Source organism: Bacillus rossius, chromosome 6 (genome assembly GCF_032445375.1).
Source record: "Bacillus rossius redtenbacheri isolate Brsri chromosome 6, Brsri_v3, whole genome shotgun sequence".
Lineage (NCBI taxonomy): Eukaryota > Metazoa > Arthropoda > Insecta > Phasmatodea > Bacillidae > Bacillus > Bacillus rossius.
Window position 1 is genome coordinate 8,518,687 of NC_086334.1, and position 144,179 is coordinate 8,662,865.

At 40.8% G+C, this 144,179-nt stretch overlaps 1 protein-coding gene across 1 annotated transcript; it reads left to right on the forward strand.

Annotated features, from left to right (window-relative positions):
• The first annotated feature begins 13,275 nt into the window (after positions 1-13,275).
• Positions 13,276-73,069, forward strand: LOC134532567 (uncharacterized). Its single transcript, XM_063369097.1, has 6 exons — positions 13,276-13,295; positions 27,457-27,626; positions 58,971-61,707; positions 63,166-63,920; positions 67,427-67,556; positions 68,601-73,069. Exons 2-6 carry the CDS (start codon positions 27,482-27,484, stop codon positions 68,632-68,634), a joined length of 3,801 nt encoding a protein of 1,266 aa, XP_063225167.1. The 5' UTR covers positions 13,276-13,295; positions 27,457-27,481; the 3' UTR covers positions 68,635-73,069.
• Positions 73,070-144,179: the final 71,110 nt, after the last annotated feature.

Sequence of the window (144,179 nt, forward strand, 5' to 3'; positions counted from 1 at the left end):
AGAGTTCGACACTTGTCCGCTAGGGACCACCACAAGTCGATGCCCTAGAGATGGCGGCGATTGCGGCGGTGAATTAACCAACTACCTCAAAACCGCAATAGAAATTTTAACCTGGGCTGGCGACTTCTATACAGTATATACATTCAAAGGTACATGTATACGCATATATACACTCTTACATTGTATATACTCGACTGTATCATGTGCGTGTTGGACTCTTTTTGGATGGGTAAAATCTTGTGAGTTCACGTTACCGACATGCTGTAGTAGCAGTAAGTGAAGTTAATTTGACCACGTGAATACATGACCTAGATCTGACATCACTGGTAAGTTATAGCTAGGTAATGAATTTTTACGTAATTTTGACATACCACTGAAATCTGAAAATGATGTAAGGATAAATGATATCATGCTGACATCGTAGGCCTACTGATAAAATACCAAAATCTTTTTTACGTAGCCTACATTTGACGTAGAAATGATGTCATATTACATATTTAAAAACACAGTTTTAAGTTTTCACTTCTGTTGACAGTCCCCCATGACTGGTTGATTTATTTTATTTTAATATTTCCCACCAGTGGAAAACGTGGCGGACGTTGCCACGAGCTCGACGTACCTGAAGGACTCGGCGAGGACTCTCCTCGACAGCCAGGGGCGCGGGTACACACTCGCTAACGAGCAGCCAGACCGCCAGCGTGAGTTGTCCTCCCGGGCTGGCAGCGCGGGTCGCGGTAGCTCGTGAATCTCCCGCGTCGTCGCTGTTGACGGCGTGCAAGAGCTCCTTAACGGCTCCATAAAGCCGCGCAGTGTCCCACTCCTCCCTACAGGCGACCACGCGACCTTGCAGTCGGGTGCGTAGTCGTGAGCTGGCGTGGTCACGGCAGAGATTAGAGAAAGTTACAGATGGAGCATAAACACAGTTTGCAGGTATCTCTGCTGAAGCCAGGGGACGTAAGGAGGAAGCAGGTCGCCGCCGTATTGTGCAATGAAGAAAATCGCATTTTCTCATAAGTGATGTATGTATGGTGGTGGAAAATTGCATGAATATTAAACAAATAAAGAATGTTGACTCGAGAAAAATGATTGTGTACAAGAGCACGTAGTAAACTTCATTTCTATATGCCATATAAACAAATGACCTTCATCTTACGTGAACAAACTGGCCACAGTGCTCAGAGCTTATGCTCCATCTGTAACTTTCTCTAATCTCTGGGTCACGGAGGTCGTGGTTCGGACCCCCCCAGCGCGTTGTTTACTTCCCTCCTAGCGAGCTGCCTCACCCACCATGTTGCACCACTGCACTTTTCGTGTCGTTAGTCACGGCTACTTGACGGACGCTACAATGCGCAGCCACTGCATGTTTCCTTTTTGCTGCAGATTCTGTCTCCGCATTTTATGCCACGCGGTTCTCAGATATTTCTAACAATTCACAATCAAATTCTTTGGTTCGCACCAGGGGCGAAAACCTGTGGTCCATTAGCCAGTGAGCTAATGCGGCAACTGACCCTGTCAAGACTACACATAAACACCTTTGGAGACTGGAGACCCCAAAGAACCAACCCCTTAGATAGCGCTCCATCTCCCTCACCCCGAAGCTTACAACATTTTTTCGGCCCAGTTATGGCCTTTTCCGCAGTTAGAAGCCGTGCACAGAGCAGCCATTGTCACTACGCCTTATGGATCTTCACAGCGATCCAAATCCTTTGGGACCCGATGACATTCTGTAGATGGTTTCATATGGGTTTAGCAAAGGAGGGAGGGGGGAGGAAGCGGAATATCGTCTATGATTAGAGACCGGAAAAATTCGCGGATTCATTTCGTGATAGGCTGAAATTCAAACATGTGTACAATTCTGCTGGTTCGGCTATTGGCTCGCAGTTTAACTGGAAGCTCTCTGGGCCAATGAGAGACTATCGACCAAAGAAGCGTCGAATCACAAGCTACCCAGTGGAGACGCCTCACAATTTAACACCCAATGAACACGCGTGTTTACTTGAGATGTGCAGAGGATAATGGAGGCTATCCTAGAGGTCATTGAATCCGCGAATTTTTTCCGGTCCCTATATATGATTCCCGCTTCACAGCTAAGATTTGGCAAGCGTAAGCGCGCCACTCCCCCCCCCCCCCTCCAGGGGGTTGCACAGTTGCGTCTCGGCCGTCAACCAGCAGCTAGGGCACCGCTGTTCCCGTGCACGAACAGCCGTGCCTTGCACGTGCACACTCGTGATCACGTGCCCGGAGACCCGGAGATCCAGGTGAGGGTGCGCCCCCAGTCGGGCCGTCGGCGGGTCTCCCGGTCTCCCGTCGCGCGCTTCTTCCCCGAAGATCCCCGTCGTCGTCGACACCTCCCCCCGTCCGCACCTGCGCGCTGTCTCCTCCACGTTTTGACAGCTGGACACACGAACAATCATTGATGGAAGATTTATTTTCCGATACGGAATAATTACGAAAATTTATCTGCGAATTCCTACACAAGTTTCTTGGCTGTTCTTCTTGTGTACGCGTAATCGAACAGTCGGATTGAATTTAATTCTTGTATTTGAAAGGAAATGTATAAGGAGTATTAAACAAGCAATACAAACCAGATCTCTCTCTAAAAAAAAAGGAATAAAATGATGACGGAAATGCTATACCCTGGAAACTTCAATAAGTCAGATAAAAGGAACTGATTTATTATATAATTTAAACTGTATTATATAATATATATATAATCTTGTGTGTGTCTATTATAATTTGTGTACTACAATTAAAACGTACTACTCTTGCAAACCTTGAAAAATGATTATATCCAGAGTAGTTTTAAGCAATATATATAACCCATAATAAATTACTCTATAAGCTATAAGATAATCTATCACCTATACCCCCGACCCCACACCCAAGATTCCTTTAAATCCCTAGTGCACACCTTGAGTTTCAGCGACCTCATCAGGGGGTTTCGATATATCTTGTGAATGTTTTTATCTCGCAAAATATTTCTACGCTGTTTTTTTTGGAAATGGAACAGAAATATCCATGCACATTTATACGAAAACAAATGTATCACCACAAAACAGTGTTCGCAGTAATACCTACTCGGTTAGGCTTCTTACCCCCGGACATTTTTGCTTTGTGTTGTCCCAGTACCTCAATAAGCTCCCTAGGATTAACTTCGTACATTAACATGCACAATAAAAAAAATTTCAATGACTGAATATTCGATTATTTTTTCCAATGGTTTAAAAAAAATGCTTGGAGGAAACATCAATTAGAATAAAAAAATATTCTCATGCATTCGTAAAAATACTCAAGTATTATATCTAAAAACGTACTTCATTCACCCAAAAATAACCATACCCATGTGTTGTAATAAGTTAAAATATATTTTTCGTAGTGTTACAATTTTTTTCTGGCAGCCGACTTTCCAAGGGATTTTTTTTTATTAAACCACAGAATTTTTTTTTGTGTCTTGAAATAAACATTCACAAATAATCACCAAACTGTTAGTCATATGTCCTTAGGGCTCTTTCTCACACAACTTTTTTTAAATTTAATTTTCTCCCTATCTCTCTTAATTTAGATGATTTTCCTTTATATTTATTTAGATAGTTTTTCATATTTCTTGTTGTGTGACAGATATTTGCTAAGCATTATTATTTAGCTGTAAAATATTTTTTTGCGAGTGATCGTAATCAAGAACACTCGCGTGACTTTTTAATGCTATTTGATTGCATTTAGAAAATATCTGGTAGGAAAATTTTAAACGAATAATTAAGTGCACACTTACAGGAAAAGCCCTCAAATAACAGTCATGATAATGGAATAAAAAACACTAAAAAGCGAGTGGGTTAGAGCCATAAGTTAAAATGTGTTGTTTACAGTATTAATTAATTGTACAATAGTGCTGACAGGTGTATAAGGTTCATTTTCCTTTGGTAAATACTAACATGTTGATATTTCACATCGATATTAAAGAAGTGGATTGCTCCTGATGTTTTATTCCATGTTGCTGGTGGACTTAGAGACCGGTCGCGCACAATGATATTGCGATTTACAACCCAGAATCTGGCTTCGAAGAATATTTCCACAGTTTTGGTGTCTTGTGGCCGTAACATTAAAAGAAAATTTCAATATCATCACAAACCCTCCCCCCTCCCTATATTTACTCCATCACCGGTCATTACAGGAGAACCACTTACGGAACCACTATTAAAATGTCTTACTACTTATCATACTTGCGATTTTTTCCCCCGTATTAGGAATAAGTCAACGTGTTTTCTTCGCATTGTGTTAAATGGCGTTTGACCTTTATTAAATGCAAAAACCTGTTCTCCGAATGACACTTCCTTTTCAGGAAACTTGAACACGCACCAAGAGCAGAAGTGTTTTGTTTTACTGCAAAAACCCAAAAAGATTTTAGTAAAGCCACTGTGATGATATGCTTTTAAACGTAAAATAAATAGTTAAAATTTAACACAAAATACTTTTAAGGCACCGCCAACTTGGGGCTTGATTTACGATACATTGAGGAAAAGGTAAAAACAAATTTTAAAAATTGCCTTTTACAGTTTTTATTCTTATAAGTAATACACGGGATTTCAAAAATTCCCCTGTGATGACTCAATTACTGGAAACATTTAGAGATACCTCCTGGGAAACAATACTGTATCATCAGATTGTTATTGTAGACTCGAACCATGTGAAATGAATATGTATGAAACATTTAACTTACTAGGGACGGCGCCGAAGGTCTCTACATGCTACTTATCTATAGAACTCTAAAAGGCTGCTTGCTAGATGAGTTCATTGCGCACAAAGGCGACAGCTTATTTGATGTGCTTGCAAGTTTCGCCCTTACACTTCCCCGGCTTCTGAGACTTAAAGAAGTGAAATAGCTGCAGGCAGGCAGACAGGCGCCTCAATCCATTTGCAATCATCTCCTGCGAACTGATGCCTTACCTTATAAGGAACTGGACCACGCCACTTACAAAACGGCACGCGTCGCTGTTTATGCAAAAACCTTTGCCGATTTATGAGCCTGCCCCTGTTTGGAAACTGGTTGTGTACCACGTGGGTTGGTTTTTGGTATTCTCAGTAAGACTGAAAAAGAATTGAGTGAGACCAAAATGATGAAATGCCATTCTGCAAGACTTTAATTTAAAAAATACCAAGTTAGTTAAAAAATACAGTCTACTTGCGAAAATTGTTGTTATAACACAAAATACTACTAGTAACAAATATCTTTAACTTTCATGAAATGTGCTTTAAAAACTTGCCAAATCAATGCACTTTAAATTCTATTGTAGCACAAAATACTGTGTAATTGTAACAAATATCCCTCACTTTCATGCGTTCCCTTAAAAAAATACAGAAAATCAATGTATAAAAAAATGTCTCTGTATTTTTATGACTTCGTTTGTTGTTTAAAATTTTTTTCCCAAGATTATGAAGAATTGGTCTCTGTTTGAAACCAAGCAAATTAACCGAATTGTTTTATGTTAATATTTGCAGTGGATTTTTTTTTTGAAGTATTATTTTTTTTTAGATTGCGTGGAGCATATTTTGAGTACAAAAGTTATGATTATTATGAATACAAAGTAAAAAATATATAATTTAGTAGGAAGGTCGAGTTATTTCATTACCCAGAATGCTGTTAAATTACATAGTTTAGTTTCTGGTGTATTTTTCCGCAGTTTGCGGTAATGATTCCAAGCTACGAGTACAGGGAAACATAGACCAATTTAGGCATAACTGCAGTAGATTATGACTAGATGCTGCGAGCTACAAAATTTAATCAGTGTTTCCTCGAGTCTCGTATGAATAGAATAAAGCTTAAAGAAATTTTTCCTCCCCACTCTCTTAAGTTTCTTCTGCAACAAATTCAAGCGGTTTTAACTCTCGTCAATTATCTCTCTCACGGAAGTGGCTTGCCTAGTTCATACACACAGATGATCATGCATCCTCGCCACTTCTAACAAGCTGGTAGGTGCGAGAACTAAACGTCCTAGACAATCACGTTTACAAACGTGTTACCGCGCAAAAATAAACAAACATTAGTTTACAGTACGAGAGATTTCGCTGTGGTCAAACGACTCCTTGAAAGGCTCTTGTTTTCATTTGCTGCACTCCAGACGGTTCTGTTCCTCTGACGGTTGCTCCTTATTAGTAACAGGAAATATACTCGTGCAGGTCATTTAAAAACCTTCAAAGTACTTGGCTTCTAACGTAGCTTATTGTGGGAGACACATCTACAAAATGCATTTCTCACGGGAAAAAGAAAGTGATTAATGCTATAAACTGAGTTTCATCGTTCACGAAACAAACATGAACCGAATCAAACCTTATTCAAAGGTGATAAACGTTGTCAAAATTAAATAGTTTATTTGAAAAGGTATATTTGAACCAAACATAGACTCGAATAATAATTTGCTAGCAAATATATGTGTATATTATTTTCTTAATGTGTTTACTGGTCAAAATGTTAGGAACATTAGGGTAAAACATTTGCAACAAATTAAATTAACTATTCTAACTTAAAAATAATATTTTATAACAATTGTCTAAGCTTAATGTAAACAAAATATTTATTAAGCGGAACTGATCAGTTTTGGGAAGCGCACCGGTTAAAGTATTCTGCAATAAGTTCACTCGTTAAAGGCGTAAGACGACAATATAGTGCTAGAATGTTTTTTATAATGTAAAAAAATATAAAAAAACATCGTGATAGCGTTCGCGATATAAGTATCCATTTGATTGAAATAAATTATACTGCGAGATTTATCGTTTGGGATGCTTGGGAATAAGAACGCGTACATTTTCACAGATATTTATATATTTTTTAGCGAAATTAAATAAACAAAAAGTAAACGAAAAGTTTTCCTATTTTGAACGACCAAATTATAAAACTAATTGAAGACAACTTGTTGTGTTGTTCCGTCTCGTGAGCTGACAAAATAACCGCTTAATTCTTATCTCTTCTACTGAGAGACAAAAGGCCGCGGACTAATTATCGTCCTCTAAATCAACGAAGATATATTTATTCCGTTAATTTGAAGGATGGAACAGAAAACGTAAAATGAAATTAAGGGAGAGAGGTGAGCAAAAAGTAAATACATTAAGCTTTTACTAGTCTGAATTAGTATTTGGAACAATTGTAATTTTTTGCTATTCGTAAGTGTTAGTAACGAAAAATTTTAGAAGTAATTTTGCAACATTTTATTTATCTTATTTATCCAAACAGCTAAAGTGAAAGCAGTTATTCAATTTGATTTTCTTTTGAATTGGTTAGGATAAGGTAAATTTGAGAATTCATTAACCTCTCCTTTTAGCTTTTTGTCTTTTGGCTAGGTCTACAATATTCTGTAGCTTATTAATTTGGAATGCTATCAGAGTTCATTTAGAGGGTATAAATAGATACGGTAGAAGTTATGTTATAGCGCCTACGTTATGAAGTGAATTATGAATATATGTAATTTTTTTTACTCTTTGAAACGCGGTTATGCTGTCACTAATGCATGTTCGAATTCACTTCGTGCATGTTTGAGTTTACTTCATGCGTGTTCGAGTTTACTATTCATGCATGATTGTGAACTCTGCATGTCCCTATGTCAGGTACACGTGTACGTCAGGTTAATTAAATTTAAAAAATCTATTCAACTCAAAACAATACTCAGTAGGGTTACCGACACTCAACAGACATGACGTTGTAAACCAGAAATTTAAATATGTTAGAGTGCGTATTCCTTTGGTTATTTGTAGTTCATAATGCCAGTTAGTGATGAAGTGAACCTACCTGTAGAGGAGTATTCACAATCCAGAATCCATATTCAGCATGGACCACATAAGCGGACAGACTTGTACGAGGCTGAAGGGTAAAAAAAATATAAACTTTATTTGAAAAAACAAAAAAACAAATGAAATACAAACTTGACTGTTTCTGACACACACATTGCATGCCAACAAAACTGACAATCATTAACACCTCGAGGCAGGGTTTATGTACAACTAATGTGTAATACGACGATAGGTCAAAAATTAGATACAAGCATAAAGCTACATGTTTGTAAGAAGTACTATACATACACGTCATTAAACGGTATCGTAGTGATCTGTTACGAAGTAGTGATGATAAGGGGATGTGACAGCATGATGAGAAATTTCGCAGATTAAGTTTAACTATGCAAAACGCGATTATGTCAGCCAGCGCTAACAATTAATTTGAAGATAAAACAAAGGGCAAAATAAAAAAACCGTACTTTCAAGATAGGCAGGTTTAACACGTGACTACCAAGATTAAGGACGGAAATGAACGAAGGCAAACAAAGGGGTTTCAGCGAGGACTCCGTAAACTTCGCATAAAACCTGATTCGTGCTTGATAAAGTCGAGCTATATTTCTCCAGGTAGAGCAGTTTCAAAATAAAGTACAACACAGTTTCGAGAAGTTGACCCCGAACTGGCCTAAAGGCAACACCACAAAGTGGTTTTTGCTGTAAAGTCTTTTATATGTTCGCACTTTGGCAGTCCGCTACTATCCCTTTCATAAATATACTCAACCGAGTAGTTGGTAGTGGACTTATCGGTGAAACGTAATTTATAGCTTCTTTCCCTCGCGAGGTTGAACTTCAACTCTGTGAGTACACTTAAACTAGCATTTAGCACACGCGCGAAAGTATGTGCAGCAAAATGCATGCTAAAATGTTCATGTCCAGCTGCTCCTTACAACATGCAGTTTTAAAAGAAACTTCCTTATAGTGATTGGTTTTCAACTAAAAAATCTTATTTGAAATTTTGCGTTTACAATCTCAGTAACGTATTCATAAAATATTGGATTACGGAACGTTTTAAATTTAAGCTTGTAAATATTTTTACTAACGTGTTTTTGCTTAACCGCCATTGGAATTCTTTTTGAAGAAGCCGCGTCATCTGACAGAGACAGTCGTCGAGAAACCAAAATATAATGTGCAATGATATATTTTCTTTATAAAACATAAAATAAAAAAACATGATACATTTCATTAATGCCAAACTCTAAGAAAATATTAATCAGCAACGTTCTAGGCAACTGAACTAAGAAGGCTATAGAGACAGTAATTATGCGATTATGTCAGTTCTGTCAGGACAAATAAATAATCGTTTTGCCCACCGTCTTAGCGATGCAGGTGGGCGTAGACCAATCAGCTGTGCGCAAGGTGACGATTGGCGTATGACTTGAGTGACTGGAGCTGTGGCGATCTTTTCCGAATTTTTCATGCCTAAAAACTATCCTGAAGGGAAATAAAATGCGTTTAAGCTATTTCCAGTCTTCAAAAAGTAGAGTTTGGGGGGGGGGGGGGGGGGAGGCATATGGCCCCGCCATCTTGGATTTTTTAATATATTTTTTGCTATAATTCTAATTTTGAGCTAGTTATCCCAATTTTTGTCATTTAAAGGTATGTATCACAAATCCCAGGCCTTTTACACCCTGTTCCAACTAAACATTTATTAACAGGCTCTAGTCATAATCACACCAATTCACAAGTGTCGACTTCAACGAGTAGTCAAAGCTAAGTCCTGTGCCATGACAAACCAAAAAATAAATAAAAATAAAAATAAAAGATTAGTACGGAAGTTGCATTGCAGGCGGTATAAAAATATTTGAGATTTAAAGATGGCAACTTCTAATACCGCTTAAAAAGGAATTCGGAAACACAACTAGTCATCCTCCCTAGGGAGATTCTTAAATGTTTTTCGTGAACTGACACCACTATTACACGTTGAGCGGTTTTCAGATCGCGAGGTTATTCCCCCCCCCCCCTCCACAATCGTGAAGCTGCACACCGTGTGCGTGTCCGGGTAGGCGGGCCATTAAGGGGCCCGCCTCTTCAGGGGTGTATGTGTGTTAATGATGCTGGATGATAAGCGCGACGCTCGCCGGTGCTTCTAGCGCAGTGTCGCCTCTAAGCGCAAGGCTCTGAACTGGCGCGCATTCTGCTCGTCGTCACAGGATAACTGTGAAATTTGAGCGGTGACCGTAACATTATGTGGCCGAGAAATGAAGATAAAGGTGTAATGCAAGTCCCTTAAGTGCTTTCAAGAATCTGTACCGGTTGTTTTACGCCTTAAAATTACTCTGAAAACATCCATATTAGCCATTTTAACTATTGTCAAAATACAGTTTTAAATTTAAATCCGAAATCTCAAGTACTTTTCGGCCTTCAGCGAACTCTTAAATGCTTTTCGTGAGCAGACCCCATACTCGGATATCTTGAGTGGTTTTAAAATCGCGTTGTTTTTCCTGAAGCTCTGTACACCGTGTGCGTGTCCGGGTAGGCCCCACGTGTGGACTGACGAAGAGGGCGATGCTTGCTGCTGAGGGGAAGGGCGAGGGGGAAGGGGGGGGGGGGGACCGCTCAGGCGCGGCGAGGCGAACAACCTCGCGGATGTGTGTCGCCGACCTTGAACTACTGCTCGCTTTCACTCGGGCGGCCGCTCCCGCGCCGGCAGGTGCGCGACCACGCGGGCCCGGAGATGCGGAGATGCGGAGATGCGGAGATGCGGAGATGCGGAGATGCGGAGATGCGGAGATGGCGCTGACGCGGGGGGATTCAGGTCCGGCTGTAGATCATACCCGCGGGACGTCACCGCGCGCAAAGCTGGGGGAGACTCGGGGAGATTCGGGGATACTCGGGGAGACTCGGGGAGGCGCGGCGGACTTTATCACGAGTCGGGCGGACTTTAATTAAGGCCCGCGGTCCTCCGGCCCTTTCCTTCCGGTGCGGCGACCTCCGTGGGCGGTCCCAGGAGGCCGCGCGGCGCCGCTGGATGCCGGGACGGGACCACGCCCGGCCCAATTAGCCTGCTCCACGCGACTAACCATCTGGTAGCTCATCGTCCACGAACAAACATCCACCTCCTCCGAGATACCCACAAGCATTTCTTTATAAAACATTAGCATTTCTTGTTTACCTATAAATAACTTAATCGTGTAAAATTTACAGAAATAACTCTTTAACGAGAGGCTGTGACAGCCAACAGTTATTATTGTTATTTTTTTTTTCGTATAAAGGCACTCTTTGATGTCTTTGACGAAACGTTTTAGTTGTTAAACTTTTTAATTGTTATATTATATCCTCCAAAAAATGTCATACTAATCAATAACTAAATTATTTTCGAAAAGTTATTTATTAAATTTGCCCATATAAATATTTTTTTTGTTTTGATTATTTTTTTCTCGGTATGTTATTATTTAGGAAACATTTAAATTGCCTCGTAATTCTTAAGAGAGAGTTACGTAGTAAAAAGGAATTGGGGACGACCAGATAAAATATAGCTTTGTTGAGAAGCGTAGGGTTGGTTACCTTCTATTGTATTGATGTGGTTTCACACGAGCATGAATGAGAGAGAGAGAGAGAAAGAGAGAGAGAGAGAGAGAGAGAGAGAGAGCGAAAGATATGTACATAATTGACCAACTTATTGAAAATTAGTTTCATTCTTCCTTGACGATTTTCCCATTTGTTAGGTTTTTCCCTCAAGGTTTTGAACAATGTAAACTATTAAAAAATAAATTAATAATTTCAAATGGATAATTAGTGTTCAAAATTGGAATGAACGTTGTTTACTGAAAGGAATAAACATTTAAATGTCGCAAAACCTTTGATGTATATTGCCCCCTCCTCCGTCATAGACTTTCATGTATGTATGTGAGAGTAAAAGTGAGTGAGAGTTATTAGTACACGGACTCTGATCTTATTTTATTGAGGTCGGGGTCACATTACGTGTCAGTTAACCGAGAGGCATGAATGCAATAAGTTTATGAATGTAAGTATGTCAGATTTTTAAATGGTTGTTGCGCTGGCATCCAGACTGCAAGCTGCCTCTCAATATACAAACCTATTCAAGTCAGTTGACAAAAATAAGTATTATTTCACGTGCAGACAATAAATAATCACGTAAATGCAACGCCAATGAGCAAACAATCTGGGTAGGCTGTATTTTGGACCACAGCCTCCAGGGGTTTTGTTTCATGAATTTCCATCGCGATGTACGGGAAATTTGTGTATGAAATAATATAATAGTTTAACAAAATTGATTTTCGTTGAACGCCTTTAACTTGACGGTCGGGCGGCCACGCCAGAAAGATTGCGACACCAAATAAATTGCGACACCAAACCCCGACAAACTCGACCCATCGTTCACAACCACTGGCTCAACTGACTCCATATCAACATTAGAACCATCAGAGAGCATATCCACGTCCATCACCAAACCATTTCCTGCATTACCATCGTTTCTCGCGAGGCAGACGGCTCAGGCTCGCTCGAGCGCAAATTTCGCACCTCTTTTGGGGGCTCGTTTAACCCCAACTGGCTCATTTCTCTCGGCTACGTTTTGCCTCATTCGATACCTGAGACACTTCTCTGCATTTTGAATTGCTTCTGCTTGGGCGATTTCTCTTGTTTTCTTTCTTTTCTCCACCATAACCGGTTTTTGGCTCAGGTATTTGGCGATTAATGGCTACAAAACCAAAGTCAGTAACGTTATGGTTACTCCACTCAGCCAGCACCGCTCAGTGCTCGCTCACGCTAATCGGTCTATTACTCTCTCAGTTACAGCTCTCACTGACATCAATTCGTCAACGCTCCCCACCAACGCTCATTACGTCATCACTGCAAATGTTAACCGGGTAGGTCATACGTAACGACCACGAAAAAAAATCTGCTCTACTAAGATATATTTACTTTAACTCTGTAGCTTTCATAGTTTACGAGTGTTAAGCGGTGTCGAATCCTCAACCGAAGTGACACCCATCCCGAGAATAAATTCGTATTCCTGTCGGAACTCATGTCAAAAAGCTTAGGTATAAACATTGGACGAAGGGTAGCTTCTTGTATTTTATTTCTGTATTTTGCAGAACTACACCACAGCTTTTGAATTCTAATTATTATTTGGTGGTACTAAAACTCAACCCTTTTGTTTCATAAAGTCAAGTGAAGTTCTTAAATCCTTTTTAAATAAGTTCACATTTTTTGCTATAAAAGTACCTTTAGTGATTACGTGATTGGTTAGAGACAAAGAGAGTTTATGCTGGGCTTAATGGTAGACATTGCCTTGCAATGGGCAATAATTGTGTAACAAAAATTAAAGAAAACAACTCTTTTCATGAAGAGAACGCCTGCTTTTCCCAAGCTTCGCAAATTCACCCTGACAGATAACGTTCGCAAATAAAATGATAAGGCGATTATTGCGGGACAACATGAACATTAAACAGCTCCTTATCAGTCGTCTTCAGCGCATACTTCGGAGAGGAAGGGAAAGTTGCGAGAGATATTGACCTGTAAGTACCGTGCAACTGACATGCTTCCAGTGAAGCCCGACAAGTGTATACATTACTGCTCGCTGGATGCGTTCGTGTGTTGGCCGCTGTATTGTCTAAGATTGCTGTTTGTCTGTATTTCCAGTTCTTGTGGCAACTTTCCCGTTGTCAAGCCACTGTTTGTCTGTGCTGTAATATTTTTTTTTTTACCAATTCCTTTCGCGGTATTCTCTCTGTGCTCGCTTTGTGTAATCACAACTTAAATAGTGCTTGAGAAAATTAAGATGTGCGATGGTGCTGCTATATCTAGTATATTTGACAGTAACAAATGTATCGATGGTTTGCGAAACGTCCGCTAGAATGCGTTGAAACCAGTTCCTAGCCTCGCGCAAGGGCACCTTTTTAATAAGATGGTTGCCGATTTGTTTCCTTGCTGGGATTCGGTTTGTTGGACACTGCCGCGAGTCAGGTTAAAGGTCGTGCCCCGACAAGGCAGCGCGTGTTAGCTAACCTTGTCCGGGGCGTGTTGGAATACCGCCCCAAAACTGTAACTTGTTAAGACCTGCCCGAGCCCCCACCTGGCTGACGGGGCCGGAGCTGTCTGCCCTGGCGGCGGGCCTGCGGGCGCCCGCGTCCACCCGGGTGACTCAGCCTGCCGCGCGTTGTGCGTCGCCTAGGGGGACGCACCGCAACGTCGACAGCTAGAAAACTGCTGTGTACCACAACGCCGAATTACCACAACGCCGAAATACACTAAGGCCGAAAAATTTCATTGCAGGACTGCCACAAAGGTTAGGTTAGACTAGGTTAGGTTTAGCTAGGCTAGGATAGGCTAGGTTAAGTTAGGTTAGGTTATATTTCGCTAGGTTAGGTTAGGTTTGGTAAGGTTAGACTTTGATTGTGGTATTTCGGCGTTCAGGTAGGCCCTACATTTAAGAAACACACACAAATTCGTTCAGTTGTTATTTCGGCGTGGTGGTACACAGCAGTTTTCTAGCTGTCGGCGTTGTGGTCAGTTTTGACAATTCGGCGTTATGGTATTTTCGGCGTTGTGGTAACGACCCGTCGCCTAGCCTCGCTCGCGCGGGTAGACGTCGTCGGCGCGGCAGGGGCCCGGGGTCGCTGTAACTCACCGCACCCGGGTCCCGGGTCGAGGAACCCTTCAGTTCCCCTCCCCCCCTCCGCCTCTCGCGCCACAGAATGCTGTCGTCGCGATGACGTAGGTGGTAGACATTCACAGCTGGGCTCGTGGGTCGTAACCGCGCGTCCACTTCGCCGTCGCGATCCGAGGGTCGACAGCCCGTCTCCTGGGAACCCATAAAAACTGCCTGCACTGTGACTCCATCGATGATTCCCCCCCCCCCCCCTAACATGCACGCACACACACGTAGTACCTACAGTTAGTTATAACGGAATTTTGGTCGAAACAAAAGTATCATTTCACGTAGTTCAGAAAATTAATTGACCCATCTATGGCAGCCAGCCAGCGAAAGAATGCTACACGTTGTACTGACTAGATGTGATAGATAAAATAATGTAGTTTGACCTCTAAGGTATTTAAATTAATTTAACTATTCTACCATTCCGGTAACTACCCCGAAAATTACTTAATACTAAAAAAGGGTTGTTTGATTTGTTAAGCATATTTATAAAGCAAATTCATTATGTGCTAAAATCATGAAGGGCGATTGAAAATATTTAAACTTCGTATTGGGGTAATTCCATAGCATAAACGTGTCTATTAACAAAGATTCTAAAACCAATAGGTCTGAATGTAATGTTTAGTTTAAAGTTTCCTGTGCACGCGAAAGTGTTTGAAAGTTTTGTCTTTGCTTGCAATTATTTAATCTAACAGTGCATCATTTGTCCTGAGTGTCTCGGTACATGCAGGGGCACGGGGAAGAGTCAAACCCGACGTCGCGCTACCAGGTTGTGTGACAGACGGGAAGCCTAAGATGTACATCAAGTTCGGTCCCTTCCCGAACACGCCCGAATATTCACCTTCGGCCAACCTCGGGTTTATTTATATATATTTATATTTCTCTATTTTTATTAATGTAGCTATACTAACCTAACTAACCGTCCTTAGTGTTTTAAAGTGTTTTAATGTAGCTAAACTAACCGAGCACTTTTAATATTTGAATTCATTTTTCCTGCGCAAAAATAAAACAAATCCCGAGTTTAGATCGAATGTAAATATTCGGGCGTGTTCGGGCAGGGACAGAACTTGATGTACATCTTAGGCTTCTCGTGACAGACACGGCGAGGGAGGGAGATATAGAAGCGTGACTCTTACAATGGAAACTGAAATCATGTTTTGCGCGACATGTAACGCTATCTGTTGGGTGGGTCCATAACTACTAGGAAAAAAAAATATAAAAAATATCGGGGTGGGAGGTTCAAGTCTAAAGTGTATGCTTTATAATGCTATTTTAACTACTTAACGACTAATTTCTTAATAAAAAAGATTTAAACTGTAAAAAAAATAGTTAAAAAAAGCGTTTTGTATATAAATGAGTAGGAGATGCAGTATTTCTGGTATGCGACCCCACGAAATAAAGTGAATACATGATTTCCACTGGTTTGTTTGCGTGATGAAAGCTCATGGATGACTTCTCATATGAAATGCAGCTATGTTGGTAATGTATTGTAAAAGCCACTATCTAGCGGGTGGGCCTGAAACTACTTGAATACCCGGGTCCGAGGGCGACGCGAGCGCTCCAGGCAGGGCAGCCTTCTTTCCACAGACGAGAGAGCCAAACCCCCGATCGTGCTTCTTGGTTTTTTTTTTTGGTTCATTCTAAATAAATATGGCGGTGTTGATAAAAGGATACTAATGGTCAGTTAGGTTAGGTTAGCTACATTATAAATACTTTAAAACATTGTGGACGGTTGATTTGGTTAGGATAGCTACATTAAAGATACGGAAAAAAAAAACACGAACTTCGAGGAACACTCGGGTTTTGGCTCTCTCGTCTGTGAAGTGAAGGCTTCCCCGCCGCGCCGCCGCAGAGCCGAGCTGCGCATGCGCGCGCATGTGCGCCTGCACAGATCACGTGTCGAGATAACCCGCTACTGGTCACGAGTCGGCTGACCTCCAGCCTGGCTCGGCACTCCGGCATGCGTGGAGCGGCCGAGTGCATCGGGGCCCAGCGTCTACATCCTCCCCCTGCGCCCCCTCGTCATAGCAGCGGCGGGAGTGTTTTATAATATAATATAATTATTTATTTCCCCTTTTCTTACAAATTTGTTTTACACTTTGTTAACAATATTCACTTAATTAACCAGGAAATTTAGCACTCACGAAAGCAATCTAATCTTGTATGTGAGTGCATCTAGTAATGTAAACATTTATAAATGTATAATAACTGAGGAATAAATATATCAAATATAACCTAAGAAACCTTACATTAGTTTTATGAAGATGAAAGTTAAAAAAAGAGAAAAATATTAAAATTCAAATAATGTATAAAAAAACTCATAAAATATAACATTGTTACATGAATTAATGAAAATATAATTCAATGAAAATTAGTATTTAAAGTGAAGTACACGTACAAAGTTGTGACATTATATTAAACTTACTTAAATATTTTGCGTGATGGCAAGGAGAGCTGTTACAATACCCGCGTGAGAAGCTGCGTCGCCTACGACTGTGTCAGCGTGTTAGTGCAAGCAGGATCCTCATCGTCGATAGCAAGTATTTTTAAAAAAATTGGTTGTCTGTAAAGTCGGTTTACGGACGATAGTTTAACGTGACAACGTCATAACAAAACATTGATGAAATTATTGCATACTTTTATGAATAAAATTGAATCATTTTTATTGAATTATCACTATTTTGTATGGATACAAAGAAAGAGTGAAATGAAATCTACAATTTAATTGATAAAGTTACTTTTATTTGCACTCATTAATTCAAATATATTTATTACTTTAACGAACAGATTATTTTAACAATAACTTTTATACATGTTTGCTATTTAACTTCTTCCAATCTGTGTTATTCTGTTAAGGATAGGACGATGATAGGAAAAGTAGGAAACGAATGGGAGTGTTTCAAGTTTAATGTGCCTCGAAAAAGTCAAATCGATGGTTGTTCCAATCGAGTGGAAGAGATATAGATGCGGCGCAAGCGTACAATGAGTGTAACGGGACAACGCGTAACGGGACAATGTGCTAAACGGGACAATGAGTCATCCTTTTTCGTGCGTGCAGCCGGCGTTCATCGATTTATTAGACGTTGTCACGTCACAAACAACTCCAAAGTTATTTTCCTACAGGCCGAGCCTTCGAGTTCCCAGGCCGCCGTCTCGTTCACAAACATTCTCGCGGACTTGCTAGTCCGACTTCCGCCGCGGCCGATTAGTGAGTATCTTCGCTAAGCGCTTGCATGTCTATTCGCAAGCCCCCTTCCCCCTCCATTTTCTGATGTCACAAGCCGTGCACTCGAGACGTTCTTGCACGCACGCGTACACGGCTACACCGCGTGCGTGAGTGTGGTCGCTCGGGCAGTGCTTAGCGCAAGTCATCGCAGTGCTCGACGCCGCACTTTTATCAATCTTGTACGTCCGTACTCCCAACTTCACTTGGCGCGGGCCATCGTACATCGCGCAAAAGTTCACCAAGCCGTTTTTTTTATTTCTTACCACAGCGAACACCGCCGCCTACTAATGCCAGCGAAGTTCCCTAGCGCAGTTCCACCTGCATAGCAAAAATATTACTGAGTGTCTTTAAACCTACAAATACACTAAACAATAAATTTTTACAAAAGTATACTACAAAAATGAATAAAAATATATATAAAATACAATAATAATTTAAAAAATTCCATTAAACAACAAAGTCTTCCATATTCAGGCCAGGGGACTGGCCACATTATTTTTAGTTCATAATTCAAACTGAACAATGTCTTGCAGAAAATTAAAGTTAAAAATTTCCCTTTAATTGTTCAATTTACAATTTTACAATTTTTGATATATGTAGGGTTGGTGACGTCTTGCGAGTTGCGTATCAGGTAATATGAAATTTTTTAAAATTTAATATCCTTTTTAATGTAATTGAGTAATAATATACTTATATTACATATTAATACTTGTAATAAACAAATTTTGCATGGTCCTAACAGAAAGATATTTAATTTAGTACTCTAATTAATGTGATTGACGCCGACGAAACGTGGAGTCCACGAGGAGAATTTTTTGAGGTAAAGTTCGAATATTTTTCTAGGAAAATTCCATTGAACAGGTGTGGCAACACTGCTAGAGCTTCGCGTTTGCCCGAGACCACCTGATTGGACGGCTTTGAGTATGCGGTCGGCCGCATCTCGGGTACACTTTGTTCTTTTTTTAGTTGGTTCGCGGTTGAGTGAGCACTTTTGAAAGCTCGACTTGGTTTCTTTTTTGCCGGCGGGTTGCCGCGCCGCGCCGAAGATAAACAATGCCGCCGGCAGCCTTAGCTCTGGCGGCGACCTCGCGAATCAATGACTCGTTGGCCACGCTGGTTCCTACTGTTCTTACGTCTGACATCCGGTAGTTTTAAGTTGAGTAGAGTCCATTGTGGGTCTGGAAAAAAAAATCCGTTCCATAATAATTAGTAATACAGAAATTACGAAGTTACTCTTTAAGTAGACACAATATTGTATATGACAAAAAAAAAACCTTTTTATAACAATTAAAAATATTATAATTATTATACAGAATGAGTCTGAATTAGACCGACACACTCCGGCCGTAGATAAATCACGTAAAAATAAGTTAAAAACAATTATATACGACATATGGTGTAAATTTCTTCCCAAGATATGTATATGCCTTTGAAGTTGCAGCTAAACCGGTAGTTTTTTTGAAAACAATAAAGAAACTATTTATGATCAAACGCCAAGCGCATGCGGAATATATAATTGAAAAATTTATACAAACAGTGCAAATATTGTCGCTGAAGTAAATTTATTTTATGGAAATAATTTAGGGTAAAATTTCTTATTTTCCATTAATTTTGGTGACTGGGAGAAATAACGCCTATTTGGTGGCTAATTATTATTCCATGTAAAAAGTAACGAAAAATGTCCCGTTGTTGTACTACCCTAAACCCCACCGTTTTCTTCAGAATCTAAAATAAAATTTAAAACGAATTATTTTAATGCTTGGCATGTGTGAAACACTCACAAAACTCTGTTAGTAACGGTTGCCTAAAATCAGGGACACTAATTGTTATGTGTTGTATACGCAAATGAAGGTATTTCGAAGAACTCTTTGAACTAATAATTAAACTAAAACAATTGCAGATGTATCTTAAATCACATAAACATAAATGATGTACAAACCACAAGGGAAAAGTGTAGTCGCAACTTTATTTGTGAGGAAATATTTTGTTATAAATCTTAACTTGCAAGTTAAAGTATATTTTTTCTTTGGGTAAGTAGGCTAAATATATCACGTAAAGTGTGATGATGGCCTTCCAATCCTAGAAATCACTTCGCTTCAAGATACAGCTGCTGGAAACAGGATTTATTGTTTACCGTTGGAGTACATAATGTGTCATACAATATTGGCGGGCACTATGTAGTTGTATTAATGTTGATGTAAGTGCGGGTGGTTGTTGAAGTATTCCATATTGAAAACGTAATTTTCAGTTTTTAAGGTCTATATTTCGTGAACTTCGGAACCTAAGGTGAAACATCCTTTAATTACAAAGTTATGCTTGTCGGTCGAATTCAGACTTATACTTTATACACTCGCATCTTTAAAATTATTACAAAAATAATGTTGGAAAGTATGTATGTAAAAATATATATCGGTGATCGCTATAATGCATTATTAATTATATTTACTAACAGCTGCTACAATATGTTTTTATGGCGTTGTAAGAGTTGTACGTTACTCTCCTACATACAACGTTAAGATTAATTTGGAACATTTATAGCAAGTTTTTTTTTTTTTTTTTTTTAATTTTCAAGCTACCATTTACAACAAGGAACTTTATCACGAACGTGTAGTGACATTTCTAGACGTGGTCTTTGTAAAGTGTTTTTGTTTCCTAACATTGGTCTATTTATTACCTAGGGAAAATTCTTATAAAGTTTGGAAACATCTTTACAGTTAATAAATGTATGTAGGCTATATCCTACGAAAATAACATACTACTAAAAATATCAATCAATACAAATGATTGGCACAATTTTTTGCCATATCGAATAAGGCATGGTCTTGGTAGTTGTAAATTACACCATTGCAATCTTATTTCTTTCCACCCTGTTGTGATAGAAATTGCATACTATGTACATAGTTTCACTGTAGGTGTTTGAAGGTGCTCAGCGGATGTGTCTTCACGCCCCGCGGGTCAGCTAACGACTTATTAGTTAAGCCCCGGACACGCTCTGAGTGAGTTTCTGCGCAACTCCCGGCCCCTCCCCACTCACTCGTGCAAGCAACGCCACTGCCGTGTGAACGCTAGCTGTAATGATAGTCGCCGCGGTTTCGCACTTAATTTCGCATACGAAACAAGTTCTTTTTTTACTGATTTTTTTTTGGCGTCGCGCATGCGTAACATGGCAAGGATACCAAAACAGTTTTTAAAAAATGTAAATTTCAAATTAAAATTTTTAACGCTAGTCATATTTAGCGGGCACAAAAAAAACACTCATTTTCTCCTCTTTTAAAATAATTTAACAATCATATAACTTGCAAATATATTCGAACCAATCAAAAAGTGTTTTTATTTTAAACCTTGATTTTTTGCCGTCACAACTTACTTAAGTGTAGTGCATTCCAGCAAACCCGAACACTATTGAATTGACGCCAAGTGTTTTATTTTAGTCCAGAAGTTGCTAAGATCTGAAACAATATTTTTTCTCATACGCTGTCATTTGGAACTTGGACGTAAGAAAGTTTAAGTTTAGTTTGATATTTTTGCAGTTTTGTCGACAGGAAATACAGATGTCTATTTAAAAATGTCAACTTCAGCTTTAATGCACTCTAAAGCAACTGTACTGTGATCGAATATCGTCTGACCTAGTGACAGTTTGTTTTACGAATGTTTTTAGTGAAGCATGGCTCGAGGTTCCGCCGAAAGTCTTACATCCAACGAGAAAAATAAGATGGTATTAATTTGAAAAAAAAATACCTTGGCATGAAAAATATTCACTTAATAAAACACTGTCTCTGCCCGCTAGGACATCAGTCTTGTTATTTTTTATTATTTTATTTTCTGGGCGCAGTAAAAAGCTGCTCAGAAAGACATCGCAGCTTCAATTATTGCATGACTTGGCGCTTGTCACGCATTAACAGTCTCCCTGGACGCGGCCTGATGGCTCAGATGACGGAGGGTTGAAGAATTGTTTTCATGGCGGTCCCTGCTCCGAGGTCCCTGCCAACGAATAAGCCATAATGACTGTGTCGAGGGGGAAGACACAAAGTCCGAGCGCCAGGTTTATTCCCGGTATGTGGAGTCCTCGATCGCCGGGAGATTTTTCTTGTGTCCCGGTATAATATTTAAAAAATTTCAATACCTCCTGAGACACCACTACCCCCTACATAAACCAAAATGACTGTGTCGAGAGGTAGACACTCAGCCCGAGCGCCAGATTTTTCACGGGATGTCGATGCCTCGATCGCTGGGAGAGTTGGCAGGCCTGCGTTGCTTCGAGGAGGCGATATCAGGCAACGACACACAAGAGGGAAGTCGGGAAAGAGGAAGGAGCAGGCCATGGAACAATGGTTGTCGACAGATGATGACGGTCGGTCATTTATCCTTGAAAAGCCTTGAAGCCCGCACAAGACTTACGCTACACGTAGTTTTAGTAAGGTTAGGGAAAATAAACTGCCATTCGGCCGCCACACAACTGTTGCGTCGGAACAGTTGACTATGCTGCGGGCGTGAGTCACCACCGGAGGTCACCGACGACTCTCCATTACTGCTTCATGTCATACTATAACACACTACCTTTTGTTATGCGTCCTAACGTTCAGGGTAAAGAATCGTTGTGACGATAGTTCGATACTGCAAAATTGTAATGCGAGTTGTTTACATCCCATGTGGTTCATCCACCTCTTTCGTAAACAGCAACAAACCTTGCTGACTTCTTGCAAATGCCTGAAGCACGGTTGTTATTGTTCTCAGGTATCCGCGGGGAAGAACGAAGCAGTTGGACGAACTAGATCATCGTGTGTGTGTGTGGTCGCCGTCGAAAGTGCGGCAGTTACGACACACGCACTTTCCAAAACCGGTCTTCCTCGCTGTTTCCACGTTGTTACGTCCGCTGCGCCCGTTTTGTACGGCCGCGTTTACCCCGCGGGGAAGCGCGATACGATCTCCGACGAGCAGAGCCGACAGGAGGGGCGTGCGAGTGGCGTGTGAGTGGCGGCGAGTGGCGGCGAGTGGCACGGGTGGCCGCCTGCTTCGCTGTCGCGATAGCAGATCGCCGTCGTGTTGGATCTGGAACCCGCACGTCTGCACGGAGAACGCAAAGTCCATCCGCTTATCGAACTGACCGCGTCTGTAACACTGTCCCGTTGTGTACGGTCCACCGTGGCGATGCCGTGAATTCGTTAGGATGATTCTGCCGTGAGTTTACGTAGCCTTCCGAACCTCTGTCTAACCCCAGGGCTGGCGGCAGCAGAACTACCGGCTTCGGAGAACCGGCGACCAGAGGTCGTAACGGAGCAGAGGGTGGGGGGAACGGGAGCACTCCGAGGGAATCCTCGGGCTGCGGATGTGTCCCCCGCCGGGAATCGAACCCGTCCCCATCTAGGCGCGAGGCGAGGCAGGGTCCGACTGAGGTTGATCCCAGTACCGAGTCCGAGAACTGGTAGACAATCACCGATCAAGTCTGCAATCGAGCGAGGGGCTTTATTCAAGAGCCTTCCCACCTCGCCATCGGACAAGTGTCTGCCTGTGAAACGAGTTCCCAGCTACCACCAGCTCTTTTAAGAGGGATCACGTCTCATCATCTTGAATTTTTTGAGATACTTTCCCAAGCTTGCATAACACATTTTTTTTATTTTTATTTAATTTTTAGTTTGACAAATAATATGTCGTATCTTTGAACATTTGTTCGTGCCATCGCTAAATATTTCATCTACGACGAACCATAAGTTATGCCCTCAGACGGGTGCATCCTGGAGCTTATTATTAATTAATAACAGATTATAAAAATGTTATGAGGGGAATCATGTCTCACTGCGTGGATTCGTATGAATATCAAAAACACGCTTCGTTTCCAAATTTTCATATGTTACATAATAAATATTTCCAGATTTTAGGCTAGGAAAATTTTGAACGTATGACGATACTGATGTGTTCTAGGCTACTGCAACCAGAAATCAGTCTACTCGTTTCATTTAAAGATTTACTGTACACTCGGACATTTTAAGTGGAACAGATAGCAAATAAGTGAGTAACGGTTATCGCGGAGAAGTGCTGAGTGCATTCTGCTTGTAATTACCTCCCCCCCCTTTCCCCCCTCTATCTCTCGCTAAGTACCAACTGTAACTTTATTATCGTGTTAGCTACTCCGCACATGACTAGTAATAAGCACTTTATCATTAGTTATATATTTTTAATAACATTCATTACCTAATTAAAATTTACTGCTACTCGTTCATAAAATCATCATCTTTACGTCATTCACACCCTGAACCATGTTAATAGAGAACTTATCAGTACAATACGTAATAATATAAATGACATAATATGATTCTTAATGTTAAAAAAACTAATGACTTTTTTCATAGTACTTGTTAGCTGTAACCTCTTGCTAAGCTGAGGCATAGTGAATGTTTTATTACAAAAATAATAATCATTAAATTTAGTTTGCAAGCACTTTTTTCACTTTGTTTCGGAGCAAAGCTGTGACATCATTAACAAACAATAAGAATTTACTTTTCTTTCAATATTGCTCGTTGTCTTGTCTACGAATCGCCATCCTCTTGATTTTTAGTAAAATTAATTACGTGCATTACACTACAAAAATAAATATTCCTGTCTTCTCTCTTCTAAAAATTCCAACTTCTTAGATGCCAGAAAAAATAAATGTCGTGGGGTTTGGCGAGATAGTTTTTGTAGATTACGCGCGTGACACATGCCACTGTTGGTTTTGCGGTGACGTAGTGTCGCGCCTGTGGGCCGCCCGGGGGGGGGGGGGGGGGGGGACTTCGCAGCGGTGCTGTGTCAAACGCGGCTCCAGTGTTTGTTGAGGGGGGGGGGGGAAGCCTCTCTCGAGCCCAAATTTCATTTTTTAGTGTATATTTATGTTAACTTAAATACTTTAATTGATGTGTTCGAAAGGTGTTTGAAACTATAAAATAACAGTATTCTCTGACTTATTTAGGCTCCTTCACACATTCCCAACCGCCAGTGTAACAATGGCTTTGGAGGGAGCAAGTTAATTGTTTGTGTTGTTACTACAGCGAAAGTAATTCCATGAAGCAGAAGATGCTGGATCCATCCGACCTCTTTTGCTGAGCTATAACATAACGATTTTAACCAAAAATATATATATATATATATTTTTTTTTTAACTTTCTGAGCATTCATTTGCAGTCATATCGCAGTTTGCAGTTCTGTCCCGCACTTATAAAACTAACCTTTCTGCGGTGGAAACGTGATTTCGCCTTCACTAGAACAAGCAGCTTTATTGCACCGACCTCTGCTGGCGTGAGAGTGCCTCTCAGTGTGAGTAGTTCTGCGTGGTGTCATGTCACCGCGGCGTGGTGCCTTCCTATTGGCGGGCTCGCAGCGGCCCAGTGTGAACACAGCCTTGATGCATGGGCGTCGCAACCGGGTCGGGGGGGGGGGGGGGGGGGGGGGACGGGGGGACACCTCCCCCCCATAATAAAAGTCTTCAATTTCGTCCCCTCCAATAATATATTTAGTTTCGTAGTTATATTAAAAATATGATTTCTGTGATATAACCCATATGTTGCGCTTGGTGCATTTAGTTCAATCGTGGTAATGTGAGCACCTTTTAATTCGATCTTCATGTAAAATCTAAATCAGGTCCGATACCGAATACAGATATTTTAGATGTGTTTTTACAAATTTGTTCTCTGAAAATATTTTTCAGAAAAAAATAAATTATATATTGCAACCAATTATAATTAGAATATTAGGAAAGAAAAATGCCTAAAAACCACCTTTATGCACCTTCAAACCCCAAATTTTCCCGGGGGAGGACCCCCGGACCACCCGATTTTTTTCTTTTCTTCCAGGGGATGGATATTCCTCAACAACTAAATCAATTGAAGTCCCCCCCCCCCCCCCATAAAAATATATCCTTGCGACGCCCATGGCTTTAACGTCCTTTCTTTGCGCGACAGCCCCTCCCGAGAAGTGTTCCTGGGGTCGCCACTGCGCCATGTTGAAGCTGGTCGTCTCAGCGGGAATTTCAAATTTAAGTTTTCTTATTTTTTTTTGTAAAAAAAAAACGCATTTGCAAGCGTGACAGTTTCAAAATAACACTTTGCAGTAGGCAGTCAACAATGCCAGCAGAACGGAACGAGCGAGTTCACACTTGACCCTGTCTCGAGGAGGAGAAACATCACATCTTAAGGGGGCATGCGTCATGCACTTGAAGCGTGGAGAGAGACGTGAGATACGCGACACGCAGCGACGACATCAGGCTGTTATTGTGGACCCAACAATCTCTTCAACCATGGGTGTAGATCCTTGGGGGGGGGGGGGGGGACCCCACCCCATGGAATCGAGAAACTCCTCACTGAGGGGCCCCATTTGCGCTTGCAAAACCGTGACTTTGAAACGAGGTTGAAAAACGCGAACGTCAAAACTATGCTTAATGGAAAACTTTCTGCATATTTTTTTTTTAAGTTTTCAGGTTAATTGCTAGGGCCATGAATATTTCGCGAAAAGATCCCGAGACTAGTTATAAGTTAATCACTGTAGCATCGTCTGTGTTTCGTTATCGGATGAATTTCTTTAAAGGTACATGTCGATTGATACAATACCAATCACAACAGTGATTCAGTGCGGAAGCAAACGCGTCCTGAGTGGCCCGGTCAAACAAGGCAACGACTTCTCTCGCAGACGGCCGCCAATCACAAGGAAGAAACCGCTGGTGCGGGTATACCTTGTGCAGTCTAATAGGCGTTCAGATTTATTCGCGAAAAATGCCTGCCCCTAGTTATTGCATGCATATAGACCAAGATATGGGCAGTGAACAACAACATACAAGCTCCCTGTCCATAGATGACTAGTGTCGGTGCCCGAATCTGCCTTCTGCAACTGGGTTGCAGGTCCGCTGGGCGGGGTCGGCACAAGTCGGAAACTTGGCGGACGTTGCCGTGACCGTTTCTCACACCCGTTCATTCCTTCAATAATCAATTATCACTTCATCCCCCCTCCCGGCTCCAAGCACCTCGTTGCGGACGAAGCGTCAAGGGGGACTCTCTGGTCAGGCAGACGAGCTCCAAGCACGCTAAGGGCGAAACTGGCTCGCGCATCACTCGTCTCTTCGCCTCTACGCGCCAGGAACCAAACTGGCGTGCAGTCCGCACGTCGGTAACGGCGCTTCTACGGGTCTTTAAGAGTTGACGCTGTCATATAATGCTGGAATATTAAAGATAAAGGCTCCCTGCACTCAGCTGTACGGTTACAACACTGTGTGATAAGTACAATGGTTAGTGACCGGAAAAATTCGCGGATTCATTTCGTGGTAGGCTGAAATTCAAAACATGTGTATAATTCTTCTGGTTCTGCTATTGGCTCGCAGTTTAACTGGAGCTCTCTGGGCCAATGAGAGACTATCGACCAAAGAAGCGTCGAATCACAAGCTACCCAGTGGAGACGCCCTCACAATTGAGTACCCTTTGAACACGCGTGTTTACTTGAGAAATGCAGAGGATAATGGAGGCTATCCTAGAGGTCATTGAATCCGCGAATTGTTCCGGTCCCTAACAATGGTTCTTAATGTCATTCGTAATCAGGCACTTCAAAAAGTATTGAATATTTTATAAACGATGCTTCAAAACCTGGAGCACTTCAAGCCGTTTGGTAACCTAGCCAGGCGGCCACCTTGAGGCTCAAATAAAATAAATGGACGAAACGGTGCACTTGTTGGCAGAGAGGCTGTGTGAGGTTGTTTGAAGCTATTCGAGGTTGTGAGAGGTTGTTTGAAGCTGTGCGAGGCTGTGCCAAGTGTGTTGAAGCCACGCTCGCGCCGTTGCAGGAGCTGTGATGCGCGGCGGGCGAGCATGATGCGGCTGTTCAGGAGCCGCCGCCATTCGGAGCCGCCCCCGCCGCCCCCGGCGCCGGCGCGGCCCGCCCCCGCCTACCAGACCGTCAAGGCGCTGCCCGCCGTCGTTCTCGAGGACACGAGCCCGCGCGAGGTCAAGAAGAGTGAGTACTGGTGCACCACTGCATAGAATCCTGGGTCTTATGGCTCTCCGCGACATCCATGGTCGGTTCCTTCAAGTTCCCTGCGCCGGGCTCGATTCTCGTTCCAGTATATTATAACCTCATCTGTAAGGCATGCGCCAATTTTTTTTTTTAAGTGAAACTTCTTTGGGCGCGATGGCAGTAAATTCTCAAGGCCGAAGTTGAATGCAACGTTTTCGTGAAACATGTAGTGAAACGATTTTTTTCCCCATGACTAATTTAATCTGTGTAAGTGAGGAGACAAAATCCAAGCTTATGAAAAACGTAGATCCAATCAAGGACCAACTGCATGTTAAGGGACTACGAAAAATTGCAAAGGGAGGTGTAGTAATTGAGGCTGAAGATGCCGGCTCAATTGAAAAAATAAGGAACGCTGAGAGATTAAAGGCCCTGGGTCTCAGGTTTGAAACCCCGAAGGGCAGAGGTCCAAAAGTAATATTGTACGATGTCCCTCGAGACCTGGACAGGGACGATCTAATTGAGTCTATACATGCTCAAAATTTCAGAGAGGCCGAGATAAGTAAAGATACCTTTATCCGAGAGTCAACCATCCGACTCAGGAAGGGACCCAAAGAAAATAAAGAAAAAGTCCATATTGTCTTAGAGGTAAGTTCCAAGATAAGGAACCTCTTGATGGACAAAGAAAGGATTTATATAGGATTTTCATCCTGCAGAGTCAAGGATTATATTGTGGCAACAAGGTGTTATAAATGCCAAGCTTATGGCCACACAGCAGCTAAGTGCCGTGGACAGCTTGTATGCTCTGCATGTGGTGATCCGGGTCATAAATTTGCTGAGTGCAAGGAAAAGGATAAAGGTGAAAAATGTGCGAACTGCAAGAAGGCCAAGCGGGACTTTAACCATCGCGTAGACTCTTTTGACTGCCCCGAGTACCAGAAGGCCCTGTCCAGGGAACTCGACAGGACCAACTATGAATAAAACACCTTGCTTGCTCAGAATTGGACAGATAAACCTGCAGAGGTCTGCTGTCGCCTCTTGTGAAATTGTCAGGTATGCAGCAGAAAAGAATCTGGACATTGTATTCATCCAGGAGCCTTATACGGTAAGAGGGAAAGTCCTAGACATCCCTCCAAGGCTCTATGCTGTAGGGGACTCCCCGCAAGCAGCAATATGGGTAAGAAATCCAAAGTTGGATATTCTACTGTTACCCAAAATAAGTAACGAACATCATACTTGCATAAAGGTTGAAATGCAACCATGGAATTTAATACTCGTGTCCTCGTACTTTCAATTTTAAGATGATACGGAGATACATCTGAGGCACTGGGATAATATCCTTGAATTCGCATGGCATGAAAGGATAATTATTGGCGCTGATGTAAACGCTAAGTCAGAAATGTGGGGGATCACATTTCAATGACAACAAAGGAGATCTGGTATCACAATACCTAACAGCTGAAGATCTCTGGACTGTTAACGTCCCTGGCACAATGGCAACATACATCTCGCCTGCCTGCGAAAGCGAATCTTACCTGGATATAACAGTGACAGACCATAAAACGAGAGATCATATAGTCGATTGGACTGTAGTAGATGAAATCACGAGCGACCATCGTCTAATAATATATGAAATTCATGGCAAGAGAGAACAACAGAAAACAAACATGGAAAATGTTCGTTACGGATGTAAGAGAGTCAATTGGAAGAGGTTTGATGAAGATCTATTGACTCTTCTGGATGAATACAATGGACAGAAAAAAGGCAATCCTGAACAAGATTCTATAAAGATAAAAGAACTCATAATTAGAATATGCGACAAGCATATGGAAAAACTGAACAACAAAACGAGGGGCGGACGTGGTTGGTGGAATGTGGAGCTTGAAAATATGAGAAGAAAAGTCAAAGGACTAAGAAAGAGGATGAAAGCGCAAAGAGATCCATTCTCAAGAATGGAGCTGCTAAATGAATACCGCCAGAAAAGGAGAACATATACCAAAGCTGTTAAGCTAGCAAAGAGACGCTCTTGGGAACAGCTTGTTAGTGAAAAAGGAAATCAAGATCCATGGGGTTTGGTGTATAAAATGTGTGCTGGAAAGATAAAAAGTCCAATAGAGTTACCAGGACTTATAATTAATGGAGTACAAACTGCCAGCATACAGGAAAACCTGGAAATTATTGTCAACGGGCTACTGCCCGATGATAATCCACTACAAGATACTTTTGAACAAGATAGGAAAAGAAGAATGGCAGAAGATCTACCAGACACATTGGATACACCCCAATTCACAATGGAAGAGCTGAAGTGGATTGTCAAGCATTTAAAGCCCAAAAAAGCTCCTGGTCATGATCAAATCACGACAGAAATTATATGGCGAGTATTCGACAGATTGAAAATAGTTCTGCTTGAACTTTATAATAATGCGCTGGCAAGTGGAATCTTTCCAAAGGAATGGAAAAGAGGGATCTTGAAAATATTATATAAAGGGAATGGGAAAGATCCTGGAGAGTTGAGCTCCTACAGACCGCTAACCATGCTCCCAATTCTGGGCAAAGTGTACGAGAAGTTATTGTATAACAGACTCAATGATTTCCTGATTACCGTCCACGGTATCAGTGATCACCAGTATGGTTTTCGAAAAGGAAAGAGCACGGAACTTGCAATACTGGATGTGATAAAGGAAGTTAACAGCAGTGACACACAGTACGTACTTGCTGTCACAATTGATATCGCTGGTGTGTTTGATAATGCTTGGTGGCCCCAGATTTTGTGGCGACTTAAAGAGCTTGGATGTCCGAAGAATATCTATAAGGCAATAAAGGCTTTCTTCGCTGACCGTACTTGTCAATGTGCCATTGGAGACAACAGCAAGGAAAAGGTGCTAACAAAGGGGTGTCCCCAGGGATCGGTTCTTGGACCGTTACTATGGAACATCCTCTTTGATGAAATTTTAAGCACAGAATTGCCGGAGGGATGTAGCATCTATGGATATGCAGATGATGGATTGCTACTGATACCAGGCAACTCAAGAAGGATTATAGAAGAGAGGGCAGAAGAGGCACTAAATATTGTAAGTACATGGACAAGCAATTGTAAACTCAAAATCGCACCACAGAAAATGGAGGCCATCATGTTGAAAGGATCACTAAGCACGGCAAGACCACCAGTCGTCAGATATCAGGGCAGACCAGTCAAAGCAGTTTCGGCGCTGAAATACCTTGGTGTTCATATCGATACCCGTGGACGGTATACAACCCACATCAAAAAGACAAGTGACAAGGCCATTTTGCTTTTTCACAAATTGCGTGCAGTAGCACCTGCCAACTGGGGCCTTATATTTGAAACGTTAAGAACGATCTATGCTGGAGTCTTCTTGGGAGTAGTCTGTTACGCTGCAGCTACTTGGTATTATGAAGCGGAACTTGCACACAGAAAAAGGGTACTAGAAGGAGCACAACGAGCAGCCCTTCTAACTATGACCAAGGCATACCGTACCACTTCTACGGAAGCGTTGCAAGTTGTTGCAGGAATAATACCAATTGATCTTAAGGTAAAAGAGAGAGGACAACTGGCTCTGCTAGCTGCAAGAGGAACAGTAACATCAGAAGATAAGTGGATAGCTAGACAGCTAACGCTCGATGAATGGCAGCTACGATGGGATCGCTCCAGCAAAGGTCGCTTCACATATGTCTTCTTCCCTGATGTCAGAGAAAGACTGAAAAAGAAATGGATAACACCAGACCATTACACTGTGCAGTATCTCACTGGACACGGGAACTTCAAGGCAAAGCTCTGGGAAAGGAATTTGGTGCCCAGTAACCAATGTGTCACATGTGAGGTACAAGATACTGCAGCTCATATTATTTATGAGTGCAGAAAGATCGATGACATCAGGGAGAAGTATGGAAGAATGGCAGAAGAACTGTCACTAAGGCTCGAGGATATGGCAGGAATGCTACAGTGCGAAAAAGGTTATGAAGTATGGAACAACTATATACACGAGGTAAGCAAACGACTAGAGCACTTTGATAAATGGATGGAAGAAGAAGGTGCTCTAAATAACCAAGATGGACAGTAAATCAAAATGGCCATGCACATGGAGGCCTATGTGTTTCGTACGCGAAGGCAGAGAAATCAACTCCATAGAAAAGATCATACGGGACCAAACAAGGAAAGCAACGCATGACTACAATAAACAGATAGCCACTCTAGATGAGAGTGTGCCCCAGGAGAAAGAGCTCATAACACATTTAAAGATACAAAAGGACATTGCAGAATATGCAAGTGGATCAGTACCTTCTATTCAGCTAGAGGAGGAATTACCTGAGGTACATTCTCATGTTGGAGCTGGACAAGATCCTACCATGATCTACTCGAAGTTCGAGTATGATATGAGATTGGCTAGACTGGATGAACCGAAAATCCAACAGGCAGCAATAGCTGTGTTGGTGCGCAGTATGGATGGAGGGAGGATGATCAATTTTCCCAATATGGAAATAGTGGACAGACATCTTCTCGCAAGGAACAACATCCCCTTGGATTTGGACGAGCTGAGATCCCTGCTGCGCAACAACTTTGAAAGGCTCGGAATAACCATCGATTTCGAGGAAATCAAGAAGCAAGCTGCTATGACCTATGGTCGTTTCGTGTTCGATCATACAAGACCATTTTATGAGTATAAATTGGTCAAAAGACAATAAGGCATGCAGCAGACAAGCTTACAACAAACACGAGTACGGACGTGACCAAAACACCCGAAGAGAGACAAAGAAACAGAAGAAGAAGAACAGAGGAGAAGGAGATTTTAAGATTGGACACCATTTTAAATCAATTTTAGATCAAAACGAAAATTTTGGATATTTTAAAAGACGACTTGAGATATTTTATGGGATGCTCATCAAGATACAGAGGATTTTTAACATCTCAGACCAAAATTTTACGAATGGACAAAAATTTTAAGGATTTGACAAAAGAAGAAAGAACAAGAACGAACAAGGAAGGGAACAAGATAGCAGGTGACGGAGTGGGCTGGAGAGACAGCAAGAAGGAAAGGAGTGGCAAAGGACAGCAGTCAAAGAAGGAACAGACAGAAAACCCAGAAAGGCGGTGGGATTGGTGCCCTTGCATGTTCGTTGCCCCGGGTACTGGCAACCGTCCCGGAGCAATGGCATGCAAGAGATCCCACGCGGAGTGACTGTAGAGTTTTTAACATCAGCCGTCGTGTTTTTAATATCGCATGGATGCAAATTGACAATGGATTTTATTACAATACTGACAAAGCTATATTCTGGCTGCAGGCACGGCGGCTTAAACAGAATGGATAAGTTGTTTCTGGTTGAGGCAAATGAATGGTGCTAAACCATTCAAAACCATGGCATATGAACATCTGAGGCCAAACATCCTGATGCCATTAAGACCAGGTGACATCAGGATGAAAGAAGAAAAGTTAGTGCTCCTGGAATACCCTAACGGGTTCAGTCCTAGGAGGTGGAGGTGGTGAGGCTAGGCCGGGCTTCGGCCCGAAACAACTTGTGTAAGGGGGGGGGGGGTTTACAGGTTAGGGGAGGACCTTAGTGTGTCTCAGGCCGAAGCCTATACACTCTATCATGCGGGGTGTTAACCATGCAGAACAAGGGCGCGTGCACCGTCGTGCTTATTTGGGGTTTATTGGCTACCATGGCAACGTTTTAGCCATGACTGACGCCCCTTAGGTTGCCTAAAGCTACATAACTAAAGTGAACCAGGTAAATTCTGACGCTAAAGGCACGGATGAAAGGATGCGGACGGTGCAGAGAACAGGGCGGCGACCCGCCCGCGTCTGACGCCACGCCGACTTGCTGGCATCTAGTAAGGGAGTGCTTGGGCAGAGGGGCAGAACAACGGGTTTTGAGCCAAAAATATTCCCAAAAATATTTAAAAAAATTGTTTACTTTAAACGTTGCACTTTTAGTTGCACCCTCCAACTTGAATTCTAGAACGTTACACTTTACGTTACGCCTACCATCTTGGATTCTGGAACGTTGCACATTTCGTTACGACCACCATGTTGAAAATCCTCATTTTTTATGCTATAAAATCTGGAAAAATTGTAAATTTCATAAATAGTTTTAATTAATAAAATCTTAATAAAAAGTAACATCGCCATTTTGAAATTTTGCCACCATCTAGAAAGTCCGTAATTATTAACCGATTTTAAGTGGAAACATTTTTAAATTAATAAAAAAACAATTGATTAAATTTAAATTGCGACACAGAGTCCTTGGTTCGAACCCGTCAAGGAAAAAATAATAATTTCACTTCATTCTCCCCCCTCTTCCTCAATAACACGTCTCGTTTACTGAATTTCCTTTGTATAATCGTTTGTAGAATATTATTTTACACGTTGAAACTTCTCAATACTTCCTAGCTGGTCAGTCTGTACGTTCGCTTGGTGCTCCTGTTCGCTCTTACCTTACAAACTTTCCAAGCTGTCATACTATTCATGGTTATTGACGTGACAACGTCTAATAAATCGATGAACGCCGGCTGCACGCACGAAAAAGTGTCCCGTAACGCACATTGACCCTTTACGCTGTGTCCCGTTACGCTCATTGTGCGCTTGCGCCGCATCTATCTCTCTTCCACTCGATTGGAACAACCATCGATTTGACTTTTTCAAGGCACATTAAACTTGAAACACTCCCATTCGTTTCCTACTTTTCCTATCATCGTCCTATCCTTAACAGAATAACACAGATTGGAAGAAGTTAAATAGCAAACACGTATAAAAGTTATAGTTAAAACTTGTAACTTTAAACTATCGTCCGTAAACCGACTTTACAGACAACCAATTTTTTCTTCTTCTCGTGAGAGGTATTTTTCGTCGTAACATTAGTACTGGTACTTAATTTTTGGTTTTAATTTTCCATGCTTGTGTATCCACAAAAGTTTGGTCCTACCTAAAAGACAGAGTTCTTGAAGACATGGAAGTGGTGGTTCACGGTGGGGAAGCCTTCATTTCACAGACGAGAGAGCCACACCCGAAGTTCCCCGAAGTTCATGCTCGCTTTTTTCCCCCGTTCTATCTCATTGTATAAACCGGTGTGGCATTAAATTTTGCGGTCGATTAGGATAGGTTTGCTACATTATAAATACTTTAAAACATTGTGGATGGTTGGTTATATTCGGTAAATATAGCTACATTAAAAAATACTGTAAAATCATTTTATGGTCGCTTAGCAAATATCTTTTTAATATGTAGCTATCCAGGGCTAGGAAACCGTTTACATGATTTCACAGTATCTTTAATGTAGCTATCCTAACCAAATCAACCATCCACAATGTTTTAAAGTATTTATAATGTAGCTAACCTAACCTTTTACAATGAACAAAAAAAATTGGTTGTCTGTAAAGTCGGTTTACGGACAATAGTTTAACGTGACAATGTCATAACAAAACATTGATGAAATGATTGCATACTTTATGAATAAAATTAAATCAATTTAATTTAATAACAGAATAAATACTTGAAATTATACTAGTAATCAGATTTTTAAAATGCAAGAATAATTAACCTTTCTTTCCGAAATTGTTGTTGTAATAAGCAATGAAAACCACATTAACTTTTCACTTCACTTTATAAACAGTCGAGTAGAAGAGAGATAGATGCAGCGCAAGCGTACAATGAGAGTAACGGGACACACCGTAACGGAACAATGTGCGTAACGGGACACAGCGTAACGGAAAAATGTGCGTAACGGGACACCTTTTCGTGCGTGCAGCCGGCGTTCATCGATTTATTAGACGTTGTCACGTCGAAAAACCGAAGATGCACGATCGGGAGTTTGGCTCTCTCGTCTGTGGAAAGAAGGCTTCCCTTCACGGTGCGACGCGAGCGATGACGCAACTCGGCCGCGAGACGGCGAGCTGGCACGAGGCGACGCGCGAGTGACAGGGCGTCTGTCGCCTGAGCCACTCGTCGGGCGAGTTTAGCGCGTCCCATGCCACCGAGTGCGTGATGACATCTGGCTCCGAGGTCGCGCGGACACTTCTGGAAGCCCTCGGCCAGGTTCCGACGACTCGTGACCCGAAAGTCCGTCTTCACGACATTCAGAAGTAGTTTTTAAACATAGGTGAGTCGCCTCACTTAAAAGCTTCTGGGCAGACGTAAAACATTTATCAGTTAAATTATTTGATCATACATCAGACTTCATTATAAGTACATCCAAGCGATTAAGATCTTATTTATATGCAATTTTATAATATATTATTACAATAATTAAAAATGAAATGTACTATAAGTTATAGAAATGTTTAGTTGATAGTAATATGTATTCAGTTAGGTATGTCAAGTCAGACGAGCTTCATCAAAGCGAAATCGTATTGAAATCGTTTCCACAAATAAAACATCGTGCTGCAGTGCGGGAAGTCTAAAAGTTTTTTTAAATATTTTTTTTTTAAAAGAAGTTTTGAATGGGTTAGAAATGAAAAAAAGGTTGGGGGGGGGGGGGGAGGTTCAGATTTCAAATCGAGCTATATACGTACCCGGCAAGACTGCGTAACAAGATGATAGCCAAATTGGTTGCTTCCTGTGTGGAGTACGAGTTGAGAAATCCTATCTCAGTTGCACTGTTTGGTCCGCTGTGTGGATAACACGTTTAATAATTACAAAATTACCAATTTCCGATCCGTGCGCAGACAGCATCCGATGAGATGAATGAAAAAAAAGTTATAACCTTGTCTTGTCCTAAAACCATGCGTTGTGAAATACAGCGATTTGCATTAATTTAGAGTGAATTAGCCTCAATTAAGCAACCTATTCTTATAGTGTTTTTTATTTTCCTGCTAAGCGATGGAAACTGCGTTTTATAGTTTCGGTGAACTTTGCAGCATTCAACTTTACGTAAACACGCAACGCAGTGGAACGGAGATAATGCCACATTATTCCCCGCGAAGACGTGATGAAACTCGCGCCCACACAAGCGGGAACGGCTTCTGTGCGGGGGGATGAATAGAGAGAGAGAGAGTTCATGCGAGGCAGGCGTTCAGCGAGGCGTTTCCGCTGCTTTGTGCAATAGCGCGAGCGAGATGACCTCCCGGCGACCCCAGCAGGCTGTGGCTGGACCAGGCTGTCGGCAGGCTTCCGATACACGTCAGCCAGACATCTAGTATACAGATTCTCCAATTTTGTTTTTAGAGAGCAGCAACATAAATATATTTTTTTTCTGTATCTAAATTGAATTTTACGACGACTAAAAAAAACTAGATAAAATCGAAATATTTTATTTAAACATTAAACATAAAGTCTATAAAGGCTACTTAAGGGGGAAAAAGCGTAAATGCAAAAAAAAAATGTTGTCTGTAAAGTCGGTTTACGGACGATAGTTTAACGTGACAAAAACATAACAAAACATTGATGAAATAATTGCATACTTTTATGAATAAAATTGAATCATTTTTATTGAATTATCTTTATTTTGTATGAATACAAAGAAGGAGTGAAATGAAATCTACAATTTAATTGATAAATTTACTTTTATTTGCACTCATTAATTCAAATATGTTTATTACTTTAACGAACAGATTATTTTAACTATAACTTTTAAACATGTTTGCTATTTAACTTCTTCCAATCTGTGTTATTCTGTTAAGGATAGGACGATGATAGGAAAAGTAGGAAACGAATGGGAGTATTTCAAGTTTAATGTGCCTCGAAAAAGTCAAATCGATGGTTGTTCCAATCGAGTGGAAGAGAGATAGATGCGGCGCAAGCGTACAATGAGCGTAACGGGACACAGCGTAAACGGGAAAATGTGCGTAACGGGACACTTTACCTGCGTGCAGCCGGCTTCATCGATTAATTAGACGTTGTCACGTCAAAAAGCTTAATCATTAGTAGAGTTCTGCTGAAAGAAAACATCAATAGTTTTAATTAATTAATTTTTAAAGTAACAAAAGGGGTCGTTCCTCGCTGGCCACCGGTTCCGTAATTTCGCTAGTTCTGCTCCGGAAAGTGTTTGGCGGAGACTTTACCGCCATATTTCAGGCCAGTGCCGCCATATTGGTGATGGACGCTGCTAGAGCTGTATATGGATTAGTTTCGCTTCTGTTTGCCTACGTATTATGTGCTATTGCACTCTCTATATATAAAGAAATTGTGCGTGCAGTCCACGCACGGCAAAAGTGAAAAAACTTCATGTTAAGTTATTAGTATTTTTTTATTGAACAACAGAAATAATTGAGAATAGAAAGGATGCGGGTAAGATATCAAATAGAATTGAAACTCAGGAGTAGACAAACACAAGCATCGTTACGAGAATTCCGTGACACCACTGCTGCGTCATTTATACCTCTCCCTTAGCCATTACAACTAGCAAATAGCATGCTACATAACGTACCTATCTCCCCCTCCCCCTTTTTTACGTCTTCTCATAGGACCGCTAGTGTATGAGTTGGAGTGGCGTCGCCGCTGACGCACTCTTCTCTATATGTTTCCCCCACCACGTATCTAACTATTCCCCTCATGGGATTGGAATTTTCATAACGCTCGAAATTTGTAGCCCTCTAAGCAAAGAAGTTTCACTTAAAAAATGTTACAAAAATGCAGTTGAGACAGGAAAATTATTTTACGTGGCGTTTTGATTCAAAGGGGCAAAGTAAATTTTGCATTAGATGCGATGGTTTTTCCGTTTTTCTGCGGCGTTGTTAAGCGTTATACTGAACCATGTTGTTTTATAAATTCAGAGGCTTTAATAAGGCACAAGCAGATAGGCGCCTCCAGAAAGGGCCTCTTTCACACTGCCTGCAAACTGAAACAATGTCTGCCGAACCCTCCCACCCATTTAGTCATTATCGCGTCAGACTTGTGCCCGAGGGGAAACTAGGGACCCTCCCAATAATGAACTAATTATCTACGGCTTTTAAGCGCCCCCTCTCCCGCAAGCGCCTGGCAAGGGGGGGGGGGGGAGAAGGTAGGCTCGAACCCTTGCGAATGGCTTCGCCGGGCCAATCAGAGAGCGGCTCCGACAGCATCGCGCCTGCTTCCTGCCGCCGGACAAGTAAAGTCGCTCCGCCGCAAACACTCGGCCCTTTGTGCTCCGAGCTGGAGGGAACTGCTTCAAGAAAGCAGTTCTTCACTCGAGCGGCGCAGCGGGTACACGAGGCTTGTGCACCAGCAGTCGCTTAAGGAAGCAGAAGTTAACATGAGACGAAAAAGGGGGTTGTCTGTAAAGTCGGTTTACGGACGATAATTTTACGTGATAACGTCATGAGAAAACATTCATGAGAATTGCATACTTTTTAATTTTCAAATATTATTTACAGTTTTTGCAAATTTAATTAAAATATTTGTTTTAAATATAACCACGAACAATTAGTTATAGAAATAAACTGAAATAAAATCAATGTCAATAAATTGTTAATTTGAAATAACGAAATTGGACGAATAAATAAAAAAAAATTAAATTGCTGCTTTTAAAAAGCCCGCCTTAACCTGTTTGATATTATAGAAGATTTTCTCGCACGGTGGTTGGCCGGTTCTTGCACTCTCGGCTCAGCCGGAACGTGACAGTGAGTCATGCTGCTTCGTGCGTGCAGCCGGCGTTCATCGATATATAAGACGTTATGACGTCAAAAACAGACTTAACTATGTAATATCCTAAGTTAATTTTGCTTCTAATACCTCGAATTTTTACGTATAATTTTAAATAATTTCATAACACAACCTTAATTAAATGTTTGTAAAAGACCTTTTCTCCTATACGAATCCTTATTCAACAGGTGTCATGAACTTAAAGGCAATATTTTTGTGTTAGTCCGAGCATGTACTGGAATCATTAAATTAAGTGTATACAGTTTCGGAACAACAATTATTATGAAGCTTTCTTCTCGAAACACTTGTGATGTAGAACCTTTTTTTCCCGAGCGTTGCACAAATTTTATCGAGATTTAAAGAAATTTTCCCCAAATGTTAAAGAATTTTTCTCGGGTGTTAAAAATTTTTTCTCGGGTGTTGCAGGCTTTTCCCGTGTTTTTCAGAAATTTGATCGAGATTCAAACAATTTTCCCCGAATGTAAAATAATTTTTCCCGAGTGTTGCAGAAATTTTCTCAAGTGTTGCAGAACTTTTCCCGTGTCAATAAAAAAACATATGTTTTTTTCCTTCCAAAAACTATGAACTCGACGGCGGATGGAACCCGGGAGCTGGGGGGGGGGGCGCCTTGAAAGGGACAAGGGCGGTAATAACAGGTGCGCCGGCATCAGGTAGCAGCCTTTGTCAGCCGCTACCGCCCCGGGTACCGCCCCGGGTACCGCCCCGGGTACCCCCGTGCGAGAGGCTGGCACCGCCAGGCAGCTCCCGGGTGATCATGACCCAGCCCTTATTTTCTACCCTTCCCTTCCTCCTCCCCACCTCCCTCTCCGAGAAGGACGCATTAGCTACCGCTCCTCCGGCCATGCGTACAGTCGCGGGCAAGACGTTGGAAGCCATCTCCTCGTTCAGCTCCGCACCGGGTGTGGTATCACCTCGCTCGAACTCTCATACTGCTCTTTTAGATATCACCGTACCTTCCTCAACGACAAATGTTATTCCTTCCGAATTACAGTCCCGTGCGGTTATCACCGCTAAGGAAGTCTATTTTTCTTATAAAAACACGAGCAAATACGCTTCATGGCAAGACAAATATTCTTACTAGCAAGTTTTTCGTAGTGTTATTGTGAAAATTTCGGTTGGAAAAAAATAGTGTCGATTTTAAACCTGCGGCGAAAATATCAAGCTGCGATAAAAAAAAACTCACAAACCCATTATTAATAAAGATATATAACAATTTTATTTAATTATATTTTGTGTCCATATTAAGTTTGAAGGCTGTTATTTTAAATACTATCAGACTTCTCTCGGTTGAATCGTTGCATGTTAATGTTATACATACGAATGATGAGAAGATGATCGATTGACTTAAGAGTGGAAACTGAGCAGTGCCTTGAGGAGTTCTCACTTTATTTTGGGCCACCTGTACCTGGTTTTTTGTTCGCAGTACTGGGAGACCCTGGCTAGTCCCTTGTGATTAGCGGCCAACACTTTGTAAACAGCCACATCCTGTATACAAGACTTGATGACTTAGTGCTCCTGAAGTGGCAAGTAACGAGGGCAACAGCCTGTCTCGCAACGCAGTTCACCAGGCTGTTGACAAACGAAATTTTTGCAAACTTTTCCGCTGCATTTGTTTCTTTTACCATTAAAGTTACCTCTTCATTGCCAAATCATTTTTAAAATACGTTTTAGAGACGTTGAAATTGTTATTTTAGGTTGAAATAATTAGACGTGACTAGTTTGTGCCATTTAGTATGCGCAGCAAGAAGCCCTTCTCAGGTTGTTTGTGTGTGTATGTATAACGTTATTAGCACATATAATTAAAAAAAAATTTCAATCCAAAATGAACATTTAAATCCATTATATAGGCGACATCTGCCTCTCTATCACAGCGGTTCAAACACACATCATATGCTTAAAAACGTTTTTTTTTGGGACACACGCTATTACTAGTTTTCATTGTATGCCATAGAGAAACCACTAGAAAGAACGGACTGAAGGATACTCAAACACGCAGAAAACCAGCTAAAATCAGCCGATGTAGAATATTTAAGTACATAGATAACACAGGGAATTCCGTGGGAGAAAAAAAAACATCACAGCACAGATGAACACAGTGGCCTGAAGACAAGAACAGTAAACACGGGAATAAAACGACCTTGGTTGCAACTATCGCTGTGAGCATCGAACTGCAGGTAAAACGTCATGAAACACATAAATAAGAGTTAAATTGTTTTCTTCATTTTTCGTTCTGTAGCAGTGTCTCGACAGCGCCTGCAGATGTAAGTACCTGCAACCTCGCAACACAGGTGTGCAGCGGGCGGTATGCTCAAAAGGCACTGTGATTCAGTAGCTTTGGGCTGGGGTTATGCTTGTCACTATCAATTGGATTGCAATCTTCTTTTTATTTCACGGTCGTAAGTAATGTACTTCGCAGCTGAATCCGTAGCGACTACCGAGCGCAACACAAATCCCGAGCGATTCATTTTAGGAAAGAAACAGCGTGTGAAATGTTATTTCGGAAATAAAAGTTGTAAGCTGGGAGTTCGTAGGTTCTAGCCCAACAAGTTTCTTTCAACTGGAAATTTGTCTTACTGAATAAGAAACAGTCCCGGAATACATCTACGATCAAGCGATCATTTTACGATGAATTTGCCAAGCTGCTACCGTAAAGTACGCATTAAATCACATTTTCCCTCCAGGTTCTTCGTTTTTACTTATCCCCGAAAAAGAGAATATATTTAAATGTAGCGAATTAATACTATAACGGCTTCTTCGGCGTTTTAGTAAGCCAATTAATAAGGTAAGACCCTTTCGAAGTTTATTTTTTGCTGGTAAAAGATATGAAGGCAGAGTTAATAGAAATATTAATTACCGTTGCTGTCAAACACGGTGTTTGTCGAGTGTATGAATTTCATATATGATTTACAACATACGTCGGTCAAAAGTAATCGTAAGAAAAGGAAACCAGTTCATAAGAATCTTTCAAAATTACTTATTTTCAATCATCTACAATGTTTCTTTTTGACCCTGCAGTGCTGTAGGTTGTGGTGAGGCGTATTTAATTTTACAGGCAACACTTAGTTCCGTAACCAACAGTCCAACAGTTACATCATTGTCTGTCCGCCTGTCACAGATTTAAAACTTGTAAACGAGTTAAGAGAGAAAGGTAAAATTTTCTTAGAGTTTTCTTTCTTACCTGGACTCAACACTGAAAGACTTATTTAAGGTTTTGTGTATATATATCTTTTGAATTGAACTCAACAAAGAATTAAAAAAATGGATTATTACGATATATTTGCAAGGGATCAAGCCGTGATTTTAATACTGACTTTTTTATGGCTCAAACTGAACAATAACATTTTTGGTTAGGATATGACTTTTTGTTGAATAGTAAATTAATTTTTCATATTCAAGCAAAAATCACCCATAAAAAACTTTATATCTGAAATAGTTTGCAAGAAAAAAGGAAATCATTCAAGAAAGCGCAAGTCGTAATGACATTTTCCTGACCTAATAGAGCTTTATAGTCTTTAGTGAACCAAAACCAACTAAATTATAATCCCTTTCTCTTAAAAACGTCCACTACATTATATATTATTATATATAATATAATATATATTATTTATATAGAATATACACTATATATCATAGAACCCAGCGAGCCATGATGAGACCTCCCCCTGTGCATATTTGCATCAATACTGTGATATGCTCAAATTTAGAAATTAAGGCAAAGATAAAAATAGTAATTAAATTCCCAATTCATGTCTCTCTTACCAAGATTAGCGTGTAGCAGCCACCACGTCATTCTTATTTAATATTTTTTCTTAGATGTGATGATACTTAAATTAGTATTTTTATTAATTTATCGTTATTCTAAATTAAAACCTTTAATTACTTGTTAACATTTCTTTAGCATTTGTGACTGAACATTTTTTTTGGAAACACTGCCCGAAACCTAAAAATAAAATCGTACTTTGTTTTTAAAGTTTTAATGCTGACATAATTAACATAAGTCAGGCCATTAGGTAGAATTATCCTACGACACTTGGGTAGGCTGCATCTTCGAGTCGAAAGGACGGTAATTGCTACCTGCGATGTTTTTCTCGCCAGCGCGTCATTACAGTTGCTTCGCTGTGTAGTTTTCCTTCCCCGCGAGAAAGCACACACACACACACCTACATACACAAATTATATCTCGGCAAAAAATTGTTTTCGTTAAAGGGTTTTAAGTTGTTAAAATCGTGTCAAAATCGAGAAGCTGCATAAGTGTCGAAGATACTTGTTTCGCTGAAACAAGAAAAAAAAAAAAAAAAAAAACAGGCGCGAGCGCTGCTTTCCTGTGGCGCAGCTGGTTCAATATTTTAACGAGAGGTTTTTCTCTCTTCAGAAATCAAACTGAATGAAGAAACTTGCGTGTTGGTTCACAAAGTCTCTGGGCCCAAGTGTTGCAACCTGCATGTTTTGAGGTACAATTTTAGTAACTACGTGTGACGTAACGAAGCAGAAGAAGGAATATTAATTTATCGTTTCAGATGGTACAAATGTGAACTCATGTTGAATTTCTACATAAAGCTAAACGTTTAATGAAAAGTTCTTACTTGCACGGATTTCAACTGAAGGTGTTTAGTATTTGTTTCATGATTTGATTTCTATTAATTAAATCATGTTTTGTTTGACCTTCTTGTCAATAACGTTAACAATTCAAAATAAATTCAAACATAATATATTTTTTTGTAAAAATTGAGGGGGATTATTTGCACGACTAACGAGTATGTATTTACAAACTTAGTCTATGGTTTTCCTCGGATGGAGCTAATTTTTCACTTACAAGTGAAGTATTAACTTTTGCCTACATTAAACAATTATATTATCGATATGTAATAAGCAGGAATTTTTACATCTATTTTGTAACACTTAGTGAAGATCTTTTGAAAATATTTGTGGAAAAACCAACAAATGAAATAAAGCTATAGATTTTGATTTACAAAAATAGCCTTTAACTATCAGTAATGAAAAGAAAATTAAAAAAAAAATTATCAACACGGGGCAACATCGGCACCTGTTTTTACTCTACGTAGACAGTGCTTAGCTCAGACCGGGCATGAACGGCATGAGGGACTGGCGAAGGCCGCCTGGTCCAACCGCGCACTGCCCAGGGAACCAGCCTGGCTGAGGCGAGAGTACAGTCTGGTCCCCTGAAACACCTCGTGCAGACTGTATGCCGCGGGGCGTGAGCTCGTGTCTTTCCCCCACCATTCTGCAGCAACCGAGTTTCCCGTTCAACGTGCACGGGTGCATGCGCGATTGAACTCAAACTTCGTTCAATTTGACTTATGTTACTTATTACTGCTCCCAGTATTCGACCAGCGTTGGGAGAATCTGGTGGTAACCCCAGGTACCTTGGTTCGATTTCCAGTGGGACTGGGCGTTGTCAGACTACATTTAAACTTATTTACTTATAGGAGATGTAGTATTTCCGCATTTAACCAGGGCTACCCTAGCATAGGGAAGCAACCATGGCTAGCAACATGCTATTGACCGAAAAAATCCGCGGATTCATTTTCGCGGTAGGCTAGAATTCAAACAGTATTCACCTTTGATTGCTTCTGTGATTGGCTCACAGTTTGTGTGAAGGACTCTTAACAAATGATAAACTCTCACTAATTACAAGTATCGAATCACAGGCAACAAAGGTTAGGGGATCTCTCAAGTGAGCGACCAATTGGCAAAAAGGCCTGTCGCCCAAGTGTGCAGAGGACTGTGAAGTCTACCCTGAAGGTAATTGAAACCGACTAATTTTGAAATTCCTCAGCCATGGCCAAACTGGCATATTGAACCAACGCCCCCCAGGGAAGAAAGCTGGTCCTACGCAGAGAAATAGGTTTTTTTGAATCAAACAAATATTTGTTTATATATGGCGAAACAATTATTTACTTGCTGGAACAAAATATTTCGTTAGTTTAACCAAACTCGGTAAGTAACAAAAATAATTTTTTATACCTAACAAAATATACATTTGAGTTGACAAAATCATTTTGTTGGGTCAACAGAATCTTTCCTACTACAAAATTTTTGTTTGAATTAACAAAATATATTTATTTCGCCATATATAAACAAATATTTTGTTGAGGCAAACAAACCTTTCAGTGTATTAGTTCTCTTCGCCTTCAAACTGCGACTGTGTATATATTCATTTATTAAAATATGCTGGTGTTTCCCAGCAGACTTCCAGCGTGACCGCTGACACTTCCCGCTCGTGTGGCGAAGGGTTCGGGTTCGCCCCCGTCACCCAGGTACCGCTCATACTCATGAGCACCTGGCCAGTGTCCAGCCCGCGGCAGGCTGTGCACGCGGCTCATGTCTTGAAGTCGGGCTCAGCTGCGCGTCGACGTGAGCGGTAGGTAGAGACCGGAAAAATTCGCGGATTCATTTCGCGATAGGTTGAAATTCAAACATGTGTAAAATTCTGCTGGTTCTGCATATTGGCTCGCAGTTTAACTGGAGCTCTCTGGGCCAATGAGAGACTATCGACCAAAGAAGCGTCGAATCACGAGCTACCCAGTGGAGACGCCTCACAATTTAGTACCCAATGAACACGCGTGTTAACTTGAAAAGTGCAGAGGATAATGGAGGCTATCCTAGAGGTAATTTAATCCGCGAATTTTTCTGGTCCCTACCCATTATTTTTTGAATTTGAGCAGAAAACTTTTGTTACTCGGAAAGGGCATCATCACAAGTTTTAATGGAGTGCTGGTTGTTTTGGAGTGGGAAGTACACGACGAGAACACACAGTTGGGGACGGGTAACGATGCTCCCGGCTTGGAGCGAATTGAAGCGCGCGCCTCTGTTGTGCTCCGACGTTTGGAAGTTATCGCGCTTTCCTCCCCTTCCCCTCTCTCCTCCGGCACCCTCCCACTCGACAGTCTAAGCCGAGCCGATTGCAGGAATCCCATTTCCGAGGTGGTTTGTGAACCCTCCCGGGGGGGGGGGGGGGGGTGCATCTCTTGTCCTCTGCCCTGCCTCCCCTCTCCACGTCTCACGCGCTGCACAATGCACAACCCCCCTCTCCCCCTCGTTCACACTCTTTCTCCCTTCCTTGCCTCGCGCATTTAGACGGCCCCGCGCTGCAGATAGGGGTGGCAAAACTTTTCTACATATCGATATGTCGATATATAGCTTGAACTATATCGATACCGAGAAAATATTGGCCTAAAAGTATCGTTCTTTTCTACATATAGCTTGAATTATACCGATAGTTTCGATATATAAGTATATTATAACATACAAATATACAAACTTTTACCCATGCTGTATCCACACGCCACTTTAAGGAGCAATACCATCACAGCACTGAATACACAATCACTCCGTTACATCAGAACGCTGAAAAGACTGAAAATAATACAAAGCCAGTTACTAGACATACGTCCACGTATCTACTTTCACGTCACCCGTTGCCCCCCTCCTTTCCCGATAGGGGAAAAAAGAGAAAGGGTTTATTAGAGCGAACGCTAAAACAGTATTGTGAGAAACACACGAAATGTTTATTGAAATCATTACAAAGTCCAACAAACGAACACTCACATTTATGCTTGAAGACATTCACAGCAACGCGTGGTTACTGGGAGTACTATATAAAGAGCAACTAAAAACAAAGGAATGTCCAAGTTAATAAAAGGAAACTTCATCATTATCATGAACCAAATATTAAAGCTTAATAAACACGAAATAATTATTATGCAACAGCAAAAGAAAAATATTAAATAACAATTCTGTTTTTTTTTTTAAATGCTAATTACTGCAAATGGTCTTTTTCGTGTGCGGAGACTAATGCATCGGGCCTCTGCTGTGTTCGACAGACGAATGAGTAGGCAGTGTGTTGGGACAGTGGTGAGAGGTAAGAGACGAGCAGTATAGAGAGCCACTGTCCAGTCGAGCTCCAATGGGGAGAGTGAACTGTGGACTGCATGAAAGAGTGATTACTTTGTGGGCAGACATTTCCAGTGTTGCAATTTAATTTTCCCACTCGTAACAATATGTGTGTAATTTTCGTTTGAATGTCCCTGCGTTATTCCTCAAGATTAACGAACGCAAGCTTGTGAATCGATCGATTACACACTGATGTCCGTGGTAAAAAAAAAACTCGGACCTTTAGCCTCAAGACTTGAATACTTCTAGTTCGCATAAAGACCAATTTCACCTAACATTGATCGATATTTTACTAATCTCGCTAGTCCGGAATAAGTTAGTACTGTAGCCTCTTTTCTATTATCTTTGAAAGATTTGTGCAATGGGAGTGCATGACTTGATGTAAGCTTTTGGACATACCACATCGCTAAGCACTTTTTTCTGTAGAAGAAAACTAAAAAAAATACCCAAAATACAAAAAAACACACATTAAGCAAAAAATTGCTGTTGTCAACAGGATATAAACACCACATAATATTCCATAACAGGAATACGGTCAACAAACAAAGAAAAACAAAAAAATATGCCTCTTTTCTTGTTCACACCCGTCAATTTAGTACGTGTTGTGAAACAAAGAAATGCGTACGTGACTTGTAGCACGTGAGAAGTTGTTCCGTGCTGTTTGCACGTGTTGTCTGCACGGCAGATTATCTTGAAGCTTATAGAAAAAAAAATGTATATGTTGTAAGCTATATATATTGCTTAAAACTACTCTTTATATAATCCTTTTTTAAGGTTTGCAAGAGTAGTATATTTTATTTATTGCACACAGATTATAATATTAACACACACAATAATATATATATGTATATATTATATAATATAATTTTATACTGTTTATATTATATAATAATTCATTTCCTTTTAACTTGCTTATACAATTTTCCGGGGGGTAGATTTTTGCCATCATATTATTTCATTTTTCAGAGAGAGAGAGAGAGATCTGGTGTATATTATTTGTTCTCTTTTCCTTATTTAGTTCTTTTAAACTGCAAGTGTTTTGTTCAATATCCGGCTGTTCGATTACACATACACACGGCAGCGCGCAGACTGTTGCCGGCCTCTGCTCCGTGCGAGTGTGGACTCTGGGGCGACCACCCTGAAGGCGAGAGGGGCTGTGAATTATCGCCGCGTCACAGCCCAGGGAGGGTGGCCCTCGCAAGTGAGAAGGGGGGGGGGGGGAGGGAAAGACGCCCTGGAACACTTGGCAACGGCTCCGACGCCAACTGCAATGCGGTGTCGGCGCAGATCCCGGAAGTATAGCCACGGGCTTGTCCCCCGGGGAAACTCGCACTTCCTGTTCACGTTGTCCGAGCGGTCCGCGGGGTGCTTCGAGGCTTCGCCACAACACTCGAGGCCCGTGGTTTTTTTTTACTGACGTGATAACGTCTTATAAATCGATGAACGCCGGGCTGCACGCACGAAAAATTGTCACGTTCCGCCTGAGCCGAGCGTGCAAGAACCGCGCAACCACCGTGCGAGAAAATGTTCTATAATATCAAACAGGTTGAGGCGGGCTTTTTAACTTATTGTTCGTGATTATATTTAAACAAATTATTTAAATTAAATTTGCAAAAACTGTAAATAATTTTTGAAAACTAAAAAAGTATGCAATTTTTCATGAATGTTTTCTTATGACGTTATCACGTAAAATTATCGTCCGAAACCGACTTTATAGACAACCCCCTTTTTTTTATTGTACTTTGTTTAAGCGTATCTTCGACAGTGAGATTGTTCGAGAAGGAAACACATGTCCCGGCCTGTCCGGAATTACGCACGGTTTGCAGATCTTCAGAAGGAGCCTCGTGAAAAAAAAAAAAACTGCTCAACATATCCGAGAAGGTTCTGTTTACTAAAAACAATTAACAATATGCTGAGGACGGATGAGTAGTTCTGTTTACGTATTTAGTTTTCAAACTGTATTTTTAGAATAGTGAAAATTGCTAGAACGATTTTTTTTTTTTCAGAATATTTTTTTTGTATGAAACGCCCGGTACAGATTCTAGTTACCGCTCAAATCGCATAGTTGCCCTATGCACTACGAGAAGACCGCTTGCGCTTAGAGGCGATACCGTGCTAGAAGTACCAGTGAGCGTCGCACTTACCATCCCGCCTCACCAACACAAATAAACATAACAGTTAAAGGAAACTGGGGAAGGAATTAAGTCATCGTCTTTAAAAAAAATCCCAGTATTTACCTGGATAAATATCTGGAATCCACGGAGAACCCTGGTGTTCAGGATTGCGAGTCAAGAGTTTGTAGTGTGTTACCACTAACAGAAGAGGTGCAGTAGAGCTGCAAAGATCCGTCGACCAGCTAAGGTTTCTAATCCTAACTCTCTCGCGATACTCGTGCATCGCTGGCCCGTCGCGACTATGTCGCTGGTCCCGCGGGGGACTCGAACCCTCGCCCTCCAGGTCTCCGAGTGGCGCCATCTCGAGTGACGTAGTCTGCAGCTGACACGTGGGCTGTGAGATCACGAGCCGGGCACATTATAGTCCTTGGAACCTGTACGTTCTCACATGCAATGCAGATTTTTTTTCGTCATACTAATATCTAAGGGCCAGTTCCTTCAATTTTACAATATCCCTCTTGAATTTGTTGTTCTTACACAAATATTTCCTAAGTGTTATATAATTTGTGTACATAGTAGTGCAAATTTTTTTTATCGGTATCACTTACGCAACTTTTCACACCATTTATATCACATTTAGTGAATATCTTTTGAAAATATTAATTTGTAATAGAACAAATGCAAGAGTAGTGTAGTGTGTAACGAGACGTATGAGTAGGTAATTATAATTCGTTCTGGGACAGTGGCTGGTGGCGGGGGATCCGGGGATCCGCGGCGGCCATCTTGGAATACGTCACTTCCGGCGGCCATCTTAAATTACGTCACTTCCGACGGCCATCTTAAATTACGTCACTTCCGACGGCCATCTTAAATTACGTCACTTCCGGCGGCCATCTTGTGTGGAGAGGGCGTTGCGAGGACTTTGAATATTTTTTCAGCTAAATGCTTCTCTGTACTTAAAAATGTGTAAACGTTACCATTTACCAGGACTTTGAAAATTTTTTTGACTACTTCTGTGTAACCTGTCAGTTACAGTACTTTATCATTTTTTGTGATTTTTTTAGGTTATTTTCGGGCAAGGTAGTGCTAACTTAAGGACCAGCGGGTGGCCGGCAGACGCAGACGGCGAGTGTGGTCCTGGGGGCCCGACGTGGAACCAGCTGCAAGGCGAGCCGTTAATTGCGTGTGTGCACTCTCAGACTCGGCGTGGGCACAAGGCTAGTGCAATCAGAGGGATCAGGAATAGAATAATGAACTGAAGGCTGTCTTGCAGGTGCAGTCAGTTCACCACATATTAGGTATTTTTGCTAGAGTGCTTTACCTTGATGAGTGAAGGGGCGATTTGGTATCGAGATAAACTAGTTTGTCAGCAAAATATTCTTGGTGGTACTCGCGTCGGCTCGTTTAGCTACGAATTGATTTCGAAACGCTCTATCCCCGTGTAATATATTGGGAAAAGGCTGTGAATAGGTGTGATACTTTTTTTTAAATTTGATGAGTGTGTATATTAAAGCTTCTCTGGTTAATTTTATGTATTACTAGCTGCCCGATCCGGCTTCGCACGGTTGTATTAATTGGGGGGGGGGGGAGGGGGAAATGAGACCAAATCTGTTATTTACAGTTATAATAAATGAAATAAAATGAAAATTAATTAATTTTGACAAAAATTTAATACAATGCTTTGTAATGTACCGAAGAAAAAACGAATAGCACCGATGGTTTCCCGACTCTCGAGCACGCAACGTTGTCATGGAGACGAAGTGCCCACTGTTTCCCGGGCTTAAACACCAATCAACATTGATGATCAGTTTATTATTAATAATAAATTTTTAAGACCATTGATCGAAATAAAAACTACCCTATCTCTCAAGTTGGAAAAAATTACACATAAATGCCCATTTTCATCGAAATCAGTTGACTTGGTGAAGGGGACCTTTTTAGAAATCAGATGTAGTTAGTAATTGTCTTCTTAATTTGAATAATTTATATCACTTTCAAATCCCGACCGACTTTGTTCTACCAGTGTATAGTTATTTACCTGTATATATCTAAAAATTGGTGGTCTGTATTTAATGAGTGATGAGGACTACACTAACAATGAAATAGTCGTTGCCATGGAGACGAATGAAGCATCAACAATGCTACAGCCGTTGCCGTGGTGATTTTCTGCCAACTCATACATACATCACATTAGAAAACTCTAAAATTATAAGATTAAGACCATTAATCGAAATAAAAACTATCCTATCTCTCAAGTTGGAAAATATTACACCTAAATGCCAATTTTCATCGAAATCGGTTAAGTGGTTTAGGAGTCCATTGAGGACAAACATTGTGACACGAGATTTATATATATTAAGATATAGGAGAATGGAGTCAGGGTTTTATGTCGTCAGTGTAACGAAAGTATTACGACGACATGCATGCAGTTAATATTTTTTTTTAGGTTTCAGCAAAAATAATTTTTTAAACTTAACCGTTGTGTTTTGCCATGCACCTCTGCATGGTGTTTTTCGTTCGTTGGTAGTTATCCAAACAAATACTAAATTTAGAAATAACTCTGAACTTATAACAATGACAAAAAAATTAAAAAAAAAATTAATATGGTGTTTAGTACTACACCTTAATTAATTATGCATTCTCAACAAGTATTCTGACCATAGAAAATAAGGCTAGATGTTACCCCAAGACACGCCTTGGTGAGGATTGTCTTACGACGTATAGGGGATTTAAACAGGTTGAAATGTAGTTTCGCTTGGATCGTATGAAGTGGCGTGTTTGAACAGATGAACAGCTCGTAGGGAAAAGGATGGTAAAATGACTGCAGCTCAAGCTGTCTTCGAATTAAGCTCTTCGCCGTGGCATTAGCGCTAAGCTGATGGGTGTTCCTTCGACGCCTCGGTCGCGGGGACAACTTGTCGCTGTCCGGCTGTGGACAACTCAACGACTAACAGGACGGACAACTGACCTCGCAGGACAGCGTAGCGTTACAAGTTGTTATTCAAATGCCCACGCCGCCTGAAGGGTATTTATAGTCTTTTTCTTGGTAACAAACAATGACTAGGGACCGGAAAAATTCGCGGATTCAACGACCTCTAGGATAGCCTCCATTATCCTCTGCATTTCTCAAGTAAACACGCGTGTTCATTGGGTACTAAATTCTGAGGCGTCTCCACTGGGTAGCTTGTGATTCGACGCTTCTTTGGTCGATAGTCTCTCATTGGCCCAGAGAGCTCCAGTTAAACTGCGAGCCAATTGCAGAACCAGCAGAATTGTACACATGTTTGAATTTCAGCCTATCACGAATCTAATCCGCGAATTTTTCCGGTCTCTAATAATGACTACTTGCTGACACGAACTTTCCCGGATCGCAAGCAGGATACTTCGCGTAGTGACAATTGCTCAGTGGCAAACCAACTTGAAATGTAAAAGTACGCGACAAAGTTAAATCAAATGAAATTAATCCAAAACTAAGTAAACTATTCTTTTCATAACATATTTTCCACACTCATTTTAGAAATTTGATTTTGTTAGATGTGCTTTTGCAATATTAGATAGAAACTTTACTGACCTATCCTAATTTTTTGTAGCTATAATTTATTTTACACAATAAAGAATCATATAAGGAGGGCAGTTGAAAAATTGCTGGATGTGTTTCGGAGATACGAGAAAAAGAGTGGTTCTGGGAGTTTAATCCATTATCTGTAACGGGGGATATCTTCAGTTTGCTTCGAAGGGCGCCATCGAAGGACGACCTACAGTCAGTAAGATGATGACGTCCCTGACGCTGATTTCACCGGAAGCGAAGTTACTTCTAAAGAGCTGATAAAAATTAACTTTGGGTCTAAAGTCGAAACATCTCTTTGGCGGGCTGAATAAAAAAATCGTGTGGTAATGGCTTGTTTGGTAAATTTCCCCTCAGTCTTTGCTTGGAGGTTGCCCGGCGGGAGCACTGCAGTCGGCCGACAGAGGAGCGCTGGGTGCAACCCGCATGACGTGTTGCCATGGCAACACGCAACTCCGCCGGGCCAGATGGCGGCCGACTGCTCAGCCCTGCAATCACGCGCGCTGGCACGCCACAACCCCGTCTGTTCCTCTCGCGTCCCAACTCCTCCAGTTGTTGTTTTCGAAGTGAAACTTCTTTTGCTGAAGGAGGGCTACAATTTTTGACGTGACGTCTAATAATTCGTTGAACGCCGGCTGCACGCACGAAAAAGGATGACTAATTGTCCCGTTACGCTCATTGTCTCGTTACGCTCATTATCCCGTTGCAGTCATTGTACGCTTGCGCCGCATCTATCTCTCTTCCACGTAAACAGACTTTACAGACAACCAATTTATTTCAAGCGGTACGAAAATTCCGATAGCACGATGGGGGAATGGTTAGGCAGATGGTGGGGGGAAACCAGCAGTGGTGACGACGGCGAAGATTGGATGCCTGATGCGTGGTTCGGAGCCCTCCGTGTTCTCCTAACTTGCACGGTGTGTTCGTGCGAGTCGGGGTGACAAGAACTGCGTGGTTCGCTGGTGCTTCTAGCGCGGAGTCGCCTCTGTCCACGTCGCGCGGTCTTCTCGTCGTTAACAGGGCAAGCGTGAGATTAAAGCGGTAACCACATCATATATTGGAGAAATTAAAATAAAGGTTTAATTAAAATCCCTTTGAGAGCTCTCAAAAACATGGACAGGATTACCCAAGATGTTTTCTGAAAACACGCGTTTTAGCCATTCTCTCTCTCTCTCTCTTCTAAAAATACGGAAAAAGAAATACTAAGTGCCCTCGGCGTATGGTTAAATGCTTTTTCGTTAACAGACGCCAATGGGGTTTGTTGAGCAGTTTTCAAATCTCGTGGTTTCTTCCGAAGCTCTGCGCACCGCCGTGCGCAGAGAAGCTGCCCGACGACAACTTGTTCTGAAGCTGTTCTTCTTTGGGCGCGTCATGAAAAAAAAACCATGGTCAGAATGATTTTTTTTTACTATCTGCGCACAACATGCAACAAAATATGACGGGATGGATGACGTCTACATAGGCTACAAATAAAATTTATATGTATGATTTAAATCATATACTCTAGTGATTGATATTGAATACTGAACCACATAACTAAAAAAACATTTATTTTTTATGAATATTAATGATAGAAATTGTGTTTATAAACTTTTTCAATTGTATGCTCAAGTGTATCTATATAAGTGAGGTTTTTTCTTCAATACATAAATTATTTGCATTGTAAATTATAAATGATTGTAGTTATATTTTGTAATTATTTAAACTTTATACATTAGAATAAACTTTTAGCATATTTATTGATTTTTATTGGTATTTAAAAATTTTCTCGATTATTTTACTAAATCAAATAATTAATTTTATTCATGTGCTCATATTATTATTGTTTACTGATTATTCATCTAAATGTTTAATTTGATTGATTTCATAATTTAAAAATCGTATTTGTGATGTCATCCCAGTTATTTAAATTTTTTATTTGTATTAATTATTTGCATGCAAAATTAAGTTAGTTTTTTAAGTATAACTTCCAACGTGCGAACATAAATACATGCACTTTTTTTTCATCCTAACATCATAGATGTTATTTTTCAATAAAACTGTCGAAAATACAGGCCATGGCGAAATATACGCACTTGTTACAGACTGGCGTCATCCTTTAACCGATGGGAAGAAATAACTGCTTATTTTACGTGGCCGAATAGTGACACGGCAGGTTCACTGTCACGAGAACACTTACTTCAACAAGAAGTGTTCAAAGCTCGGTTCAGGATTTTGTAGGGATTTAAAAATTATTTTTCGACATACGCAATTGCTGGTTTTTACTGTTTGTTGTAGAGAAACCACAAGAATAGACAAATTAAATAATAGTTTCAAAAAACTAAAAAAACACGCTTTTAAAGAAAATCCAAATAAAAAATAGAAAATGTATTTTAATGTAAAAAAAAGCGTGGGGTGCATGGTGTCAAGAGTTATAAATATTTTATTGACAGATATGAGTAGAAGCATTATCATTTTGATATCTTACAAGCACCCCACGCTTTTTTTACAGTAACATACATTTTATTCTTATTTACATGATTCTTAATTAAAATTTATTAAAATTTATTTTATAATTTTTAGTTGGATTTTCTATAAAAGCGTGTTTTTTTAGTTTTAAAACTATTATTTATTTTTCATTTTACTTTGTACAAAATATTTTTTTTGGGACGGAAATAAACATACACAACCATTAAATGAACTTTTGATACTGTAACAGTTAAAACATAGTACATGTTTTATACTATTACACGTAGAAATATAACACAACCAAAATATTTAAAACACCGTATTCCAACTTTTGTTACAATTAAAATTACAAATAATTAAAAAGCGATGTCACTACGATGTGCACAAATTAAAAAAAAAAAAACACTCTTTGGTTGTGTACTCAAAAAAGTTAATGTTTAATAATCCCGATGATTTAAGTTTCTGAGGGTTTAATTATATGAAATAAAACATTTTTGCTCCTGCTAAACTCTGATTTATGCTCCTGCTTAGCACACACGTATTTTAACTAAACACAACCGATTGATATCTAACATATATTTTAAAATAACTTTTCCATCGACAGTGCACGCTCTTACTTATTTTTTTACTAGTCTATATTTTGATATAATTATAGTACAGCGGACTGTAAGTTTGTTTGCAGGAAATCAACTAAATAATTGCCAGACTAGTTATACAAATTATATTTCACTATTATGAAATTACTTAATTCATGCTGAACGAACAACATAAGAACACATAAATTTGTTCGTTAACAAGGTTAGATGTTACTGCACGTACTGCACGTGTTGATGAAACAAGAAACTACAGTAAACTCGTGGAATAACATGACAACGTTAAGAAGACTGCAAGTATCCGCTCTACCACTCTGGTTCTGGGGTAGAGCGCCTGCCTTGTGACTTGTAGGACCCGGGTTCGCGCCCCGGCTCCTCCAAGGCGGATTGCCCAGACAAAATGGTGGCATTTTCTCTGGTAGGAATACAATCCCTTGTAACAAGTCAGGCTACCAAAGAAACGGTGGGTGGAACAGAAAAAAACCTTCCAGGTGGCTTCCAAATGGGGAGCCCGTTTCTTTTCTTGGGCTCCCCATGCGGTGGCCATTCCGGGGGTTTCTCCGGGGGAACGGAGTTTTGCAAAAATATTTTTTTAGTTTTAAGCGTTTTAGTTTTTAGTAACTGTAGCATTATCATTCCACATTATAATAAATAAAACTCAAACCAACATTTATTTTATTTTGTTTTTGTACATAATATACCTATTTGAATTAAGTGTGCATCAGTCAGTGAGTGGTTGTATATCGATGTTGTGTGTTTAACCATTTATCGGTAGATATTTTCTTGAAGTAGTATTGACAATAATTTTAGTCACAAACTATTGTTTTGTTATGTATTATTTTAGAAGTTTTCGACGAAATAATATTTTATTCCTCTTCGTGTACCAGTTTAACATCCAGACATAAATAAAATATTCTATTTATTTCAACATTAGCAAAGCCTTTAATACTGTCCAACACAATCTTATGATTAAAAAATTTTAGGCCTCGTCAAGCAATGCGTGGTATATATATATATATGTTTTAATTAATTTGCTTTTTAAGATATTATCGAAATAATAATCCTTCTACTCATATATGTCAATAAAATATTTATAACTATTGACACCATGCACCCCACGCATTTTTTTAAAATAAAATACATTTTTTCTTATATACTCTATTATTAATTAATATTTATTAAAATTTTTACACTATTCTTAATTCAAAATTATTAAAAAAAATTATATTTGTTAGTTTGGTTTTTTAAACTATTATTAATTTTCTACTTTTTAGTTTGGTTTATTTATAATTTAAAGTGATACTTCTTTATCGACGTAAAAATAAATTTTAAAACAATGTAAAAAAACTTGATAGTTATTACATCAATTTACTATTAAAGTAGATTTTGAATAGATATTGGCTGCAGTTTAAATAAAATCGGAACTGAAAGAAAAGACTTCGCTCATGAGCGAAATGGTTTTCTTTACAATGTTTTCTTTCAGTTTGTCTTTGGCGCGATATAAACAAAGCCTACTAAATATTGTGAAATTATATAAATTGACAAAAATCTTATTTTGCAAATTGAATAATGAAATAATCTTATCAAATTAGTGTATTGTCTTCGGTCCTCGATAAATCTACAAAGTTTTAATGAAATCTGGCCTTTTAAAGTGGGTCAAAATCGCACCCAAAGGAGTCGGTTACAAACATACAGGTGAAGCTAATATAAAACGTGTAAAAAGATGAATACCACTGTTTTAATTTTTTTCTTACAAATTCATTCTACGGAATTCTCTGTGCTGTCAATGCATTTAAAATTTGACATCGGCTGATTTTGGATTGTTTTGTTGTGTGTTCATCCTTCTTTTGGTTTAACTATGACATGAATAGAAAACCAGCAATTGCGCATGTCCATAAATATGTTTTAAATCAATATTCCCCATTGCAAGAATCATTCAAAGAACGTGTTTTGTAGGGACGTGTTTTGTAGTGCGAGCTATAGTTAATATATACTATCTGTTCATAATAACTGGGAAAGGTGCTGACTCGACAAAATAGCTGGCATGGTGGAGTGTTGGAACGGCAATTTAATGCCATCTGCTCCGGCAGCCCACGGCGAAACGTGAAACTGTTTTTGCGCGAAACTTCAGCTGTTGATCTGATCCGCGCGCTAAGAAGTCGAGGAGACGTCTTGACAGCAATGACGACCTCCTTTGGAGAAAGCCAGGGACAAGGGGGGGGGGGGAAAAGTAGCTTTTTTTGACCTTACGTGACTTCCTATATAAACTTTTCTTACCCAGCAGAAGAGAAAACAGGAGAAGTGACGGTCTCATTCCCTTTCCATGTCCTTTTTTTCTCCTTGGTGCTTGTGGAGTTCTCATCTTTTCCCCTCTCTCCCTGCGAAGAAGATAACTGGGTTACGAACCCGGTAGCTCTCCGTGTTTTAGCATCTATTAGCGTCCCGTCGAACTGCTGTCCGCAAGTCGACGAGGTCCATGCAACCAGGTCAGATGCTCTCGAGCGTCTATAGAGCACCACGGTGACGCAGAGGGCTTATTGTGTCGTGAAGTCTCAGCAATCATGGCGGGCTTGGTGGAGGAATGCTAACATAACTTTACTTGGGGGAATAATGACGTCATACGTCATTGCGGAGCATTTTCAACACGCATCAGACAAGACTGATAGAAATATGTACTCAGATAAAAATGAGTCGAAATTGTAGGTGTCCCAAATGTAAATTTACAAAATAAATAAGACAATATTTCTGGATTTTTACTTGTAGGAAGTATAGTATATTTAATGCCTAAGTAAACATTTAGAATAATGTTAGCTAATATGTGTTTCTTGCAAACAGGTTTCATTTTATGAAATAATTTTAAACTAAAATTTTGAAGAAAAAAATGGGTTGTGGTAAAAAAATAATGTAGTGTGTCAATGACAAAATAACTTATTTTTGTCCCAAGGAAAGATTAAACAACTGTTTAAAAATCCTCGTGAAGCAGAAATGATAATGGCCAAACGCTAAATTAAATTTACTTTTGTTTCTATGACAAAATTTTAATTATTCTAAAGAGGCATCAGTGTGTTTAAGGGTTTATCTTACTAGTGGTATAAATGGAGCGTGTTGTACCGATGTTCCAGTTTTCTCGACATGGGGCCGACGGATGGGCAAGAAGCTGGATCTCCTGCGGCGGTCCGACTCCAAGGAGTCCATAACGTCCACGACATCATCACCTCCGCTGCAGGCGGTCCCGCAAGCGCCCAGCACCAACGAGCCGGTGCGCAGGAAGATGCTGTGGCGCATGGGCCGCAGCCAGTCCGAGAACGGTTCCAACCTCCGGAGCGTGGAGTCGGACACCAACCTCCCGGGTCTGGCTGACACGCTCTCCAGGAAAGAACCGTCGTCGCTCAAGAACTTCTTCACCAGAATGGGTTCGACAGGCATGCTGAACTCGTCCCGGTCACAGGGAGGTTCGAAGAGTCATTTAGGGACCCCCGTGCGCGGGTCGACCCTTCCCGCTGGAACTGAACCGCTGTTTAAAAGCGTGTCGACTTCCCAACTGTCTACGTCGTATGTCAGAGGAGACGATCCGGCGGAAGGTCTTGACCTGTCTCGCAAGTACGGAGCTAGCTCACTGAGTGTGCCGGGTAGCTCTGACCCGGGATACGTCCCCACTAAAACGGTGAGCTGCGACAACATAGCCGCACTTGGGGAAAACTCGCAAAACTCGCCTTCGCCCACAGGCCCGAATGGCGCCCGAAAAGCCCAGTTTCCGTACGCGTTCCTCCGGTCCAAACTTTCGGTACTTCCAGAGGAGAATGGTTCGAATTCCGCAGGCCAGCTCAGTAGGAAGAGAATCAAGTCAAACAGGGAAAGTTTTTCTGAAGTGCGTAAACATGCGCCAGAATTCTCCTCTGATAATAGTAGGCTTCTGCGAGCGAACTCGGAGGAGTACGTCTCGATGACCGTACATGCCAAGGACCATAGACAGTCTTTACAAGAGGGAGTAAAGATAATAGACATCAGACGGCGGGGTTATGTGGAAAACATGGATGATGCTGAAAGGGGTTCTTTAGTCCCCGAGGAGATATCCACACAAAAGCTGCAGCTGCCATCTAGCTACGTGAGCTCAAATGAATCTGGCTACGATAGTGATGGCCCTAGGCATGGCGATAGTTGCGTTGACAGGTTAACTGTGCCAGGGGACCAAGATGGCGACAGTGGTATCATTGCGAATGAGAGCTCAGATTCTGGATCTTTACATGAGTCAGAATCATGGCACTGTGATGTTAAAAGTCCAGTAGATATGGCTCGAAGGTCGTCAGCATCAAACGAAAAACCTGAGTCGCCATTGGATTTGAATAGACTAAACACGAGTACAAACAATTTGGGAAGATGTGGAATTAATACGACTTTATCTTCATGTATGAAAACTAACCAAATTCATCAAACTAGTCCTAGTCATAACAAAGAAAATGGGGTTTCGTCGAGAAGATGTAGTACCATAGGTAATTCTTCTATTGCTTATAACAACCAACTTGGTAACTGGAGATGCAGTTCCCCTTCTCCTACTATTTATCTCAACCAAAACACGTCAACAGACACCAGTAGGACACGATCGAATTCTGCCATTCTTTGCTCACAGAACAGCCTCAGTAGGTTTGGGGATGAGAGCAGGAAAACAAGATCAAACTCAGCTACTCCTACAATCCACTTTAGTCGAATGAATTCTACAGAGGACATAAAACGAAAGTTTTCTAATTCTTCCAATTGTTCACACATGACATCTCTTAATGAATGTGATACTAGCAGTTACAATTCAGATTCCGAAATGCAGAGAAAAACTTGTTCCAAAATGAATTATGAAACACCATCAAGATGTAGATCTAATTCCACAATCGCATCTAGCACTCTGGAAAAAAGTAAAAACGTCCGAAAAAATCGATCAAATTCAGCTACACCAATGATCAGCACAAATAAATGCTTGAGTGATATCAAAAGTACACAAAACAGTCCCATCATGAGTTATTTCTCTCCTATAGCCAGCCGAAAACATAATTTCATACTTAATCAGAATTCACAGACCACATCACCTGTTAACTCTATGGATGGCAACATATCCAAACTGGAATCTGATACCAGAACCTGGCGATCCAATTCTGCTGCCCCTACGACAGACATGCACTCAATCCTAGAGGACGTTGAGTTCAGTAAAAGAAGGTCGAATTCAGCCGCGCCTGGCATCCAAACCTCTCACAACAAGCCACCCGATGCTTGCAGGAGATGGCGGTCAAACTCTTCACATCTCACTGTTACTGCCAGACAGGACAGCTTCGATGGGGGGAACGTCAGGCTCAGGAGCGGCTCCGAGGACATCAATCAAGCCAGGAGGCACCAGTTTCTCAACTCTCAGCTGCTGGAAGTATTTCCCGCCACGCCAGTTACAGTCACGCCTTCCCCCGTCGACAACGACATTCCGGGAGATGCTCCCGGCAGCCGGTTGTCGCCGAGCGTGACCCGGTCTCCCACGCCCACGGAGGGTCTGTCACCCACCCACGGCTTCTCCCGAAGGACGTCCACTTCCTCGGACGACGACGCGGTCGCGGAAGGCGCGGACTACGAGCAGAGGGCGACCCGGCACCTGGGGAGAGAGCTGTCGCCTTCGAGGCGCAGTCCCCACAACCGCAGCGTGTACCGGAGGAAGTTCCTGCTGATCAAGCTGACGAGGGCCGAGGGAGGGGAGCCTCTGGGGGTCCACCTATCACAGCACAGGCACCACAACCCCCAGCACCAGCAGCAGACCAACAGTCCCAAAGGCATGGCCCCGGGGATACGTTACGTCGTGTCCAAGCTGGAGGAAGGCCATGTTGCCGAGAGGTCAGTTCACTTGAATTCATTTAAATTCTACTTTACAAATATACACTTAAGTAGCTTGGCTTTTGGGTTGTAGCCGTGTCCTTGGCAAATAATTCACCGAGTTTTCGGTCGACATTGCAGTCGCCATCATCAGGGAGCAGTTACCTACTGAGGTTATTACCAGTTGTCCTGCCTCTATATACTCTCACCTGAGGGGAAGGTGCTTCCTGATTGACTGCTGCTGTGGGCCAATCAGAGCCTTCCTTTGTTCCGGTTGGCTGGGCTGTTTTGCAAATCAGGGGCGATTTGTCTGATTTTGGCTGTGGAGCTATGTTTTGAGGTTTCCTAAAAAGTTGGTTCCTTATTTTGCTTAATTTGTAGCCATCTTCTCTATTAATGTTTGCTGGGTGTTTTAATATTATTATTGAGTCTCGAATGTATATATATATACACTTAGTTAAAATTCCATAGTAATATGAACAATAAACGAGTATGTTACACTTATAACTGTCCACTTTACATTTGTTTTGGGTGGAAATTATACTAATTCACGCATGCTGCTAAGAACGCATGGCATGTAGACCATCCATAGATTATTCCTGCTACTCGATTGGTGGCAATGCTGACGTGAAGTGGAGCACAATTTGAATTTAATGTTTAGCTGCTTGAATTACTTCTTGCCCATAAAACTGTAAGAAGAAATATTTGGTTTTTGGCTGGCTTCGAAATATTTAATATTCAATTTAGTGTTTGTTTGGGAGAGAATAACAACTAGTGTCAGTGTGTTTTAGGACAATGACCAAACCAATTATGTCATTAATTGCAACGCAATTTTTTATGTCTCGTACGAAATTAATTTTAAATGCCAAGGCGATGAATACATTTAGAATTCTTGTTGTGAAAACATTATGGGTACATGTATGTGGGATATTGTTTTTTTACTTATTTAAGAAATCAAATTTTCCACTAATTTTTTTTAACTTCAAACTGAACGAGCAAGAAGGATTTACTCTTTGAGAAGTCAACGTTTCACAGAAAGATAAACTATGTTTTAAAAAATAAGAGTCCCTCTAGGTGACTGGTATTCTATTAGTATTTATATATTTCTGGCATTGATTTGTAAATTAGACCCTACATTTTCTAAGATATGGAAAAAAGAATTGTTTATTTGGTTTTCTATCTTTAAAGTTGCAATAAAAATGAATGATCTGTAGAGTTGATGAGACGTGATTGTTAGCGTGATTGTAAGTTTGGGTACAAATCATTTTATTTCTTATGTATCGAGTGATTTTGTTTGATGTATTAGGTTTTGGACACATTATGATATATGTGGAGATATTTCATTTTAATTTGTATCGTATGAGATAATTCGGTTATTTCACATTAATATGTTCACGTAGATAACATTTCTACACATTTCAGTCCTTTATTTGATTTATTTCGTTACAATTCATTCACTCTGTAAGAGCGCGTGTGCAGGGACGGGCGCCTCAAGGTCGGCGACGAGATCGTGAACGTGAACGGCCGCCTGCTGCGCGGCATCGCGACGCTCGCCGACGCCCAGGCGGTGCTGGACCGCTGCATGCAGGCGGCGGCGTCGCGCGAGGTGGACATCGTGGTGGCGCGCGACGACGGCGGGGGCGGCACCTCGGAGCCCCCGCCGCCGTCGCCGCCGCCGCGCGCGCCCCGCCTCACCCCGGTGGCCAAGTACCCGAGCTTCGACGGCGCGCGCAGCCGCAGCGCCCCGCCGGCCGGCCGCGAGAAGCGCTACTCCTTGCCGACGGAGCCCAGGATGATCCTGGACATGTCCTCCTCGGACCCCGCCGTGGTGCTGACCCTGCAGGACTTCCCCCTGGTCGCGCGCCGGAGCTCGCCCGACCACGGCAGCTCCGCGTCGCTGCTGGTGGACGGCGGCGGCGGCGGCGGGTCCGGGGAGTCGTCGCCCGGCGGCGGCGTGTCGCGCGAGGGCTCGCAGAAGGGCCGCAAGGACGCCGCCCCCCAGGCGCCGGCGCCGGCTGGCGTGGTCATGACGGTGGGGCGGTCGCAGCACTCGGGCTCCATCACCATGCTGCCGGTCGCCTTCCACGCGGCGGTGTTCCAGAAGGGCGCCGGCCGCAAGTCGCTGGGCTTCAGCATCGTGGGCGGGCGCGACTCGCCGCGCGGCCGCATGGGCATCTTCGTGAAGACCATCTTCCCGGCGGGGCAGGCCGCCGAGACGGGGTCGCTGCTCGAGGGTGAGCGCCTCTCCGTCCCTGGTCACTCTCACCACTCTCACCACTCTCACCACTCTCGTCACTCTCACCACACTCAGGACTCTCATCTCTTTCACTACCATCATCACTCTCATCACTCTCACCATTCTCGTAACTCTCACCACTCTGATCGCTCTCACCACTCTCATCGCTCTCATCACTCTCATCACTCCAGGTGAATTCTGGGATTGTTCCCATCCCAGTATCCCTGCAACATATGGCGTCGTTATCGGCGAATAAAAATAGCTGCTAAAATTTTTAGTGTAGCTCTACACGTAGGCCTAATAAATGATACCGGCGATGTCTTCATTTCGCAATAGTATTCCGAATTTTTTAGACACCACATATTTTAAACTCAGGTATAATCCTAGAAGGCAGTAATTTGCATTCTAGTATTAATGTGATGTTATTGACATAAGAGTTTATAACTTTTTTTAAAATGTTTGAAGCTAAAATTGTTACATAAAGATTGGTACTGAGTGTTTTCGTCGCGCGGTTCGGCACAGAGGCTTAAAGAAGACGGGCCTTTTTGGATCGTGTGGTGGGCGTCGACTCGGAGCTTGTAAGTTTATATTCGTGCCAATTGTCCTTCAGGTTTACCCCCATTTCCTCTTTACCGTCGTGTAAGACCAGCCATCGTTATAGGACAATATGGGAAACTCTGGCCAGTCAGCGCTGGCAAAGTGACGTAGGTACACTCCCACATCGCCAGGTTCGTTGACATTACGTTTTTTTTGCCAGTTTCCCCATAACTAGAGACCTGAAAAATTCGCGGGTTCATTTCGTGTTATGCTAAAATTCAAATAATTATACCTTAGTGCTGCTTCTGTCATTGGTGCACTGTAAATCTGGAGGACTGAAGGCCAATTAGAGACCCTCACTCATAGAAGTGACGAATCACAGGCCACCCAGTCGAGACGACTCGCAAGTCAGCAGCCAATGAACAGTTGGCATTTTCCCGAGTGTGTAGAGGATATTGGAGTCTATCCTAGAGGTCATTGAACCCGCGAATTTTTTTGGGTCTCTACCCATAATGCAGTGGGACACGGTGAGGTTGAAAAGTGACGATCTGCCAGGCGAGCAATTGCTTCCCTTCCTCTGGAGAGAGAGAGAGAGAGAGAGAGAGAGAGAGAGAGAGAGAGAGAGAGAGAGTGCCGACGGCGGGGATGTCTTCGGGAAGGAATGCGCTCGGGCGTTGGGGATGCGTCGCCGGTGGCCGTCGGCGCGGGGCGTGACTGCGCATGCGCGAACTGGCGGCGACCTTGAGCCGGGGCGCGGCGCGCACGAGTGCGTCAGGGTGTCCACAGTTAGTACTTTCCTACTAGATATAGTACTTTAGTGGTCTAGTACATTTACGCTCACATCAAGTACTTTTTTCTTTAATATAATAATACTATAGTAACTCCAATATGTTTTATTATTAAGCGTGATTATTTTTAAAAAAACTATGGAATGTATGTGTGTGTGTGGTGTGATATTTAAGTTCGAGCATTGCAATGTCATAATAACTTCCTAAATTGTTAAAAACCATAAAAAATTATAATTTAGTACTTTTTGACGTGACAGCGTCTAATAAATCGATGAACGCCAGTTGCAAGCACGAAAAAGTGTCCCGTTACGCTGTGTCCCGTTACGCTCATTGTACGCTTGCGCCGCATCTATCTCTCTTCCACTCGATTGGAACAACCATCGATTTGACTTTTTCGAGGCACATTAAACTTGAAACACTCCCATTCGTTTCCCACTTTTCCTATCATCGTCCTATCCTTAACAGAATAACACATATTGGAAGAAGTTAAATAGCAAACATGTATAAAAGTTATAGTTAAAATATTCTCTTCGTTAAAGTAATAAACATATTTGAACTTATGAGTGCAAATAAAAGTAAATTTATCAATTAAATTGTAGATTTCATTTCACTCCTTCTTTGTGTCCATACAAAATAGTGATAATTCAATAAAAATGATTCAATTTTATTCATATATGTATGCAATCATGTCATCAATGTTTTGTTATGACGTTGTCACGTTAAACTATCGTCCGTAAACCGACTTTACAGACAACCAATTTTTTTTTTCAAATCTAGTACTTTTTTTCTCGCCTAAGTTGGCACGAAATGTTTTTTCCTCGTGGACACCCTGGTGCCAGTGCGCGTGGGGACGTCTCCCGGCGTGGTCGCAGGGCGCGGCGGTCTCTTCCCGGTCTGCAGTCCAGACCAGACTACTGGGCAGACTTTCCCTGCAGTCGGCTCAGACATTCAAGTGCATAGAGAGCAGCTAAGCTACACGTATTTTCTCTACTGCATCTACACGGAATTTTAAGACGATAACTAATTACGAGTTAAAATCAAATATGTTTTATTCACAAATTCAACATAAAGTCTTAAAAAAAAAAGAATACTCAGATAAAAAAAATTAGCGTAGAAAATATGGTATTCATTAGTAGAGCTCTACTGATAAAACTAAAAAAAACCTAAATTATTTTAATTAGAATTAAAATAAATAAAAGCACCTGGGTGAGTGTGGTGGTAGGGTACGTGCGTTGTTCGGCTTTTGATTTGTGCTGTGGCAACGCAGTGAGTTCTACCATTAATTGACAGCTATTTTCCACACAAACATACGGCACGTCGCACTGCCGTGACGCCACTTAAAAAAATGTTCCAGAACTCCTTAGCGAATTAAAAAAAAACTTAAAAGCTTTAGTTTTAAAATGGCGGGCCCTGATTGGCCAGTGCGCATAGGCGCCTTGGCGCCTAATGCAATTACTGCATCGCACCGTTACTAAAACGTTAACAATTGTCTAACTTCACTATATTAAAAAACATTAATTTTGGTGTAGTTCATGTTCATAACAATAATTCAAATAAATACTGTTTCATTGTGTCTTACAGGGGTCACGTCAATACACCTCGTAACTATTGTTGGACTACCTAGAGTATGATGACTTAAGAGTGTTTGTTGTTATGGACAGTATGAATACTGTAGCAGGCAGAATCATAAAACAGTTTAAAAAAAGCATGTTCATAAATAATACCATAACATCTGTGTCCTTGTTTTGGCACAGCCAGAAATACAAATATCCGTAACAGAATAACACAGATTGGAAGAATTTAAATAGCAAACATGTATAAAAGTTATAGTTAAAATAATCTCTTCGTTAAAGTTATGAACATATTTGAATTAATGAGTGCAAATAAAAGTAAATTTATCAATTAAATTGTAGATTTCATTTCACTCCTTCTTTGTATCCATACAAAATAGTGATAATTCAATAAAAATGACAAAATTCTATTCATAAAAGTATGCAATCATTTCATCAATGTTTTGTTATGTTGTTGTCGCGTTAAACTATCGTCCGTAAACCGACTTTACAGACAACCTCCCCGCCCCCAAGCTTAGGTTGGCCCGACTGCACGGCGAGTGTTGCAGTGGATAAGAGCTGCAGTCGCGTGTTTGACGGCGAGCCGGCGTGTGTTCTGGTGCCTGCAGGCGACGAGATAGTGGCCGTGAACGGGGAGTCCATGCAGGGGATGTCGCACGCGGAGGCCATCAACGTCTTCAAGAAGATCCGCTCCGGGGAGGTGGCGCTCCACGTGGCGAGGAGGAAGAACCCTCACAGGTGACGAGAACTTGAACCTTGGGAAGCATAACATGTACATCAAGTGCTGTCTCTGCCCGAAACACGCCTGAATATTCACCTACGGCCAACCTCGGGTTTTTTGATATATATTTATATTTCTCTGTTTATTTTAATGTAGCTACACTAACCTAACCAACCGTCCATAGTATTAAAGTGTTTTTTTTTAATGTAGCTAACCTAACCGACGACTTTTAATATTTGAATTAATTTTTCCTGCGCAAAAATAAAACAAATCCCGAGGTTGGCCGAAGGTGAATGTTCGGGCGTGTTCGGGCAGGGACAGAACTTGATGTATATCTTAGGCTTCTCTTAAACCTTCAGTGTCAGCCTCCAAACCGTGCTTTGCTTCAGAACGCGGTTCTTAACAAACCGTTGCTTTTCACTTCCGCGTCACTGTACGAGCAATCGTAAAAAAATCTCTGTTCCATACAAGTAACTATAAACTTATCGTTTCAAAATAATTTCTCCCAAAATATACTTGTGGGTTGCATAGTACCTAGGGTCTGGAAATATTCGCTGTTCCAATGACATCTAGGATAGATTCCACAGTTTTATATTAGAGTCCCCCTGCCCATTGGTCACCTGTGATTCCATACTTTCCTCGGTGAAAGTCCTTCACACAAACTGAGAATCAATCACAGAAGCAGGCCATAGATAAAACTGTTCGCAATCTAGCTACCACTAAGTGAATCCACATATTATTCAGGTCTCTTATGGTATTGCATAAAAAAACCTTTGCTTTTTTTTAGTTATATGTATTACACTGTACAATTACTCTAAAGTCGATGAAAATAAAGAATCTTGTTGAAATTCCTTCCAGATAAAACTAAAAATATTATAAAACAAAATTTTAAGTGTTTTAATATTGCTGAGTGTGTCTCCACAGACACAGACCGGCATTCTTGAAGTCTCCACGCTGGGGCCTTCACTGTATTATATTGACTAATATACATACACAAGCTTGCACAATGCCAATATCTGCAGGCAGGCAGTGAGTAACAATTGTACGCTTTTGTGTTTCAGGTCAGGGAAGTTAAAGTCGTGTGAAAACCTCTAAGGAGTTACCTGGAAAGGGACTCATGTGTACCAGATGAGGCATTGTTTGCCACTCAGCTGCTATGAAGGCATAGGGGCAGGGAAGATAACGTTGTGGAGAGCTGCTATCAGCTCAGTGTGGTATTGCCAGCCAATCTAGTCGTGTTTTCTGTTAACGTGTAATGTTGTATGCAATTTTTTATTTCTTGCTTTATATAATGTTTTCATGTACACAATTTTTTTTAATATTCACTTAATTCATGATTGTGTTACTGTAGCTTAAGTGTTTTTGCAGTAATGCGTCAGTATGTAATTGGGCTTTTAGATTGTTAGATATTTATTTAGTAATATTGATCGTTGACATACATTTATGTAATCACCTTCTCATTGGTAATAATGTTTGCTACGCTATGTTTATGATCGTGTATATATATAGTTTTAATTTTCCTTGTGTGCTTTAGAATGTAACAGTCAAGAGTAAAATGCAAAGAGATATCAATTTTTACAAACAGTTGAATGTAGCATTAAGTACTATTAGTAAGAGAAGTATACGCAAAAATACTCGTCTATAAGAAGTCTTAGCATCTGTTTCTTGAAGTGGTCGTGTAATTAACGATGCGCGTGAGTGGGCATGACTTTAACTAAAAGGTATTGTCTTACTTGCAGGCCTGGGTGATTAAAAAAATGAACAGTTGTACTTATGACAGTTGCCTTACTACATTAAATTGGCTTCATTTTACAAAAATGTTTTGTTAAAATTAGTGATGTGTCAGATCCCAATTTTCTCGAACCCGAATTTCGAATTCGAATGCCAAAGCATATCTCAAATATATCCCTAAACTCCGAATTTATGTCTCAAGGGTCAAAAATAAAATAATTTACAAGAAAATAAAATATTAATGGTGTTGAAACAGTCACCCCTTTAAATGTTTGTTTTAGAAACAAAGTTTCCAGAATCATTACATGTAATAATTTTATTTATATGATTACATGGTAAAAGTATACTATCTTGAGAAAATATAACAGGATAGGTATGAAGAAAATAATTGTCATAGTAAACTTCAGAGGTTATAAGTGTCGTATTTTTAAATTTACTTTATTTTCTCTATAATTTTTTTTTTCAAATCTTTTACCTGAAATATTGAATCCTTTGAATACCAAGGATTTGATAGTATTTTAAGATTTGATTGGCCGAAGCCTAAGTTAGAATATTTAGGTTTTCTATGCCTATATCTATGCGGGGTGTTTAATTTTAGCAATATAAATTTCGATATAAAGGATAAAAAATTAAAGAGAAGAGAAACCATAGATTTTATATAATTGTTCACATAACACTCCCATGGTTAATGTTAATTTACTTGTAAGCAATGCATAACTTCTAAATACATTAAATCACAAATAATGTTATATTTTTCAGAAATAATATTGTTGTCGTGATCATAAAAGACAAATAATTATTTTCATTGAGTAATCATGATATTGGTTCCGGTAGTTCCTTTCTGCTTTTTGTGAATAGCAAAATAATATGTATGATTATATAGAAAAAATTATTCCCGACTATAATTTTTTTTAATATATGAACAAAACCAACCATTATTTTACTTCCTTCTTTGTTTTATAAACTTTAAATACATGTTGTCTGAAATGTAATTAAACATATTAAAATTATTTTGTTTGTTATTAATAGTTATGCAAGCATATGTTACAATAAAGACTTGTACAAATGGCTGTACCTATATTGTTTGTGAAAGTAAGTAGGCAGACATTGAAGCATTTTTATAGTATACAAAGCATGGATTTGTGTAAGGAAAGACAGGAGGATCAAGTATGTTAAGCGAGTGAAAAATAACTTGTGGTACCTACTGTGAGTATGTAAATATCAATTAACATACTTAAATTATGTTCAAAGTACTACATATACCATTATTTACACCTCCTTTAATAGTACAAATAAAACCTCAATATTTTAGCTTAAATGAACACTATAATTACAGATAGGTATATAAATGTCGCATTATAATAGCTTAAGTTTGAGTAAACAGTTTTGCCTACACAAAAAGAACAAAGTGTGTTCTTTTAATTATGTAAAAATAAACCTCTTCAAATTAAGGTGTTTAGAGACAACAAAAAAATCTTAAAAGCATTTTCTATAAGTATCATCAAATTTAAACACATTACAGTTTTATTCATAATTTTACATTTAAATTTTCTTGAAATTTAAAAAAGTTATATTTTGCTAGATTAAAAATTATCATGAAAATTCCTGGCCATATTTCCATCAAACATCTTTTATGAGTGACAACAAAAATTTCTTAAAAGAAAGTAAGATATAAATATTTTCTGAAATTTATTACAATTTTCAAGTACTTACAACTATAACTAATCCTTCAAAATCGCAGCTCTTATGTTCAATTTTCACCTACAACAAGTTGCTATTAAACAATGTCATCACATTCAAACTATAATGGAAATAAAATAAACTTTTAAGTCATAAATTATAGAAAGAAGAAGCAGGTAGTATATTTAAGGATAATTATGTATTACTTTTGTACAGTCATACCAAATGTATTTACAAGTTTTACATCACTACATTATAGCTTATGTTCTAAAAATCAGAATCACACATGAAAACAAAATAAAGGTTGAGTAAAAAGATGTAATTAATTGCATATGATATCAGTGTACAACATGAAAGTATTTTTCTGCCTGTTATAAGTAATTGCTTGTAAATCTCTGCCAATTTTGTAAATATAATGTGTTTCTAAGGGTTATTTTTATTTTTGGAAGACTAAATATAGATTAATAATTATTGGTATGTCATATGGATAAAATAAAATAGAGCTTGTACAAAGTTAACAACCACTGAAAGATTTTAACGTCGTACTATTCAGTTTCTGTCATGTCAGTGTTGACTTTGGTTGAAACTGCATAATGATGTTGGAGTTCTCATAGCAACATCAACACCATGACATAGCCATTATTTGGAACTCCAAGAGGCCATCATGCATAAAAAAATTAGATCATAACATGACAGAATTAAAAATTTATGGAACAATACAACGAATTCCAGAATAATATTATTGTATTAAAATGTTATGAAACTGAAAAAAAATGGTGGGACGTATCATCACCACTTATCACAATAATCAGATGCCATGTTATAATTGTAGGAAAATTTATACCTGTGAATGTAAATAGTAGTGTGCAAATAAGCAAAAATAAACTTTGTGTAATTCTCAGACGAACATACCTTCATCAGCTATCGATTGAGGATGAAAGTAATGTATTTTAAACAAAAAAACTCATATTTTTTTGTTTAAAAAAAACCTCATATTTTTTACTTGCAATTATTATTAAACATGTTCAAATGTTCGTTTTATAATTTTCCAACTTTTTATTTTAAAGCATGTATATTGTGTTTATTGTACATGATTTATAATTTAATAAATATAGTTCATTTTCCAGAAAAATGTGTAGATCACATGAATTATAAGTTTACATAAATTGGGATTTTATATATTTTAAAGTTCATCAGTAATATTTTTTAGTAAAAAATGTATGATAAAAAACTTATGTCCTAATCAAACAAATATATTCAAGTACTTAAATTTTTATTTTACATACAAAAGAAACATAGGTACAACTATGGTACACATGTAATGCAATATTTTCAAAAAGGTTCTCCCAAGTTTTAAATACTGGATATTGGCAAAACAGTACATTAAATTACAAACATTGTGTTCACTTACTCTATTGAGGGTTTGTGAATGAATGCTATTATATTTCACATCTCTGCTTGCTTTAGAAACTATGTATTGTAGTAAGCTTTCTAATGTTCAAAGATAACTAAGACTTACTCTAAATGCAAAAAAAAAATGCTATTTGTGATATAATAGCTCATTTTTATCTAATTTGGGATATAAATATAAATGCTACAGTTTTTTAACACAGAGGAAAACTTGTTTTCCAGCTAGAAACATTAGTGTAGGGGGAGAAAACACTCTTGCATTCACAATACTATTTGTTGTACTCTTAATATAATTGAACACAAAGGTGATGCCAATATGATGGTGTTAGTTATTTAAAAAATAGATCTTACAATTGTTAGTTATTACTGTAGGTACACTATGTACAGTTTTCGAAATTGAGATCTTCCCTATTTTTTTTAATGCTCAATACTAGGCAGTTATTACATCATTCAAAGAATCTCCGTATAATTTTTTAATACATTTCATTCAGCAATGTTGTTTCAAAATATAATGAAAAATAGTCTCTCCTGTTTGATTCTATACCAATGCAAATAAAATTAAGTTTATGCGTTTATGTAATATATATGTGTAATACATGTGTGTAGACCAGTATTGCTGTTAAGTGTAATTTATTATGTAATATTGTTTTGTATTTGCTGTACAGTTGAACTATATTAAATGGTTTTTTATAAATACTAAAAAAAAAAATTATTTTAAAAACAATTATGTCATTTACCCATATTTATTAAAGTTTTCACAAAACTTTGAAACATTTGATGATATATTTATTTTGTTGGCTAAAAACTATGCCTTAACTATAGGAAAATATAAATTTACTTTTACAGCCTTTAATTCAACCTAAGTCATTTATTTAAAAATATTAATAACTGAATCAAAAGTAACTAAAAGAGAAATTTCACAGGAAGTTCCTCCGGTCAGTAAAATATTATAAACTGAATAGACAGCACCAGTATACTGATTTAAATAAGTTTATTATGCATTTTTAAAAGATTTCTTACAGCTCTGTTAAAATAAATTTGAATAGTGAAATGTACCCTGTTTTAAGTGGAAACAGCTGTATACCTATTGATGGATGATGAGTTTAAAATTAATTCCAGTTTTAATTTAATTAAATTTCAAGCAGAACACTGTAAAACCACTTGATATATGACACAAAGAAAGTTTTTCCTTTAACCAAAAGAAAGATAAAGGTTGGTCATTTTCATAAAATAACAATTGAAATAATTGTTTGTAATGTAGGGAAAAAATGTCTCTGACCGTTCGACAATGCTTTTTAATCACGACTTTTTTTTCTTCACAAGTGATGTAAAACACCTGTTTCGATATTGAATGTGTTGTAAGAATCAGAAATGTGAATTAGCACGTTCCACTCTAAATGTGAATTAGCACGTTCCACTCGATAATGCACTCAGAGGCTTTGCAACAGTTGTACAAGCTGAGAACAAACAACAAAGAAACAGTGTTTTCATGAAGCTATCCATGGATTTCTCACCCCTAATTTGATTTCTCTGCAGTCCGGTTTTGTAAAAATTTTAATTCTACAATGTTGATTTTAATAGCTAAATTTAACAAACATAACATTTTCATCAGCATTATTATTATTATTATTAACCACTTTCAGAAGGTAATAATGCCACTGGAGTATAAATAAATGTCATATTTATTACACAAGAATTTTGGGATGGTAAAAATTATATGTCGTACCATTTTCTGAAAATTGAAGGGAAATGAGATATAAATACATTGTATCGCACACTTATTTCACTTATTGCAGTAGTTTCTGGTACTGATAATTGTAGAGATAACTCAAGGTGACTATTATAACTATAGGTAAATACACTCAACTAACATTATCTTTTTCCAGTATTAAAATACTGACATTGTTTTCTTTTGATTTGCACTTATTCATAAGTAAGCGCTACTGATACTCTAAATGAGAATGGTGACAGTAGAGCCTATAATATATTTTTTGAAGTGGTATTTTATAAACATCTTATTACTAATTAAACATAACATAATAAAAACAAAAATAACTATTATATAAAGACTTACACATGACTGCAGTTACCTAAGGTTACAAACGTTTAAGTTACACATTCAACAGTCATAGTCAATACACAAACACACTAAAGTGCCTCATTGAGGCTCTAATTGCTCTAGAGTATTAGCAGGTGTAAATAGCTCTAGAGGCCTCAGAGATTCTTGAGTATCCCTAGGAGGCTCTTAGAGTCTCTATTGTACTTAGAGGCTCTCAGAGTCTCTAGTGTCACTCACAGAGACCTTAGTTGCACTTAGAGGCTCTAGAGTGGTTCTAAGATGATTGAAGATGCTTTTTAAGCTGAACTATGATATATCAACTCTAATAATGGATAAAGATCTTGTCACAAAGCTTTAATTCTATGTTAAGAATAAATAAATTCCCAAGAAACTTTTACTTTTGATAATAGTAATAATATTTAGTTAATTGTTCTAATTCCCCTCAATTTAAATTAAGCTAAAGCATACAACTATTTTTGATGTATATTAAAACCTCTGACTATAAGTTTGGAAACCTAAATTTTGTTTTTTAATTCATTATATGTCTTGATAATCATAGCATCTATGACAATACTAATACTATACAGTTCATGAAGACTGCAGATGATTGATAACATCAAGCTTTGATAATGGTTTAAATTTCATAAAGAAAACTAACGTCACAGCGTAGTGCAATCCCAGGCCATCATAAAAAAGTTTTCCTATACCATCGCAGCAGAAAAGAACTAGGACTATAACTGAAGAGAACCAACACACACCTCTGAGCCGTGACAAGGATTACTGTATTATTGCCGCTCAGCAGCTTTTGTAATAACATGCTCAATTGGTTATCTGTTTAATGTTAATCAATTCTACAATCAAACACATGCAATTAAATTCAAAGAACTCTTAAAAAATTTTATATCATAAATGTTTGTTGCCCTTTAAAAATAAATTTCAAATTAAATTCTTAAAAAAAATAAGTGTTGGATTTATTTCAACTTACATGATTTTTATATAAAAATATCACCGTTCAACAAAAAAATTGAAGTCTCTCATCATATTGCATCATTCTTGTATTAGGAAATCCCACCGAATTTTACGTTTGTCAACTGAGATCTCCATCACACCGAGTGTGGGTCTCTCAATTGAATGAGATCTCCCTCAGAAAAGCTACCTCCTTATTTATATTTAAGTCACCCGATCACCAAAAAACACAAAAAAACTTTTTTCACGATACACCGTTTAATTCAGAGGTTGTCCAACCCTTCATCATCCTCTTCTGTTCTAATCAACAGTTAAAATCACCAGCTCACAAAAGTTATTTCTCACCAGCCGATGCTGCCAACATTCCAGGGACTCCCGAAAGATTTTCCTCTGCACGGTGGAGCTCATAACCACGCACCAGATTATTCCAATCTAGTGACAATATTTGAATTGTTTCCACCTAGATCTGATCACTGTTGAAAGTGTTTTAGGGGTATTTAAATTTCCTGTACAACCGTATATAATAGGGCATCCGGCACCAGGCTTCTGGCTGTGGTGCCTGGTGATGGTCCGCCATCTTGGATTGTGACATCATTGGCAGCTATCTTGGATGATCTTGACCCTTGACCTTGACCCTGGCGGCCATATTGGATCCGTTATCTTGGGTTCTATCATGTTGAATTTAACAACCACCATTTCGTTTTCTAGAACTTTCAATCATTTGAATTATGACCACCATTGCAATTTTCGTTATGGCCGCCATCTTGAAATTCCGCAATTATTATGCTAGAAAATCGGGAAAAATTTAGAACATAAAAAAAATTAATTAAAATTAAAACAACCCACCATCTTGGATTACGATGTCACGGCCAACATATTGAAAATCAAGTACTCTTGTACGACCAATATGACGGGACTGCTACAGCTGCCTGCGAGCTTGCAGCTTTGGATGCGAGTGTTCTTGCAGGGAAGCCTAAGATGTACATCAAGTTCTGTCCCCGCCCGAACACGCCCGAATATTCACCTTCGGCCAACCTCGGGTTCATTTATATATATTTATATTTCTCTGTTTATTTTAATTTAGCTATTCTAACCTAACTAACCGTCCATAGTGTTTTAAAGTGTTTTAATGTAGCTGACCTAACCGACCACTTTAAATATTTTAATTCATTTTTCCTGCGCAAAAATAAAACAAATCCCGAGGTTGGCCGAAGGTGAATATTCGGGCGTGTTCGGGCAGGGACAGAACTTGATGTGCATCTTAGGCTTCTCGTTCTTGCAGCGGTTAGATACGTCCACGAGTTGGACCGCCCGCAGTACCAGGCGAGATGGTTTGGTAAACAGCAATCTTCCATACACGCCATTCCTGACATTACCTCTATTCCCCCTCCCAAAAAAACTCAGCGCTTGGCCAGGTGAACACCTAATCAAAATTTTAATGACATGAAAAAAAAAAAAAAAAAATATATATATATATATATAATCTCCCTAATCTCATAATGCAGCGAGCGCTATTGATGTATGAAACTATGAAGAGAGTTGTTCTCGCAAGTTTGTATCGACCTGTGTAGACCAGCCATAGCTGTGCAATTTTAACATAAATAAATTCTTTGTTTTATTCTAAGCTTTGTTATTTATTTTATTGTTCCACTCGATGGTAACGCATTACCTGAGAAAAAAAACCCTATAAAATAGGGTTTTAATACTTACAATTTAACAATAAAACAAATTTTAACTATTAATATCGTTGTCATAATGTAGAAAAAAAACATATAACTCCTAACTAAAACAATTTATACATTTAAGAACCATATCTTACTATAAACACAATTATTCAAATTTATTTTGTCTCTCATATAATTCTCAGCAGTATTTCTACCCACAATTTCAAAACATGGTCATATGTTAAATGTGAAAGAAAAAATAAGATTATTATGTGCTGGTTTGTTTGATACCGCATTATGTAAGCAATTCATAGGTGTGCCCAGACATTTGCATTAGGGGGGGCCCTGCTAAATTTTTAAATCAGAAGCTGAATTTAGAATGTTAAATAGCCTAAATACATTCACTCAATGCCGTGTTTATATTTTATGCAGTATCAACGAGATATGTTTACTAGTTAATATTTATATCCGTATAATTTTAACAATCTTGAAAATATGACTTTTTTTTTTTTTTTTTTTTCAATAGACAATGTTTAAAGGGTACTTACACATTTTTCCCTCTCGAATTTTCCAATAGCTTGGTCCAGATCTACCTTGAAATAAACTTATTTTTAGTGAATGCAAACACAGCAATTCAGACAACAGTACTTTAACAAACCTCTTAAAATTTTTTTTTGCTTGGCCATTTTAAGGGACCTATTTAAATAAACTAAGGCGGCTGTATTTCCAGAACGATAAAATGTTTAAAAATATTGTTAATTAGCACGCTGCAACACTGAAAAACAGTTTGAGTGTCACAGTGCCAGGAATATACGAATATTAACGAACGCATTAGAGAAAATGCCGATCTGAGTTATTTTATTAATGAGGGGGGGGGGGGGAGCCATGGCCCACCTGGCCCCCCCTGTAGGCACGCCTATGAAGCAATTATAATATCAGGTTTAATCTAATGTAATGAAAATCATGAAATATTTACGTGGAATTTTCTGAGCTTTAAATTCGAGAAAATGTCACAGATTATACCAGAATATAACTATTTACGAGATCGTTTTGTAAACGAAAAAAGGCGATCGGGTACACGGCGAACAATTCCTCGTAGTTTACGCTTCCGTCGCTAGATGGTGCGCGATGCAAAATTGAAGCTGTTTTCAGTATCGACTCGGCAGTCGACTTCAGCGCTCGGAGCCAACGACCGCCGACAGATGGCAGACGCTGTCTCGCCCTTGCCCCTGGACATCGATAATCGCGGGCGATTTGTATGTGCGGCAGGAAGGTCCATAATGTCTGGGCCATCCGTCACGGCGAAGGGATGAGAAGGGTGTTCGTTTAAGGGCGCTGGGGACGAGGTTGGAGGGAGAACTGGGGTGGAAGACATCGCCATTATGCATAGGCGGCTTCCAGACAAATAGTTATTTATGGGGGGTGGCCTCAAGGGAAGATCAATGTCGCAGCGTCTACAATTATTCACCCGGCGGCGCGACAGGAATGACTAATAAAGGCACAGAATGGAAAAAAAAGAAAGCTTCGCGCAGGGTAGACGCTCATATCTTCGGGATGTCTGTCTACCGCATTCTTTCCCTCCCGCGTCCAACCCCCTTCTCGGGTTGAGCCGAATAAATTGCAGTCAGCCCAGATCACCAATACGAGTCCGTGAACTGAAACGAAAATTTGTCCGTGGAAAGAGAACAGACAAAAAAAAAACCCCTAGCTAAGATATATGGCCGAAGGGATGGGAAGAGAGATGATTTCGCAAGACTGTTTGCTTGTCACAAATGATTTCTCACTCACAAGGGCTCCCCACTCTATTTTTATTAACGTCCTAGACGTCACGTCGTTTACATCCTTCATGTCTCCATAGCTTGTGTTCCCGAGCGTAGCGGGAAACCAGTGTTATAATCAAAGTCAATAGCAAAGTTATTTGTCATGTGTGTTTTAAGCTTTTACCCCATTAATATTTTATATGTAATTATAATATGGAAAATAATTGCGATAAGTACACAAATAATCCTTTAGCCTAAGTGTATGTGTATTATACAAAATACAATATGTTCATAAAATAATGTCCCAATTATAAAATTTAATAGTGTCAACTGTAAGCGTTGGTTCAAGGTCACAATTAAAGAGTAACTCAAATAGTTTTAGATAAGCGCATGCGGGAGTATTGCTTTGTTGTTGTCTCGCTTGCAACGCGAAAGATTGGCTCTTTCTCCAAGTAGTAGAGAGAGAACCTATAAACTTTATTTGGCAACATTATGGAGCCTTTCCTCATTGTAATATCATTGTACGAAACTGATTGGACGTCGAAGTCTCTGACAGTTGGATTAGGTCGAGACGACAGAGCTCTTTTTCGCTCTGGCCTCCACGTTCAGATGAAATTACGCATTTCAAAGAAATGCTACTTAAAACTCCCATAATATGGGAAAAATCACATCCGTTTGAACGTATTATTACTCGTAGGAGTAATCATTTGTCTGAATAAGATTCCAATATTACCAACTATAACTGCAAGGGGTTGAAAAAACAAGGGTTGGAGGACAAAAAAAATCATAACTTCCTTCGTAGGCACAACATCGAATTGGCACGAATTTTGTAAAACTTTTGTCAAAAAAAAATTTGATTAGACGAACCATTGCTGCAAGGAGTTGATAAAAATGAAAGGTAAATCAAAAAAAAAATCAAAACAACTTTAGTAGGCAGGACTACACTATCAAATCTATTCGAAAAAAAAACCCGTTAAGAAATGAATCAACCAAGCAATACACAGTCAAATAATAAAGCTAAAGGCATGACAAAAATATTGTTATGGAAATCTCCGAGCAATATATTAGAATCTATTGTTAAAAAAAAAATACTTGATTGCTATTCTTTTAGCGGCTATTTGACTAAATGAGAGACAGCGCTTAGTTGCGAAAACCCAATAGGAAAAAATAATTACTAATAGTATGCTCATATAAAATAAATATTGGAAACTTATATTATTTGAGCGTTCGTCTACTAATTTCCCACCCGCTCCCAAGTCCTTGCACAGCTGACTTTATTACAAGATGCTGTGAAAGTTTATGATTTATACCTTTATCACAGTGTGGTACTTAATTTATTGCAACCAAACTAATTTTTTTTTTTAAAATGTATTCATTTGGATATTTTGGATACGTTTCAACACAACACATTGCATTACCTTGGTAAGTCATTACCTAATGAGTTTCTACATATGTACATTTTTGCCTCTTCAACAAAAATAAAAGAATGCACAAATGTGATTTTTAACTTTGATGGAAACTGGTATTTTTTTTTTTAAAAAAAACCTTTACAGCACGAGCACAAAATATTCCATTGGCAGGCAGGAACCCGTCAGAGGAACTCCTCGGTAGGGCGGGGCTAGAAATAACTGGACGATGCAATTAACTTGTGCAACGATTAACGAATAATAATGAGAGGGTGGAGAGCGTTTCAATTATTGCCAGCGAGACCCAATGTAATTAGCACCCGACACACACGCCCACGCACGCACACACGCACGTTAGGTGGGTCATCATTAAAACGAGGTTTCCTAATCGCAAATCACACACTCGTCAGTGCATCTAATTACCGGGGCAGGCTAGTTCCGCTACGCCCGCCTAGCATTTCAATTCGTCAGGCTGGAAATATTCAGGAATGTAGCGCCCTTGCATTAATTAATCACAGTTGCACCACCGTTCTGCGGGAAGCTATCGTCCAGGTATACAAGAAGAGGCGAGTACTTTCTGACTCGTTTCACATCTTAACTGCACTGAAACTGACATGTGAGTAGTAAAGTTAAATAATACTCTTGAACGCAAAGCTACTGTTAGTCAGCTGCGCTGAGCAAGGCGAGGATAGTGTGATTGTGAAGTCACAGTCAGATCATAGCATGCTCCAAACTGCATCGAACAACTGTAACTGCTTTAACCACCAGTTTATGTTATCCATCATCGTATAAAAAAATCGCGAGTAAAAAAAAATCTTTAAAATTAAGCATAACCCGCAGAAACCTCCATCCTCAAAGACACAAAAGTAAATAAAGGATTATTTTAAAGTAGTACATAAGTATGTAGACTACAGTTTATGTATAATAATACAATTATGTACACTATTACTCTTACATAGTTTATTTGGATCGTTTTGTAAAATGGAATAAAAAATGTATTAATTATTTAATATAAAAGTTTTATTTTCATTTTCGTCCCAAACTCGCAGTGAAATCACACTACGTAGTAAGAGAATTATGCCATCCATCTATTTGGTTATCAGTCACAACCATGGTCGGAACGGTAACGGTCATCAGAGTTTTACAATAGTGTAACTGGCGTCCATGAATACACACTGCCTGTAATGTTACCAGTATGGTTTGTATGTCTCATGAGTTGGCCTCATGGAGCATACATAGCTGCCAAATACCTAGAGACCGGAAAAATTTGCGGATTCATTTCGTGATAGGCTGAAATTCAACCATGTTTATAATTCTGCTGGTTCTGCTATTGGATCGCAGTATAAATGGAGCTCTCTGGGCCAATGAGAGACTATCGACCAAAGAAGCGTCGAATCACAAGCTACCCAGTGTAGACACCTCACAATTTAGTACCCAATGAACACGCGTATTCACTTGAGAAATGCAGAGGATAATGGAGGCTATCCTAGAGGTCTTTGAATCCGCGAATTTTTCCGGTCCCTACAAATACTACATTTAAACTGTGTTAAGGATATATTTTTAACGAGTCGAAGAAAGCGAATTGTTAGCCACAGTAAGTTATAGACAATAGCTTTGGATAAGTGATATGTGTTTTAGAAATGCTGGATTTTTTTTGGCTGAATATGCTACGGAGGAAAATGTTCTCGTAAAAAAAAGACAGTTATTTCATTTCACTAATGAGAAATAAATTAAATTATTAAGGTAAATAATAATACAAGGATAATTTTTTTCACTGTTTACCTGCCACCAGCGCTACAAGGTCTCAACTTTCTTGTGCGTTTATTCGAAGTGAAGCGAAGATAGAATAATATATTGTGATTATTAACGAATTTGAAAACGGCGAATTGTGGTTTTTAATTCGCCAACTGACGACAGTAATTTTATTCTGTACGTCAATTCATTCATAAAAAAAGATTACGTCACACAATTTGAACTAATTTATCTCTGCATTATGTGAAGTAAATATTTTGTTATTTATATTAAAATAACTATTATTGTTCGTATTCATCATTTCCCTAACTACAGACCAATTGTAAAAAAAATCTATTTGTTACTAAAAAGCTTGTTTTTTTTAAAGTTTTTTGTTATATCAATAATATCTTCGAAATTTTTTTTCCAGAAATTATTGTATTCGTACACAGAGGATGAAATTTTAACTAGCGATGGTAAAAACTAAGAAATGGCACAACTCTCTCTTGGCAAATGTATCACGGTTGACGAGGCGTGGTGGCCAGCGGCGAGGCTGTCTCAGGCCTAGGCGGGAGGAGGGGGCGGGGGGCTGCTATACCTGCTGTCCGGTCCCGTGAAAGTGGACAGCGGTGGAGAAGCCCGGGGCGCAATCATCTTTTAATTACCCCCACCACCCACCCTCTCCCCCAAGGATAATCATGCACGACGTCTGCACGAGGCTTCCAGCGACACGGCACGCTCGCTGGAATCAATGCAGCGCTTGGATTCGAGGGAGGATGGCTTTTTTGTTCGGAAATACCCACTCGTTTAAGAGTAAACCGACGAAAGGAAAAGGGTCGCTAACCCGACGCCGAAATACCACTCCAATGGTCTAAGAGATGCGGAAATTTCGCGAATATTCACTGATAGGGACCGGAAAAATTCGCGGATTCAATGACCTCTAGGATAGCCTCCGTTATCCTCTGAATTTATCAAGTAAACACGCGTGTTCATTGGGTACTAAATTGTGAGGCGTCTCCACTGAGTAGCTTGTGATTCGACGCTTTTTTGGTCGATAGTCTCTCATTGGCCCAGAGAGCTCCAGTTAAAAACGGTGAGCCAATAGCAGAACCAAGCATAATTGTACACATTTTTGAATTTCAGCCCATCACGAAATGAATCCGCGAATTTTTTCCGGTCTCTAGCGATGGATCTTAAATGCTATTCCTAATCGAACACTTTGAAGATGCGAAGAGACGTAGAGAGGCCTGTGAACGGCGCGCCAACACCCGGAGCTCTGCAGGCTCGGACAGGTGGTCTCCCCGACGGGCGCTCAGCGTCGCGGCGCCTGTGCTTGGGCGTATCGGGGAGTGCCTCAAGACGGCCGGGTGACGAGCAGGAACAGACATCCATCTGCGAGGGTCGGAGGACAAGACACTCCTGTGTTGACTCAGCATTACCAACCGCCCTGCGCCGACAAACACCAGCAACGAGTCTGGATTATTCCCTCCTCCCCCCCTTCCTCACTCACTACCCAACACTCGAGACAAGAGGGATGTTTGCGAGCTCGTCTTGAAGCCCCCGCGATGCCCTCGGGAATTGTTAGTAACGAAAGTACCCATTATTATTATCTTTTTTTGACGTGATAACGTTCTATAAATCGATGAACGCCGGCTGCACGCACGATAAAGCATGACTCATTGTCACGTTCCGCCTGAGCCGAGCGTGCAGGAACCGGCCAACCACCGTGCGAGAAAATCTTCTATAATATCAAACAGGTCAAGGCGGGCTCTTTTTAACTGAATTTGTGTGATTATATTTAAACAAATTATTTAAATTAAATTTGCAATAAACTGTTAATTAATAATTGAAAATTAAAAAGTATGCAATATTTCATAAAATGTTTTCTTATGACGTTATCACGTAAAATTATCGTCCGTAAACCGACTTTACAGACAACCCCATTTTTTTTTCGAGTGCACCTCACTCGATCGTTATTATTCCAAGAAAATTTCGCGAACTAGTTCGTTGGCTGGGAGAGGTTTTTTTTTTCTTTTTTCGGAAAGGGAGAAAGGTGGTATTGGCCGGGGGGGGGGGGGGGGGGGTTAGGGGGTAGGGAAGCGGCGCCTTCCGTCTCCCACGGCAACGGTTGCTGTGGCAACACTGTCGGCGGTGAGGGCAGCTTACCCGCCGAGACACCTCTGGCCGCCGACAGCGCGGTTCCCCGAGTGGCGAGTCGGCGCGAGGCCTGATTGGCCGCGCCGCGGGCGGGCGATACACACGCCCGCACTGCGCCAGGACTCTTGACACTCGTGACGTCACACCAAGTGGCAGGACAAGTGTAAGGGAGGTGTCCAGATAAAATCTCAGAAACAGCACTTGAAAAAAAGGAAAATCAAAAAAAAATTCAACAATGCATTGGGACCGGAAAAAATTCGCGGATTCGATGACCTCCGGGATAGACTCCACGATACTGTTCATGCTTGGGCAAACATCACCTTTTAATTGGCTGCTGACTTGTGAGGCGTCTCAGATGGGCAACTTGTGATTCGACACAGTGAACCAATAGCAAAAGCAGCACAAATGCATAACTATTGGATTCTAGCTTATCACGAAATGAATCCACGAATTTTTCCGGTCTCTAACAATGCATGTAAGAGCGAGAATTAACTCTGCTGAAAAAAAATTTGTTACTGAAAATTAATTTAAAAAAACCGGTTTATTTTTTTTAAACTCTTTATTATTTTTTTTTAATTGAACGTTCCTAACAAATGTAATTTGGTATTGAATGTCATGCCCCATATAATTTTCCAATCTATTTCACAAAGTATCAATAGCACTAGTCTCAGGGAAACATCATTAACTCGTAAATACGTCTCATATTCAGCCATAGACATTACTCTGTGTGCAAATGATATTGAGGAAACGTCAAAAAAATTTGCACAATCACCAGACGTGCTGTATCAATTGACGGGACTTAAATTGTGAATTGGAACAAATGTTGGCTGGTTAATTTCGTTGCGTCGATGTATCTTGCAACCCTCTTGCACGGAGATGACTTTGGGACGAGAGGCAAGAGGACGGGACTGTAAGAGTATCCACGACGCAGTGAAATACAGTCACATCCCAGAGATAACACTTTCCATAAAACACTTCCCCCTTCCTCCTTTTAGAGGGATTAGATTACAACCTGTCCCCCATTACGGGCAGTGCGACCCGCAGGAGCCATTCGCCCAGTCCGGAAACCACCGCGCCCTCCCTTTAGCGATCAGCCCGCCGACATCCGGGCAGGAAGCCAGCGGCCCATCAGACGGCGGGAAGGGGTTGTTAGGCTTCCACGCTGACCGCCAGGAACCCTTCCAGACAGCTGAGAATCGCTTGTCTCCTGGATCCGCGTGGAGGGGAGGTGAGGGGTAACTCATCCCTAGCATGGATTTTATATCGTTAGAGACCGGAAAAATTCGCGGATTCATTTCGTGATATGCTGAAATTCAAACATGTGTACAATTCTGCTGGTTCTGCTATTGGCTCGCAGTTTAACTGAAGCTCTCTGGGCCGATGAGAGACTATCGACCAAAGAAGCGTCGAATCACAAGCAACCCAGTGGAGACGCCTCACAATTTAGTACCCAATGAACACGCGTGTTTACTTGAGAAATGCAGAGGATAATGGAGGCTATTCTAGAGGTCATTGAATCCGCGAATTTTTCCGGTCCCTATATATCGTTATTTCATCTTGGTGGGTATACCAGTGGTTGCCTACATGGAGAGGGCACTTGAGAAATTCGCCTCGGGATGTGACTCGGCGTTTTAGAAGGTAGGCTATACTTTAAGGGGCGTTCTCCTCGTGGCAATAAAGCGCACCGGGCAGCCAACTTCAAGACAAAATTTTTTTTTTTAAAAAGTGAAGTGCAGTTTACATACTGGTTTAGTTTCACTCCGTCCAACGGCGCTGCGGCCTGTGTGGTGACGTACATGCTTGCCGCCCAGAGTACCGGGTTTAGATTTTCACAGACAATCATGTTTTTTTAAAATATTTTTTTTGTATCTGCTGTTTAAAATATTATTAATATAAATAAATTAATTATTTTATTAATTATCATTTTTTAATTTTTTTAAGATATTTTTACGCAGTTTCTCACTGCGGAACTTTGATGAATTTCAAGACGGCGCCCTTGCCTGTCGCCTAGATACCAACCGCAGCACAGGGGTGCGCACTGTTCGAATTCTGCGCGCCTGACAGCAAGCCATCGGGCCCGCTCGGGTCCCTTCGACTCAGATCGGCTTCGCGGGCTTGGCGCCGGAACTACCGACGACCCGAACTTCCGCCGCGGGCACCCAGACTGTTCTTCGGTGTGATCGGTCGGGGCCCAGCGGACTATAAATACGGTCCACTCCAGTGGATCGTCAGTCAGTCCCTGACCCACCCCGGCTGCGTGAACTTGCGGTGACCACGACCCGCACCAACAACGACCTCCTCCGTCACGCTGCCCGCGGACGTGCCAACTGCTACTGCCAGGAAAATACGGTAAGAGACACCGTCAGAAACTAAGTCCCTTAAGGGACTTTGAAAATATTTTGGCTCAGTGTATTGAAGGGCATTGAAGGGTAATGTTTACTGTGAAAACCTTTGTTAACAATAAACACTTTTTTCACGTACTTTTGCACCACATCTCTGTGATTGCAAATCTTGCCCTCCCGTCCCTCTTCACCAGACAGGAGGTAACAATATTACAATGATATTACAGTAATAATTCATTCTTTCAAATATAAAATAGAAATGATTGTAAAGGGTAGATTTCTTAAAAATAATTAAATAATTAAAAACAAATTGACCGTCAAAGGTAGAAGAATATTTTAGCAAATAGTTTCCAAAGATTAGCTTCATAATATTTCTTTTTCGCTGCAGTGAGGAGTAGCGGCCTCCTGTAGTCTCTTGCGCTGGCGCCGGCCAGAACCCCGCCGACTCCCGCCATCTGGTCTCTCGCGGCGCCGAATCGCACCTCTTCCATCGCGAAAACTCCCCCGCGCCGCGGTCGCCATTTGCATAATGCTCGGGAGAGAAACCGCGCGAATAAAACGAATCCGGAGGCAGCGGCGAGGGAGCGGAATGCGCGCAAAATTGTAATCCATTTTTAGACCGGGAGCGATATGTAAATTGGGCGAAAAAGGGGGAAGGACGGGGGGTGAATTTTCTGTTCACGTCATTTGATTTTTTTTATTTAGTATATATATATATATATATATATATATATATATATATATATATATTTATTTTTATTATCTCGTAGGCGTTGACGCGCCACCGCTCAGACACGCAGACGCCTAGACGCCTGGCTAGAGCAGTAAACAGTTGCACAAGTCCGAGCCCCCAGCTCCTTTCCCCCCCCCCCTCCCTATCGAGCCCGTGACGTATGCGTCCCAACACATGCACTCCAACGCGCCTTAACTTTTTACCGAAAATCCACCCTCTCTACCCGAAGCGCGCTTCTTTTTTTTTTCCCCTCCTCTCCAGGAACTCCCGCGAAAATCCTCAACTTTCTCTTCCCCTTCGCACTCACCGCTGCTTCTTCGCGACCCCGCAGACGGCTTCACCCCCCCCCCCCCCCCACACACACCCCCTCGCTGGCGCCGGGCGAGAGAGACCACCCCCCACCCCCCACCCACGTAGCAGGCGGCGAGGGGAGAAATCTCTTTGTAACCACTGACACATCCATACAGCCCGCATATAGTAATCCGAGGAGCGGCTGGAGAACGACTGGGGAATATTTGTGAGAAGGCGTGGAAATAAGGGGCAGAGAGAGAGAAAAAAAACTCTCCGCCTCTTCCACGGAGGATGTGTGACGTGCCAAGACGTGCAAGAGCGAACGCGAGGCGACAGGTGAGATAGGAGAGAGAGCAGACAGCGCGAGGAGAAGTGTAAATAAATATGACTATCTCGGCGCGGAGGAGAGAAGAGTGGGAATGCCGGAGTTGCCCCGCCAGTTGCCTCGACAGACGTGACCTCTGGGTCACGAGGCGGTCCCTGGTTGCTTCGCAGTGACTCAAAACATTTGGCAAGCCCCTCCTCAGTGTTTCTTCTCAACGCTCGAGCAAAATAAACTTTTGATTTCATGTGCATCTTTTTAAATTACCATCGCTTGTAGCCGATTGCAATTTTAACAAGAATATATGCCACTCACTGCACGTACCTAGTTTTATTGCTTCAAAGGCGAAGATAAATAATATTTTTAATTTATGAAAATTTCCCTACAATAACAATATTTTAATAGCCAGCTTAAGTTCAACACACGCATAGCTTGGTATTCTGGAACTGACAAAGGTTGAGTTCGATGGATATTTTTAATGATTTAACTATCCTCAAATGAGCTCCAAATATTGCGATCATGCTACGTATATTCACGATTAAAAAAAAAAAAACTTTTATTTTAATGTACATAGATGTTCACTACACAAAGCATATATCACCAGTTTGCGTGATGTGAAAGATTTATACACATAAGTAATGCTCAAGTGTGACATTTATCTTGAATGATTAATAACCGAGAAAACGGTTTACACATTTTGAAACGAACGTTCCGTTCGATAAGCTCTGGGGAATGCGTGGAACAACCAGTCGGCATAATTTTTTTTTTTTAAATTTTAACTTGTGCTGGTAAAACAAGAGCTGAGTGTCTGTTTGGAATTCTATCGATTTCCAATACATCCATAAGAATGCGAGCACTCATAATTTTGGCGAGGGTTTTATTTGGCCGGGAGTCAGTGTGCAGGCGGTTGTTTGACACAGCGCTGAACAGTGCCAGGCTGACGTCACAGACACGTGGGCCCCCAGCGCTGCAATTCGTCACTCGCCTGACAAAGGAGGCGAGCGAGTCTGGTTGAGCGATTGGCACCCCTAGCTCGCACCGCAGTGGGTGGCAAGGGTTTCCAACATTCCACCCGGCGTTCGTTCGTCCTGTTTCGAAAACGAGCCCATCCTGACTCACTTATTGCAAGTTACGGGGAAAATGTAGTGTATTTCTGACATAAAATGTTTTTATAGGAATTAATTTTGAAAAAAAAATTGGTTGTCTGTAAAGTCGGTTTACGGACGATAGTTTAAAGTGACAACGTCATAACAAAACATTGATGAAATTATTGCATACTTTATGAATAAAATGGAATGATTTTTATTTTAATAACTAAAAGAATAAATACTTGAAATTATAATAGTAATCAGATTTTCAAAATGCAAGAATAATAAACCTTTATTGCCGAAATTGTTGGTTGTAATAAGAAATGAAAACCACATTAACTTTTCACATCACTTTATAAACAGTCGAGTGGAAGAGAGATAGATGCGGCGCAAGCGTACAATGAGCGTAACGGGACACAGCGTAACGGAAAAATGTGCGTAACGGGACAATTTTTCGTGTGTGCAGCCGGGGTTCATCGATTTATTAGACGTTCTCACGTCAAAAAAAATACAGAACACATCAGTTGTTTATTCAGTTTCTAAGGCATTTGAAAATCGCCAAGTCTAACTTACAACAAAATATGAAGCTTTGTTTGAAATATTTTCATGCAAAAATAACTCTATCACTTGACAAATTTTAATCTAAGTTCATTTGTAAATAATTTACACCGTGAATTGTCACAGTATGAGTTTTAATAAGTGTTATCGAAAAAAATTCTATTTTAAAGAACCACTGATAAACGCAGGGTTGTTTTCACTTGAACCGCAAGTAGTGCTGGTACACGTAAACGTCCTAATAAATAACCAAAAACAAAAAAATAGCACTTGTAACTCAGTACACGTTGTCACCACTCACCACCTCCGGCCAATGGCGGATCCAGGAAGACCTCTCGGGCAGGGCTCTCACACACAGGAGGATGCAGTCAATAATCATGGCATTGCCCTTGGGATATTCACCAAATATATGGTCTCAAATACTGAAATTTAGTATTTTCGTACAAATTTTGATTGAAATAAGAGTTTAGCACATTAACGAAAATATTTAATTTAACACTAATATTCCCTACAAAGAAATAAGAAGTAAAATTTGGGCTCGGAAGGGGCTATCGCCCCCTGCGCACTTCCTCTGGAGCCGCGCTGGCCTCCGGCTAGCTCAAATTTGGTGATGAGTTGAACACACAGTTTGCAGGTCACGAAGAAAGAAGAAATTTATACACAATGTTCGATGTATTTATCTTTTCTTTTATTTAATTAAAATCAAAATATTGACAGAACAAACAGAACACAAAAACAGAATTGAAATGTACATTAAGAAAAGATCAAACACGGAGACATCGCCCGACCACGGCCTGCTTGGCCTGGTGTTCGGACAGTGACTGATCTTACAGCCTTCCTTTCCTTCGTGCGGACAGTGTCCTGGGCTCGCTGACGTAATTTTCAGCCAATCACGGCGCAGGGTAACAGAGGCTTCCACGAAATGCTTACTTATGTTCCCACGACGCAGCAATTTTGTCTCTTTCTCACACTCCCGGTGACCGTAACTCACACGCCTGGCGTGTGACGCAAAGCCTTCGGTCGTGGAAAAACGAAGGAGAATTACGTCAGCACGCCTACACAAAAATGTTTTACGAAAATGTTGCATTAAATTTAGGCCTTGCAATTTCACTCTCATCGCGTCCAAATAAGTTTCATTTCAAAAACAAATCTCCAAGCAGCTGGTGCGTTTTTATCACACCAGGACGACAGTTCACAAGTCACGCACTAATAGAGTCACTGTCGGCCGATAGGGGATAGAGGCAAAGATCACGGTGTACTCGAGGTTTAACTCGCAGCCGGACATGTCAGGGATGTCGTGCAAGGACGCGCAAGGATGCGCCCACAGGTCTGCGATCAAAGAGGATTCGCGCGCTTACGAGCTTACGAGACCTTCTTTCCACAGCCTGGGCGCATTACGTACTCGTAACAGCTGGTCCAGCCCTTTAAAAACCCGACCCTGATTCGCTGTTCCATCCAGTTGTGTGGCCGAAAATCACTTGGTCGCTGCCTCCGCTGCTTGGTCGCTAAGGGCGAGACTAGCTGTCGCATCACACGTCACTTCGCCTCTGCGTGCAGTCTTCTCGTCTGTAACAAGCCTCTGTGAGACTTACAGCGTTGATCTCAGATTTTCATTGTGAAATATTACATATTTAAAGTTCCTACACATACCTATCCTACTTACAGCACTGCGTACCAAATATTTCTAACCTAAAAATGACCTTGAAAATAGATGCACATTTTGGTATTATTTCGCTGTCCAAAAATTTCAATGTGGATATGAAATCAAAAATCACAGGAAGATGCAATGGCTCTTAAATGCTAATCGTAATTGAACACCTTTAATAAATATGGAACGGTTTATTAATAGCGAGTAACGCCTGGAGTTCTTAACGCCATTTGGTGGCCAGGCCATACGGCCAATTTAAATTTAAATATGGCGCATTTAATTTTTTTAAACACGCTGCAGTTGAAGAAGTTTATCCTTGTTCGCAGGTCAAACTTTCGGAGCCACAGTTTAACAGTTTATTTTAATTTTATTTTTTTACTCTCCGACTTTCCACGGAGGCTTGGGTGCCGACGAAGATGTCATGCAAGATTTACTGAATGGGGAAAGTGCTTGGAAAGGGGGGGGGGGGGTTTCAAATGGCACAAACCGACGTCAGTGGGGCACTAGTGCTCGGTCAATACGTGTTTTCCGACCCCCGTGATGAGCGATGGGAAGCAGGGGGAGAGGGACGCGTGTCGAGAGCGTTGTTGCGGCAGGGAGGGGTAGGGGGTGGTTTCGGAACGGTAGTAGAGGGAGACAGGCGGTTCGGGAACAGTTCGCGAATACAGCGGAGGATGGATGTGTGCGGTGGGCGCCAGGCGCCAGGTTGCCCGCCTCCCTCCCCCCTTGCAGACCCCGCGCCACCGACACCCCTTCAGGCGCCGACACCCTGGGAGGTCGCCACTCTAGTCCTCGCACACACTTGTGGGGAGAGGGTGGCACTCGGCCATCAGTCACAACTCCTCCGGCGAGACAGTTATTTATAATGTTTACATTCTCCCCCCACCCCACCACCCTGGTGTCTCCTGGGAAGGAGATCCTGGGTCTTGGGTCAACCTCTTACCTCTCCCAACCCTCTTGCTGACACAGGAAGAGGATTGTGAGGGATGAGAGTTGGAAAATGTAAAAGTTAACACTTACTGCTTCAAAATAGACTTTGTTTGGTCATGTTTGAATGTTCAGCTACGACCGATATATTTGTTGACTATGACGTTTTTTTTATTTTTGTAGTTACCCTTCTGTCAGTGTGTCCTGGGCGAAACAGCACACAGAAGGATGGCAATCTGTGATTCCAGCAAGCTGTTAGGCTTAAGTTTTATCTTTTACTGAGGGTTAACCGGTTTTCAATTTTCCCGAAGGCTTCTGTATTATTCTACGTGTATTTCGTGTTACCTCAAAAGTCAGGCTGACCAATTGGTCACTCCTTGCACATATTGGAGCAAAACTATCATGCTAAATCTGTCAGCAGTTTTTGGTGAACAGTGGAACTGCATAGATACCGAAAAGAATGTAATATGCGTCCATGGATAGGTTTAACAAGGTTTCAATGAAATGTGCTGAGTTCTAGATTTGGAAATAGGATTTTACGTGGTATCTGGCTAAGGGATGTATGGAGAGTCTATTGGAATGCCAGTATGGCGAAATATAATGTTTGGCTACCAGTTTATCCCATGAATGCTCAACCCTTGTTTTCTCACAAGAATCAGCAGTAAGGTGGACACAGCGGGGTTTTCACACAAGGAAACGACATTCGCAGATTGGGAGACTGGCAGGGGGTTGTCTCCAGGTGCTCCTGTTTGCTCGCATTGGCATTTTAACGACTACGATCCTCTTTTAGAATTTTTCCACTCAGTGTATTATACCTGCTCAACAGGATATTTTAATAATTATTATTTCATGTAATGCAGTGAGAACGTAAAGGGAGTGGTACCAAGTTGATAACTAAGCAACTTATTATTTAAAATGTTTTTTTAGACCTATACCATTGCTGATTATACTGTATGTAAAAATGGACAAAAAATTAATATACAAACTCTCAGAAAACAAGTCAGAGACTGATTTGTTTGTTTGTGCCTTATGATGGGAGCAGATGTCAGTTTTCCGAAAAATCACAACTGTTTTGCCTTAGGAAATCTGTGTTCATCTGTATTGTCGTCGTTAAAGTTTCCAGTGTAGGTATATGTTCAGTCACATAGCTGAATTAGCCTGCATATCGCTGTATTGTCGTTGTGTTATCCGGATTATCTGTTCATATCACCAGATGGATCGTCTGTTTGTCGCTGAATTGTCCAAAGTCTTTTTTTCTTTATTTACTGTTGTTGTCGCCACTGTGGTCTCATCGGTTTCTGCCTACTTTGTTCGTCTGTGCTCTCATATTTTTCTGCAAAATTCCTTCCATGGAATTCTCCGTGCTGTCTATGCATTTAACTTTGACATCGGCTGATTTCGGTTTGTTTTTGTATGTTTGCAGTTTTATCTTTTTGTCCATTATTGAGGTTTATCTAGGGCATACATTTTAACCATGAATAGCATTAGTAAAAAAAGATATTAGAAAATCAAATTTTCCCATTGCAAGAATAATCCAAGAACTTAGTAACATAAGCTTTAATCTGTATCCTTGTTGCAATATTTTATTTCTTATTTAATAACAGAAAATAATGCATTAGAAAAGAGAAGTGAAATTAAAATAATGGCCTTTAAGTCGACATACAGCTATCACCTTCTTTCGTTTCGCTGGAAACTGTTTGCAAAGAGTTAAAAGGGATTATTTTTATTAAAGTTTTTCATTTCCGCTCCGCATGCCGTATCTGCAATGGACGGTAGACAACTACGAAAAAAGTTATTAAAGAATGTGGCATGAAATACATACTATAAAGATGAGAAAGAAGCAAAAACAAAGGGAAAGAATTTTTTTTTAAATCTAAGCAGGTCGTGGAAGTGCGAGGTTTCGCGAATGTAATTAAAAGTAGCGAAGGAGAAGCACGATGGGACGAGGGACGGTAAGATAAGAAGAGACAAATCGAAAAAAAAAAGAATGGGGAAAGAAATGTAACGAACACAAATGAGTAAAGTAAACCTGAAAGAAGGAGATTTTAGTAACTTTTTATCGAAATGAAAATGAAAAAAAAAATGGCAAAGATTCAGCAAAGATAGAACATTCCGTCGACCTCGTTGGAAAATGGAAAACTTATGTAAACACTAGAGAAGAAATAAATATATTCTCACGCGATTTTAACAGCAATTGCATCAGTTTTCACGCCAGAAGAAAATATTGCGAATAAATTTATCCTACTTCTATTTTGTGGGATGCTACGTTTCAGGACTTACGAAAAGATAAACCATAAAATTTAAATCATAACTACATTGAGTTGTTCTTCCCTTGAAAGGGTGCCTCATAATTGACTTTGTGTTTTGAAATTTGCTATGTATGCAATGAATGTTTACTCTGCCAACTAAATCTGTTCATAATAGTGATAGACCAAATTTATATAATAAAAAAAAGCTGCAGATTTTTCTGAAGATAAATTATGCAGTATCTCTTCCCTTCCCCGAGGCCTTCGAAACACAATTTAATTAGTCTTTACTGCTAAACACTGTTAATCTGGCATTTGTTTGATGTCTTATCACCGAAAGCAAAGGTCTCTTGCAGGTTCTTGAGAAATAAAATAAAAATAATTAATATAAAAAAAACATGAGATTTCTCTTGTTTACGTGCCACCATGCACGCAGTTAAGAGAAATCTCAGTGTTTTTTTTATTTTCCCTTAATTTTTTTAATTTTTCACCAATTACCATGTACGCATGAGAAAGAGTGATCGTGTTACAGATTTGATTTGGATCACAAATAAATATTTAAGTGAATTATTAGGGTTATACTAAATATGATAATTCTAAGACATATTTAAGCTAATGCTATATCCAAAATATGATATTTTAAAATACATATTTAAATAAATTTTGTAATTTTTAACTTTATGAATAGTGTGATATATACATACTAAAAAACCTGTGTTTGAAACTGAGTATATATTGAAACTGGATGCTCTGTTGAAATATTAAAATAAACTTAATACTGAAAAAATTATTAACTCATTACACAAGCGGAAGTTGATATAATATCAATGCAGTTTGAAGTACTGAGTAAAACTTTAGGTAAAAAAATAATTTAAAAATAAAATAAAATAAAAACAGAGGAGCAGAGAGAGAGTGTAGACTAACTTTTTATACAAGTTCATGTTTTGAGTAATAACATATTTTCCATATGTAAACCCCTCCTGAGGGCACAACAAAATATTAAGTAACAAGCAAATACAATCTGGTGCTAAAGACATATTTTCTCGGAAAAACCTTGGGATGGGCTGCTGCATTGTAATTACAGAGGAAAATGAAAAATGCTACAGTAATAATGTACATGACTAATAAATCCTCGATTCTCTTGATTTAACTGAAATTTGATTTATATTTCTTGTAAGTTGCTATTCACGCAAAAAAAAATATTCAACCCAATGAAAATTAAAGATATCGTCAGCAACCTTATACACTAAAAGATACTCATAATTCAAGTCCCATGGGTTATTTTTTTCACGAGGTGTACCAAACTTTACAAAAACAACCACATTTTTATTGCTTGCAGGTGCACGCAAATGAAATAGACCAATAGAATCATGAAGCATGACGCGCAGAGAAAATAAGTCAAAGCCCGAGGAATTGCGGAGTAAAACAAAAGTTGTAAGTGCTAAGCTACGTGAATGCACTATGCAAAAATTAAATTTCCAAGTTCCCTTCGGTAAGTGCTGGGGGTATATAAATGCAATTTTAAACTTGCATGAAAGTAGATAGTTTTAAAACCACAAGAACAATTACGAAGATATTTTATTTTTGACAACACCACACCTAGTGTAGCGAGGCTGTACCTTACGCACGCTAAAGCTGGTGTCCAAAGTCTCGGTTACCCTGAACGCGTCACCCAACTGTCAACTGCTTGCGCGCTCGTCTCTAGAACGCCCCTTGGGCGAGCCTTCCCGGGCTGGGTTACCTTGCACGAAATTACGAATAAAATTCAAGACCAAAACCATTTTTAAATTCTTGAAAAAGGTTTCTGCAAAAGTCGGGATTATTCACACGACTGAAAGGCACGGGAAACAAAAGTGTATACTTGCACAAAAAAAATTGACAGCTTTCACAGTTAATATTGTAAGCAAATGCAAATCCTTCAAGTTGCACACAAGACTGGAAACGAGCCAAAGAAGCGAAAAGCCAAAATACAAAAAAAAAATGGTCGTCTGTAAAATCGGTTTACGGACGATAGTTTAACGTGACAACGTCATAACGAAACATTGATGAAATAATTGCATACTTTTATGAATAAAATTGAATCATTTTTATTGAATTATCACTATTTTGTATGGATACAAAGAGTGAGTGAAATGAAATCTACAATTTAATTGATAAATTTACTTTTATTTGCACTCATTAATTCAAATATGTTTATTACTTTAACTAAGAGATCATTTTAACTATAACTTTTATACATGTTTGCTATTTAACTTCTTCAAATCTGTGTTATTCTGTTAAGGATAGGACGAAGATAGGAAAAGTAGGAAACAAATGGGAGTGTTTCAAGGTTAATGTGCCTCGAAAAAGTCAAATCGATGGTTGTTCCAATCGAGTGGAAGATAGATAGATGCGGCGCAAGCGTACAATGAGCGTAACGGGTACACAGCGTAACCAGACAATGTGCGTAACGGGACACTTTTTCGTAGGTGAAGCCATAGTTCATCGATTTATTAGACGTTGTCACGTCAAAAAAAAGTGTGTATGTGTGGAGTCCTCGCGTGACAGAAGTGTAACTTCTTGTGTATTATTAGGTACAGGCAAAATAATTCTCTTCCGCCGAGGTCACAGATTAAAAAAATGTATATGCAAGTATTAAATTAAGCTATTGCACATGTATGCAAGTGAGAAAGTATGCAAGTGTAAACACATATGCAAGTATGGAAGTTTTCAAGTGTGTAAGTGTACAAGTACATCTCTACCTCCTGCCTGCCGTCTCCTCCTCTACCAGTTCCCCCAAGACGCACATAACTATTCCCCTCATACGATCGGAATTTCCGTAACGCTCGAAAATTGTACTAAAGATGTAATATTCTGGCGGTATGATTAAAGGTATCACATTGTTGTGCCTAACACGCCAGCCTCTTGATTTACTGAAATCCATGTTTCGATCTTCTTGGATCTCTTCAGGTAAGTGTAGACTACAGATTTCAGTAGTCAAACTTACTACATGGTTTACAGATTTCAGTAAATCAAGAGGCTGGCGTGTTAGGCACAACAATGTGATACCTTCGAAAATTGTAGTCTCCTCACAGCAAATATGTTTCACTTCAAAAGGCTCCCTCGCACAGTCACTTTTATGACGTGCTTGAACGATCTTACTTGTAAGTTTGCGGACCTGGTAGCGGGCTTCTCGTCGGAGCTTGTTTCGGACTCGTGGTCGTTGTGGTGAAGGACCCGCGCTGCGGTAAGCCAGGCTGCCGTCGACATCGAGCACCCCGCTCCACCAGGCAGGACGAGGAACTCTCCCGCGTTGGGGCTGGCGCTTTCTTCACTTCGCCTCGCAAGCACAAGGAGCTACACACACACACACACACACACACACACCTACGCACACACACACACACACACAATAAAATGGGTACATGTAAGTACATATAAGTACGCGCGTTAGAAGTTATACTTACTTGGCGTAATTAAAACTAACATAAATTTTGAATGCAAATAATTAATATAAATGAAATAATGAAAGGACTGGAGTGATATTATAAATACGGTTGGTAAAGTATAAATAAAATAAAATAAAATATGTATTCGGAAACTCAGTATTCAGTATTAATATAAACATGTGTATACAATTAATTATTTAATTTAGTATATATTAATCGAGATAAATTTTATTCAATAATTAAAACCAATAAATATGATATATATTTATACAAAATTATTATTTTAGTTATTAATTTAATAATATTTTAGTTATTTATAATGAAAATAAATTATAAATAATAAAAAATAACATCTGTTGTATAAATACATTTAGTAATACACTTAAAAAGTTTATAAACACTATTTTATCAATAATATTCACTATAAATAAATGTTTTTAATTATATGGACCATATTAAAAATTAAAAAAACAAAAGTATATTATATAAAAGCACATATATAATTTTATTTTAATTTAGCCTTTTGTTATCCTGTTAATTTTTGTTGCATAGAGCACGCGCATTGTGATAATGGACTTTCATCATTTGTTCACAACGCGCCTAAAGAAGTAAACTTCAAAAAGGGAATTAATATCACTAATGTGGTACACTTGCGCATAGTTCTCGTACAACAAGTTAGCGTTCACAACCAACAGTTATGGTACACCTCTCTCGTTAAACTATCATAAAGCCTTAACCTTAAGACAGTGATTACGCAATATACTTTGCACAAAATATTACAAATAAGAAAACTATAATTATAACAGCAAATAATTGCCAAAGGGAGTAAATGCGTAAAACATTCAATTGCTTCTCATGACACACAGAAATAAATGTAATTCTCAATTACAGCACCAAAGAGAAGTCGTAGAGTAATTAGTTCAAACAATATTATGATGTTCACCTTACTATGTAGAGACTGTGATGATAACCACAAATTACAGTTTACTTTACCATTTTAAAGCTGGACTGTTAAGAAGAAATATTTCTTAAAACGCAAGGGCTCTTTATTTTTTTAGGAAAATCATTTTGTAGTAGAAAACTCTTAAAGTTTTCGTGTATTCCTTGGTTTCACAGTATAATGTTGAATAAACACAAGTGTTTTCGTTTCCCTGGCTGTCTTCAATTTTCGCCAGAGTTAATCTGAGCCGCCGGGCGCACAGTGAAAGCTAATGGAAAACTTTTTTTACCTAGTAAAAAAAAAACCTTTTCAAAGCAAATTGCAAAAACCCTCCCCCCTTAAAATTGCAGGCGAGTCTTTGAATAAATATTGTTATTGTAATGAATTTGCGATCAATGTTACATTACATTACGCAAAGATTAACTGTGGCAGAAAAAAAATAATTTAGAATGTTTGTTAATCTATAAAAAAGGTACCGTAGCTGATGGTATTCTTTAACTCATGTGGGTAAAAAAAACTGTTCACAACAGGTGTAGGAATAAGCAACCATTCGGTGACATATAAAACAGGAATGATTGAAACACCTTGTTTTAGCATTATGACTGTAACAACACAGTCCTTTTTACCGATTTAAATCAATTTTTTTCTATAAATTTATTCATTCTTTATGATTTTGACATGGTAAATTGGTAGGTGGACTGAAAACTATCGATAAGCTATGATGGACGGCATTCAATTATAAATCTTATGTCTGTACTATTTTTGGAATGGTTTTGCATGCTTATTTATTTATTTATTTTTTTAACAAGAGTGCACACTTTTTAAAATCTGGTTCCTTGTAATGCTGTTGTTGAAAAAAGGATTACTAATCCAATACTCACCTTCGACCCAAATGTTCTTGCAAAGAAGAAACTAGTCACTTCGTATATTTTGTATAAAAAAGCAGTAATATTTGCACATTTGGCTTAGTACCCACTAATAATTTTAAGTTTCTTTCAAACTCTTTGTAAAACTAAATTTCTGTCTATGTGCATTTTGCTGGTTCTTTCATAATAGATCTAGAACTAAATTTGATTTGTGGAGTTTTATGTTTATTCATATGCAATAGAAATAATTTTTTTTGATTAGGTAATATTGTTAAACAGTCACTAGCTACTTTATAAGGTACTAAATTATCCATTCCGCATCAAAGCCATTATGTTGTGAATAACTACTACAAAAAATAAAGCCAATGTCAGTTTTTAAACTATTGATTATCAAATCTTTGGTATGCAGTATTCCGATTTAAATGTGATTCACAAAATATGCCAACTAAATAATAATTGAAAATACGGAACACAAATAAATAATTCACCGAGAATGAAACAAAATAATCTCCAGAGGTCTTAAGTCATAGAGATATATGCCTGTAACAAATCTAATTACTAAATTTAATATGATATAATTTGGTGTTTGTATGACGTTTCTCTGCAGGCCACAATTTTAAGTACCGATCAAAAATTAACATATTTAATGCCATGAAATAATACTCATTAATCAGATACAATCTTAACACTTACAATCGCTGTTCAATTAAACTAAGATACATATTATAGACTCAATTTCTAAGCAAGGCAGTGTAAAATTCAACATTTTTCACTTTAATAATTTGTAATCACGATTTTATTTTGGTAGAAACTACCAAAACGTTTAACCAGATAGTAATGGGATTTTAGATGTTGTGGTGGACATCAAATGATCGTATAACATAAAGTTTTAATGAACATATTGAGTTTTATGTCACTGTGACGACTATCCACCGGTCCACGCTAACGGCAAACCACACCCAAGTTCAGAACACAATAATTTTTTTTCATTTTTGTTTTCCAAAATTCATTCCTTCCAATTTGTAGCGTATCATCAGGAATTAACAGTATCGCTTTCTCCCGTCCGGGAGTTATATCGTCTGAAAGACCGCGCGGAACCTCGTTAGAATTAATACATCTTCCGTAAACTACAAAAAAATAATAATAATAAAAGGGTTTCTCGCTTCCCGACTCTCCTTTAGAAGCTTTCGTAAAGAAAGAAAGAAAAGAAAAAAAGGAAATTATATATGTACACATCGCGTGCACCTCCTTTCCTTTTTTTTTTTGGGTTGATAATTACAGCTTCCCGGGTCCCGGACTGAGAGCTGTTCCGGTAGCGCGAGTCGCGGCTCCGGTTACCCGGAGCCCGGAGTATACATCATTACCGTGGTTACCGGAGCGAGCGTGAGAGGAGGCAAGGGGCTGAAGTGCGGCCGCCGTCTTTGTGCAGCGCTGCTGCGTCTGCTGGGGCCACTCCAGAGATCCCGGCGCGACGGCTCCTGGACCGCCGGGGTCAACGCGACCACCCTCCCCCTTCCCCTACAACTCCCCGGGGGCCTTCCCTTGTTATTCCCCGCACGCACACGCTCCTCGCACGTCATTATCACATCTCTCTCTTTTTTATTTTTTTCATATTTCCTTTATCCCCCTGTGTTTCCCCCTCAAAGCGGGAGCGCGAGAAATAATGATCCCACAAGGCGCGCCCTCACACTTGGAGTCTCGCGTGTTCCGTCACGTGTGTCTGATGCGTGACTGTACTCCAGTCTAGCGGCTAGAGCAGCTCTGTGCCTGGGTCCCGCCTCCTGCGACCACAGTGACTCGGAGAGCAACCGGCGTCGAGACCCGCGACTGGCAATGTCATTGTATAGGGACCGGAAAAATTCGCGGATTCAATGACCTCTAGGATAGCCTCCATTATCATCTGCGTTTCTCAATGTAAACACGTGTGTGTTCATTGGGTATTAAATTGTGAGGCGTCTCCGCTGGGTGGCTTGTGATTCGACGCTTCTTTTGTCGATAGTCTCTCATTGGCCCGGAGAGCTCCAGTTAAACTGCGAGGCAAAAGCAGAACCAGCAGAATTGTGCACATGTTTGAATTTTTGCCTATCACGAAATGAATCCGCGAATTTTCCCGGTCTCTAGATAGCACTGATCGTTCCAAGCGTACTGCATTGTGAAGACCAACAAAAATCAATCACGTGTGCGTAGGATTTCACGGCCATTGTCTGAAGCATCTTGGCTTCTGGGTTACAGCCGCGTCCTCGGCGGATGATTCACCCGACGTTTTCGGGTCGAAATTGCAGTCGCCATCATCGGGGAGCAGTTACCTACCCCTCGTCTCAGTAGGTAACTGCTCCCTGATGATGGCGACTGCGATGTCGACCCGAAACGTCGGTGAATTATCCGCCGAGGACACGTCTGCAGCCCAGAAGCCAAGATGCTTCAGAATCAATCACAGATTCTATAAAGGTATAGCAATGTGTCTTAATAGTCTAATTTTTTTTGTGTTTTTAAATAAATTATAAATATAAATATTTTTTTTTCTAGTTCAGTAATCAGTAGAGAAGGTGTGTGTGATACCTACCTCCCGTGGTCCTAATATCGCACATCGTCGTTATGAAGTTGCTTAAGTGCTGCACTCTTGTGGCCACTAGTTCAACGTCTTCAAATCGACATCCCAATAGTGCTGCGACAATATGGAGACTCGTTTAGTGAAGGCACGCAATTTTCTTGAGAGACGTATTTCACATTCAAAAATTGTTATAATGTCAACAGGTAGGCTATGCCTCATAATGTAGTAGGAATAAGTGTTTTGGGCGGGTAATTCACCCTTTCTTACATTTCGTCGGCAGCCATGTCTTTAGTCTCGGTTGTGCCTAACACAGCACACAATTTTTTTATACACCAGCGTTTTAAGCGAAAAGTATACGGATGAAAAAACTTATCATTTTATATAATAACCGAGTGATGTCTACATTTATTATATATTTTTTTCGATTTGGTCAGCATATACTAGAACATTATTAACGTTTTAAGCCAAACAGTGACAATTTCTCTTAAAATATGATTTTATTAAAAATTTTATCCAGAAAAAAATTTTAATAGTTGAGAAGTTTAGAAAGAGAATCAATGTAATGCCAGTTTCATAGATATTTTAAAACATGTGATGAATTTCTACTATGACTATTCTAGTTTACCAAATATATTCCATGGTATTTTCACTATCATAAAGATTAATTTGGCACATAAATACGTTAGATATGTTCCCTAATGTCTGCCATCTTTGTGACACATTTCCGTTCATCGACTTACGTTCAACTTTTAAGAAATTACTCCTGCCAAATGCTGCCGCAGGCGTAGCTACGCGCTGAACGTTTTGGCGGAGTTTCTCCCTGTCTGTATAGGCCTTCTAATCAGTAATGGAGAATATTTGGTAATGAATGCTGTGTAATCTCGTTATTATAACACAGTTGTTATTGTTGTGGTTTCTTCTTGTTTTGACTATTAAAGTTCATAACAGGTTTTTCAGAATACTTTCACTATAAAGAATATTTATTTTGCGCAGTTATATACTTGGCACGTCCCCCGCATGTTCACAAAAGTAACTACATACAGGTTAATGCCGGCACACTTCATCATTTTAAACTTCCATCCATGCTGCACACGCACAACCGTGAATTTCCTTTGCGTACTAAAATTTTCCCCCCAGCGTGCTTAAAAAAATACTTCTAAAATAATTGAGTACATCTACTCAATACAGAGATCTAGGCAATTATTATCTCAATTTATGCATGGAGTAGTATGGAAACATTTCCTGATGAATGCGTATGTGGTGCAATACTTCATTCCCCTGACTGTAACTCGCTGAAGGCCCTACAGCTGACGAACCTCAAGATGGCTAACGCGCCTTCCTCAGGTGGCCCTCGAGATCGGGCCGACGAGTCAGCGCTCCGGGGAGAGGGGGAAGTCGCTAACTGTGCCGGAGGCAGTCGCGCGAAGAGCGGCGACTTGAAAAATGAGTTATGCGGCTGGAACTCGCCCCTCCCTTCCTCGCCAGCCCATATAACGCCAACCACTTCGTCACTTGCCACAGGGGGTAGGTAGGCCCCACACTGGCGCTCCACACCCTCCCTCCCTAAACCCTCCCCTTCTCCGGCAACAAAGCTGCGATATTAGCATAACTACGTTCCCGCGCGCACATCCTGCCCCACCCCTCCGCCGCACCACCTTCCCCCAAAGGCGAACAGGAATAACATTACTACCTTCTCTCCTCACGCATGAACTAATGGGAGGAAAGAATAAGGGTCCTGGGTTTCCACGCAGGATCCCTCCGAGCGGTCTCCAGTACTGCGCACGAACGGCGTTAATTTTATTGTGAGACACGTTGGCTGCCGCCAGGCGCGTTGCCTGCGCGAACCTGTTCTGGCAGATTTGGTGGAGGCGCCGGGTTTGATGCCCCCGCGGTTGCATAAGTTTTGGCGCTTGGCAACCTCTCGGCTGGACGTTCGCACGTACGCACACTATTGGTTCTTCACTGGCAGTATAGGCAGCACAGAAAAAAAAACAGGGAATAATTTCCCCAATAACAGTTTAGCCTAGAACTTCGTCAATAGATGGCGTTGCCTTGAATTTTCCGTCAACGTATTGCCTAGGGATTACCCGCCTTCCCACAAAATGTAGCTGAAAATTGGCGTCACGGTTTTCTTGATTCGTATCCTTGATGCACTGAGATTGTACAATTAATGGGACATTAAAATCAAAATTTCCCCTTTTTAAAGTGTACGTTCTATGTTATGTGTTAAGCCCGGGAAACGCCGGGTACTTCAGCTAATAATATACATATGTATATATTTCGATGTGAAAATTTGTAATTTCGGTGAGAAGGGGTTCGCTTACATAAACCTAATGCAACACTTATATCTTAGCAACACTACTACCTTGCTTGCATATTTTCGTGTAGAGTAAATAAGACACACATGTGTTGCGTGCGCAGGTGGGGTCGTTGTTGCTCCACGCATGATGAAACCAGGCTAAATTAATCCTTACACGTGGCGTTCACATAGTCATAGCCTTACATTGCGTTTGTCGATCCCAGTTATAGAGCTAATGCTAGTCTTACGCTGCTCACCGTCCCAGTCACGTAATTAGAGTGTTTCTTTCGGAACTGAATTATTAATTTGAGACATAAGACGAGAGTTTCCCATTAGCAAAACAGCTTCACATTCCTTGTAGACCGCTATGCTGCTAAGGGGAGAAGAAAGGCACAGAGAAGGCACCAAATTAACACTTGAAACAGCGGTTTGCGAGTTTCTTCTAATAGTACATGTGCTTGCTCTACATGCAATCCAACTGGTAAACTCCTAAGCACTAGTTAGTATTTAATTAATTTATTATTTACAATGAGACACATTAGTTTGAAACAAAAAAGTAGATCGTTAACAATAAATGATTACAAATTAAATAAAATAGAAAAAAGTTCAAAAAAATAAATATTACACCTAGGCATCAGGGTTAACGCCACGTATCTTGGAACGTTTCCTCACGTTTCGACATGTCTTTCTGTAGTCACCTTCAAGCGAAGCGCCAGGAAATGTTCACCAAGGGGGCGAGGTCTTGTCCCAGAATCCTGGATGTGTTTGAAATACCCGGGCCACGAAACTTTTGTCGTTTCGTTAATAACCCGCGTGAAGAAAACATTTATGCTAACGTGTTTACATAAAGAAAAAAAATATGGCTGTTATTATACGGCATAAATAACGTTTTTTTTTAAAATGGTGACATGTTTCCTGAGTTTCAATGTTTCGAACAGCATATACCAGCACATAAGTTATCTGTCTACAGAGAGTAAACGTGATCAACGTTTTGGGAAAAGGGAGGAGGGAGGGAGGGGGGGGGGGAAGGTTTAACGGCGATCTCATCTATCACGGGAGAACATGCATGGCTCGCACTTCCTGCAGCATGATCCATCAACTCGCCGCCAGTATTTTTGGGTAAACACGGCACGAGGGCAGGGGAACAGGGCCTCGAGCGCAAGATACCAGCAGACGTAGTTAGCATTCATGGCGCGGGCGAGACGACCAGGGAGGGGGGCTGGAAGGGTGGATGCGGAGAGGTGTCATGTCAATAAACAGTTCTGGCATGGGGGGCGCGGGAGTAGTTGTTCCGCGAGCTCACGTCCGGAAGCTTTTTGAAATTCCGCGAGGTGGCGCCACGGCCAGGCAGCAAGTTCAGAATATGAAACAAATAAAAGAAGAATTCTTCGCGGGAGGGGGCCCAGCTCGCTACGCGCAGTGGCTTGAGATGAAGTAATCTATAGCGGAGCAAAGACTATGTAATTCGGATCACCTTTTTCCCCCCTTCTGCATTAGTATTTGCACCTCTGCTCCGGGATCCGACCTGTGATCGTGGGAATCTCATCACAGGATGCAAAGTTGCGGAGAAGCATGCATACCACGTCAATTTTGCACTTCGCTCAAAATCTAGAATTTCCTTTTTCTTTTTCGGAAAGCATATTCGTAAAAGAAATGTATGATTCCGTCCTAACGAACGAGATGTACAAATTTACGGACAAACACGCCAATATAAAAATAAATGGGCGAGTGTTATACTTACTTGACGTAATAAAAGAAACAGCTTTAATTTTGCTTGTAAATAATTAAGAGAAATAAAATAATTAAAGTATTGGCGTGCCATTATAATAACGGTTGGTAAAGTATAAATTCAATCAAATAAAAAAATTCAATAAATATTCGACATTAAACATTATTTGAAACAAGTAAAAAATATAATTATTTATGTAGTTTAGTAAAATAATTGAGATAAATTAAAAAAAATAATGAAAATCAATAAGTATACATTTTTAAACAAATTTACAAAATAATGTAATAATTTATAATGCAAATAAATTATACATAAAGTAACATAGCCTCACTAACACTCCTATAAAAACGGTCAACAGACTACTAAACCTTCCTCAAACTCACAATGGAAGCTTACAAGCAACCTGACATCGTTATACATACATACATACATACATACATACATTGAACACAACCTCACTTATAGAAATACACTTGAAAATTTTATAAACACAATTTCTATAATTAATATTCACAATAAATAAATGTGTTTATTTATTTGGACCTGTATTCAATATCAAGCACTAAAGTATAAGATCTAAAAGTACATTTATAATTTTTATTTATATGTAGCCTTTTTTTTCTCGTGTGAAAATTTTGATGCATGGTGCGCGCGCATTGTAAAATTTCACTTTCATCACTTTTTCATTACGCACCTAAAGTAGTACCTATAACTTCAAGAATAAAATTTTTATTATTCAAAATATTTTACCTATTTTAACACGTTTTATTAGCTTCATACGTATGTATGTTAGTATGTAACGGAAACTTTGAACATAATTTTGACCCCTTCAAAACGTCGGATTAACTCGAAATTTGGCATACTTTTCAAGGACCGATGAAAATTCAATATTTAAAACATTTAGACCCGCTATTCTTACTAGGATAATCAGGATTAGCGATTTTTTGTTTTTCTAAAACTGATACCTAGTGTCTTTGCGCCAAGACCAAGACGGGAAACTACCAGGCGCGCCAATCACCTATTTCTCGGATAAATTACCGACTGTGAAAAAGATGAAATTTTCGGAGAGGGAACCTGAGAACCGGCTATCTCATCCAAGGGAGGCTGCAGGCACCCAAATTTCTCATTTCTCGGATAAGTTACTGACAGAATAAACATCAATGACTTCCCAGTTTTATTGAAAATCACTGATTTTCATAGTAGGGTATTGAAAATATGGTGTACTATAGTTCTTCAACACGCTATATCGAATATATATTTTAAAAGCAGCCAATATCTACTCACACTCACTTTAATAGTAAATTGATGTATAAAGAAAACCCAAATAAAAAATAATTTATAGTTTAAAAAACTAAACAAACGCGCTTTTATAGAAAATCTGACTAAAAATATAAAATAAATTTTAATAAATTTGAATTAAGAATAGTATAAATAAGAAAAAATGTATTTTATTGTAAAAAAGCATGGTGTGCATGGTGTCAATAGTTATAAATATTTTATTGACATATATGAGTAGAAGGATTATCATTTTGATAATATCTTAAAAAGCACTCCACTCTTTTTTTTACAATAAAATACTTTTTTTTCTTATTTACACTATTCTTAATTCAAATTTATTAAAATTTCTTTTCTATTTTTTAGTTGGATTTTCTATAAAAGCGTGTTTTTTAGTTTTTTAAAACCATTATTTCTTTACAAGTAAAAGCAACAGGAGTTGGGAGATAGCTAGCAACCATTCCAGTACATCTGGCACACGTTTGTACACACTAATATTGTTTTCAAAAGGAATGAAGATAAATACGTATTAATTATTTGCGTAGCCTGAATTAAAATAAGTTGTAGTGTAAGAATATAGCAAAGCTAATTTTACAGGGTTTTATAAATTAAAAATTAGAAAACTTCATGTAATTAATTTTGCTGAAACTTTGTTGTTGATGGGAACATTTAGCCAGTAATTTAATTCGCGTATCGTATATATTTATTAAAATAAATGATCTGGATATTACACATTCTAACTTTTTGGACGGGTACATAAATTTTCACTTGTAGTCATTTGTTGTGGTACTTCTATCATAGGACGGTATCACATATAATATTAATTTTACCACCTGGATGATTCTGAAAAATTAAAAAACAAACAAAACAATATTTGAAAAATATATAAATGTTTCACTCTGTGTTTAAATTTAACTAATGAAGAGATTTATTTAATATTTAAGTAAGGTGTATTACGCTGATGTAACTTATGTACTTGTTACTTGCATTTATTTATTAATAGTTGACTATTTTATGTATATATATTTTCTTAAATAATGTTATACGTTATCAAGCATTTAAATTAATTTCTCTGATTAACTTTAAACATTATAAAAAAACAAATGTAAGTTTTGTTAGTTTAATTTATCTATTGTTAAATTGTTTCAATTTTTAAAATGTTTAAATAAGTCAAAATACCGCTCGTATATTAAAATGATTAGACGCAGTCACACACAAGCTTGCTCTTGTGAGTGATAATTTTCCTGTTTAATTTAGAGAATTGGAGTCAAGTGTAAAAATTGGTTGTCTGTAAAGTCGGTTTACGGAAGATAGTTTAACGTGACAACGTCATAACAAAACATTGATGAAATGATTGCATACTTTTATAAATAAAATTGAATCATTTTTATTGAATTATTACTATTTTGTATGGATACAAAAAAAAATTGTGAAATGAAATCTACAATTTAATTGATAAATTTACTTTTTATTTGCACTCATTAAGTCAAATATATTTATTAATTTAACGAAGAGATTATTTTAACTATAACTTATATACATGTTTGATATTTAACTTCTTCCAATCTGTGTTATTCTGTTAAGGATAGGACGATGATAGGAAAAGTAGGAAACGAATGGGAGTGTTTCAAGTTTAATGTGCCTCGAAAAAGTCAAATAGATGGTTGTTCCAATCGAGAGATAGATGCGGCGCAAGTGTACAATGAGCGTAACGGGACACAGCGTAACGGGACAATGTGCGCAACGGGACACTTTTGTGCGTGCAGCCGCCGTTCATCGATTTATTAGACGTTGTCACGTCAAAAAAAATGGAATAAAAAAATAAATAAATAATAAATATTTAGCGTTGTTTATTGGTTCTCGGGGAGACATAAATATTAATTTTATTAATTTTTACGCGCGTTCATGAGCAAATGTTTTCCTCGGAGAGTCAGGGCGCGCAACTGACGTTGACTACAGGTCGGTCACGCGCCGCGGACGCAACACTTGTCGCCCCTGGCAGGGCTCGTTACCCGCTCGGCAGCTCGGCGGTCAGCCGGGGTCGCAGGGGCGCCTCGTTTGGGAGCCATTGAGCCGGCGCACGTCAACTCGTCGGACTGGAGTCAAGCGGCGCGTGATTGCCCGGAACACGCGGGTCCTCGTAATGGAATAAAAAAAAGGAAGCGCAAACGACGCATTGGCCGAGCCGCGAGTTCTGAACACCCTCCCTCCCTCCCTCTCTCCCACCCAAACCCTTGCTAACTCCAGCGCCCTCTTCTGCCGACAGCGCGCAACGCACACTTTTCAAAGAGTTCGTTCGAGAAACCATTTTGCTCTCATCCTATTTTTTTTCTTCATAAACTTTTGCTTCTGAAGTCTAAATCTGATTATACGAAAATTTTCTTCCAAGGAACCCAAAAAAAATCCTCACGAAAGACTGACAGCAAATGAGCATCGCGCGCTCGTCTCGGCCTGGAAGAAATCAGAGCCGAAGAGAGACAGCTTAAAATACTTGGTCTGAAAATCCAAACAATCTGAATGCTTATTAGTTACGAAAAAATGAATACGCAAGCGTACTGAGCAGGATTAGAACTAACCATCTGCATTTAGCTTGGTTTAGCGTGAGGGTTAAGTGGTGAGTGGTAAGTGGTAAGTGGTAAGGGGTAAGTAGTGAGGGGTAAGTGGTGAGGGGTAAGTGGTGAGGGGTAAGTGGTGAGGGGTAAGTGGTGAGGGGTAAGTAGTGAGGGTTAAGTGGTGAAGAGTAAGTAGTGAGGGTTAAGTGGTGACGGGTAAGCAGTGAGGGTTAAGTGGTGAAGAGTAAGTAGTGAGGGTTAAGTGGTGAAGGGTAAGCAGTGAGGGTAAAGTGGTGAAGGGTAAGCAGTGAGGGTTAAGTGGTGAAGAGTAAGTAGTGAGGGTTAAGTGGTGACGGGTAAGCAGTGAGGGTTAAGTGGTGAAGAGTAAGTAGTGAGGGTTAAGTGGTGAAGGGTAAGCAGTGAGGTTTAAGTGGTGAAGAGTAATTGGTGAGTGGAAAGAGGCAAGGGGTAAGGAAAGTGGTGAGTGGTAACTGGTGAGGGGTAAGTGGTGGGGGTAAGTGGTGGTATGACAGGCGTTCTAAAAGTTTGTCAATCGCACTTTAGACTTCATAACTTCCAAGTAAAATCTATTATAGTGCTGTGTTACGAGCCAGATACTGTGGTAAAGATATAATTTTGAAGTTATAATATCAATTCGAAAATATAACATCTGTAGAACATGTTGTTATGAGGGGATTACACCACATACATTTTGTTATATGCAAACCACTTGCAGGGAGTGTGTAGTAAAAAAAAAAGAGTGCGTGTAACTCAGTACACGCGATGTAAAGGAAACTTATTTGGTAATCCAAACCTCGACTCGTAAGTATATCTTAACGGGTAAAACGTCAAAGAAAGATATATATATATATATATATATATAAGAAAGAGCGGGAAAGAGAGAAAGGAGACAATTTCTGGTTTCTTCAAACAATCCTGCCATTTGGAACACGCCAAATCTCTAATCGAAACATGAAATTCATATCAGTTAGAGCTATCTATGCGGTATATGCAGGGACTGTCTCAACAGCGCTCTCTACGCTGCTGGTTGAACAAGGAAGAACGCGAGTGAGCTGGTAGAAATTTATAAAATTCAAGGCATTCACATCTGACTGTATAGTATACCTATATCTATTTTCCAAAACAAGTGCATGCGCACGCTCTATGTCTTATTCTTTCGTTCGTCTTATCTCTCTCGGTTATTTTTTTTTTTTTTGGTGGGGACGAATCATTGCACAAAGAGGAGAACGCAAACGAACCTAGCAACGTATATAGATAGCATCGTGCTTTCTTTATATCGATTTGGCAAAACTTTCAGGCCAACCAGAAGAAAGGAAGGCTCTGACTGGCCCATAGCTGCAGCCATCCGGGAAACACTCCCTTCTCAGGCGAGAGCATTAAAAGGCAGGGATTTCGGGCGCGCTAATTTGTTCACATTCGCGCAGCAGGTTTCCTCCAGTGCGTCGCTGGTTTACTGTTGCACCCCACTTTGCTAACCTCTTAGTGACTGCAGGGGTACTAATTGGCAGTGCCTCTGCAGTCTTCCCTCGCACTCAGATGCAAGCCGCCGCCTGTCACTTCCCCCTCCCTCCCAGGGGGGGGGGACGTGACATGGCATTTTTACAGTTTTTCAACTTAAGCGTATAGGCTTGTTCCTGGCACGCGTAAATTCCTCCAGTAAAATCACCCCCATTTTGAGGACCCACTCCTTCACAGGTTGTGTGGGACTGACTTCTGCGTGGAGGGGCAGTTGTTAAAAAAAATAAAAAATAAAATAAAAAAGATAACCTCAGTAGGTTACTTCTCCCTGATGATGGCGACTCAACGTCGACGGAAACGTCGGCGATATCATCGCCTTCAACGCGGCTACAACCCAGAAGCCAAGCAGCTCCAGTAGAATATTTCCAAAGTTAATCGTCTTAGATCAATTTTCCCCAGAGCAAGAATCACTCAAAAGAATGTTTCAACATTTGTTTGCTGGCAAATTTAAAATCCTTTTATTTAAGTTTTTTTTTTGAACGTTCGTCTCTAAAGAAAACGTAGCATGGACATTAATGGGAGTGAAAGGCGTTGGATAGAGACCGGGAAAATTCGCGGATTCATTTCGTGATAGGCTGAAATTCAAACATGTGTACAATTCTGCTGGTTCTGCTATTGGCTCGCAGTTTAACTGGAACTGTCTTGGCCAATGAGAGACTATCGACCAAAGAAGCTACCCAGTGGAGACGCCTCACAATTTAGTACCCAATGAACACGTGTGTTTACTTGAGAAATGCAGAGGATAATGGAGGCTATCATAGAGGTCATTGAATCCGCGAATTTTTCCGGTCCCTAGCGTTGGGGAATCATAACCGCACACGGGACAGACTCAGTGCTCTACAGAAGCCGTCTCCGAACAGGATTGTCTCTCACTGCGGACAGAAGAGAAGAGAGACGCGGGATTGTCACGGTCATTCAACACTCTCCTCCACCCCGGATTTTATTTTGTCTCTATACATTACAACGTCCTGTTCGCCATCCCCCCCTCCCCGGCTCATTCCTCTCGCGCCATTGCGCGGTAGCTCCCCCCTTCCCCCACACTTCCCCCCCACCCCGTTCCTCCTCTGTTCTTCTTGTGTTATTACCTCAACTTTTATCTCCGCGCAGCGTTCAGCTCGGGGAAAACTCTTTCTGGCAGCGATCTCGGAGATTTCCTCGAATTGCCTCCTCCGCCAATGAAGATTTTTGTAAAGTTTCGAAACGAAACTTTTTTTTCTCCTCTCTCTTGCCCCCGCGCCAACTCTTGCACCATCCGTAAAACCTCAGTTACCGCCCCCACCCTCTCCCCCCCAATTCGAGTACAGTGCCATCCTCCCCGTACTTTCTGAACTTCCACCCCCACCCCCCTTCCTGGCGCCCTTCTTGCCCCGGGCACTCGTTCGCGAAGAAATCAGCAGTAAATTGTGTTGCCAATTAAAGTTGCAATTTTTCCTTCGTCCGCTTCATCCCCCCCGCCCGCCATTTTTTCCCCCCTTTCGTCTTGGCAGTCCCTGTCGTGGGCCAATTTGCCGAGGAGGAAGTTGGAGACTGTTCGGCCCGGTGGGAAGGGGGGGGGGGGGGGCAGAAGGCCAGGACGAGGTCAAAGGGGCCGAGCAGTTTCGGAACACGTGAGGGAAAGTAGATTTGGGAACGAGTTGAATTTCCTGGGATAAATGGTGAGGGGAAGGGGGTTTGCGGGCTGGCGTTACCGCAGCCAAGTTGCCTGGGCGCCGGTAAAACGTGCCGGGAATATGTTTAAACAACGCCAACCAGCCTGCGTGGGGTGTCCTACCCCCCCCCACCCCCCCTGGCTGTCGCCGACCAACCACTCGACACTCCGTCAAGGCGCCCCCCATGCTCCTCCTTTGTGACGTCATCCTCGCACGCCCACCTGACTGCCCAGTGTCGCGAGCGTTATCTCACGTTCTTTGAATCATTCCCGCGACACTGAAGATTGGTTTAGAATAATTATTGGGATGTACGCCACTGCTAGTTTGCACTTTATGTCACTGAGAAAACCCAAAGAACAGACAACGAGACACACAGAACACAAGCCAACATTTCAATGTTAGGTATGTTCAGGGAAGCGGGGAGGTAGATCTACAGTGAAAACTGCAGAAAAAGAAGAAAAAGAAGAATTTTTGAAAACTGAAAAAAATATTAATAAAGACTTATGGAATTATTAATAAGTATGAAAAATTTAAATAACCTTTTACATCATAGGGATCACAGATGATTAATTTTCCAATATTGATTTTGGAAATAGTGTTTTTTTTTTTCGGAAGACGATAAACTAACCAACAAAATAATTGTAATAATTTTATTTAGTGTTTTCTGTTACCAGTTTATGATTTTCCTGCGTTGTAGTTTCTATTTGTAGGATATATATACACATACAAATTAAATATTTTATTACGTATGTAGGCCTATTCATCGAGTAACACTCATCACGGTAGTCGAAAATAACAACTAACTGTAGTCACTGCTACGGATATATAACTTTATTTTAGCCAAACTTATGTTGTAAATGTTTTTCACAAAACATTAATAAAACACAACTACTTCGAGATCTATTAAAAACTGGACCAACTTAAATGCTCTCGTAGCTTTCGTCAGTTTGAAACCTTGGTCGGACGGAGAATGAATAAAACAGAACGATTCAATACTTATTTAGATATAAATACAAAATACATTACAAATGTCTCTTCTGATTGAATTTAATAGAAATCAAACTGCCATTAACTTCAACATTTGATGATAATCGGCTTTTGAACAAAATGTAAAGGCAGTACAACGTACATTTCCTTATACCTACTATAACAAAATACCTCCAGTGAGACGTCACCGCTTGTTATTCGGAGAAAAAGCACAAGCAAAAGCAAACACATATATTTTCAAGCTGGTTACATAGAACAGGTAAACCTGGTTTATCCGGACGAACTGCGACTAAAGGCAATCTGGACAGTTGAAAATCCAGATAATCCAGGTTATATGGGTATAAGTAAAAAAAAAAATATTTTTTTAAATAAGCACACCTACCGTTTTTTGCAATAAAAACTATATTTTATATCAAAATTACATTATTTTTGTGCCCTTCATTGTTTAAAAATCATTAAAAATACATAAATAACTTTTCACATTTTTTTTTCTCAACAAATAATTCGTCCACATTATTATGTTTAAAACACGTACGGCGTTTGAATGATGCACAGCCAGGTACATTATCTTGTGCTAGCCGTCTTTGTTTGCATAGCTGTACTGTCGTTTTTATATGGACACGAAGTAAAATGCCTACAGATCTGATGCGGACTATCCAGAGATCTGGTTAAACGAGGTTTTGATTAATTTTAATCAAAAAAGTAGAGGGATTGTCGTCAATGCAAGGCGGATGTTAGGAATCAAAGAAGAGGCAGGATCGTGGCTCAGACCGTGACGGTATTCACGTCCTGCGCGGGGAAGCCAGCCCTTCGGCGGGGGTGGGGGTGCGAGGGCTCAACGTGCCGGGGTGTGTAATTGTGGTCTGCTCTGCGGGGAGGGTGCTTCCCACACTTCACCCCACTCTCCACCCCCGCGCCATTATCATCGCCACTCCTGACCGCCCAACCCCCTCCGTCGCACCGCAGCAAGCCAACTGCTGCCGCAATCTAGCGACAAGTCCGTGACCAGACCACCCCTCCACCCCTCCACCCCTCCAGCCCTCCGCCGCCAGCACGAGCCGTGGCGAGGGCGTTTATGCCCTCAGCAGCCGCGGCCCTGCGACCCATACCAGGGACCAGCCCCGTCCACCCTCTGTCCTTCCACCGCGAGCCCTTTGTCTAACTGTCCCAAGATCTCCACATCCCCTCCCGGACCCTGCGCGCAGTTACGGGGCATTCATGTCGCCTCGTAAACACCGCCGGGGATTCACCAAGGACAAATCTGCCGGGATAACTTCTTTTTTTACTTTTATTTCTGTCGGTGTCGGGCGGGATTCACACGTCACTTCCGCCACAACTGAAGCCCGTGGCAGTGGTTTTTTTTTACTTCTTCTTCTTCTTCTTTTGTTTGTCGGAGCCGTCGATTTTGTAAGTCTTCGAGGCAGGAAAAAATAATCGTGGGCTTATTGTAACCACAACCTTTACTTCAAAATACAGCATTTTGTCACTCTCAACACTAGTTATAAGTAGGGACTGGAAAAATTCGCGGGTTCAATGACCTGTAGGATGAACTCCATAGTTCTACGTACACTAGGTCAAATGTCACCCACTCATTGGTTGCTGTCTTGTGAGACGTCCCAACGTAGCAGCCTGTGATTCGATAAAGCTTTGGTTTGGTGTTTCTCATTGGCCCAGAGTAATCCATGTGAGTTGTGAGCCAATAGCAGAGGCAGCACTGAACTATAACTATTTGTATTTTAGTCCATCGCGAAATGAATTCGAGAATTTTTCCGGTCTCTAGTTATAAGTAGTAATACTAAACACAATCTCAATATGTATACTACTGTGTTTCAGTAGAATACGCTTTCAGGGGTATTCTTAGTCAGGGGTGTATCTATGTCAGTGATAAGATAAGTGCTACGCTCTCTGGAGCTTCCAGCGCGGTGTCTCCTCTATGTCTGTGGACTGGCGCGCAGTCTTCTCGTCGTGCATAGGGAAAATACGCAAAATTTATATAGCAAAGAAAAGAAGATAACGGCGCAATGAAAATGAAAACACATTGAGGGGTTATGCGTGTGATCAAATAAGATTAACAGGAAAAATATAACTAAATAAATACATTCATAAAAAAAATTTGGTTGTCTGTAAAGTCGGTTTACGGACGATAGTTTAACGTGACGTCATAACAAAACATTGATGGAATTATTGCATTATTCTTTGAATAAAATTGAATCATTTTTATTGAATTATCACTATTTTGTATGGATACAAAGAAGGAGTGAAATGAAATCTACAGTTTAATTGATAAATTTACTTTTATTTTCACTCATTAATTCAAATATGTTTATTACTTTAACGAACAGATTATTTTAACTATAACTTTTATACATGTCTGCTATTTAACTTCTTCCAATCTGTGTTATTCTGTTAAGGATAGGACGATGATAGGAAAGTAGGAAACGAATGGGAGTGTTTCAAGTTTAATGTGCCTCGAAAAAGTCAAATCGATAGTTGTTCCAATCGAGTGGAAGAGAGGTAGATGCGGCGCAAGCGTACAAAGAGCGTAACGGGACACCGCATAACGGGAAAATGTGCGTAACGGGACACTTTTTCGTGCGTGCAGCCGGCGTTCATATATTTATTAGACGTTGTCACGTAAAAAAAAGTTTAATTTCTCTCCCCTTAAATTATACCCGATGGTCCACTAGAGACGTTTTCACGCAAAATAAATTACGGTAGTGTAGCGGTACTAACCACCCCGTTTTTTGTCCGTTAAACGGTCAAGATGATGTTCTGACGGTGTATGCTGTAGCTTTTGAGTATGAACACACATTTCGGACGGTATTTATCTCACCGGTGGTACATTACACATGTGTATCAGTTAGTGATGTGATACGAATAAGAGTTGAGCGATGTAATTTAAAATTATAATTAGTATTTAATAATGCGAAATTTTTGTGGTACGATGTTACTTTATCATGGCTGGGACTGTTAGGAGCCAAACCTATTTAAAATGGAGTTAAACGTAAACAATATTTGAAGTTAGAAATTGTCACTGTAGTATTTTAATCTATGAGTTTATGTTTTCTATTGCAATTCACGGGTATTGCAACATTGGGAACACACATTCATTTTACTCCATGTTTAAATAAATATTCATCAAACAAATAACAGAAGTTTAAATCCCCGAAATAAAAATAATAACCAAAAATATTTAATTTATCAGTGAAACAAATATTTCAAATCCCACAAAAAAAAATTTATCTGACGCACACGTTAATTATTCAGTGTTTGCTGGCCCTTTGACGTCACTGGTTCATACCGTGTGTCACAAGTTCCGCGGACCATGAAGAAACACACACTGCATGTTGGATCGTGATTACAGAATACGTTGCGTGTTTTGGTGGAGCGCGGGGAATACCGCAAGTCTCATCGAGCGTTCGCAATCAGCCTGCAGGAGTCTTACCAAGGCATGCGGGGTCACGCAAATATGTGGACACACGGGGAGAGCATGTGCCAGAAAATTATGTGAATTAAAAAAAAAAAATAGGCCGATCCGTGGTGTCTCTCAATGACCATATCAATGCTCTTTAAGATATGGCGTTTGTAATAACCACCATGAAAAAAAAATGAGGGGGGGTGGAGTATTTTTGCCTGATATTTGCTTTCAAATACTTTCCCTTCGTTTGGGAACGATAGAAATTGTTTTTGTTATGATTTAGGTGAAGAGGGGGATCTGCATCCCATCACACCTCCCCCTGCGTCCGCCCGCTGGTAACTACTGTTGACTTACGAACATGGCGCCGCAGCGGCGATCCCCTCCCTCCCCCCCCCCCCTGGTGCACATGAGCACCGCGCCGGAGCGCACCACGTGATGCATGGCCGCAGCGCGTCTTGCAGTTGCGCGCGCCCGCCGCCAGGTGCGCGCGTGTGGACGGGCTGAGTTACTGCGAGAGAGACGGCGCCGCGGCGCCCTCGTTCATCACGGTGACGCGCAGAGGCGGGCGTACCGGTGAGTCCAAGAGCGATGGTTAGGGAGGGGGGGGGGAGAGTGTTGTTTTGTCGAGAGTCGGGCCAGAGTTCACGCGGGAATGGACGAGGAAAAAAAAAAATATATATATATACGCCGCGAGGGTGGATGAGCGCCGGGAGATATTTGGAACAACGCGTGCCTGCTGGGGAGCTACCGGAGGCACGGGTTCCCCGCCGTACCAGCTCTCCCCCCTCTCTCCCTACTTCCACCCCGATACACTGGGCGGGACCGAAATAGGATTTAGCCTCTTATCGATGTTGCTGTGCCGTACTACCTCCACCCGAATCCCTTCCCTCCTAGCCGGTACACCCCCGGCAACCCCCTCTCCACTCCTCCAACAGGCCAGCTAACCCCCTTTTCGCACTCCGAACAGTTCCAACTTTTTATCTCGGGGATTCGCGCCGGGCGACTCGTGGACGGAATGCCGTCGGCGATACTACCCCGTCTCCCCCCTGCTCCTGGCTACACTCCCCCCCCAACCCCCCACCAGGGGGATCTGCGACGGACTAGCGTCCGAGCCGCGACACAGAAACTGCGAGAAGCGACGGCTTCTTTCACCCCCCCCTTTTTTTTAAATAAAAATTCGAAACGAAGCACCATAGTAGCCTACATCAGATCACGAACGAGAGAACTACAATTTCCTAATATAAACAACATACCATGTCAGTTTTCCAGATTCGAGTTTCAAAATCACTGTTTGAATTTTTTAAATACATTAGTTTTGAAAAAAAAAAAAACATGCTCTTTAGTTATTCACTTGAAACGCAAAAAAAAAAAAAAAAAGTGCTGATTCACATCTGTGCACGATATTCAGTTTTATTTTTGCTCACTCAGACATTTACGGTGGCTCGGGAGTGATAGCTGCACAGTTTAGAGGAACACTGGCAGAGATCTGGACGTCCACTCCAAGAGCTCTTTGACGGTTTGAGATGAAAGCAAGCCGCAAGCAGAGGCGGCAGGGTAATTAGGCGCCGGGGCAGTGGCACCACTGATGAACCCGGGCACTGGAGTCCGTGCCGAAGGTAAGAGCCAAGCTTGCATCAAGGAGCGGCACGTAGAGCGAGAGACGTCTCTGCGTGCAGAGCTAAGAAACGAGGGTCGAGTAGTCATGCTTGCAGCTAATCTAGAAGCGGACCTGCCCCCTTGTGGAGGGGGGAAGGAGAGGGGGGCAGCGTACAGATGTGCTCCCGCGAGAAGACCTGCACTTCTAAATGGCCAAGTTCCCGATACTGAACTATGTATAGAGACCGGAAAAATTCGCGGATTCATTTCGTGATAGGCTGAAATACAAACATGCGTACAATTCTGCTGGTTCTGCTATTGGCTCGCGGTTTAACTGGAGCTCTCTGGGCCAATGAGAGACTATCGACCAAAGAAGCGTCGAATCACAAGCTACACAGTGGAGACGCCTCACAATTTAGTAACCAATGAACACGCGTGTTTACTTGAGAAGTGCAGAGGATAATGGAGGCTATCCTAGAGGTCATTGAATCCGCGAATTTTTCTGGTCCCTAACTATGTAGTCTTAATACTCACGAATAAATTCTTAGGAAGTTCAAGTCTCTTAAGAACTTCAAAATGTTTTGAGTGGATCTTCGTATTTTTGAAATGCGCAATGGTAGTAGGTAGGCCATCTGAAACATTTGTTGGGCATTTAACTAAGAATAGCTTCTTAAATAGTCTTATTTTCTGTAGCAACCAACACGTGTGATAAAAATTTTTCAGTTTTCTTATCCATAGCACAATATACTTGTCATGGATAATTGATAACCGTAATGTATTTTTCCCCCCGTTTTGATAATGTAAAACGTGCTTCTATATGCGCAACATACTGTTTTATGCTTAAACTTTTAGCATCAACTGTTTTTATGTCAAGTATAAATAAACTTAACTATTTTAAAAAAAAATTCTACAAACATTAAAGTGAGGTGCTCTTTTTCAAAAGTTACAGTGTCGAATAATGCTGTTGTCGAATATATTTAACGGCTAGTAGAAAACTTTAAAATATTTCCAAATTGGCCAATAATTTTTTTAGGTAGTCCTTTTAACATATGCAATACAAGTAGAGTAGGTTTGGCATGAGATTCTGAGAGTGATATTGGAAAATAACGTTCGATAGTGGACGCTGAAGTATTTTCTGATGAACTATAAATCATTTAGTCGGAAACCAACAACACAACCAAATTTGCCAAAATTTTTACTTCATTTATGATAAAGTTACAATTGTTTCGCGGATTTATTTGAACCCAGGCTAGATTCAACTTCCGTACACATAATCAGGACAAAATAATTTTATTTTATGCAATTTTAATAAATGGATTTACTAGTTATTGGTCAGAATACTACAGACAATAAACTACATCTATTCGGCGAATCTTGAACATAAACTAGTTACAAAATATACCCTATAATTAGGTACATTTATTACATTAATGAGGCATACTTATACATTATACGTAATATATAAAGCTGAGGTGAAATATGGAAGTAAAAAAAGAGAAATTTGATTAAGTAACTTTTATTAACTATTAATTCATAGTTGGGTATATTTTTAATGTGGATAGTATACCCGCAAATTTTAAAAATATAGTGAATATTGGCTAAAATTTTTAGTCTTGAAGGTCGTTCATGATATATTTAGTATACGCAAATATAGTGTGACGTAGTAAAAAAAAATAATCTTTTTTCTTAAATAAAAAATATTTTTCAGACAGATACACAAAAAAAACTTTTGCACTGTTATTTGTAACTTTTTGCTAACAAATACACGACCTAAGTTGGAATGAACATAAACATTTACTTACACGTCTGCGCCAACGATAGCTTGTTTTTCTTAAATCTCAGTTGTTAAAAAAGTTTTCAAAACGTTTCGAAAGAAAGTTCGTGAACTGGGAAGAAGTCTCTCTTAAAACGGACAGACAAAGAAACGGGTCGAGCTGGAACGAAATATATATATATATATATATATATATATATATATATATATATATATTTATTTATTCAAAAAAATATGGAAGGGAATTATAATCTCTCCTCCCCCTTCGTGTTCGGAATTGCAGAAAGTTTGGGGAAAGGAAATATGCCACGCCTGAACCCTAAGCAAGTTCAATTAAAATATCATCAACAAGTAGGGCGGCGGAAGGAACTGAGGCAGTGCAATTAAAATCTGAGCGTGACAGGATTCGCTCTCCGCCTGTACCGTGACAGGGAGGCAGAGGGAGGCTGCAGCGCGAGAGACGGACGAGGAATAAGAGATTTTACTTCTTAATGTTTTAATTTGCCGCTTAGTTAGCCAGCGAGATGGCGCACCTTGCTTCCCTCGGAGAGAGCTCCGCTCGTCACACGTCGCGAACTGTTGCGCCTCAGTCCGGCGACTACCCCTGCAGCCGGGCCTGTTTCAGCATGCCGGGTCTCAGCCTGTCTCAGCATGCATGAACTCTGAGCCTGTCTCAGCATGCCTGAACTCTGAGCCTGGTTCAGCATGCCTGAACTCTGAGCCTGTCTCAGCATGCCTGAACTCTGAGCCTGTCTCAGCATGCCTGAACTCTGAGCCTGTCTCAGCATGCCTGAACTCTGAGCCTGTCTCAGCATGCCTGAACTCTGAGCCTGGTTCAGCATGTCTGAACTCTGAGTCTGTTTCAGCATGTCTGAACTCTGAGTCTGTTTCAGCATGTCTGAACTACCCATACAGCCATGCCCGTATCAGTACTCTCAGAAAACGTCTCTCCGAACCACGAGGTCGCACTGGATATTCGTTTCGAGTTATTTGTAAAGACAGGGAAAAAAAAAATCGTGGATTCAATTCGCGACACGCTGAAACCTTCATGCTGCTTCTGTGAATGGGCTTCAGCTTATTAGAAGGTTTCTGAGCCAATGAAAAGCCCTCAACGAAAAACGTATCGAATCACAATCAACCCAGTTAACAGGTATCACGAGACAAGTAACCAATGAAATGGTGGCATTTGTCCGAGCACGTAGAGGATTTTGGAGTCTATTCTAGAGGTCTTTGAGACCGAGAATTTTTCTAATCCCAACTTATTTTCTGTTGAATCAAAACTGCAAATAAAAAAGAGCATTAGTAAATCCAATAAAATAAGTGATATTCCGGCGGACGTTGTACGGTCTCAGCGCGCGGACGGAGAAAGCGGGACCGCTCTTCGCTCGGGGAAAACCGGAGAGAAGAAATCTCAGGTGAGAAAAGCACTTCGTCGGCCGGAGCAGGAGTTAAGAGGGTGAAGAGGGAGGGAGGGAGGGAGGGAGTCTCCGACTCTCGGGCGAGAAGAGCAACGACCTTCAGCCGAGATCCCCAAACAAGGGTTTTCTTTTTTTTTTCTTCCCTTTCTCTGCGCGCGGTCGCCGCCGCAAGCATGGCTTCTTCCACCAATCATTACAAACTCCGCGAAGTTCTCTTCCCGCGGCCGGCACGAGTGCTTTTAGAAGTTCCCGCGTCGGAAATTGAATTGGTCGGGAGCGCGAGGAGAGAGGGAGAGAGAGAGAGAGAGAGAGAGAGAGAGAGAGAGAGAGAGAGAGAGAGAGAGGTGGAAAGGAAGAGCAATGGAAGAAGCAGTTCTGGCCACAACGAACAGCTTCCAGGTGAGCAGAGCGAGAGACACACACAGTGCCAAGTTAAGGTGGGATAAGTGATTACAACGCAGCAAGGGCAAATATAACTAAGTGCAGTGTTAAGTCAATTTCCGAACATCTTAACTTTAAAAAATACTTGAAAAATAAAACGTTACGTATGATTTAAGAGCTTAAAAGGAAAATAAAAACTGCCGAAATGGTTTCAAAGCCATCATTAATTATTAAAAAATATTTTTTTTGTGATTTTGTTTGTTGTGTACGCTCTAATGCGCATTTTGAAATTTTTTGATTACTTTTTATAATTAGGGCCATGTATTTTTCAAGGGGGGAAAAATCTGAATGCTCGTTAGACTGCAATAAAGTATGCCTGAGCTACAGATGGTTTCCTTGTAATTGGCGACCGTCCGCAAGAGAAACAACAATTGCCCTATTTGACCGGGCCATCCAGGATGCGTTCGCTCCCGCACTGGATGCCTGTGACTCATGTACCAACAGTTAACATGTACCTGACAGAAACTCAACCAGTCACGAAACACAGACACTGGCTACAGTGTTCCAACTCTCAGCTTGTCTCGAAATATTTTTCGCGAAAAACACATATCCTATTTATAGCGACTGAAAATAATCGCGGTTTAAATCACTTCTAGGATGGACTCCATGGTCGTATGCGAACTTTGGCAAGAGTTACCTGCTTATTGTTCGCTCACTTGAGATATTTTTAGCCTGTGATTCGATATTTTTATTGGTGAGGGTTACCCATTGGCTCAGAGTCCTTCACATAAGCTGTGTATCAATTATAACCTTAGCCTGCTGCGAAATTACTCCACAAAATTTTCAGCACCCTATAATTTTTTTTTGTTTTTATGTATTTTTATTAAGCTACGGCTTTATTTTCAATTAGATAATAACCTGCTCACGCAATTTCAGGGTAATGTAATATTTCACCATGAAACATTATTACTTTTAAACGATATTACTAAAAATATACAGAAATAAATGTCAGGTTAAAAAAAGAAATTCATAAAAAACACGTTTAAAATTGATATGTTATGAAGTAGTAATGCGTAAGTCTGTTTAAATTTTATATGGAAAAAAACCCGATTTCATTACTCCCACTTTATTGTATTCGAGGATAATTTAACATTGATAAATCACAATTACGTTTTGTTTCCATTAAATGTTATAGCCAGATTAAAACATTGAAAAACACGGGCATATTTCATTTTAATTAACACTATGCCTTCTTTTACTCTTACACATTTATATATTTTTGTTATAGCTATGGACGAAATTATCAAACTTTTTCACCTTATTACAGATACTTACATTATTTTATGATATTGGTAACAAACACTTCTTTATTTTAAATGTAGAGAAAAGGTATCAAATTTCTTAACTTACCTACTATTATTTGTAGTTATGCTTAGTGTTACCTAAAAAATTTACCAAATTTCTAATCCGGCCTTTTTTCCTACAGGGATGCCTATGGAAAATTTTAGAATTGTATATTTATTAAATATGGAGATATCCGTTCAAAAATAAAATCAAGTAGTTCTCTATTTTGCTACTTATCATATGTGTGAAATCCAAAATATTTAAAGTACCCTTATAATTTTGTATATTAAATTTAAATTTATCTTGCTAAATGTACTATGTATGGTAACATTGTAGATGGTATTTTTTGGTATGGTTATTTTTGATACCCAATATATTTTCTTAAGCTTTATTTACTTCTTAGATATAATCAATTAGCTTTAAACTTTATCACCTATTTTTATCTCTCCGTAAGGGGTAAAATTTGGTATTTATATTATAGCCTAGTGTTTAAGTTAACTAAAGATCTTACTAATCAAAGTAAGTTTTATTGAAATCCGTTCAGTAGTTTTTGAGTATGCCGGAACAAACAGACGAACAAACAGAAAAATAACAAAAATTTTAATATCTATATTTCTAATTTCTGTTAATAACATTTAACAAATTATTTCTTCATTAAATCTAATTTACAGACATTTTTGAAATAGAACAGCGTCATTATTAGAAAAGAATATTGATGAACTCGTGTCGTGTAATTATGTTTATCATTTTTTTTAATTTTAATTTAATTAATTTAATAACGAGTCTCAATTAATGCCTGGAAGCAAAATCTGCTTGCATGCGTCCGCCACATGTTTTTCGTTTGAGCGGGCCTTGCTTACGATTAAAGGTCTTCGAAGACGAAATTCCAGCCGGCTTTTCGCCTCCCTCATTACATTTTTGTTCCCTCGCTGCTATAATCACCCCCCCTCCCCTTGCCCGGTGAGGTTTCGCCAGTGTGCGCACAAAGCTCGTACGCAGCACAGTCGCTAAAGGAAAATATTTAACTTTTTAATTTTCTTCCATTATGCTGCTATCTCTTCGCGGAATAAATTTCCATGCGATCACGACTACAAAACAGAATCCGGACGGAAAGTAAGTAGGGGGAGAGAGAGAGAGAGAGAGAGAGAGAGAGTAGAGGATGCAATGTAGGTGCACAATCACCAGGAATACTTTCCGCGAGGTTTACCACGCTTGGAATAAACTGCCGAAACCTGCCGCCGATGTACTTGTGACTAGCTGAAGTACTGGGTTTTAACACATCATTGCACATCAGGGCAAGTTTGTAGGATTTCTCATTGGCAACATCGCAGGAACCATCCGAAATTTCTCCAAAGTTAGATGACGTAATAACTAAGCACTAAATGACGTTAACAAATTGATTGTCACAAAAATTCATTTATATAAAAAGTCACTAACACGAAAATATTAAAATTACAATATAACTTCACGACAGAGAAGCAGAAGTCAATCGAAAGCTGTACTTAATAGTATTACACAAAGTAAAAAAAATGAAAATATTAACAGAGCGGATACTCGATTACATACTCCATAAGGTAAACACGTAAGCGCAAATACATATGTATACGCGGATATTTAAACTGACACAAAGTGCTTAAATGAGACCATTCGAAAACCATTCGTTAACCATTCAGGGGGAAGAATATCAACTCTCAAAATATATCAGTTGTTTAAGGCTGCAATACCAGGGAAATTAGAGTTGATATTTTAATTACATTAAAAGAATTATCGGATCTCATAAATCAAATTTGAAATAATTAAATTGTTTGAATATTAAAATCTATATCATACGAATAATTTTGTTTAAAACGGACATAACCTTTAAAAATATGTTTTCTTATAGGAGATCTCAGTTTGCTTGTTATCCGCATTATCAACACTTCAACTTTTAAATGGAAATTGCTACAAATTTAAAATCATCGCTTTGCATTGAACCCCTAAAAATCTTCCAAATAAATAAAAAAATTATAAACTGTAACCAACGCTTAAAACGAAACAGAGTTTTTAAAAAAATATCGGTTGAACTACTACTAGCGCCGTTAGTTCGCAGGCCGCCGTCAGTTTCACTAAATCGGATGGTGAATGAAGGTAATTTGCTAGACCTATCTATATAACCATGTCCATGACTCACAATTTCTAGAATTCTATTCGCAAACACTTCTTTAGTGATAGCTAGAGCCACGGTTATTTTGCGGATTCATTGCGTAGCAAAGTATACTTGAAGCGCGCGCGCGCGCGCACACACACACACACATATATATTAATATTTATATATACACGTTAATTTTTTTCTAAAATAATCTGATTGCTCATTACACTATATTAAGGTAAGCCCGCAATAGCGATTGTTCCCTTGTAATTGGCGGCCGTCTGCAAGAGAAGCCATTGTTCTACTTGGTCGAACCAATCAGGACGCGTTTTCTTCCCTTTTCTTTTTTCTTAGAGCGCTGTGCCGACAGTACACATGATCCTGAAGGAATTCCTGCCCACGACGGAACACAGACGATGCTGCAAAGTTTTAACACACACGAGTGGATCGGACACCCAATCAAGAGTAAGTGTAACCCGCCAAAAGACGTGACTTATGTATCGACCAGTGGGCATTCTTTAAAACGACTTTGTTACATGCATTTTTTTTGGGTTCAATATTTTTGTGCTGTCATCATTTGTGTTTCTTTTTTCGTTCTCTTAGTCCATTTTCTTTGTTTTTCTTTGTTTGTTGACCATATTCCTGTTATGGAATATTATGTGGTGTTTATATCCTGTTGACAACAGCAACTTTTTGCTTAATTTGTGTTTTTGTCTTTTGGGTTTATTGTAGTTTTCTCCTACAGACATACATGTGCTTAGCAATGGCGTATGTCCAAAAGCTTATCATAAAGTTTTGTTACATGCAGCGAAGCGGTGTAGAGATAGTAATTACGTTAGTCCGCGAAATAACGATGCGCGGCTCGGGCGGGTTATATCAGTGTTGACTCCAAGACCCAGACCTCGTGGTCAGCATCCTGTGTCTAGTTCTCGCGGTGGTAATAACCTGGTCTGTCTGGAGCCCGGTCTGATTGCTGACGGCCCAGCGCCTCTGTTCCCTTGCGCGACGAGGGTCGCGGCAGGCGATATTCGACCGTAACGACACCGGCATGACGCGGCGGGCCTGGCCTCGCAATTAAAGCCCTCCGCCGGCTGCGAGGTACGCGTCGCTGGGGGGGGGGGGGAGGAGAGACCCCGCTTTTCAACAGCCGCCGACGGCATTCTCGTCATGCGCCGCGTTCGCGTAACGTTTTAATTACCGCGGACCCTTGTTTCCCGACGAGCGCCGGCGTCGTTAATAACGGCCGCGGGACCTGAGGGGACCCCTAGGGCCCGGCCGCGACGAGACCCCCGGGGCCCGGCCCCTTGCGAGTCCCGTCACCCGCGAACTGTCGCCACGTCTCGGTGCGCAGGGGTCCTGTCGAACACCTCGACCGCAGAGGCCGTGGCATTACCAAACGTGCGGTACCTCACCATCAAAGCCGTGAAGGTCGCGTTGTGGAATTCTTTGCCGAGATAAGTTTGCAAGTGCGACGGTCTCATATATTAAAAAAAAAAAAATCCCTTTCTGCATGGACTACACGCGTATAGATACCTATTAATCATGGGAATATTTTGGAAACTTCTATAAACTTCTGGAACATTTTAAGAACTTAATGTACATCACATATTTATGTTCTAAAATTTCACAAAATTGTCGATTAAGTATTTGCCCATTTTCCATGCAGCGAAAATATTACGAATATTTTTTAATCAATTTATCCAGCATTCAATAGTTTACAACACAGCATTGAAAAGTTTAGAACGAATTTCATATAAGTCTACTAACGTTTGTGACCTTCAAACACTATTTTTCATTTCTTGCACTAATAAGGTGGTCGTATAAATTTTTTTCTTTGCACCAAGGTTTAAGAAAACATCAAGATGGTTTAAAATAAATACAAACGAAATTGGTACTAAGAAAGTTTTGAATTTTTTTAAAATTTCAACCCATGTTTTTACGGTAATAATTCGTTTCACCAAATCAGTTTCAGTCAAAGTTTTAGATAAAGGTGGGGCCCTGCTAGGCGCGGGGCCTTCATAGACACTGAGCCCTGCTAGGCACGGGACCCTGCTAGTGCGTGGTCTTACTAGGCGCAAGGCCTTGTTAGGTACGGGGCCCTGCTAGGCACGGGACCCTGCTAGTGCGTGGTCTTACTAGGCGCAAGGCCTTGTTAGGTACGGGGCCCTGCTAGGCACGGGACCATGCTAGCGCGTGGTATTGCTAGGCGCAGGGCCTTGTTAGGTACTGGGCCCTGCTAGGCACGTGACCATGCTAGCGCGTGGTCTTACTAGGCGCAAGGCCTTGTTAGGTACGGGACCCTGCTACGCACGGGACCATGCTAGCGTGTGGTCTTACTATGCACAAGGCCTTGTTAGGTACGGGGCCCTGCTAGGCACGGGACCATGCTAGGCACGTGACCATGCTAGCGCGTGGTCTTACTAGGCGCAAGGCCTTGTTAGGAACGGGACCCTGCTAGGCACGGGACCATGCTAGCGCGTGGTCTTACTATGCGCAAGGCCTTGTTAGGTACGGGGCCCTGCTAGACACGGGACCATGCTAGCGTGTGGTCTTACTATGCACAAGGCCTTGTTAGGTACGGGGCCCTGCTAGGTACGGGACCATGCTAGCGCGTGGTCTTACTATGCGCAAGGCCTTGTTATGTACGGGGCCCTGCTAGGCACGGGACCATGCTAGCGCGTGGTCTTTCTATGCGCAAGGCCTTGTTAGGTACGGGACCCTGCTAGGCACGGGACCATGCTAGCGCGTGGTCTTACTATGCGCAAGGCCTTGTTAGGTACGGGGCCCTGCTAGGCACGGGACCATGCTAGCGCGTAGTATTGCTAGGCGCAGGGCCTTGTTAGGTACGGGGCCCTGCTAGGCACGGGACCATGCTAGCGCGTGGTATTGCTAGGCGCAGGGCCTTGTTAGGTACGGGGCCCTGCTAGGCACGGGACCATGCTAGCGCGTGGTATTGCTAGGCGCAGGGCATTGTTAGGTACGGGGCCCTGCTAGGCACGGGACCATGCTAGCGCGTGGTATTGCTAGGCGCAGGGCCTTGTTAGGTACGGGGCCCTGCTAGGCACGGGACCATGCTAGCGCGTGGTATTGCTAGGCGCAGGGCATTGTTAGGTACGGGGCCCTGCTAGGCACGGGACCATGCTAGCGCGTGGTCTTTCTATGTGCAAGGCCTTGTTAGGTACGGGACCCTGCTAGGCACGGGACCATGCTAGCGCGTGGTCTTACTATGCGCAAGGCCTTGTTAGGTACGGGGCCCTGCTAGGTACGGGACCATGCTAGCGCGTGGTCTTGCTATGCGCAAGGCCTTGTTAGGTACGGGGCCCTGCTAGGCACGGGACCATGCTAGCGCGTGGTATTGCTAGGCGCAGGGCCTTGTTAGGTACGGGGCCCTGCTAGGCACGGGACCATGCTAGCGCGTGGTATTGCTAGGCGCAGGGCATTGTTAGGTACGGGGCCCTGCTAGGCACGGGACCATGCTAGCGCTTGGTATTGCTAGGCGCAAGGCCTTGTTAGGTACGGGGCCCTGCTAGGCACGGGACCATGCTAGCGCGTGGTATTGCTAGGCGCAGGGCCTTGTTAGGTACGGGGCCCTGCTAGACACGGGGACCATGCTAGCACGTGGTATTGCTAGGTGCAGGGCCTTGTTAGGTACGGGGCCCTGCTAGGCACGGGACCATGCTAGCGCGTGGTATTGCTAGGCGCAGGGCATTGTTAGGTACGGGGCCCTGCTAGGCACGGGACCATGCTAGCGCGTGGTATTGCTAGGCGCAGGGCATTGTTAGGTACGGGGCCCTGCTAGGCACGGGACCATGCTAGCGCGTGGTATTGCTAGGCGCAGGGCATTGTTAGGTACGGGGCCCTGCTAGGCACGGGACCATGCTAGCGCGTGGTATTGCTAGGCGCAGGGCATTGTTAGGTACGGGGCCCTGCTAGGCACGGGACCATGCTAGCGCGTGGTATTGCTAGGCGCAGGGCCTTGTTAGGTACGGGGCCATGCTAGGCACGGGACCATGCTAGCGCGTGGTATTGCTAGGCGCAGGGCCTTGTTAGGTACGGGGCCATGCTAGGCACGGGACCATGCTAGCGCGTGGTATTGCTAGGCGCAGGGCCTTGTTAGGTACGGGGCCCTGCTAGGCACGGGACCATGCTAGCGCGTGGTATTGCTATGCGCAGGGCATTGTTAGGTACGGGGCCCTGCTAGGCACGGGACCATGCTAGCGCGTGGTATTGCTAGGCGCAAGGCATTGTTAGGTACGGGGCCCTGCTAGGCACGGGACCATGCTAGCGCGTGGTCTTACTATGCGCAAGGCCTTGTTAGGTACGGGACCCTGCTAGGCACGGGACCATGCTAGCGCGTTGGCTTACTACGCGCAAGGCCTTGTTAGGTACGGGGCCCTGCTAGGCACGGGACCATGCTAGCGCGTGGTATTGCTAGGCACAGGGCCTTGTTAGGTACGGGGCCCTTATAGGCACTGGACCATGCTAGCGCGTGGTCTTACTATGCGCAAGGCCTTGTTAGGTACGGGGCCCTTATAGGCACGGGACCATGCTAGCGCGTGGTATTGCTAGGCGCAGGGCCTTGTTAGGTACGGGGCCCTGCTAGGCACGGGACCATGCTAGCGCGTGGTATTGCTAGGCGCAGGGCCTTGTTAGGTACGGGACCCTGCTAGGCACGGGACCATGCTAGCGCGTGGTCTTACTAGGCGCAAGGCCTTGTTAGGTACGGGGCCCTGGTAGGCGGGGTTGCCTGTATTACCCGGCCTTGGAGCCGCCCCTGCAGATAATTCAAACCATATGTGGGCATATCTTGCAACGTCTCCGAAACTAAACCCTTTCAGGGTATTTAATGGCCAAATAAATAAGTGTTGAAGTGTTCGTTCATTTGAGGTGCTCTTTTTAAGTCAAAAATCCGCAAATTTATTGTAATTTCTCTCAATGCGTTTAATTTACAATATTTTCTGACCTGTATAACACAAGATCTCTGGATTAGGACAATCGAACGTAAAATATTTTCTTTTGGCAACATTAATTTTTTAGTTAAGATAAATATAATATTAAATAAAACACTTATTTGAATTATATAAATTATTTATTGTTGATATAATACATAATATCACTAAAGTTTAACCGTCACTAAAATATGATTTTTTAAAAATATTTCTGTAGATAAATACTAATTTTAGTTGCCTGAAGTATTGTTTTGATTAGGCAAATAAGAGTTTTGTTAACTTAGAAAAACTATTCTAAAATAATTATCTACACAAGAAACACTACTTCTCTATTTGTCTTACGGGCCATATCCTCATTCCATTATTACCAGAAATCACCTTCCGAATGTCTCTTTACTCGCTGCTTCATTCCTTCCTCCCCTTTCCTACCACTCTGTTCCTTTTAATTTCAACCCTGGAGAGCTCAGGGTGGAGATTTACAACAATCAACTCCATTGTTGTTCGCCAACAATGCCGGGGAGTGCAGCTGGTTTCATTGTTTCAATCGGGGCGCAATAATTAAATCAGGGACCCGCTCACTTTGTTCACTTAAGGAAGACGTCCCCCTGAATCTGCCTCTCTTCCTTCGCCTTGTTTACTTTCCTTTCTCACGGACAATAAAAAAATCTAATCACACAGGGAGGAAACAGGTGAAATGTTTTGCGAAAATCTCATTAAATCTACTCAGAATCCATTTCATCGAACGGGGTTTGGACAGAAGTCTGCGTTTATCATTTAGTCCATTCCAAGTTCGTATTGGATTTTGGGTAGAAATTCACATGTTTATATGTCCATACGATTATTTAAAATATACTTATCGCTAAGAAATTTGTATTGGAAATAATAAAATTCTGAGTAGTTATTGAAACTGATAGGAATATTATAAATTCTTGAAACGTGGCCTAGAACCATTTAACACACCCAGTACACAAATACAATTACAATCAAGACAAAATTGTTGTGCGATAATATTTTCTATGACGCAAATTAAAATAAAACTCTTAAAATATGTCTGTATCAGTGGTAACGGAACGAAATTTCTGGTTTAATGTTCCAAAATCAGAACTTGTTTGAGCAATGGGATTAAATATTATTTTTTGACTTCATAGCGAAATGATTGTGATGTTAATATACTAATTTTAATAATATAATTTTTCCATGATTTTTGGATATCTATTTTGATTTAAAAATCGTTTTTTTAATTTTCAATAAATATTTTCCCCCTAAGTGTCACATTTACATAAAAGTATATTAAATTAAACTTTAATAGCAAAATACAGAAAGAAAATTGATACATAATAGAATATTACACTAAGCTGTTGAACTGTACGCTGTTATGGTCACGTTTACGTTTTTACGTCTTGTGCTTACGAGAGCCAGGTGACGAGACGTAAGCTCAAAATTAACCTTAAAATGTTGATCCACAAATTGTAACAAAATTTTGAAAACTTCCAGGTGGCCAAGTGTCGATGATTATTTTCTGCATAAAATTTGATTTCTTGTGTTTTTGCATGATTCTAAAATATTTGTTGACACTTGTATCACGTGTTTTTTTTATCACAGGCAATTTATTCTGAAGGACCGTAGGTCCCGGCAATAATTTAGACATTTAATCATGATTCAGCACTTTGTCATTAAGACTATATTGCGCAACATTTCAGTTTGTCTGCTTAATAAATTTGTATGTAATTTGTCTAAAGAAGAAAATAATGGCTGCTCTTTTTGTGAGAAGTCATGTATGCTAGTTGGAGTTAGTAAATATGTATGCATTTCATCATTTGTACTAAAGCAGGATAAAGCCGTGTATGCAATTAGCCATTTGCATCACCAGTTTCGTTTTAAATACTCTGATCTTTCCCTGGGCCTGATTTAAGTCTCTTGAGGTTTTGGGGGATCATCCACCCGGGCACTACGGGCTCATGTTTTGGACTTTACAGGCTTTCACTGCAGCAGGATATTGGCGGTCATTCGGGCCCTTTCAGCGTTGTTCGCACCGACGTGGAAGCCCCAGGGCCACAGGGACTCCGAGGACAGGAGCGACAAGGCCAGACAGGGAACAGGGAAGACGCGAGAGGCGCTCGTCTCCTCCGGGAAGAGCTTCTTCTCGGAAGGAAAGGAAGAGGAACCATCGCGCTGATTATCATCGAGGGCAGACGTCTTCCCTCCTACACCTGTCGGGCTGTCACTGTCGGAGGGGGGGGGGGGGAGGAGGTTGTAGGGGGGTTGGTGCCCCCTGATTGCCAGTCGCGAGAACACCCCCCTCCCCCCCAAGGATCCCCGCCACACCCCGGGCCTCGTGACGGAAATTGCATCAAGCGCAGCTGATTTTTCTTGTTTTCCCGCCACACCTCTGATGGTGGAGGGGGAGGGGGGGGGGGGGGCGCCTGACGTGACGGGTTGCTATTCACGCCGCGTGTCCGGGAGATTGTGTGCCGACAGTATCGAAAATTGAATTCCTAGAAAGAGCGGAACCCCGCGGCCCATAAGGAAGCCACGAGGAGGAGGAGGGGGGGGGGTGTTGTGCTCTGCAAGGAGGGGTCTTCTCCCGGTGACAGCCTCTTCGACTCGGAGGAGGCCCCCGTGTAGTCCGACACTCATTTCCCCTGCAGTCGGAGAGATATCCGCGGCCCTCTCCCATCCCCCGTCGTGCTTCCGAGAAGCTCTCCCCCTCCTTTTCACTCTCGCTCTGCTGTGCGACTCGCGACAATTTAATTAGCAGTCGCTATTAATCACCACCCCGCCGCGCCGCGTAATTTCCTAGAGTGCTTTTGTCCGGGACGACGCGCCAGAGGGTCCTGTTTGTGGGGGGGGGGGGGGGGGGGGGGGGAAGCCGGCCCGCGGACGGCGAAAAATGATTTATCGGCCCCGCGGACGCGCGACGTGAAACGTCACGCCACGGCTATACGGCCTGTCGACGCGTCGACGACCGTGGAGTGCGACGATGTACATAAAACAGTTGTTCCACGGTGTTCGCGCTGCAGATTGGAGGGCCTCCGCCTCTGCCCGGTTGTTTCTGCCTGCGGGGATACAAAGTTGAGTTGTTTGACGTGACAACGTCATGTAAATCGATGAACGCCGGCTGCGCGCACGGAAACGTGTCACGTTCCGTCTGAGCCGAGCGTGCAAGAACATGGCACACCACCGTGCGAGAAAATCTTCTATAATATCAAACAGGTTAAGGCGGGCGTTTTTAACTAATTGTCCGTGATTATACTTAAAAAAATTATTTAAATTAAATTTGCAAAATAACTGTAAATAATATTTGAAAATTAAAAAAAAAATGCAATTTTTCATCAATGTTTTCTTATGACGTTATCACGTAAAATTTCGTCCGTAAACCGACTTTACAGACAACCCCCCCCCCCCTTTTTTTTTACAACTGCAAATAAATATTCCCTGGGGAAATAGGTGCCGCTGAAGTTACGAACGAATATGCAAAATCTTGGTGAAGGCATTACGTTATTTTGGGCGATGCGAGGAAAGCTGTTACAAAACCTGGCAACACAAATGCAGAGGCAGGGAGCGATTCATGTTGGTAACGGCAATGAAACTGTCCAAATTTTTTTGCTCACGTAAGTTTTTTGAATATGAATTTTTTTTTTCCCTGACTAGACGGGGCCATTAAGCCACAATGAAAACGTAAGATGACGTAATGTTATCTACTCAAGAGAAATTATGCAATTGGTTATTTCGGCTGTAAGAATTATTTTTCTCGGTAAGAATGGTGTGAGATATGTTTATACTCAGGAAGAAACAACTTTCTATGTTTTTCGAAATTTAATTATGGAATTACCCAGAACTCTAAGTTAAGCCGAGAACAGTTGACAGGCCCATTTAATGACGTTTTTAAATTTAAAAATAGATTTATAAAGTGTCGTAGATTTTGAGCCATAAGGAATTTTCACCAAAAGTTATAAAATCCCCATCCAGCACCAAATTTTTTGATAGTGCTACGCAAACTTGAATAACCCCACTATTGATAACATTTAAAAATTAAATCTAATTAACTACTTTCGGGAAAATTTCTTTGCACGATTTATGCGGCAAAAATGTTTTAATTGGGTAACTTTGACTATTTTTACTATTAAAAAAAGTTACAATCCTAACATAGCAAGTTATTTGGAAAGATGGCACATTCAAGCAAATAACTTTCTAAGTGAGCATAGTACAGTTTTTACAGCTGTATAGTCGAAACGGACTAAAAGTCTTTTTCCTCGTAAGTGTAATATGATTTATAAATTTAAAAAAAATTATTTTATTTAATCAATTTAAGTTTACGAATGGCTTAAAACTAACACCATTGTTCCATATTTGCTTAGTTTGTTTTCTTTCAGTTTTTTTTGTTTTTCTTTAGTGTATTGTTAGATATATAATATTTGTGTTGTTTAATTGTTTGTCTTCTATTGTGTAACTTCGTTTTTGTGTTAGTTTTTAATGTTTGTAATTATGTTGTTACATAACTGTTGGCAGACATGATACAAATAAAACTTAATGATTAATATGGTATTTCAAAACACTCCCTCACTGAGTCGAAGTGTATGCGCAGCTACATTTATCCATCCGATACTGGAAGGTATAACCGCTTGCTAATCCAATAACGCAGAAGATTCGTTCCAGTTGAAGAGCAAAGAATCGTGTCAAAAGAGGTTTGGAGCCTCCCATAAACTTGAGGAGACCCTAACTGCTGTTACACTGCATCTCTTGTCACGTGACTTCGTTGGCGGAGGCGATGTCACCCGAAGGGCGGACGTACTTTGTATTCACAGTAACTCGATCCCTTGCGCCACACCATGATGCCAGGAGTTTTTTTATCCACTGCCACTCTCTCTTAATTTGTATTAATGGATTGCTCTGACGGATGCACACAGGTTGATGGTGTACCTAGCTCCCCCCTCCCCCCACCGACTGTCCCTCATGCTGGATATTCGACGCTTCTGCAGGAAGCACTGGTCCTGATGACTTCCTGCCCCCGCGGCCTGTACACTGCCCGCCAAAACGCTGTGCACCACGAGCTTCATCCGCGCGTTCCGTTTCCTCGAACGCCGCGCTTTTAAACTACTTGTGGTCAGATGAGACTTTTTGACGTGTAACATCTTAGCTGTCGGTATACGGCATTTGGGAAGGAGGGGGGGGGGGGCTGTAATTTCGCGAATGCAACGGAAATGTGAAACAGGAAGTAGGTAGAAGGGGTGTGGTCTGCATTTGGCGCTTATGTTGCAGCATGTCAGCGAGCGAAAACATTTCCATGGTGTTTGAAAAGAGAAAGAGAGACAGAGACAGACAGAGAGATAATGATAAAGAAGACACGGCTGTTTATCGTTCGTCCCGCTAACAGTAGTCTTAAAAAGAGCGATGCATTGCCATGTGATTTTTAAAATATGCATATATACGTATATTTATACACCCATATTATATGAATGTTTGATTGTTTGTTTGTCCCGTGTGCGTTCCTAAGCCATTCATTCGATCTAGATGAAGCACGAGGATGATCAATGTTCAGGTGAGATTTCGAAAAACCACTTGTATTTCCTCCCCACTTAAAACAGAATTTTTGTACTTTTTGATGAAATGTAGTACACTTTGCATTCAAATTAAGGGGTAAAATTAGTGTCTTTAACTGATTTGGAAAAAAAATGGTAATGTCGAAAAACAACCCATATCCCCTTTTCCACATTTTTAAGGCAGAAATGTGTTACGTTTTTGATGAAAATTTGCACACATGACTGTGGAGCGAACTGGCTAACGCTGCGTTTTATGAACCGGAACGCTGGTGGTTACGATACGCAGCGATTGAGAGTTTCCTGATACCATTTTTTGTGTAGTACCTCTTGTTCACAGCGCTGCGATACACCGTACTACGCAGGGTTGCCAGATCTGTCACTCCTTTCAAGATAACTGTCACAGTTACTTGTTTGCTGCTTGTTTTTGGGCGTGGATTTGTAAAGAGAAGCAAGTAGAGGAAAACTTAATAAATTTGACGTTGATTGTTATCTTCAGGTGGTAAAATCTAGGATGTGCATTTGGAATATGGCCTTTGAGAATCTTAAAAAAAATAGGTACTAGTAGGTATGACTGCACTGGAAATACAAACACCACAGCTGCTAATAGCGTGTATAAAAATAGCTCACCGCCAAATGAACAGTTGGCCCCACGATGGATGTGAGTAATTGTTCTCTGTCCGCAGGACATACTTTTTTTTTCTTTAAAAATACATGTTTTCGATTTTTACTGAGAGAACAGCACATCATTAACAATACAATAATTCACATAGGCTCGACGTTACATAGGCTGGATGTTCTTAGTCAAGTGAATTATTTGTATCCTTGGGGGGGGGGGGGGAATTGGGGGGGGGGGGGGGGAAGATTAGAGTTCAAGAACCTTTTTGGTCAGTTATTTTAGAAGAAATACTGGCCGTACCATCCGACGTGAATTTGGATTCTTATGTTCTCAAGGGTAAAGTAAAGTAACATTAATTGCAGTTCATTGCAGTGCAAGTAATACGATAACTACATAGGGTACAATGGATAAAAAAATTGATTTAATAATGTTCTGAACGTAGCTAATTCAAGTTTTTTGCAATTCCTTGTATAAATATGTAGGAAGAGTATCTAAAAACTGCCGTTAAAGAAAATTACACCAGTGATTTAGTAAAAACAAAAACAAAAATTAAACAAGCCTACGAAACAGTTACGTTTAATGATTTAATTTCCCTGATGCCCTCACGAGTAGAAATCTTTTGAGTATTGTGTCCCACGTAGTCCCATTTATATCCATTACGGTCAGGAACTCATTGAAAAAGTTAATAATCGTTATTCTCTAAAGACCTTAACCGTCGTCGTTACCGGTTTCGTTATATGTATACATATATATATATTTTTTCCTTCATCGGAATCTTCTTTTGTGCGGTAGCGCCGGGAAAATGGAGAACGTGTTCTTGATGCGCCAGCGCAGAAGACGCGGAGTGTTTGTTCGGTTCGCCGAAGCCCGCGTGATGACGAGAAGGGGTTGGCGCGGGGAGGTAGATTGTTCTCGACGCAGTCCGCGCCGCGCCACAAAGGCGAGTTAGCGGTCCGGCTGAAAGGCGCGCCCGTGTCGGGAGATGTACCTCAACCTACCGCCCTCTGCGGGCTAACACGCGCGCACAAAGACGGTTCACCCCCGCGCGGCCGGAAGGTGCCCGCGGAGCAGTCGGCGAGTTCCGCCATCCATCTTCATTCCCGCGCGCGGGGTCTCTCCTCGTCGCGCGTCCATCAGCCAGATTGAGACATCAGGCCTGCCGTCGGCGCACAACCTCCCCCCCTCCCCCCACCACCAACTCCCTCGCTGCTGCGGAGGTAATGAGGATTAATAGCCCCCTACGTGGATGAGCGGGCGAGGGGAGGTAGCGACATCTAGCGACGGGCCCGATCGTCTTCCGTCCGTCGCGGGCAGTGATGGGGGGGGGGGGGGGGGGGGGGGGTTCGCTCGGTCGAGTCAGTCTGCAGATTGGTGGCTGCTGTTAGAACACATCTTTTTTTTCTCTTTTTTTCGTTCGGTTGTTAGAGAAGGTAGCATGCGTCCTACTCAACTCTCTAACGTTACATGAGTCACTGGATGGCAAAGAAACACCAAAATGTATGTTTTGTTTAGTTCTATTTGTATAAATTAAAAAAATAAACATTTCTCTTTGAGGATATAAGTTGGGTAGTTTTCCTAGTTTTGCAGAATTTAAATTTACCGAAAAATGTTTTCCCAAAAAATACTTTCCCGGAGACAACTCTATCCTGATGGTTCAGAAGAAGTGTATAATACCTGGTGATGGTGCCGCTGCTAGTACTATTTTGGGTTCAATGACCGACTGTCATGACGTTCACGGCGGCCATCTTGGATGACACTGACATGTCTTTGGGCTTTGACCTTTGATCTTTGACCTCAGTTGCCATCTTGGATTCCGAGATATTGAAACAGAACGTCCCACTTCCCAGACGTTACAATTTTCGTTACGGCAGTCCTTATATAATTTTAAATAGTGTAAGAAACCTGCAAGTAGATACAAAGTGCTCTATAGAAACCCACACACAAACTAGATTTTTGTGAGTCTTATATGTATGTCCTGTAAAACATAGTGATTGTGTGTAAATGACGTAATAAACGAAAGTAATAAAAATTAAACTGTGTTATTACTACCGAGCTTGTTGTAGTTTATTTAACTGCTAAGAAAAATGTTATTCTAAAAAAGAAATAATTATAAATGTTTTATAAATACTTTTGAAATTGTATGGATAAACTCTGTTACTTTGATTCTCCCCTTCTACCTTGTCATTTAAATCCTCGTGTTCCTTCTCTCTAAATAAATAGTAAACTATTACAATACAACAAGTTAGTTGAGAAATTATGAATATAACCAACACTTTAATTTAATATAAATTAATATTTATTAAAAATTCAATTTATTTTAATATTATGCAAAATAAAATTTATTTCTGATACATATAGATAATGTTAAAAATAATTGACAAATCATATTTTTTTAAATGAAAAACATTTTGAAAAACTATATTGCATGCTGATTTCCCTGTTCATTCATTAATATTCGTAGCTGTGGATTCGATTCAAGATACACCAATTTGGCCACCATTTTGGCAATGTGATTCATATTAAAGTATTCAATAGAATATTAAAGTACGCAACAACATTAGCATGCTACAATTCAAATGTGTCTTAACATATATTCGCGATCAATTATAATTTTATTATTAGCGCTGGTTGGTGGATTCATATTTGCAAGTGGAGGCCAGCAACTTGAATTTATATTAAGCAGATGTGCGCGGCCAAAACGTGTCAAGCTAAGCCACGGCTCGCACTTTTTCACTGAAAAATGATGGAACTATCGGCCTCGTCCAAATGTGACGCTAGGCTTCATGCATAGAGACCTGAAAAATACGGGGGTTCATTTCATATTCGGCTAAAATTCAAATAACTATACCTTAGTTATACCTTAGTGCTGCTTCTGCCATTGGTTCACTGTTAATCTGGAGGAATGAAGGCCAATTACAGACCCTCACTCATAGAAGTGTCGAATCACAGGCCACCCAGTCGAGACGACTCACAAGTCAGCAGCCAATGAACAGTTGGCATTTGCCAGAGTGTGTAAAGAATATTGGAATCTATCCTGAAGGTCATTGAACCAGCGAATTTTTTTGGTCTCTACTCATGCATATTATCTTTGAGCCACGGACTCGGCAGGAATTGAGCAGTGGAAATGTTACACTGTAAGGCACACACCGCTACGTGGTCAGTCAGTGAGTGGGTGATGACCCCGTCCCTGACTGCGGGACAGCTGCAAGCCACGAGACTGTCCCTCGCGCCAGGCGGGGCGACTGAAATGCTGCCCCTTGGAAGGGCAGCCCTTCAGGATTTTTCTGACAATGGTTTGTTTGTACAGCGACTGGAAGGGCAGCCCATCCAATTTCTGAAAGCACGTTTCTTTAAGTGTTTAAATAATCCGGAAAACTTGCCCATTGGAAAGGCAGCCCATCAGGATTTTTCTGACAAAAGTGTTTTTGAAAGGTTGTCTGAATTGTTGCCCCTTGGATGGGCAGCCCTTCAATATTTTTTTGACAGTGGTTAGTTTGTAAAGCGACTGGAATGGCAGACCTTCCAGTATCTTAAAATGTGTCTATTTTCGAAATTTTATAATCCTGAATTATTGCACCTTGGAAGGGCAGTCCATCAGGATATCTTTAACAGTGGTTTTTTTTGAAAGGTTGTCTGAATTGTTGAGCCTTGGATAGGCAGCTCTTCAGGATTTTTCTGACAGTGGTGTTTTTGAAAGTTTGTCTGAATTGTTGCCCCTTGGATGGGCAGCCCTTCAGGATTTTTCTGACAGTGGTTAGTTTGTAAAGTTACCTTACCTTACCTTACCTTACCTTACCTTACCTTACCTCACCTCACCTCACCTTACCTCACCTTACCCCACCTTACCTCACCTTACCTCACCTTACCTCACCTTACCTCACCTTACCTCACCTTACCTCACCTTACCTCACCTTACCTCACCCTACCTCACCCTACCTCACCCTACCTCACCCTACCTCACCTTACCTCACCTTACCTCACCTTACCTCACCTTACCTCACCTTACCTCACCTTACCTCACCTTACCTCACCTTACCTCACCTTACCTCACCTTACCTCACCTTACCTCACCTTACCTCACCTTACCTCACCTCACCTTACCTTACCGCCAGGGGGGAGGCGGGGAGGCGGGCAGCAGACTCGTCGACGGGGCGAGGCGCGACGTCCAGCGACGCCCCGTGTGGCGAGGCCCCGCCCCCGCCCGGCCGGCGAGGGATCGCCGGAGTAACAAGCGCTGGGATTGGTCGGCGGGAAGGGTGGGAGCCCGGGGTGCAGAAAGAGGAGGGGGGGAGGGGGTCGGGCAGATGAGGCGAAGAAACCAGGGAAAAAGACTTTAATTTTCTCCGCGATTCCATCACCATAAATCGCCCTACAGGGCCTTAAGGGCGGGGCAGGGGAAGGGAGTCCTTATCAGAGAAGGAAGGGAGGACAGGGAGAGATAACGGAACCGCCCCGACACCGCATTTCGGGGCATTCGCCACGGTGTAAATACTGCAGCCGTGGTCGAAATGTTAACCTGTTCAAAGTCCTCTTCAGATTTGTAACTCAACAGTTGTTGCATAGTTTCCAACACATAGAATAGTCTGAGCTGTACTAACACTCAGAAATTAAGTTTTACTTGCAATTCTTCGAATAGCCATTCAAAAATAAGCAACAGTATTAAGCAAGGACTCAAAAAATTTTTAAATTTGTTGAATGGAATATATATTAGTTTCCTTGTTTTTTTTTCCATAAGAAGAAAAAATATTTACGAACTAAGCTTTGGATTTTTCAATTCAAAGTATAATACTGCTTTGATCTCATGAAAAATAAATTTATCCCCACAAATTACAGACATAAAATTTTCATGAAGACTTACTATGTTAGTAAAATTAAATTAATTTGGCTTATGAACTGGATTTGATACATGAGGATATACTTTGGCCCTGTATTCTTGACAGTAATGCATATCTGGTTGAATGATTTTATTCAAAGTAAGAATAGTGGCCAGAGTGTTTTGGTTTCCGGCATGCTGTAATTGTAATTTTAGTAATGCGTACATTCAGAAATAATATGAAATATATATTTGTATATTTTTCTTTCATCAACTTCTGTTCGTTTTTGAGTGCGTCAGATCATTTTAATTTCTTCCTATTTACAATGTTTGGCAGGCAATTTCCGCATATTCCTTATTTTTACAGTCCTCGATTCTTTACCATGAAACATCTCCTTTTATTGAAGCGAACGGAATACTTCTGAAATATTTCTATACCTAGTCATTTTATAAATTTAACATGCTACTCTGTTAGCAGGTATAATTTTAAATCTCTCCACTAAACTTAAGTAATAATAATAAAGGTGCAGAATTTGTAAGAAATGAACGTCCTTGATTCGTGTCGAAACAGGCTTCATAGAACGCACGCGGTTTTGTTAACGGAACAAGGTTTCGCTGGTCGTCGCGTTGTTTGCCTCCACGCAAGAGGAAACGGGACGTGACCCGTTCCCTCCCCGGTGGTAAAAGGGTTTGGGGGGGGGGGGGGGGGGACGAAAAGGCGGGCAAATTACCCGCGAAATTTAATTCCCGCTCCTGGCAAGGTCCGGCGGTGGCGCCCAGGGGGCGTGTTAATTGCGATGTCTCTGATTGGCCGCGGGCCTAGAGAGAGAGAGAGAGAGAGAGAGAGAGAGAGAGAGAGAGAGAGAGAGAGAGAGAGAGAGAGAGAGAGAGAGAGACCCCTTGGCAACTCCTCTCGCTGCAGGGGAAGCTCGCTGCGATTTATCGCCGCCGCCAAATCTTCGCCGCCCCCTCCCCGCCGCCCGCCCCCCCCCCCCCTCAAGCCGGGGACGAGCGCGGGTCGAAAGGTCGCCAGGGAAAGGGATAAGTCGCGGCGCAACCCCCGGGGAAAGAAATGTGCGCGTTGGCGCGCGAAGCCAATTCGCGAGATTGCTTCGGAGGAGTCGCGTTAAATCCCGCGTGCTCCTCCGACTGTGTCGCTGCAGGACTCCTAGGGGCTGTGTCGGCGGCGGTGGGGCCGATACCACCAGCCACCACCCCCATCTTTTACAAGACAATCATCTTTATTGGCAAGATTATTGCTCATTGGTCGGTCTGCCCCTCCCTCCCTCCCTCCCTCCCTCCTGACCCCCCGCCTGCAGCGGGTCGGAGCCGACGGCGACCGCCGACAGACCCCGCGTGTGTCCGTGTGTCCGTGTGTCCGTGTGTCCGTGACACATCCTCCACGTGGTCAGACCTCCAAGCACTCTGCACTGCGCCGGAAAACAACTTCACACGCAACATTAACACAAAAATAAAAGCTTTCCTGTTGGATTTGCCACTGGTAAGGAAATTATTGTGTAATTTTTTTTGGCGAATGTCGACGCATTCGCAGAAGACAGAAATCAGGGCCGTGTCATAGCGGGGTTGGTGAGCGCAAATTTAGTCACGATGATCAAACAAATCTAAAAGAAATAGTTCCACAAGTGCTGCAAAATACAGTCATCCCTAATAAAAAAAAATTATTTATTTGACATTGTCCGGGGCTACGCCCTAGAGCTCAATGTGTCTCTACATTTTCTTTCTTCTTCTTCCAAAACTCATTCTTTCCGCTCTATTAGCGTGACATACATAGAGTGTGCAACGAGTGCATGTGAATCGCGCTTACTAATAATTCGTGAACTCGCGTCGTTTTGATGCAAGGTGAACGCAGCAAATCATATGTTGTGAGATTTCTTAAAGGCAATTTACATGTGTACATTTTTTCCAACCGGTGCTTTAAATACGTATAACGAAGCACAAATTATTTAAAAAAATTAAAACTTTAACATAAAAAATGTGATTCTGCTGAGAGTTGGATTACAAATTATATAAGACTAGCTGAAGTACCCGGAATTGCCCGAGCTAAACCAGTGTTTTTCAATCTGTGGGTCGCGACCCAGGGGGATCGCGAAGCCTTACTCGGGGGTCGCCGG

Bases quoted from the DNA above. Each gene is read 5' to 3' on its own strand.
- LOC134532567 (XM_063369097.1), top strand. From the start codon at position 27,482: ATGATGCGGCTGTTCAGGAGCCGCCGCCATTCGGAGCCGCCCCCGCCG. The intron at 27,627-58,970 runs GTGAGTACTGGT...CCGATGTTCCAG, and splicing joins CCCGCGCGAGGTCAAGAAGA to TTTTCTCGACATGGGGCCGA. The intron at 61,708-63,165 runs GTCAGTTCACTT...GCGCGTGTGCAG, and splicing joins GAAGGCCATGTTGCCGAGAG to GGACGGGCGCCTCAAGGTCG.